A 144,179-nucleotide genomic window follows, 5' to 3' on the forward strand; every position below is an offset into this window, starting at 1 on the left:
GCAATACAGTTGAATTTGCATTTGATAGAAAGTTACATTGAATTATAAACCATTCTTTAGAGGGAATTTTACTTTTAAATTTATTTTTCAAAAAATCAAACAGCTGCTTTTAGTTTAAATAGTTTATTCTTGCTAAAAGCGATGGCAGTCCAGAAACATTTTTTTATCAAGGTTTATCTCCACTTGTTAAGTTTAGATAAGAGACTGCCAGATTTTCTGCTTCAAAAGAGATAAGAACAAATGTAACCACAGACATTGCTCATTTATCACTAGCATGTATGGCTTTACAGAACAAAGTAAAAATGCATCTATCTCGGCTTAGAAAGAGGATACATTTGAATTAGACCAAGGAGGAAACATAAGATATTTAATTTCAAAAGAGAGTGACACCGTGTTTGTGCAAGAGGAGAGAATAATTTATAACTAATACAATAATAAAATTTTAAAGATAAAGTTGGTAAATTAGTTTTGAACTTCTAGACTCATGTGTTTTCAAGGGTTTTTGAAGAAGACTGAATATTTTAAAATACACATCTTTATTTCAATGCTCAGGGTTGAAACATAGTGAATTTTCTATTGAAGAAAACTAGCAGATTTTTTAAAATCCTCACCTGAGGACATTTTTGCATTTATCTTTAGATGGAGCGGGAGGGAGAGAAGGGGAAACAGAGAGAGAGAAACATTGATGTGAGAGAGACACATCGACTGGCTGCCACCCACATGACCCCAACTGGGGCCAGGGACAAACTGCAACCGAGGTATGTTCACTTAGTGGGAACCAAACCCGGGACTCTGTGGCCCACAGGCCAATTCTCTAACCGCTGAGCCAAACCTGCCAGGGCTGCTAATTTTTTTATACCTACAAAGTATCCTTTTTTTTTTTTTTTTTAAATTCAGCCACTACCATTTCTACTCTCTTAAACAAATAAGTTATTGAGAATTTTTAATTATTATAAACAAAATAATTATTAGGGATTATTGTTAGCTAGTATAGTCGAGGCATAATGCTAAGCACAGAGGGTTAAAAATCAGCAAATAAAGAATCTAGAGGGAGAAGATATTTTAACAAATATAAGCACGTAGAATGTAGTATGATGGGGATTATAGGAGAGCAATGAGTGAACAATTTATGGATAAGGCAAGATTCATGGAAAGGAGAATATTGGACCTGGGATTTGAAGAAAAATTAGGATTTTACCAAATGGAGAAGGAGAAAGGGAAAGACATTCTATTTAAGGCGGGGATAAACAAATGTACAGAATGGTAAAAGGATATTAGACGTTTGGGGACAGAAATATAGTATGACTTGATTATAAATTACCAGGTGTTGAAACAGCCTGGTGAGAAACAACATTGGAGATATAGATTTGGGCCATGTAATGAAGAAAATGTAATTGAAACTTTGGCGAAATTTATAGGACATTTCTGTCATGGTCAATAGGTCAGTGTGGCTAATATCTTTGGGTAACCAAAGGGAAGAAAAAGAGGCAGACAAAAGGACTGAAGAGAGATTTATGTAACAAGTTGAGAAGGCTTTATACATAGCGTCATGCAAAAAGCTTATAGTTAATTTCAGTTGATGAAGGATCACTGAATTTAAGCTGGGAAATAACTTGAAATCTGTCATTTGGAAAAACTACAGTGATGCTCTGTAGTATAAGAATGTCATATGGCCCTGGCTAGTTTGGCTCAGTGGTTGGAGCATCGGCCTAAGGACCAGAGAGTCCCAGGTTCGGTTCTCGCTAGGAGCACGTACCAAAAAAAAAAAAAAAGTATTATGATAGAGATGATAGGAGAGCAATGAATGAACAAATTGCCCAAGTCCAGGGTCTTGATAGTTTTACCTTCCCATCATTCTCCTTCCTTTTAGTAAAAGCACGTTTTCTGTCTTTTTTTTTATTCTGGGAGCAACAAGCATCCCAACCTACCTTGGCTGGGTTAAAGCATCCTTTATCCCTGACTACAGTGCAAGGACTAGACATGGATTTTTATGCCTAGTAGAAGAAATTAGGGGGTTTTCCTGTTTTTGTTTGTTTGTTTTCAGCTATTGCTAAAAAATTTTACTTTTATTGTAAACACAAAACCACTTGCAACCTCAGAACCAGCCTTAGCGGAACAGCTGTCTGAATATTAGCGCTGAAGAGAGGAAGAGAGAGATTGATTCCTGACAGACTTCTATTCCCGTATCTAATCTCTGAAACAGCTCTATCCCATTCCTAAATATTGCTTACGTGAGTATAGTAGTATGAGTGTAAAAACAGCACAAGTTCTTCCTCTCCCTTTACCTGTGCCCTTTGCTATGTGAATTATCAGTTCCTTCCATTAAGAAATGAAGTCAATTTCCCCACCTCTTGAAACTCAAATAGTCTTGCGATTTACTTTGACCAGAGGAATGAGGCAGAAGTGACTGTGCTACTTCTGAGCCAGGACCTCAAGAGGCCTAAGGCAACTTATTCTCTTGAAACCCTGCTGCTGCCATAAGAAGAAACCCAGGGCAACCTGCTGCAGGTTGAGAGACGGACTGAGTAAAGAGGAGCTTAGCCAAACTGCCAGCCTACCTCAGACACACCAACTGGCCCAGCCAAGATTATCCAGGCCCAGTTCGTATCAGTAGAACTGCTCCCCTAACTCACAGACTCAAGAGCAAAACAGATTTCAGTATTATATTGCATCACAATTTTATGGTTGTTTCTGATGAAGCATTATTGTGACAGTACATAACTGATACAATAAGTCAATATATTTTCTCTTTTCTTGAGTAAATTAGTTGAATTTGAGATTCTGACACAAGTAAATGAATCTTAATATAACTAGTTAAGAAGGCATTGCAATATCTAGATGAAAGTCCAAGCCTGAAATACTGTGGAATACATAAGATTAACATGAAAAACCATTCTGATGGATAATGCCCAAACCTTGTTATACTACTGGATATGGTTTATGACAAAGGGACATGATGCTAAGATTTCAATCTAGAAAAATTGGGCGATTTGTCAAGTAACAGGATAATAGGATTGAAGATGCACCTCTCTACCCTCTTGGACTTTATATTCTGTTGAGGGAAGAGAGATGATCAACAAGTTAGATTTTTAGTATGTTGGATGATCGCAAGTGGCATAGGGGAACACAGCAGGAAAAATGATAGGGAGAGCCAGAGGGATGGGAATGCACTTTGTGATAGGATGGGCCAGAGAAGGTCTCATTGAGAGCTTTTTGCACTTTGATAAAGACTCAAGGGAAGTAATCACAAAATAACTGAAGCATTTCTATGCAGAGGTAGAAAGTGGGCACTGGATGGCTCAGCAGGCTTCTATCCACTCAGCTGCCTACAAAGAGGAAGTGGAAGAGAAAGAACCAAACAATAGTAACCACCTTTTAAGTTACAGTGACTCCATGTGCTGGTTATTGGGGTTTATAATATTCTTGAGCTCTGATCAGGCAGACCAGCAACTACCTCTTCCTTGAGGACAAGCTAAGCATGGGTTTAACAGAGGCAGGCATGCTCAGGTAAAGGGGAAAGGTGTTCTTCCCAATGCTAGTCTTTTTAGACTATTGACAGATGAATAGAAGATCTTTGTACAAATAACTCCCATCCATGCTAGACTGTATTCAAAGGATTGCTTTTCCAAACTGACTTCCCACTGTTATCATCATGTATGCATCTACCTCACTTAATTCATCACTAAAACAAAGGCTATGCTTAAATATAGCAGTTGTTTTCTAGTAATCATTCAATAATAAAAGGTAGGAAGCTTAAACATCATAATGCAATTACCCACTATTACATCTCTCACGGAAATGTAATCTTATTTTTAGTAAAAGGTTTAGTTTCTGTTTATAGAAATCAATATTTTATTGGAAAAGAATTTTGAGATAGTATAAATATACATTAAACCAATAAAGTTGTTCATATGAGGGAAACAACTTCCAATTATAGGATATTGTTGAAATTAATTTCTTGTATCTCTCATTGAAAAGACTCTGTTTCTAAAATTATAAGAAGAGGATGCTTATAAAAATGAATCAAAAGCCACTCAAATGTCAGCAAAATCCAGTAAAAGAGACACTAGCCGACTTTCCAATGTTTGCTTTACGAGAACTAGAAAATTATAAATGGAGAAGGTTTAGCTATCATGAAGCTACAGAAGTTTCTGGTGCCTTTTAAAGCCAGGGCAGTTTTCCCTCTGGTCTGCTTTTGCCCAACAAAACAATATACTGTATGAGATTTAGATCAAAGCCCATACTTAGGTCTGGCAGCATCTCTTGGCTTTTTTGTATTATCCTATAGTGAAAAGAGACATCTATCCTATATTCTCACCTTTTTCATATCAACTCTGAAGTAGAATAAGCCATAGAAGTGACAAAATTTAGATCATAATTAGTATCACTCACAAGGTATGAAAATACACTCCCACAAAGATGAAGATTTAGATGTAAGCTGATCAATATTTGCGTTGTAGATTCAGTAATTTCGTACTTGTGCTCAACGTTGGTATGTAACCTTAAAGTATTCCATGGTATTGATTTACCTCTCATTTCTTGAGCATTGATTGTTTTTTAGCCAAAGGGCTAGACTGTGGTAAAGACAAACAGAAACCTCAAACACAAATCTTACTTTCCAAAAGTTTATTCTAGTGAAAATGGAATCATACTTGCACTATGATTTGTCATATTACAGTATGTACTATGGGGAAGGCATGTCCAAATTGCTTCAGTAGAAAGTGATTATTCTCTCTGAGGAAGTCTAGGAGGGCTTCCCAGAGGTGGTGGCAATTTAATGGAATGTGAAATTATTTGTAGAAGTGAGGTGGGGTAGTATGTGAGAAAGCGTATGCAAAGCCGTGAAATGATATGTCATATTTGGTAGGTGAAAACTCGTTCTGCACGATGATGGTTATATTGAGAAACAGGAGACAAAAGAGGTTTGAATGGCCTTTAAACATTATTGAGTGTTTAAAACTACAATCTTTAAAGAATTTGAAGCCATTGAAAATTTTTTAGTAGGATTATTACATTTTATTTTTAGAGAGATAAATTGTGGAGCAGTGTAAAACAAATACTATTCATTATAAACATTTGAATAAGTGACATTAAATAATTTAATGGAAAGAAAAAAAGCATATTCAAATCCTAACATGACTATTTATCGTGTTTACTTTTTAACCTTTAGACACTTTTTTTTCTCTTTTGTAGAATGATAACAATATATCTAACTTGCATGATAGCTGGAAAAATTCACGCGGCATCAAGGACATGGTAAGTGTGTAATAAATATTTTACCACCAATGGCTTTTATTCATCGGGTTGTTTTGAAGATAAAAAATAATTCAAACATTTGAAGTTCCTAATGTAAACCCTAGCATATATGAAGCACAATGTCTCATTTCCTTTTATCTTTATTTTCAAACTAAAATAAGGGTTTTTAATGGTAATTTTCATAAGAATAGGCAAAAAATAAGAACTTGCTTTGAAAATACCATAAGAAAATCTTAGGAAATAAGCAGTATATATATTTTTTAAAGTGACAATAATAAAGTGATATACAGTCACACAAAAAACAATAGTTTTCAAATGAGATACTGACCTCTATATATATACAGTTACATATATACTGATTTCAGGTATGGGGGAGAGAAATGGTCTGTAAATGTGAACATGGAAAGACGCACATGAGGTGTACAAAACAAACTAGGAAACAAATCTGTAGGCCAATCACATTTTGGAACAAAGTATATTATTATGTAAATAGGATACTATTAGAAAGATATATGCCAAACTGCTAATGTCATTTCTGTGATGATGTGTTACTTTCAATTTTACCTTATATTCTTATATTGTGCTGCATTCTTTGCATTTTCTTCATAGGCATGTATTACATTTTTATTATAAATACAAAACTTGGTCATTCACACACACACACACACACACACACACACACACACACACCTCAACAAGCTATTTATTTATTTTGCATTCAGATAATACACCAAGATAGCATAAAGAAAAAAACACCAGTTCCTTTTACAGGGACCCAGCTCACAAAAATGCAAGGGGGAAGTGATGGCTTTACCTTAACGAAGATGAAGCTGACAGTGAGAAAGTCCAGGGAGGGTAATTGCAGAGACATGCAGAGGTGTGCCTCCGCTCACTTATGGTCACAGACTACCAACACTGCTGCTGGGCATGGACAGCAGACGCAATCTGTGAGTTTACAATTAAGTAAATAAAGATAAATCTTCCACTTTATTCTACACAGAATTAGAAGCAAAAGGGGTCAGGGACCAAAGTGATAAATAGCATTAAATTAAACTTTAGCATATGGCACCTACAGCCACACAGGATGTGTTTTCAGAGATTCCAGCTAGAGTTAAGAAAGTTTGTGTCATTTTTGAATGATAAATTGAAGGTATAATATTATGAAATGGATTAATATGGAGTCAAAAAGACTCTCATTCTGAGTTGCACACAAAAAATGTTGGCAATGTGAAGGGGGAAAATGCTATTTTTCATGTAGATGAGAATTCATATTTTCTCTTTTAAACACTTTATGGACATTTTGCATTTGTATATATTATGTTTTCTGCTTAGATACTCCCAAGGCTGAGAGGGAACAGTTGGAAAATCACAAACTACCTGCTAATCTAATATATCTTATTTAATTTATTTTTTTTACCTCAATTGAATCTTGTCTGTCTAAGATCAAACATAGCACATTCTACCTGCCAAATCCTATGGCCCCTATTTTTTCCTGTATTAAATGTGGGTGTGTGCTTACACTATAGAGTAAAAAGTAGCAAGAATAATTTAAATCACTCTTAGTACTATTTTGGTTTCTTGCCATGAGAGAGCGAAAGAGAGAAAGATCTCACAAGCATAAGCATTTTACACGTAACATCAGCAATGTAATTTTAATAGCAGCAAAATATACCTATGAGTTTGTACTATATATTATGTCATTCTAAAGCTGAACATTAGTGGATTTTAAAAATATATGAGTATAAAAGTCTCATGATTTATACATTTGCATGCTTTTTTTCTCTGTATATATAACTGTTGCCTTAGGCTAGATGAGTTAGACTTCTTGGCCTTGCTCTCAAGAATTAATAGAAATGGCTGCAGATACCACTGCAAAGTCTCAGTGCTAGGCTGCAGCCATGGCCTACTGCTGGCAGGAAGGGAAGAATCGAATCGTACTTTCAACTAAAGAAGACCACGAAGCTCCAGGCAATGCAGAGCTGGTGGCTGACAATCCCAGTGATCCATAGAAGGAGCATGGATTGATCCTGCCAACTGGAGATATTACCTGAAACTGCCCGTGCCTTGGGGGGATGGCCAATGGCCCCTGTGGGGAACAATTCAAGTCGGCCTCTTTCTGCTTGCACTCTAGCAGGGAGGATGTCAAGGGATCAGACTGTGTAGCCCAGTTCTGGGCCATGGAGCAATGCATGCAGAAGTACCGGACCTCTGTCCCCAAGACATGAGGAGGAGGAGCTGGAAGAGAAGAAGCCAGCAGAACGTTTAGAAGAGACAGCTCCTCTGAGGCCACTGCAACCAAAGAAGGGGGGAGTCAAGCTAATGAAGGCCACACTACAGCACTGGGTCCCAGGCCTCCACCTCAGAGTGACAGGAGCCTGTCTGTCACTCTCAAGCAAGTGCTTCCTTCTATTGTTCTGTGTACTGTAGTATACAAAGTAACTTATTTTGATAATCAGGGGTCTTGGCCCCTTGACATATACACTGGGGAGAAAAAGGGGGGTTATATGTATGTGTGTCTGACATAATTCTATCAGTGACTATAGCTGCCACGTTTAAATTCTCAGATTACTCGAATTTTGCCACTTTGAAATAATGTTCTGAACATTCTCAACAACCAATAATCATTTTCTAAGAGTGTCTCTTGTGAGTGAGCTGATTTATTCTGATTCAGAATCTCCCTTTTATTAGATTTTATATCAGTTTGGGACATGAAATAGAAACAACAACATCTTCCTTTAAAAATGCTGGAATGGGCCCAGCCAGTGTGGTTTAGTGCTTGAGCATTGACCCATGCACCAGGAGGTCTCCAGTTCGGTTCCTGGTCAGGACACATGCCCAGGTTGTGGGCCCAGTCCCCAGTGGGGGGCATGCAGAAGCAGCCAATTCATGTTCTCTCTCATCGATGTTTCTATCTCTCTCCCTCTCACTTCTTCTCTCTCTAAAAATCAATAAAGAAAATTTTTTTAAAAAATGCTCAAACGGGGTCATTCCTAATACACGAAGCCACATATTCAGATACTTGCTTCTCATAAACTATCTTGACCTTCAGTATATGAGGAGGGACTATGCTTCATTTCTGACACATTATGGTTTCCACTTTTACATTGAGCCCCAGGTTTTGTTTTTAGAGAGTGGATCCTCGGACCTTCTGATTCACAATCCCTTTCTAAGTGAAGAAAAGGGTGGGTTTTGCTGTTCTTGTTATTCCCAAAGCCCTGGATTGGGACCTGTGTTCACACTGGCTCTGTCTCAGTCTGTTCATATGCAACATTCCTGGGAGGTAGGGACTTACATGTTACCAAAGTATCATCCAAGAAGGAAATGTGAATTAAGTAGTCAATTAAAAGGAAAACATGGCTTAAAAAAACAAAGGATCAATAGTAATATGTATAATAGATAGGTCCTTGACACCAATCACCCAGATGCAAACCAGAGTTACCTTTGAGTGGCAGGTCAACTGTAAATTTATACCTCTTTGTTTGGGGTGTCTGCCTGTCTGAGTACAATGTTGGTTTCATACATGGCATCACCATGTGTTTTCTCATTCCAAAGAATCTTTTTTGCTTTTCAGTTTTATTGAGGTATAATTTACAAATAAAATTTTCATAGAATCTGCTGCTTATTGATTACTGTTACTGATTGATCTTCCTGTAGGGATCTTCGTGTGTCTTAGTTGCAACCCTGTAATGCATAATTAAAACAGTCAAGATACAACATGAATATCTGGGTAGTTTTCAAGACAAGAGTTTTATATCTTTTTGCCCCACATATACACTGTTAGTGGAGAGGGCATGAAAAAGGCCATCTTAAGAACTAGACAGACTTGTGTTCAAATTCTAGCTTCTCTTGGAAGCCAGCGCAGGAGATAAGTGCCCCTATCCTGCTATGTGAACAAACCAAAACACATGAGGCAGAAAACAACCTAATTATGCTCCAGGGACACTTCTATTTTCATGTGGCTGATGGGAACTTAAATTCATGCAACTCTATTTTGAAGGCAACATGACTCCATGTGTGAAGAGCTTTAGAAGTAATCAATAACCCAGTACACTTTTTCTGGGGCTTTAAGTAAATAGAGAGTTTGACCCGTTTAACTGGTGAATCTGTTTCGATGAAATAGCTGAAACAATTCTTTTTTTTCAAAATTGGAAAAATGTATTTTAAATAGTATGATTTAAATTTTGTTATATCAACTATATAAAATTTATTTGGAGGGCCCAGAGGACCCTCAAAGTAACAGACAGTTATTGTGGTAAGTTATGTTATTATTCATAAATATTCCCTCCCATTCCCTGAGGAAGGATTACACTGTGTGTCTCATAGACTCTGGCTTGGCCACAGGTCACATTCTCTGCCTATGGGCAGCAGCTGTAAGTCCCTTCTGCAAAGATGGCTGGCTGTGGTCCAGGCTGAGGGGTTTCCACTGCGCTCAGTAAGCACAGAATCCTACGTTCAGAATAAGTGGAAACGCCTAATCATGGCATAGAAAGCTTTGCACATGTGATCTGGCTCCTGTCCACCTCCGAACTGCATCTCCCACTATTCTCCACACTCTCCTCCAGTCTCGCAGGCTTCCTTATTGCTCTCATTCTTCAAGCATACACCACTGCATGTCCTTTATTACCCACAGAGCATGGCTCTTTCTCTGGGTATTTCCTGTCTCTATCCGAGTAAGACCTTCAAGAAGAGAGAGAAGATGTCTTCCCTGACCATAGAGCCAATACCCCAGGCTCAACTTATGCCCTTTTTTCACATCTAAAATGTTTGTTTTTATATTTTTTTAAATATAAAATTGATGTAGTTGATCATTCACTGTTGCATTCTCGATCATTCACTGTATCATTCACTGTTGCATTCTCGATGCTTACAAGAGCGCTTGACACATAGCATGTGTTCAATAAATAAGAGCATGTTAAATTAATTAACAAATGTAACTTAGAGCAGGGCTGAGTTTCACATTCTTAAATAAGTAGTTTGTTGTTTTGCTGTAAGGAATTTCCATAATTAACAAGAAGCAGAAAATACATTAACTCCTCAAAATATATACTTAAATAGCAGGAAGACAAAATATGCAAATACAACAATAACATTAGTGTTTATGTTAAAAGAGATGTTTTAATGATCTCATCTTGATGCTGTAGAAGAATGAGAATAAAGTGCCTGTCCATGCAGAGCAAGATGGACAATCTGTGGCACAGCGCATAGGTTTAATGCTATCACCTTAGACCTATCACCATGCTTAGTTCCTAATGGTCTGTTAACTTGCAGATAGAATGGAAATATGTGGATTACTGTGAAGATTAAATTAAAAATCTATATTCATTTCTTAGTATAGTTTTCCTGTCATATAGGAAGAATTCAATAAATATTAGCTATTTTATATTATCTGTAATAAATACTCTTTGAATTTTAGGTATATAACACTATTATTTGGAAGTAAATTATCGGGTCATAAATATTTTCCAAATGAAATGTTTATTTTATAATGAAAAAGTAAGCATTGCATTAGATATATACCTTAACTTAAGGATTTGGTCATTGTAAAATAACGCTTTCTTCCTCATAAGTACATAGAATCTACATAACAAATTTCTATAGAATATCAAACTTTAATGGTATTTTTGATATACAGTGCATTTTTTATCAAAGGAATATAAATGTTTAATTTAAATTGAAATATTGCTAGAGCATGCATAAAATATACTACTCCAAATTCTTTCCTGTATAAAATCTAACTCTTTTATAATTATCATCAAATCACATGAGTGTTAACTGAAATGCTCAAGACAAGATGTTAAATGCAGTTTTGTCTTCCTAATTTAAGAAGATATTTTTAGATTTTTTCTTGTCTTTTTAAAAAATACTCACTGGTTGTGCATTTTCTTCCTACAAAGTATACAAAATTGGTTACATAAGCTACACATAACGCATACATATACTCCAAACCATTTTTTGTCTAATTTCTAGAGACACATTTTAAAATATAACTTTGTCACTCTCTTGCTTAAAATCCTTCAATTACTTTCCATTGGTCTACCTATATCACTATTAACTGTTCTCGACTGTTCAACTCATCCATCACCTCTTTTTGTTTTGCCCATTATATTCCAGCTGCATCAGGCTCTTCCATTCTGGGTATAAGCTCTTTCCTTCTCCAAATCTTTTGTATCTGTTCTTCTTTCTGCCTGAAATTTATTCTCCACCACCACTCTGCCTAACTAATGCCTACTTCAACATTCAGCTTAAATGTCACCAATTGTCCTCCATCTACTCTCCTGATCCAGGTACACAACTCAAAGTATGATGCACTGGTTAATCAAATTATTTTAATGCGCACACACACACACACACACACACACCTCTAAATGTGCATGCATTTATATGTAGTTTTTCCTACTAGATTGTAAGCTACATGAGAACATGGGCTAAGGCTAAATTCTTCAGACATTTATCTTTATTACTGGGTAAGTACTACATGATAAATATTTGTTAAATGAACGTATTGTTAGAGTTTTGTTTAGGCCGGTGATGAGGGCTTGTGAAGAATTCACAATTGAGAGAAGAGAGAAAAAGGACATTTATTTTGTCTTCCCCCATAGACAGGGAAAGGGCCGAGTACCAGGTGGCGCTGGGCAACAAAGGGTAGGTGAGGCCCCCTTTATTGGAGGGGTCGTGTTTGAAGTCACAGATGCCAGGGTTGGTTGCCTGGAGGAGTTTCGGTCTGTTGGTTCTTCAGGAGACAGTCCAGCTGATGCACCAGGGGGTTCTTATCATCTCTTCTTTAGCCTGTAAACTATGCTTGGGAAAAGGAGTTTCACCTGAAAGGGTTGCAAAGAATTCGGAAGAGGCTGAAAATGGCTGGGGAAGGGCCCAGCCCTGATCTGCTTTGCGGGCTGTGAAACCAGACAACGAACGAGTGGGTCCAGCCGCCTGTCGCTACTCGAGCCGACTAAGCGGAGACAAGGCGGAGTCGTGCGCGTGTTGATTCCATATCGCCAGCAGGACGGGGGAGCAGTGGGTCCTCCTAGGAAATCTGCTCTGCCCGCTCGCTCGCCAGCCGCTCTTACAGGGCGGAGGAACGACGACTACTTGAGAAAAGGCAGTTTGGCAAAAGGGAAAGAAATGAATAGAATGGTTACAGGCAAGGGGGAGGAATGTGGGCAGGGGGCTGCAGGGGCTGGTCGCCAGGGAGTCACAGCCTTGGGTCCGGTGTTCTGATAATCAGGTGAATCTTCCCGAGTGTCAGGTGGTCCCCCTTGTCCTGAGACTAGGAGAATGGGCGCATTCCCCAGGCAGACTCCCCAGGCACACACCTCCCAGCCAGGTCCGAGTGGGCCTTCCTTTAATCAGAACAATCACCACCAACCTTGTAAAGGATGATTAACATTTTTCTAACTGTGACTAGTGTCCCACTAGGATTAGTTTTCTTACTCTTCTAATATTTTCTAATAATTCTCATATTCTTTCCTGCCCCTTTCAGTTGGGTAGAAAGGCAGTTTGAAGTTTCAGACACCAGCAACCTCTGGTTTAATTACCTGGTGCTTGTCAATTGTGGACAAGATCATTTTTTAAAAGTCCTGTCTTCTGTCCTTACATGTATTAGTAATTATTTGCTTACAGAATTTTTTTTTTGTTCAGTTTCAAAATATAATCACATTACAATCTCTACTATATTATTTTGTTTACTATTAAAATAATGACATATCCAAATTCTTTTGGTGGTAATGTTGGGAAGGTGGTTTTGACCGGCCTCTGTCATACATTTTTACTTTGGGTTAGCACATACTTATTGATCCTGGATAGTGCTAGATCCTGGAAACACGATAGTAAATAAATAAAACTTGTCCCTGCCCTGGCCGGTTTGGCTCAGCGGTTAGAGCATTGGCCTGCGGTCTGGAGAGACCCGGGTTCGGTTCCCTCTAAGGGCACGTACAGTTTGTCCCCGGCCCTGGTTAGGTGGCAACCACTCAATGTGTCCCTTTCAGGTTGATGTTTCTCTCTCTCTCTCTCTCTCTCTCCCCCCCTCACTCCCTTCCACTCTATCTGAACAAAATATCAAAAAATGTCCTCGGGTGAGGATTTAAAAAAAAAAAAAAAAAACTTGTCCCCTACTTTCGTTATAAGTACAGACAAATCTGGGAGCACAGACAAATCTGGGAGCCAGACATGAAACGAGAGCCTCAAAGTGTTAACTGAGAAGTCCAAATAGTTTCTGGAGTGTATCGCAAAGTTTTCCTGAGCTTTTTGCTCATCTTCCTTTAAACTTCAGTATTGTTATAGTCTTAAATCCTGCCAATTTAAATATTAGCTTTTCTATGTTATGAACACTTCCACCATTGCATTACTAACCATTTAGCTAGGGTTCATTTACTTTTCTTTCATTTTCCACTTTCTTTGTTCAATGTTTCCAAGTTTCTAATCTTTTAAATTCTGTCCTTCTTCCTAATGTTCCCAAGAATCTTATGACACTTTTAGTAGATTCAGAGAGGTGTATGCGTTTATTATCAAGGGGAGAATGTAACTTTTCCGATGGTAAAAACACTGGCAATATTTTTAGATAAAATTATAAAACTTTCTTTTGCTGATGCAAGATTAATATTTTTTTATCACCATACGTTTTTAATTATATTTGAAGATCTCGTAACAATAGAGAATGCTTTTCAGTGCTTTGTACTTGCCAGGCTCTGTTTCATCTCATTTAATCATTATGATAATGTTACATAGGCAGGTTCCATAACTACATCCATTTTAGAGAAAAGGAAGTATTCAAATAACTTTGAATTTGTAATAAAGCCAAAGTTGTAAGAAGAGCATACTGATGAGAAGAATTTCAATATTAATTATGTTTGACCCTTTAGTTCTATCTTGTCTAATGAACACATCGTTTAATTATTTCCAGAAAAACAGAAAAAAACAGAATAGCTCATTTAATTAAAATTTTAAAAATGCTACCATCATCTTGGACAGGATATGAGCAAGAAGCTATTCAGAGGTCAAATTGCTTTTCAAACAGGCCTTGCCCAAGGAGGTGTCACCTAAAGGAGTGTGGCCTCCTCCCCACCAAATGGAAATGGCTCGAACAGGAGTTACTTATAACTGAAGATTAGTGGGTTAGGGGCTAAGTTAGCAGGGGCGGTGTCTTATCTTTAATGGGGGAGGGTGATATAGCTATTGGTGAAGAAAAACAACAGGGTTATAAGACAGAAACAGTAAGAACTGCAGAGAAAATATAGTGGTAAAAATACGAAGGGGTCACAATGAGGAAAAAAGCTCAGAATTTTTTCTAAAACAAAGAAAAGCAGTAATGGTGATTTCCCTTTATCATAAATACCAGAGGGTGTTTTATGAAAAAGGGAAACACCTACAAAGGAAAATTAGAATCTCTTATTTTATATAGCAACTGTAGTCCCAGGGGGAAAAAAATCTTGATTTACATATTTATATTTTGCATTATACCACACGGAATCATAGACTTTGACATCTTCAAAGGCATGCTAAAAATCTCCTCATCAATTTACAGAGAAAAAGAAGAGAAACGTGTAATGACTTTCCCAGGGTTATACAGCTAGAGACAGAGCTAATCCTGGAAACAAAACCTACTCCTTTTTAAATTAAAACCTTGATTTTATTATTTACTTATCTTTAAACTGAGATCATAAACATAAAGTACATAATATTAAAATTTCATCAAAACCTAAAAAACAAACAAACAAACAAACAAAAAAAACTGCAATATTTTAAAGCCAAAACTTAAAATGCCACAAAAGCAAAAGTGAGGTCCAGTCTAGCTGACAATGTAAAAATACGTAGACAAAGAAAAGCTAGTAGAGACAGCCACGTCATCAGGATTTACAAACTCCTCCTAAGGACTGAGCCAAAGTAGATGTCATTTATCTTTCTTCCCTAGTCCAGTTTGTGATCTGAACCCATCCTGGACTGGGAAGAAGTCTCCCCAGTCAGAAGGACAAGCTGGGGGATGAATTTTTGACATCAGTGAAACTAGAATGCAGAAGAAGCAGGAGCATGTGCTAACAAGCAGTAGCTAAAGTGGAATGATGAGTGCAGGACCTCCTTCCCAGCTCTGGGGAAATGAACCTGCCAGGCCCAACCAGTTCAGAAACCTGCAAGTGGTCCTGACCTGGAGAGGTGATTTATTTATTTTTTACTTTTATTTTTTTCATAGACAAAGAGAACATTTTAATTTTTTAATTTATTTTTTAAAATTTTTTATTTATTAATTTGTTTTTGTTACAGATGTTTCTCAGTTTCCCCTCATTGATGCCCTATTCCCCCCACCTCATCCTCAGCTTTGTTGTCTATGTTCATTGGTCATGCATACATGCATGTAACTTCTGTGGTTTATGTCTTCCCCTACAAACACCCCCTTCTCTGAGGCTTGTCAGTCTGTACCCCACCTCTATGTCTCTGGGTTAATTTTGTTTAGCAGTTTGTTCAGTTCATTATATTCCACAAATAAGTGAGATCATGTGATATTTGTCTTTCTCTGCATGACTTGTTTCGCTTAGCATAATACTCTCCAGGAACTTTCATACCATCTCAAAGAGTAAGAGATCTTTCTTTCTTACAGCTGTATAGTATTCCATTGTGTACATGTACCACAGCTTTTTAATCCACTCATATACTGATAGACACTTGTGTTGTTTCCAGATCTTAGCTATTGTAAATAGTGCTGCTATGAATATAGGGGTACATATATCCTTTCTGATTGGTTTTTCAGTTTTTTTAGGGTATATTCCTAGAAGTGGGATCACTGGGTCAAATGAAAGTTCAACTTTTAACTTTTTGAGGCAACACCATAGGGTTTCCCACAGTGCCTGCGCCAGTCTGCATTCCCACCAGCAGTGTACTAGAGTCCCCTTTTCTCCACACCCTCGCCAACACTTGTAGTTTGATGATTTGTTGATGGTGGCCATTCTGAAAGGTGTGAGGTGATACCTCCTTGTTGTTTTAATTTGCATCTCTCTGATGATTAGTGATGTTGAGAATTTCTTCATATGTCTCTTGGCCATTTGTATGTCCTTTTTGGAGAGGTGTCTATTTAGGTCCTTGCCCATTTTTTAATTGGGGTTTTTGTCTTCCTTTTGTTGAATTGTATGAGCACTCTATATATTTTGGAAATTAACCCCTTATCTGATGCATCATTGGTGATTATGGTCTCCCATATAGTGGGATCCCTTTCTTTTTTGATGGTTCTTTCTTTTGCTGTGCAGAAGCTTTTTAGTTTGATGTAGTCCCATGTGTTCATTTTTTCCTTTGTTTCTCTTGCCTTAGGTGTTGTATCGGTGAAAATTCTGCTGTGTATGATGTCTGAAATTTTGTTTTCTTCTAGATTTTTATGAATTCACGAGTTACATTGAAGTCTTTTATCCATTTTGAGTTTATTCTCATGTATGGTGTAAGTTGGTATTCTAGCTTCATTTTTTTTGCAAGTTGCTGTCCAATTTTCTCAACACTATTTATTAAAGAGGCTGTCCTTACTCTACTGTATGCTCTTGCCACCTTTGTCAAATATTAATTGAGCATATTGTCTTGGGTCAATTTCTGGGTTCTCTATTCTGTTCCATTGATCTATCTGCCTGTTCTTGTGCCAGTACCAGGCTGTTTTGATTACAGTGGCTTTGTAGTATAACTGAAATCTGGTAATGTGATCTCTCCTACTTTGTCCTTCTTATTCAAGATTGCTGTGGCTATTTGGGGTCTTTTTTGGTTCCATATAAACTTTTGGAGTGTTTGTTCTAGTTCTGTGAAGTATGTCATTGGTATTTTGATGGGGATTGCATTGAATCTATAGATTGCTTTGGGTAGTATGGACATTTTAATGATGTTAATTATTCCAATCCATGAACAAGTTATGTGCTTCCACTTTTCATATCTTCCTCTATTTCTTTTTTCAATGCCCTGTAGTTTTCTGTGAGAAGGTCATTTACTTCTTTGGTTAAGTGTATTCCTAGGTATCTTAGTTTTTTTGCTGCGATGGCAAATGGGATTGTCTTTTTAGTTTCTCTTTCTGTGATTTTATCATTGGTGTATAAGAATGCCGTTGATTTCTTGACGTTAAATTTGTATCCTGCAACTTTGCCAAAATCATTTATTAAGTCTAGTAGATTTTTGATGGAGTCTTTGGGGTTTTCTATGCACAATATCATGTCATCTGCAAATAATAAGTTTCACTTCCTCCTTTCCAATTTGGATCCCCTTTATTTTTTCTTCATGTCTAATTGCTGTGGCTAAGACTTCCAGTACTATTTTGAATAAGAATGGCAAAAGTGGGCATCCCTGTCTTGTTCCTGTTTTTAAGGGGAATGCTTTTAGTTTTTGCCTATTGGGTGATTTAATTTTTAGAGCAGCTTTAGAAGATTGACTTTGTTGGAAGATTAGAATCACTTTTATTTAATTTAATTTTATTTTATTTATTTATTAAATTTTTAATCCTTACCCGAGGACATTTTTGCATTTATCTTCAGATAGAGTGGGAGGGAGAGAGTGAGGAAGAGAGAGAGATACATTGCCATGAAAGAGACACGTCGACTGGTTGCCACCCACATGACCCCAACCGGGGCCAGAGACAAACTGCAACCAAGGTATGCGCCCTTAGCAGGAACCAAACCTCGGACTCTCTGTTCCGTGGGCCAAAGCTCTAATTGATGAGCCAAACTAGCCAGGGCTACAATTGCTTTTTGATCCTCAGATAGGACCAGGAGTTTTCTGTGGTGTGCAATCTGTAAGCAGATGAGTTTGAAACTCTAGCTCTAAGTTCCCCACATACAAACTTACGCATTAGGATTAAAAGCATATTACATTGTACTTATAGTTCCCAATATTATGCCTCAGCCACCTTAATTCAGCAGTGTGAATCTTCCTACTTGGTCTCTATCAGCCTTAGAATATTATGAGCATTCTCAGGACGTCTGCCTATCGAAAAGCCCACCTTAGTCCAATGACCTTATCTGGAAACTGTGTAATGTCTTTCCTTCATGCAATAGGCTCTGTGGAGTTGAAGGTTAGTGGGGTAAGTGGTTAATTTAGCAGGGGAGGTCTCTTTATGTTGATAGGGGAAGAAGTAGGGTTGGCAAATGAGGTCTTCTGATCATTTGACATTTTATCACTTCAGCATGTGGTCAATGATGTACAGTTGCATAAGTTTGACCTTTTTTTTTTTGTAATAGTGATGACAACCTGGAAAACATTTTTAACCTTACAATAATGTGTCATGCATTTTAGTCAATTAAACTTTTTTGGGCCTTCTTACAGTTATGCTTCCAGTTGATTGTATCTGGAGTCCAAACCACTCTCTCAAGGTTTACTCAGAAAGACCAACTCCTCTGCCTCTCTCCACCTGTATGTCCAATAGGTACTTCAGATAGTATCTTCCAAACCAGAAGATGTTATTTCCCCCTAGACCTAATTTTCCCCTAATGTTTTCTATTCCAGTTGTGGCAGTACCATCTCAAAACCCTTCTTCTCCTCCCACTTCCCCAGCTCAGATTGCCAGGTCTACTGATTCCGCCACATAATTATGCCTGAAAATGACCATTCCTCTTTCTTTTAACCTCATTTCCCTGGTTCAAGCCCTCATATTTCCCTCCACATTTCCGTGTTCTAAAAGGCTGATTCTAAATTGGTTCTCCCTTAAACCGCCCTCTTCTGTGCTGTTCCAGTGGCCTATGTGACAGGCACATGTGAAAAGGGCATCCAGTCAGTGCCTACCGCCTTCCGCGGCTCCGTCTGCCAGGACACCCGATGCTCTTAGTGACCCCGAGCTCTCCCCATACTTCTTCCCTCCTTGTTCACTCTGCTTCAGGCAAAGAAATACCATGGCACCTGCTTAAAAAAAAACAGTGACTTATTTTGTTTTATTGTTGGTTTGTTAATTTTTATTTTTTCTTTGTTTTTTGCCTCAATAACTTTGACATGGTGTTCTGTTTTCCTGAAATAAGTCTGCCCACCCTCTCCATGGGTTGCTAAATTCTACTTCAGTTTTGAGTTTGACCCAAGGTGTAGCTTTCTCTTGGTCTTTATGCCAAACAGCTGGCTGGCTGGTTCCCACTGTCTTGTTTAGTCCTGCCAGCCTCGCTGTCTGGGAGGAAAACACTGCTCTAGATCTGTTCCGTCTGTTTTTAGATGGATATCCTCAAAGAACCCGCTTTCCCCATGGCGACAGCACCTCAGCGCTGCAGTCAGTAGCTTGGCCTCGCGCAGAGCTTGAACGACTGTCACATGTGAAACCTCTGTAACATGGTTGTCACAATCGGTCCCTCTGCTGTGGGGCTTCAGCTTGCGCATCAAATGTCACCTCCTGGGCTCACAACTGCAGGGAAACAGGTGTTTGTCATTGCACCCTAGTTTCTGATACTTTTGCTTTCCCTTCCACGAAATGGAATTTAGAAGACCGTACACAAAAATGCCTTCAGTTTATTTTCATTTTAGATTTTTAATTAACCAGGAGTAGTTTGGATTGCTCTAGTTTCTACTCCAGTGTGATGTTAAGGGAATCTCTATCTTTACTTCTGTGGTTTTGTTGTAGTTTGCAAGTTTAAGTATTCAGCTAATGAATAGTTTGTATATTAATCTATAAGAAAGTCCCATGGATGTGGGTTTATCAGTTTAAATTAGATTTAGCTACAATTGACAAAACAATTCAAAATATTAATTTTATTTTTCTTTCATATAAAAGCAGTCTGGAGGCAGAAGTCCGAGTTGGCTTAATAAATTCAGGAAATCGTCAGGGATTCAGACTCCTTCTGTGCTATTACTGCATTATTCTCAGCAATCAGCTAGCTCAATTTTATGTCCAAAATGACTACTCAGGGTTCTATCATCAAGCTTGTGTTCCAGACAGCAGGAAAGGAAGGGAAGAAGAAAGGACACCGGCCCTTTAAGGACATTTCCCAGGAGTTACCTGGCCATAACTTAGCCAAACGTAGCTGAAAGGGTAAGTAGGATATATGGAATCTTAGGCTTATGTACCCAGCTAAATTTTGGGAGTTCTATCACTGAGGAAGAAGTGGAGAATGGATTTAGGGGAACACTAGCAGACTCTGTAATAGAGATTTACTTTTATAAAGGAAACCATTAAACCCTCTTGTTTCCTTCTTCCCAACTACAGTAGCAGCACCTCTATCCCATCCACCAGGGATTTGTCCCAAGATCCCCTGTCTGAAACTGCGAATAGTTCAGAACCCTATATATACTATGTTTGTTCCTATACATACATACCTACAAAAAATTTAGTGCCTTTTTTATCTTAACTAGGCACTTACCAATGCACTATGGCTGTAACTTCTGCAGTTTGAGCTGTGACAACAGAGCTAGCACACATTTCCTTCCTTCTTCACAATTTTACAGATAGAAATTCATTCTCACCCTGGATCTTAGCAACCTCAGCGTACGACATGCTGGTCAAAGCAGGACGGAGTGAGATTTCATCATGCTACTCAGAATGATACACAATTTAAAACGTGTACATTGTTTATTTCTGGAATATTTTATTTAATATATTCAGACCATATTAGACTATGAGTAACTGAAACCACAGAAAGTAAAACCACAAATAAGGGGGACCCCTTTATTGAGAATGTTCGCAATTTGGAAGAGGATACCTAGCATCTAGCTCTCTCTTCCTCGTGCAACTTGGAGAGAAAAGATGGGAAGTAAAAAGATAATATTATTTTAACACTGACTTAGAGGAGGTATGGATATAATTTTCTAAAACACCTAGTGATAACAAGATTTTATTTAAATGACAGGGTCAGGCTACATAAAACAACATTTAGGTATTTGTAAGGGCTTCAAATTAGTGTTCCCAGTGTCTAGAGTAAGAATGTGGATATTTGCTAATGAAATTTTACATCCTCCAAATTTTCCTATATTCATTTTGTACAGTTTCATTTTATTATAATCCTGAAATTTTACTTTTTAATAGAATGGGGCAAAAGTAGGTCTACAGTTATTCATATGAACAATAATACAATAATAAATAATAACACAAGAACAAATTCTGTGTTTCACCTTCTCACAACTGTAAGCCTACTTTTGCCCCACCCTGTACAAATGGTTACAACTAAGAAAAGAGGCTCATAAATGGTGCTGTAGATCTTTTTGTTGATTTTACTTCTGGGGACATGTAAACACCTCCAGAAAACTTTATCCAAATTTCCTCCAGGATTTCTTTTTTTTGCTTTCTCTTTATTTTTCTTTTATAATCTTTACTTGCCTTTTCCTCCATGTGAAATGTCAAACAGCTGGTACACATATGTCAAGAAAAATATGCCTCAACTCCTAAATGTCCAAATTTTATTCAAATTGAATATAAAGAACCAAGACATGTGAAAAAGAAATTGATCTGGGAAAGTTTGTCAAATGGAAAGGTTGCTGGGTGATGCTTTTATAGAGAAAAAAAAATTATTATAGGTTATAAAAGACAATAAAAATCTAAAACCATGTAGATACTACTGCCTCTCATTCAGAAAATAAATATGTAAATCAAGTTTCCTGTACAGCATTTAGCAGAACACTAGTGCTAAAGGTATAAATATTATCTCCACAATTTTAAGAGTGTTCGGTAGCATAGCAAGTTTGAAGACTATGCCATACCATGCTTTCTCATGGAGCTTCAAAATACACATGGATATTCAAGACCACTGACAATTATGCAGCAAAGTGGCCTATGTAAAGCATCTCAGCACTTCTAACACTTATTCGAACACTAAACGTTTGGTTCTTCTCAGCACAACTTGTTAAGTATCCAGTAGAATTCTGCTCTACAAGAGACCTGTTTGGGTAAAACGTTCCTACGTCATTGAAGAAATATTTTCTAGTTAAAGAAATGTCTATAGTAAGAGATTCTATGAGTTTTCTTACCCATTTATATATTCTGTAGCTTTCAGAATTATGAAGCCCTGCCTGGTGCGTAAACTATCTGCCTCAAATATCAATCTTCTTTTTTTTCAAATTCTTACACTCTTACTTCAGAATTTTCTCTCATAATGGCTCTTGGAGCAACCAAAGAAAAATATTAAATCATAAGTACATCTTCTCTTCTCCTCAAAGATCCTTAGTCAGTTTTATAATTCAACAATGTCAAATTTCCACTTATTATGTGTTATTTTTCTTTTATAAGATATAAAGTCTTTGTTTTAAAGTATAGTCATATATTCTAAACTACCACTGTTCGTATTTTAGCCACCTAAAAATCAAAAGTCTAAAAACTGGACAATAAATATCTTTGTAAAGGTTTAAAAACACATTAAAAAAAATGTGAAAATCCATCTGCCTTTTCTCCACTTCATTTCATTGCAACATGTTACCCAAGTTGACTTCTCTCAGTTAAGAAAAGTCCTCAAATGAAAACCTTTTGCTAATTGAGTAATAATGTTGTGAAACTTCTCAATGCACAGCAGATGGCATATTTACACACAAGTAGTGAGTGTACTATTGTTGACTCAGAATATTTTTGCAAATAATTAACATGACTTTTCCCCTCAGTGTCATGACATCAACATTTCATGCAAGAAACTCAGATGGGAAATGTTCACCAGTACAATTGAAATTATATTAGCAAACACCTGTACCATTAACAAACTAAAATCTAGTTTTCCAATTTTTATTTAACAATCACATTTACAAATGTAAGTATATAATCTCTTTGAAATTAATATTTTCTCTTTTCTACCTGCATGCTCTTGTATATGAAATACAATACACCACTTGAAGATAATTGCACTTATTAATTCAAATCTAAATGATGCAGTTAAATACAAAACCCTAAATTCTTAAACCTCAGAGTTGCTCAATTTCTACAAAAATTTAAAATCTATGGGTTATACTAATAAGCCTTAAAAAAGATAATAGATTATGGAATAATTATAAAATATATGTTATCATTATGTGTGAAGCACTGTGCAAAATAAAGAATATATAAATATTGATAACAAGACATTGCTAATGTCTCCAAGGAGCTCAAACGGGGTGGAGGTACATTGCACATTAAATACAAAACAAACCAAACCAATCTCATATAGTCATAGGTAGACTATTATAATAAGCGAACAGGAAGCTTTAGCAAATCCAGCAGCAGGCTGAGGAAGGGATGATTTCTAGATAAGGATGCTGAGGTTGGATTCACAGGGGAAATTATATGACATGTGAAGGTTTTGAGGAGTTAAAGAAAATGAATAAAATACTTAAATGTAACCTGTGAGACTATAAAAATCCTAGAAGAAAAGGTAGGCAGAAAAATCTTAGACATCCTAAGTAGCGAAATTTACATTGATACAACAAAGGGAAAAAAATTAATAAATGGGACTACGTCAAACTGAAAAACTTCTGCATGGCAGAAGAAACAAGCATCAAAATGAAAAGGGAACCCATCCTCTGGGAGAACATATTTGCCAACAAAACATCGGATAAGGGGTTAATATCCAAAATACATAGAGTACTCATACAACTCAACAAAAAGAAGCAAACAATCCAATTAAAAAATGGGCAAAGGACCTGAATAGACTTCTCCAAACAGGACATACAAAAGGCCAGGAGACATATGAAAAAATAATCAACATCTCTAATCATCAGAGAGATGAGAATTAAAACGACTATGAGGTATCACCTCACACCTGCCAGAATGACTGCCATCAACAAATCCTCAAACAAGTGCCTTTAAGAATGTGGAGAAAAGGGGACTCTCTAGTACACTGCTGGTGGGAATGCAGACTGGTGCAGCCACTATGGAAAACAATCTGGTGCATCCTCAAAAAATTAAAAATGGAACTGTCTTTTGACCCGGTGATCCCACTTCTAGAAATATACCCTAAGAAGCCTGAAACACCAATCAGGAAGAATATATGCACCCCTACATTCATAGCAGCACTATTTACAATAGCTAAAATCTGGAAACAGCCCAAGTGCCCATCAGTAGATGAGTGGATAAAAAAGCTGTGGTACATTTACACAATAGAATGTTATGCCGCTGTAAGGAAGAAAGAGCTCTTACCATTTGAGATTACATGGAGAGTATTATGCTAAGCAAAATAAGCCAGTCAGAGAAAGACAAATACCACATGATCTCGCTTATTTGTGGAATGTAATGAACAAAATAAGTTGTTGACAAAAGAAATCCAGAACCATGGAAGTAGGGAACAGACTGACAAACCTCAATGGGATGAGGTGGTGGGAGGCATGGGAAGAGATAAATAAAAGAACTTATACATATATATGCACAACCAATCGGCAGGGATATGAGGCTGGGGAAAACAGGAGGGGGGTGGGAGTGGGAAGGAATGGATCAATGGGGAAAAAAGGGGCACATCTGTAATACTTCCAACAATAAAAAACAAAAACAAAAAAGAAAAACATAATGTTTACAAGTACAGTTTGAATGCAGGCATGGTGTATAAATGTGAAGTAATGTTCCAAATGATGAAAATAAAGTGACGAGTGTTCAAGGAGTATTTGGGAGAGATGAGTTCCATAGTTAGTCTGATGTTAGATCATATATTAGATTGATAGTTTTTGTTTCGTTTGATGTTGTTGCTTACTTTTTAAAAGCATAAATATACTTATAATCTATAATCTCACACTTCTTTTGAATTATATAGAGTAAAATTATCTTTCTTTTGCCCACTGTTTTCTGTCTTGCTGATACGTTTTAGACAAAAACATGTTCTTCAGAGTCCTGTATACTTTGCCCAATTTACTACAAATATTTTTATCTTGAAGTTACTTTTAAATTTTAGCTTTCCTAAACAATGCATGCAATGGAGATATTTGTAAATGTAAGGTGCAGAGGAAAAGTAGACTGTCTAGAATAAGATTTTTAATTTTAATTTTACATGAAAGGGTTATAATTTTATTAAATTACATAAATTAAGAATGGTGTCTGTGTAGGGAAATAATGAAGAATGATGATAAAAATCCTGGACTAAAACACTAAGAAAATGCAAACCGAGGTAATTCTATTCAGGACACTAACAAATGGTGACTAATTAAAGCATCACAATTAGTAAGAGTAAATAAATAACATATCAAAACACTGATAAAATATTGTCCCAGTTTAACTTATTGGATTCCAGATATGTACACTGTTTGTTCTCCGCTGAGAACCCTGTTCAATGCTGTGTCTTAAAGAAGCTTTCTTGGACTACGCTACTTAAAATAGTACAATATAGCTTTAGAATGGAATAGAATTCTAAAAAAAAAAAAGAAAAAGTAAAAATTTAGAGAAGTTTAAATTTTTATGTATATCTGCAATATTAGTGTGTTTATTTAAAATATTGTAACAAGAGAAACTAACACCAGAAATTAATAAATACATATATTCTGCTTGGATTAAAATCATTAAGAAGATCAGATATTTTACCATGGGCTCTAGAAGTAGATATATTAATCATCACTTGAGATAAATATCTATGCCAGAAGAGCAACCCTTTGGGGAAGAGGCAGTATAGCATAACTTGAAATAGTCAATGGTATTACAGAGCTCTTTTTGGTTTGGTCATTTGATAATTAGTTCTTTCAATCTTGCTTCTGATTTGAATTAAATGATCCCATTTAGTTCATATTTATTCTGAGTTTAATACATATTTTGAAGATACACCCCAAATTGATTAATTGAAACATTTATAATTATCTTTGTAATGTAGAATAAGGTAAAAAAATTTTGATGATCATTCATGACAATATTTTGTATGTATTAGCAAATTATATCATAGCATCATTCTAGCAAATATGGAGAATGATTAAATAGTTATATTTCACAGTGGGAGAAATTGAAGTGAATAGAAATTAATGGTTTACTGAAGACCACTGATATTGCCTTGGATAGATGTTGGAATAAACAATAACTTTTGTCTTAGTTCTATAAACAGGTTATACAACATTTCTTACAACAAATCGTATGCTATTTCTGCCAATAACATCATTGTTGACATTGTTTTCTGCATTAAGCTCTAGAGTAGATTCAAATATGTCCATATATATAAAATTATAAAAATAGAAAGAAAGCATTTTGGTAAAATATTTTATTATTATTAAGAATAATAATATAATCATGGTTATAAAAATAACAACTTTATTAACTACAGAAACTTCATATACAAGTCATAACCACAGTGTTCCCTTTTTGGGTAAGCATCCTGCTATACCACTGAATAGGCAGCTTATCAATTTCCTATTTACACACAATACAGACAGTCATAACATCCACAGTATTCCATTTTCAGTTTCCTAAAGATAGAAACTTTCTGTGCAAATGGAAATTATCTACTTAAAATTACACTGTCAAGATTTATAAGGTCTAGAGAATTTTAACATTTTTTTGTATGAGTAAATTCTTAGTTCAGAACTTAGTTAAATATTGAAAAATAACTTTATCATGAAAAGCAATTTATTTGCACAAAGACTGTCTTTTTTATTCAAAATAATTTTATTTTTCAAATGAGTTTGTCTATAAATACAGGATATAATTGTTTGAAAGTAGTCAATTTTTGAACCTCAGTAAATCAATGGAACAATTTTTTAGTATGAGAGTATATTAAAATTATTGACATCATGATCTCTATATTGCAAAACTAGTATTTCTTTAAAAATATATGTTTTGAAACAGTAAGAAAATACCCAACAGCAATTTTTAACTTGACAGTGTTGTTGTTTTTTCAAGAGAATGTTGTGGCTATAACATTCACTTTGTATAGTACCATTGGTACCAACAAGAAATATTCACAGGAATAAGTGAAATAAAATTTTGCTATCACATACCATTATTGTTATTTTTCTTGCCTTCCAGTGTCTCACATTTCCCACAGTTTGAAACACTTAGATAGCAAGCAAGAGCCTGTTAAAACTAGAGACGGATTCAACAGAAACCAATTTACTGAGGACCTGCCCACAGCAAATAAGTAAAAGTCATTACATATTTTACAATATAATTAAAGATGTATACAAAAGGATTATCATCCCTTCTGCACGGCAGAGGCATTATGACAAATATTTTAATTTTACACTACTATTCCTGGTAGACATAAGAAAATGTCCATAATTATAACAACATATAACGATTATTCAAACAGCCAAAACAAAAATAGCAATGAAAATTTCTAATTTAAGAGATAGTTTTGTCCATGACTCAAAATAAAATGGATTTTTGGATAAATTGGAATTTTCAGTTTTTTGTAGTTTAGTAAGAAAAGAATGCCCAGGCAATAGTATCCTTCACTAGAGAAAAAAGACATGACTACACCCTGTCCTACCACCTAAAATAACTCGTATCTTGTTATCTTGCATTTATTTTCGATTCCTCCCATCTCCCTCTATTACAAAGGAAACTTCCTGAAGGGAGAACTGCTTTGTACACCATCTGATGGTTTATTGGTGGTGTTTTTACCTTTTAATAAAATCCCTGGCCGTAATCAAGATCATTCAAGAGAAACTAGGAGAATTGGATAAACTGGATTTGAATCATTCAAAAAAATAGCTTTTTGTAAGAAAGATTTTGTAAGTATTCAGAACCTATCCTATTACTCTTTATCTCATTTCTTGACAAATACATGATCTTTAGCTAATCATAACAAATACAGTAATTAGCTAATTTAGTTGTTATCATACAGAATAAAAAATTTGAATATTTTCTGTGGCATCAGGAAAGATCTATGAGGATATCTTGATAAAATATCTCATTTAGCAGATTCAACTCTACTTAAAAAAAAAAATGGATGCTGAGTTTAGACAAGCCATTTTCTTTCCTTTTCTTTTACATTTTTCCTTTACTTGGGCAAAGTTTTATTAGGCTAAAAGAATTCCAGGTGGACATAAGTATTTTGATTGTTTTCTTCAATACATACTTTAATGAATAATTTGCAAAAGGGCTATTTGCAAATCTTTGAAGATATGGAAATTTTCTTCTGAAATAATTTTAAAAAATCACAGAGGATAAGCTAGAAGCCAATCACAGCAAGTCTTAGTGTTAACTACTTAAATACATTTTAAAGACCAAAATACTTTTAAACTTCAATTACATGTTATCTAAGAATTTAAAAAATACTTTAGAAAAATATATCTTAAAATATCTTGCATTAAAAAGTGGCCCTAAATTTGGAGGATAGAAATGATACTAATACACGTATTACCCACTTCCCTTTAACAATTAGAAACTACATAAAATAACTAAGATGGTAACTATGAGTAACCACATAGATTAGGTGTTATTTAACTTTGTGGGTCATGAACACTCCTTAAATGCAAACCAGTAGAGGTCATCTGCAGATTATATATCAGGATGAGTTAGTCATTTCTATCTTGCACCTTTCCTTAATATTTCTACTGGTCTTTAGAAAATTTTTTTTCTTAAGGAAAAACTGTAAGTACACATTCAGAATATTTAAGGGTTATATTAGATACACCACAATTTGAACTCTTGTGCATACACATGTGTACCTAGGCTTGTGTATATGGTACGTGTTCTTATAAAAATATGTGTACCATTATTACAGGATACACAGTAAGGAGAAACAAATGAAATATAATGTATGGTGTATGAAAAGTAATATTTAATATTGAGTTACAATTTAAAGAAACAAGGTATAAATTGTTTTTGTGAGGTTAAAATGTTTAAGTTATGGTTTATTCATTATTAAGAAACTAACCTTGGAAAGCAGCGTAGAGAGATTAATTGATTCTTCCATTAAATCTTTTATCATCCAGCAAATATACCCTTGCATTTTTAATCCATTCAAGTATCTTCAGGAGATATGTTTCTACACTTGCATGTACCTTAATTCATGTCAACATTTACAAAATAACACAAACAAAACAACAGAAACACCCATAAATATTAATGAGTATCTAACATATAGGACACTCAAGTAGTTGTTTTAGGATTGTTTTAAGTGACATTTTAATTCCATGTTCTCTGAATCTTCATGTGAAAAAAAGTTGTATTGATGGAAGCTTCGACATGGTTACATCAGCTAAGACTGTGGTACTTTATACGTTAATATAATTTTATGTATCCATTTTGCGTAATATGCTACTCGGACAAAAATACCTGGACGATTTGCAATAGCACATCCGCGACCAGGAACAATAACACCAAGAACCATTCTCATTTTATGTTGTTCACAAACAAGTGGGCCACCATAATCCCCCTAGGAAGAAGGCATAGAACAATAACAACAAAGTATTATTTTAGGAATAAAAATAAATAATTTATCAACATTTTCTATATAGATTTGTATCTCAACAGTATATATATATACACACACACATATATATATATATATACACACACACACATATATACATATATATGTGTATGAAGACAATAACTAATTTAAATAAAATTTACATATTAGGACATTGGTTATCTTTCTATTGACATAACCAAGTAAGACTGAGATAAGTACAAAAGTTCACAGTGTTCTATAATGTTTAGTATTCATTTACAAATGACATATTTTCCAAAATATTCACTCATCTTTTAAAGTGCCATTGAATGGATACTAACACATAGCCACTGACAGCTATTTAAGAAGACAGATTTTATATTTATTTTTATTTTCTTCTGATACTCAAAGTTTGTTTAACATAAAACATTTGGAAAATGTAGAAAAATAAAAGTACCCAAAAAATCCACCTGTAATCATATACGTTTAGTGATTAAATTTTCCATTTTTAAAGCTTTTTTTCCTCTTTCCTCCAATCCTGCCTCTAAAATGATCTTAACAAATGAAATAAAAACATGTAGTTGATAAAAATAATTCTATTTACTATTTAGAAATTGCTTTTCCAGGCATAAGGAAGGAATGTTTTTGCACTTACCACTGTCATTAGTAGTTAATATACATAGTTATATTTATACTTTATAACCCCCCCCCCCATTGTGGAAGGAAGCCAATGATTTTATGGCATTTTTTATATTTACCCTGTTGTATCATCAGATATAGATAGGTGATAGATAGATGAATAGATGGCTTTGTGTGTATATTTTTATCTATATATATAGAGAGAGAGAATGGGGCAAAGTAGGTTTACAATTGTTCAGATGGAACCTAATATAATTAATAAATAATGATATAAGAATAAACTGTTTTGCTCACTCACAACTGTAAACCTACTTTAGCCCCACCCTGTATTTACACATATTGTTGTATATAATCATTGCAAATGCGTTGCATCACTTTAATGCACTGTGTAGCTTTCTAAGATTGTGATAACTAGCTTTTGGCATCCTGGTATGAAGAAGAGGGTTTGGGACTATCTTAATTGTCCCACAACAGTGATGTGATAGGATAAAACAAAACTATCTCATCAAAATTTAGTTCTGTAGCCCTGATGGTGTGGCTCAGTGGTTGAGCGTTGACCCATGTACCAAGAGGTCTCAAGGTCAATTTCCGGTCAGGGCACATGCCCAGGTTGTGGGCCTGATCCCCAGTGCGGGGCATGCAGGAGGCAGCCAATCAATGTTCTCTCTCATCGATGTTTCTCTCACTCTCTCCTTTTCCCTTCCTCTCTCTCTAAAACCAATAAAGAAAAAAAAATTAAAAAATAAAAATTTAGTTCTGAAATAGAAGTGGAAAGAAGAGAGCTATCAATATTCTGTGGGAAAAATCAAGGCAAGGATGAAGTAGACTATAAAACAGTAAGAAAAAAGAGTTTATTCTAAGAGACTTCCTATAAATTATGCCACATGAGTTAATAAATTTGATTTTAAAATAAAATCAGTGGTTAATTGCTGATATGATCTCTTCAAAGCAATTTACTTTGAGAAACTTTTACTAACTATGATGTCATTGCTATTATACAAACATTTAGAAGATTTCTTTTTTAAGTATCTAGATTTCAGTAGTTTCTGTGATTTATTGCCCTGTTTTAAAAATAACTGATGTAAAAATACATTCTGGAGGATAAATGCATTTTTGAGAAGTGGTAGAATCAATTTGAACTCAAATCTTGTCCGTATGAAAAAAAAAATAACAAGTATGTGGTAATGTGATAAAAACTTCATTGCTAAAGTTAGGAATCAAAGAATACATAGATGATCAATGAGATTATAGGCTATTTGTGAAGAGCAATTGCCAAAGCATTTTTAGTAATGGCAGTAGAGCTGGGGTAAGAGCATAGCTTCCTCAGCGGTCACAGATTAGGTCTAGCTCAAAATTCATGCTCACAGGGCTCTTAGTGAAAGGGAGAAGGGGAGGGGAGGGGAGAAGGGGAGGGGAGGGGAGGGGAGGGGAGGGGAGGAAGGAAGGAAGGAAGGAAGGAAGGAAGGAAGGAAGGAAGGAAGGAAGGAAGGAAGGAAGGAAAGTTTCATTCTCCCAGCAGATTTTAGCTTGTTATAATGAACACAGTAATACTGAGTTACTGGAAAAACAGCAAATTTAAAAATGGTTATAAACATATAATTTGTTTCTAACTATATTATTTTAAGCACTTCTAAAATATTTTTAACTTAGTAAACATTTTCTTTTCAAGAATAAATCTCAGAGCAATATTTATATATATGTATATATATATGTTATATATACATATATAGCACATGCATGTCTATACACATTAATGCTCTGTACTTAAGGCATTTCCTACATGTCAAGAGACATCTCACTATTATTGAATTCAGTCTATGCTTTGCTACACATAATATTCTACAGTCCTACAGCTCCCAGGCTTGGAGAGTGTATCTCTTACATTTAAAATACATCTAAAATAACAGTTTAACAGCTTGTCTATGTAAAACAGGGATAGGAATACCGCCAAGTTGAAAGAACAGTTGCCTAACAAATTATAATGTCCAAGCTCTTACAGTCATAGTCATAGACTTTGACCTCTTGGTATTTTTAAAATAGAATTTTTTAAAACGGTGCACACACACACACACATGCTGGCTTAATCAAAAACACATTTAAAAGTTTAAAACTAGGCAGGTATTTCTTAATAAAATTATTAATATAGTACATTTAAGAAAAATTTGGGAAGATAGATAAGTTTAGAAAGCTATTATATCAAATTTCTATTGGATACATCTAATTAGAACAGCTTCCTCTAGAGTTCTGGCTCTATCAGTTACATGGGACTTTTTGTTTCTTTGGTTGTTTTTTTTAGACAAATGTCATCATAGTTTACTGCTAGTAGAACATGGATCGTCTCAATGTTTAGTTTTAAAAAATGTACAAGGATAATACAGGGTTATCTTTCCCAATTCCTCTCTCTTGGAACATGTTGGTGTACAATGAATTTCATTTGAAAAAAAAATAGACAAAAAATAAACATGAGAAACGATGCTATTCATCACCTATGCCTTATTACAAAAGGTCCCTTTTTACCTCGCATGGTCCTGCTCCAATATTTTCAGCTCCAGCACATATTTCAGATTCATTCAGAGTCACCTTCCCTCGATGATACTGGCTGCATTTCTCATTCCCCATAATAAAGAGGTGTGCTACTCGTAACAGACCATCAGAGTTGATCACTAGAATAATGCAAAAAATGTGCAGTAAATGAGCACAAGTAAGGTGAACAAAATAAGAAACAAATACAATTTTTAAATAAATAAATATAATATTTCCTTATTTTTGTTTTTTCTTGCCATATCTTTTTTAAAGTAACTTACATCCAGTGTAGCCCCAGCCGTAAACACTGCAAGTGGTTTTTTCAGGAATTGTGCATCCGTAATTAGGTAAATCAATTGTACTAACAAAATTATCCAGGACAGCAGGTCTGAAAGAGAAAATATAATGGTAGTACTCTTGTTTGGACTCAATACAAAATTAACATTGAAATAAGTGTTAATATTTAATATGACATTTAGAGAGAATAAAAAGTTACATTTCTTAAAAATGAAAACAAAAAAGGGAATGTGTAATATATAATGTATAATTCTGTGGTAGGTGGTAGAGAAATGAGTTATTTGCTAATATTTAAGAATAAATGGGCACTGCTATTTTTTAAATCAATATTTTACCTGTTATCAAGTAATTAATTATTTACTAAGCTTTGGTTTTAAAGGATTTGGATGAGACTGTTAGCCCAATTTCACTTATTCATTTTTGAAATTTTGAAAATGCATCTGTGTGTACACACACACACACACACACACACACACAAAAAGTGACATGTGTTTTTTACAATAAATCTATCTGAAAGAGAATGAATAACCACATAGTGAAAAGAGCTTCAACAATTCCAGTCTAGGTTAAAAATACAAAACCTTCTAAAGGAACGAACCTAGCAAGCTTCAGCAATACCAGATCGGACCCTTCAGGCCCGTATACCACCTGGGAAACATTGAGAACCTGTTTGCGCTTCTCGTCTCCTCTCCCATGGACATCGTGAATCCCCAGCCAAACTTCATAGTCTTTCAAGTCTTTATTTCTAAGTAAAAAAATCAAAATGTAAGATATAATTTTAAATTGCATAATATTACTCATACATATTGTTATTTTGGCATATCAGGACAGAAAAATCACCTAAGTTTAAAATCTGATTAAAAGTACAATAAAGAGCAACACATTTGTTATGCAAAATTCTGACTGCTACAGCACATACAAGCAGAAGAATTTATAAACTGAAAATCTCAATGGCTGGTTTAAAAAAAAATTATCTTACTTTGCTAGAGAGAATAAAGCATATTACATGAATTATAATTGCACCACAAAGTTTCCTTTTAATCTCAGCTGTGTATATGTTTGGTTTCTTACTGGAGGTTGAGGATTTATTTATTTATTTTATCCTCACCCAAGGACATTTTTCCATTTTTTATTCTAATAGAGCGGGACGGAGTGAGAGGAAGAGAGAGAGAGAAACATCTACGTGAAAGGGACACATCGAGTGGTTGCCATCCGCACAACTGGGGACAAACTGCAACAAAGGTACATGCCCTTAGTGGGAACTGAACCCAGGTCTCTCTGGACCACAGGCCGACGCTCTAACCACTAAGCCAAACCGGCCAGGGCTGGAGGTTGAGGATTTATACGAATAAAATCAGAATGACCTTGATGAGAATCAGGAAGTGAGCTTACAAATGCTGTCTCCACATCTTTCCCTGAAGCTAATTTTCATTGAAAATTATGCCCAGGATTATCCTGAGGCTGGTTCTACATAAGAAAGCAGAAATGAGGATTGAGAGAAAGTTTTTGATAATTTACTGTCACCCCAATAAATTTGATAATAAAAAGAGAAAAATAATTTCTATCTAGAAATACAGAATGCAAAGGGTGGAGTTAAATTATTTACATTATTCTAGAAAGTTTTTCTTCCGAGTGAGAGTAATACCAATTGTGGAAAGAGGTGAACAGAAGTAGTACCCGTAATAACTATCAATTTAGTCAAAGAAAGTTTTGTTAGCTAAATCTAAAATTTTGTTTGTTCACCCCATGTTGGTGTATCTCTGTTAAATGAATACACATACTAAGCCTATAAGCTGTGGAAGCCATAAATATTTTTAAATGCTCAAAACAAATAATTGGTTTCAGAAACACTTTACCGAGAAGGGAAACACTGTCTTGCAGTGAGAATCCAACTTTCCTTTATCAATGATCCTCCGCAGATATGTTTATTTCTGTGAGAAAGAGGAAAGAGAAACAAGTAACATCTGTGCAGGAAGGTTGGCTGCCAATTAATGCAAAACCTATGGCTACATTTGTTAAAGATAAATGCATTTGAGAGGAAAATGTAGAAATTAACCCAACTAGAGTAAAATGACTAATCCTTTTCTCATATAGATGATATTTGGTAATTGTAGCATTAGCACTTTTTTCCATGATGTGATTACTATTTTATAAAATCAACTTTGTTTTTTGATTTTTCATAAGGAACCCTGTCACTGCATACCAAGATTCATTCCGTGTGAGAGAAAGTATTTGCTACAAATACAGGATTCATTAGAATGAACAAAAGTATGGAAAACAAAACAACGTAGACCTATTCAGTGCTTGATTAATGAAAAATGAAAATTTAAGTTTTCATTTGAACTCTAAAAACACATGGTGGTAGCAATATATTAAATCTGTACACTTTTCTTTCATTAGTGCTAATATGTTAACTTAGAATATAAATGGGTTTGAGTACATGTGTTTGTTCAGCTTAAGACCAGCAATATATCATTTCATTTATAAAATTAAAATAGTTATGTAAGACATATCATCTAAGAAATTATAAGATTTTTTGGAGAATAATCAATAGTAGTACATTTATTTTATGATAAACAAAATCTGTAAATCCATTATTTTTGGCAGAGAAGAAAAAAAAGTACAACTTTTCACAATTTACATTTCCAAAGTGTACAGATGTTCAGTGCTTGAGAGGGTAATAGAAGAAGATTCCCAGACTAAAACCACGGTTATTTATGGCCTGTACCACACAGGAGGATAAGCATATATATCGAGTTTTAATTTCTGTTCCTCTCAGTATGTGTTTTGGGAGAATAACTAAACAGCTGTTGTTACTAAGAACTTGGATTTAAAAGAAAAATATTTTTTTCCTAAAAGTTTATAGTCCTCTGATTTAATGAAAAACAGTTTCACCTGCTTCACCATGGAAACTTCCAAAAGAGTATCCTTGTATATTTTACTGGTGATAATAAATTCAGATGTACACATATTTTTTTTTTCTTTCTGGAGTTATGGGATTTGCAAAACATCACTAATTAATTTAGAAATGTGAATTCTTGAAATACTTTCTATAATAAATAGAATGAAACACTCCCCCCAAATTTTACAGCCTTCATTAAATCTTTATATTTCACAATTAGCTTTAATATTCTGGTGAGTTTCACAACTCTATTTCAATACTACACACCTAGGACAGCTACACTACAATTATCAACATACATATTTATAAAATTTGATCATCTACTTCTTGAAAGAAAGACATGCTAAAAGAGAACTTTAGGGCTTCTTCTACCTGGTATATATCAAATATTCTGTTTGCTAAGAACTGGCTTATTCATAAAAGAACTTCAGTTTCAAGTTGTCTCTATTCTACTTGAATATCACTGTAATTTAATTGTAGTAAAAGATATACTTTCTTTCTCTACTCAAGGAATCTGTAGTTAAAGTAACAGAGAGGGTTTCCCAAAAGAAGATATATTCAAGTTGGCATTTGAAGAATGAGAAGGATTTTCCCAGAACAAAATATGGAGGAAGAAGAGCACAAAGGCTTGGAGGGGAAACGTAAGGTGTCTTAAAAACAAGAGAAAAGGTGGTTAGAATTCAGGTTCATTTTGGGGTATATTGAGTGATGAAGTTCTAGTAGAAATAGATATTAACGAAAATATTTTAACATTCTGATTAGCATATGGTATAATATATGTAGTATATAGAAAGCTTTAAGATTAGATTTTAAACTGATTCTCGTTTTCAATATCAAACTCTTACAACAGAATTACTAAACTTAATTTTTGTATAACAGTATATTTTGTAAAGTGATTTTACATAGAAGATGAAATTCATTTTTAAGAGCACTGAGAAATAGACATGTCAAGATTTTTTTATCTATGCTAAATATTACAATAGTAGAATTAGTCAACCATCACTGTTGTTTGTTAATATTTTTCTTAATAGTAAAATATTCTAGAATTTAAAATTATGACCATTTCATTAGTGTGACAAGGAAAAATCAAACATTTTAAACAAATATAAAATTCCTGATAAAATTATGAACAAGCATGTTAGAAAATAAAGTCAAAATATTCTTGATTAGGAAATTAAAAACATAGGCATTATAACTAGTTTGGTGATATCAAAGTATAAATAAGTTCTCTGTGTAGTTGTCTTTTCCTTAATCAGAACTGAATTGTCACTTGTAATTAGGGACAATGCCAACATATATGGGACCTTTGTGAGCATTTAAAAAGGTACTATCTGAGGAGGCACAAATGGCAAAATCTCGGGCTGTTTGGCAAGCCAAATGTTATCAATCCCCCTTTGTGCCCCCCTCGTATGGGTGCCCACATGGAGGGCACAACCTGCATGATCATATAGGGCTGTTCCACTGGGCATACACCTTTTGCAAATAAACCAAATACATATGATTCGTGTCTATTAGTAATTACCTGTATTTCAAACTAGCCATCCATCCTACATTTGTTCGCGTTGGAATTCCATTTACAACTCGCAATTGTTTTGTTTTGGCACAAGATATTACAGGATCTACAAAGAGGACCAAATATAACATATTTTTATTAAAACTTTTTTTAATATTAACATTATTGCAGGAATCCCCCTCCACTTCACTTTGCCCACGTCTACCCTCCTCCACTCCACCTTCCTTGGCCTTGACCAAAGTATTGTCCATGTCCATGGGGTATGCATATATGTTCTTTAGCTATTTCCTTCACCTTCTTTACCTGGTCCCCCCACCCTCTTCCCCTTAACATTTTGACAAAACATTATTAAATACTCTGCCTCTCAGCTTGTTTAAATGTAATGGTAACTGGACAAATGTAACTACTGTAATTCTGTCAGAAGAACATTTTTGGGGAAAATGTATTATGACTACAGTGCCAAATCAGGCCCAAAATGTTTGCTGTCCTCATCTTAGCAGATGAGTAACATTGAAAAACTAATCAACTCAAGGTCAACAGCATGACTGCCCTAACCAACCTCAACATAAAATGAAACAATGTCATTTATAGTGGTAATTTCTAAATGACAATGGAAATCAATAGCCTGAGAGAAACAAACAAACAAAAAACTATATTGGATTTATTACTTCTGAAATTGTAAAGTGAGAATGGAGAGCGATTTTGAAACAGGTTGCCAGCCTTCTACTTATTGAAACTGCACCCAAATGACATAATTATTATGCTCAAATCATTATATCCAAATGACGCAAGACAGAATTTTCTGAAGTAAACTTCTTCCTGACCCTCCTCTGTGTTCCTTGCCTTATCCTGTCCACTACTGTTCATGATCTTAAAAATGATTTCCAAAAGCTTTTTAAGCCTGGGACAAAGCAGGTGGCCTCTTCAGTCAAAAATACTTTTGTGACTTCCTTTAGACCAAGAAATATGTGAAAATTAAAAACAAGTAGCACTCAACAGACTTTCATAAATTGAGGATTAACTGAACCTCTCAGGCTGTGTCAATTCTGCCTAGTAGAGCTTGGGAGGAGCTTAAAGATAGTGAGATAGAGACAGTGCATACGTTTCCAGACCTTTGGTTTCATTCCTTCTGAGGTTTGCACCTTTATTTAACTTACAAGGAGGATGAAGGTTTATATATACAGTTTATCCAGAATTAAAAGCAATATAAATACTTTTTCAAAGTTAAATACAACATCTTACAATTTCTGATGCAGAATTGGATTTTGATATTTACTATGAAGTTACCTTTGTAACCCCATTACTTACGCACATCAAAAACATTTTAAGTGCCCGGCTGGTGTGGCTCAGTGGTTGACCTTCGACCCATACACCAAGAGGTCACCATTTGAATCCACAGTCAGGGCACATGCCCAGGTTGTGGGCCAAATTCCCAGTGGGGGGCATGCAGGAGGTGGCCTGTTGATGTTCTCTCTCATCGATGTTTCTATCTCTCTCTCCCACTCCCTTCCTCTCTCTAAAATCAATAAAGAGAAACAAAACAAAACAAAACAAAAAAACATTTTAAGTAAAAATAAATAAACTTATTTTTATAATGGAAGTTAATATAGTGATGAGATATTTTTCTATGAAGAAAATAATGACATCATTTCTGATACGCAGAGACTCAAATATGCCAAATATTACTTACGGTCTAAGTTGACTATTGTAGGTGTGGTATCACCTTCACCTGTAAAAATAAGTATATAAATAGATATATACATACACATTTGTTATATAGAACCAAAGCTTTATACTGAAATTCAAATATCCATGGATTGAATAGTTTACTAAAATTTTTTATATTTTATTCAAATATAAAGTGTAGTAGTACTCTTTTGAGTATGTGTCACTTTTACTGGACAATATGGAAGGTATGTGCCCGCTGGGAGTGGGTGATGTGAGGAAAGCCCTCTTTATGGCTATGGAGGCTCTCTACTGCCATCAAGGAGCTGTCCCGTGCTACCAAGATTCCCAACACTGTACACAGGGACCACTTCACTGAATAGCACTAATACTTGTCATTGCTTGCTTGGTCCATTCATATAGATAAACTATGTTTTTATTGTAGTTTGGCCCTTTTATATTTTTCTGAAAATTACTTTTTTAAGAATATGGTTGATGATAATTGAAACTTCATATGCTTCTGAAAACTTTAAGAATTCCAGAAGATAGAAATCAACATAGTCAATTGGGATAAAAGGATAACAGAGTATAATATTTTAAAGATTGGTTTTTCTAGACAGTAGTAAAAAAAAATATATGAAAAAAACAAAAAAACTAGAAACTGGAAGTTAATTCTAACTAAAACCTCATAACTTAGTCTTTTTTTCATAACCTCCCTTCTGGGGCTTAATCGCTACAAAGATAATGGTTTGGAAGGTGTAAGATTTGAGAGTACTTATGCAGTAATGAATGAGGCACAAGACATTTCTTGGAGTTTAATGTCTGGCTATTCAGAATTGATGGCATTGAGTTTACTCAGGAAATGTTTAGACCCAGCTGGTTGCTAATCCCTGGAAATGCTCTGAGCTCAAATAAACCAGCAACAAAAGAATGACATATGGATTTCTTTGTAATAGATGCAAATTTGAATGTTATTTATGGAGAATCTTGATAGAATTAATACATGCTAAAGAGTTTTACTTAAGCTCATTTACTAAGTCTAGGTATTTTAAATGAATAAGGGTAAAGGCAAACATAAATTTCATCATTTCGCTTTCCCTTTAGCTTATCTTGGGGGAGGGTTTTGTCTTAGAGTCAGCTGAGGTGAAAGTTTTAGTTTATAGTACAAATAAGGATTGATGCTGACTGTGGGTCATTAAAACATCAAGGATATTGGTTTTTCCACTCAAATCAATTACTTAAAAATTCTAATATAAAAAACTATATATTTTTTTTATGTTGTCTTGATGAGAAAGACTCAAGTCCAGTGGTTCCCAAGCTTCCTAATGCCACGACCCTTTAATACGGTTCCTCATGTTGTGGTGACCCTCAACCATAAAATTATTTTCGTTGCTACTTCATAACTGTAATTTTGCTACTGTTATGTCTTAGGTAACCCCTGTGAAAGGATCATTCGACCCCCAAAGGGTCGCAACCCACAGATTGAGAACCACTGGTAAACTATTTAGTCTATCCTTAATTGCATATCAAGTTTTCTAAGTATCAAATTAATGGAACAACATGGTATTTAGTTCATTATGGTACCTTACGCAAATATTCAAATTTTAAACACTTGTAGATAAATTGTGCGATTTCATAGTTATTAATATTATCAATTAATCACCAATAATATATATACATATATAGTTTCCTCTAAGCCAATATTTCTCACACTTTAGAATAAGCTGAAATACCACTTAAAATTAGACTTTTGGAAATTCTGGATTGAAGGCTAGATTATAAATTTTTAAAAAGCATTTCAAGGTCTTCTGTTATACACTTTAAGCAAAACCTTAAAAAAACTGCTCTCTAGGCCGTTTCCATTTTACCATCAAATACTATTCTCAGTTTTCCTCTTCTACTCTTTCCCCACTATCTCCACCGCAGTACTCAAATCTGACACAAATATTATTTTGTATTGATTCAACTTATATTTTGAAGAAGGAAAACATGTCAATGATAGAAGTATCTATGGAAGAGTAGGAAATGTGTGCATGTGTATGTGTGTGTGTGTGTACGTGTGTGTTTATATGGCCTCGGAATCAAACACAAACTGTTACATAAACACAAAAGAAATATTTTAATATAATCTTAAATTTTCGACTCAAGTTGAAAACGTTATGATCATCATGTATTTCTTCAGACATCTTTGTTCCTACCCTTATTATTTATGTTAATGTTAATATATACTTATTAAATGATTATACTTTCTATTATTTACATAAATGTCTCCTTTCTACACTGAAAACTATGTAAATGTAAGAAACATTGTTTTTATTGTTGTATAATTAATATGTTATAAAAGGCTCTGCACACAATAGTAGCTCAATTTTAAATTGCTAATAAATGAATACAGAAATACAAACTTAGATGTAAATAACTTGCCTAAGGCACTTATAGCGATAGAGTTAGAATTCTTACCCAGGAAGTCAGAGATAAAGTTCTTAACCACTACACTTTCAGTTGTAAAAACCTAAGATTTTTCTAAGTTATATTGAATATGCATGTGTATAGACAAATCTATAAACATTTCTACAGTTTTATTTTGCATATTTGCTGATCTTGGAAATATATGTTAAATATTATTTTGTAAGCATTTTTTAAAAGTAATATAATAAAAACATTTATATGTTTTGTAACACAAATGTGTAATGCAAAAATGATTTATATAGTCTCTGTAGTTAAATAAATAAGACCTAAAGTCCTCTAAAGATAAATTGTGTTAGCCTTTCAACAGTAGTAAGATGTAAATAAATCCTGGCTATAAATATTAGTTAGAAAAATGATAGTGCAAAAATATTTATTAAAATAAATGTTCGGAATACATTAAAATAAAAATGAGTTATTTGCAATAGCATTTAATCAAATAATAGCAACACTTGAAGTTTTTCAATAGCACATTACAACTTTTAGTTTGAAAATGTTAGTTGAAAACATGCTTTTAAAACTTCTAAATTATTAGAGTCCCAAGTCTGTGAAGTTTGTAATCCAAAGCACAGTTATCTGAAAGTCTAAGGGAGCATTTTACTCTACGTACTAAAATTAAGCTACTGGGATTTTTACAAATCTGCAATTCTGTAGGAAAGCAGTAGAATGTGTTTTGAAAGCCAGATCGTTGACTTTTTTCCTTCTTCCTGAATCACTGGATATTCTACTAGCCTTTTTTATTCCTCATCACAGAAACTTCACAGTTTCCATGAGGTAAATCTAATAGTTAGAGAAAATAATCCTTTAATCATTTTTTTAATTGTGTGCCAGAGAAGTAATTGTTTGCTTGTTTATTTTAGTGTTAAAACTTGAAAGAGGTCTTCCATAGAAGAATGTTTTCAAGACCTATTCAAAGCCTAAGATGGGAAAAATAGAACACCAGCAAAATTCCAATTAATTTGAAAGGCTATAATTATAGCCAATGAAATAAAATCTAATAATAATAATACTATCTTTTTTTTTCGTACATGCCCCTAGTGGGAACAGAACCCAGTACTCTCTGATCCACAGGCCAAGGCTCTAACCGCCGAGCCAAACTGGCTACATCTAAATAGCATCTCTTTGCAAATATATAAGATGTTTACTATTATGGAGAATTTCTTTATTAAAAATAAGTTGGGAAGTTTCAAGTATTAATTATAGATATATTTAACATTATATTTAAAGTTTGCCATTTTATGCTACAATTTCATGAAACATGACTAGCATTCCCACTTAAGGTGAGAAATTATCTCTTTAATTTGACAAATATTAAGGAAAAATATAGACTTGTGTTTATATTTCATGTTTTAAAGCAAACATTTCTTCAATCTTATGCCTCATTTTAAAGAGGGTGCTTTTTTGTTGTTATTTTCAAGGTGCTTGCTACTGGTTTGTCTCACAAGCAAAACATTCTTAAAATAGACTCTTACTAAACTTATAAAAGTATGTCTTTTTTAAACAAGAAGGTTGTTTAGTGGTGATGAAAGATGTTTGCTATAAATAGAACTGTGAAATATGTAGTATAATACATTGGTTTGTTGCTACTGTGAAGTTTTATGATAAGGCTTTTTCACTCAATAACATATCGGGGATGTATTGCCCTCTCAGTGTATCTTACTCTATATCAGTGGTTCTCAACGGGGGTTATTCTCCTCCCCCACCAAGGAGACATTTGGCAATGTCTGAAAATATTTTTGATTGTAATGACGGGAGGTATTGGTGGGACAATTGGCACATGGTGCGCAGAGGCTGGAAATACTACTAAGCATCTTCCAATGCACAAGACGGTCTCCCACAAGATTTTTCTAGCACAAAGTGTAGGTAGTATCGAGGCTGAAACATCTTCATATATTTCTTCATATTACTTCCAGATAAGCTTTCTAATTTACAAAGTAATGCAGAATTGAGAGAGTTGATTACCCAGATCTCACTAATACTGGGCATTAACAATTATTTTCTTATTTGCCAACCTGATAGGTGGAAATAATTTCTTATGCTTTTGTAATTTCATTTTTCTTACTATTAAGTTTTAATGTCTTTTTATTTGTTTATTAATTATATTTATTCTTGAGGATTTATTTTCTTTATTTTTCTCCTGAATTATCTTTTTCTTATTGATATATGGGAGATCTTTTATATGAAGTATATCAGACATTATATTTTACATATTTCTTTTACCTGATGCACTAATGCTCTTTTAACAAAATTTTCTTGGCCTCAAAGAGTGGATGGAATGCTCTAGACTTCATAGTCTTGGACTAAAGAACTGAGGAGACAGAAGCACCACTGTCTAAGGTCTCTTCATCAGATGATAGTGGTCTGGGGCCTTTCCTGAGAGCTCCGCTACTTTCAAAGGTAGCACTGATGTGCGTGCAGGAGTGTGTCTTGGGAGTGCACCTCATTAGAGGATCAAATGCATCCCTCCTGTATTATGTTCACCTTTGATTAAGGTATCAATTTAGAGAAGATGCAATATATTTCAAATATTTCACCTGAAAAAGTTAATCAAATGCACTTACAACGAGAAATAGGGCAATAATCCCAAGGAATGAGAGGATTCCCTGTGTAACACCAGGGACCATGGGCATCATCGTCAGGATTCCGGCAATAATTCTTATTCAGCTTGCTAGCATCTGGTTCCCAGAAGATATGCCTGAATAAACAACAAATTCTAAACATCACAATTTGCTCATTTTGTAAAAACAAACAAACAAACAAAAAAATGTCACCAAGAAGATATAATCCTAGCATATAACTTTCATCATAGATACAGCACAAGCTTCCACTGGTATAAATTTGGGTTATTTAGTTTGAGGTTTATTTTGTTGTCCTTACAATTTAGAAGCATATTCTTTAATTTGAGAATATGGAATAGGGCTGCATAACCAGCATAGCTCAAGTGATGAAAGATTTTGTGACTTTACTTCTGTTTAATAATTGCATGGCAAGGTAACAATACACCTGTGCATAAAAATGGAGAAACATTGCCAAAAATGAGCAGATGACAAAGATCAAGATTATAAAATAATTATAATATATAAGCCATTGCAGAGTACTTATTTTGTTTCAGAAACCTAGGAAACATCACTTGCAAAATCACTAAGCCAACACACAAGAAGAAACTTTGAAAAGTTAATAATAATGTGCTAATAAAATAGTCAAATTCTAAAATATCACTGGTCATAGAGTTATAAAATATGATTTTTGACAGGTAACTGAGTAACATTTTGGGCTTTCATATTTTACATCTTCACTAAATGTATTGCAAAAGAAAAGCAAAATACTGCATATTATTTTGTAAAACCATGCCTGCTTATAAAACACCAATATTTTATATTTACCTCAATAACATTAGTGAAGTCAAATTCCACATGGCCTTCCTAACCAAGTCATGAAAACTACACATCTAACTGGATTTGTTTTTTATTATTAATTACTACCATGTTTGAATGTAATTCATATGTCATTAAAAAAATCGGGAAGAACTTGGACATGGAAACTTAGATTATCTTTTCAAACTTTGGTTTATTTTTGGGAGCAATAACTGCAAACACATATAATACTTACTACCTTCCAGATTCTACATGATTTACATATATAACCCAAATGCTACCATGCAATGTAATCATTCACAATTTCCTACAAATTATTTCCAAATGACTTTTAACTATTTCCAAAGGTAAACCTAAACTCAATGAATTAATAGTTATAACCACTGCAACACCTAAATAAACATGTCACATATTTCTAGTGATATGCTACTAAATACTTAACAACCAGCACTCTGAGGTGTATATGAGGGGAGTTTTTACATGTCGTTCCTGCTGATTTCTGTGGTGTAAATACTTCCACCGTAAAAATGTCAACCTTCTAATGAGAAATCACTGAAGGCAAAGTTGTATAATTGTCTCTCACAGGTCCATCACTTGGGCTAGATCCACCCCACTATATTTTTAAAAATGGTATTTAAAATAGCAGTGTTGAAATAAGCATTTAATTTTAATTGTGGTAATTCTTGCTTAAAATTCTTTAATGAATCCTTTTAATGCTTAGGATAAAATCCAAACTTTTTTTTTCCTTCAGATTTAAAAATTATTATTATTAGTTTTAATCGTTATTATTGAAAGTATTACAGATGTGCCCATTTTTCTCCCATCGACCACTTCCTTCCCACTCCCACCCCCCTCCTGCTTTCCCTAAACTACTGTCTGTGTCCATTGGTTATGCATATATGCATATAACTTCTTTGGTTTATCTCTTCCCAACCCCCAACTCCTTCCCTCTGAGGTTTGTCAGTCTGCTCCCTACTTCCATGTCTCTGGATCTGTTTTGATCAACAGCTTATTTTGTTCATGATATTCCATAAATAAGTAACATCATGTGGTACTTGTGTTTCTTTAATAGGCTTATTTTACTTAGCATAATACTCTCCAGTTCCCTCCAGGTCGCGTCCCAAAGGGTAAGATATCTTTCTTTCTTACAGCTGTATAGTATTCCATTGTGTAAATGTACCACAGTTTTTTTAGCCTCTCATCTACTGAAGGACATTTGGGCTGTTTCCAGACCTTAGCTATTGTACATAGTGCTGCTATGAACATAGGGGTGCATATATTTTTTTCTGTTTTTTTTTTCATGCTTCTTAGGCTATATCCTGAGAGGCAGGATCACGGGGTTGAATGTCAGTTCAATTTTTAATTTTTTGAGGAAACCTCATATTGTTTTCCATAGTGGCTGCACCAGTCTGCATTCCCACCAGCACTGTACTAGAGTCCCCTTTTCTCCACACCCTTGCCAGCAATTGTTAACACAGCTTACAGAGCTCTGTACCATCTTGACACTGGAGAATTCCTTGTCTATGGACGCTGGTCAAATTACATTGTTTCAACCCTACCAAATTAAGAACATACAGATGGCCAAGGACACATGAAAAAATGCTCAAAGTCACTAATCATCAGAGAGATGCCCATTAAAACAACAATGAGGTATCACCTCACACCTGCCAGAACAAATTAACAAATGGTAAGTGCTGGCGAGGATGAGAAGGGGGCCCTAGTACACTGCTGGTGGGAGTGCAGACTGGTGCAGCCACTACGGAAAACAATAGGAAGTTTCCGCAAAAAATTAAAAATGGAACTGCCATTTGACCCAGTAATCCTACTTCTGGGAATATGTCCTAAGAATCCTGAAATACCAATCAGACAGAATATGTGTTCCTATGTTCATAGCAGCAATTTACAACAACCACAGATCTGGAAACAGCCCAAGTGACTTACAAACACTTGAATCTTTAGTCTTTTGCACAAGCTGTATCTTCTGCTTGATACCCTTTCTCCCATATTTCTTTTTACCAAATTCTACTTATCACATATGTCTCAGTGAATGTTCCTTCCATTAGGAAGTTTTCCTGACCATCAAAGGTTTGGGCAGCACTTCTATGCATTCCCACAGCATAAAATATGCTATTTTCATGATTTTACAATATGGTATTGGCATTTGCTGTTTTCTGCCATTACATACTAGAATGTAGGACCTATGAGGACAGAATTCTGCTTATACTCGAAGTCCTAGAGCTACTGTGCCCAATACAGTTGCTACTAGCTACACGTGGCTACTGAGAAATCGGTCTGTGGCTAGTCCAAATTGAACAGTGCTATAATTATAAATATACACCAGATTTTGAAGCTATTATATAAAAACTATAAAAGATCTCATTAATAATTTTATATTGAATACATATTAAAATGAAAAAACAAGAAATATTTAATAATAAAAATATATTTATAAAAACAATTTTGTCTGTTTATTTTTACTTCTTTAAATGGTTAATAGAAAAGTTAAAAGTAAATGTGCAGCCTACATATATAAATTGTATATTTATGTTAAGAGAGCACTACTTTATCACTATCTGTGAAATAAATTAATTGAAACAATATCATCCACTAGCGAGTACATTTTGAAAGAGAATAAAGGCTTTAAAGTTGAAATGGGACTGGGAGCAAAATGATAACTACTCTGAGTCCTACACTTTGTACACGTGACATACCGTCCATATATGATTATAATGGTCAAATGTGATAATAACTCATATGAAGCAACCATATGCTGGATTAAGTGACACTAACCTTTTTATCTTTTATTCTAGTGCATATATTCTGGGATAGTTATTAAAAATCAATTTTATATCAGAACTATGTCTCATACTTCTTTTGTATTTCAAGCACACTAGCACTACTGTTAAGGTTCAGTGGAAGATAACTTGTTTTTTCTGTGAATATGTCCAATCTCAACATCTCTATTTCTATAAAATATATAGTATTTTTTCAATTACATCAATTCCTTTCATTATAGAAAAACTTTACATGTCAAAATAAGACTACACAAAGAAACTTATCTTTCTAAGTGTTTAGTAGTTAATTAGATATTAAGGTATGTATGCTTATGAAAATGATAACATTGAATTTTTACAAATATTATAATTAATTATGAGAATATAATAATAGAATGTACTGCATTAAACATGAGATTTGTCACTTAATTATACACTGTCTTATCAAGTTATATAAATTATATTCTCAATATGACCACATCCTCCTTAAAGAAGGAGCCAAAATGCATGCTCCCTTTTTGGTAATGTTCCCTATGGCCCCCATCACAGAGTAAAACATATAGTAAATGCTCAATAAAGATGTACTGGTTTGAATTTCTTATTTACACATTTGATACTTAGAGATAAAATATTAAATTGAGTTTCATGAACAAGCAAACTAATATTTTTGTTTGCTTATTATGATATATAAATAATAGAAACAAATAGCAATGTGCATACCTGAATATACCTATTTATTGTTATCACTACATACTATATATTGAAAGAAAGAAATGTACACACCGGTGTAAGTCTTCCATGTTCTTGTCCCACATTGAACATGTTAGCCCAGATCGTGTTTTGGATAAACTGCCCATATAATTTTTGCCATTTCCACGATAACAATCTAAACATAAATATATATATATATAAAAAAACTGGTCAATATTAGGGAATATAGATAGAACAAAAACATTTTTTACAAGCATATAAATTCATAAAAATATCTCTCTGAAATCTGTACAAATTAAAATATTTTATTTTCTGCCAATTTTTTTCATTAAAATGAGATTTTATGATGCAAATTACACACTTTTAAAAATCAAATAAAAAATTAAATGGGTGGCTTTTAAGGACACTTAAGGTGAGACATTTTATTTAGATTGACATTTATATTTCTCCACATTTTCTTCTGAAAAATTTTACTCCACAGAAAAGAATGACATAATGAACACTCATGTACTCATCACATTTGTTGTGTTTTGAATTTATCTTTCATGAAATTGACATTCTGAGTCACCCGAGCCAGATGTTTTGCAAATGTTCTTTAATTTCATCCTTTCATTTTCTCATGAATAAAATGAAGTTAAAGACAGGCATATTGTGTGGATGATATTTTGTTCTTTTCAGAGCTCTGTCATGTGACACATAATGTCAGTATTTTTCATTATGGGTAGCGAGTTTAATAATTTGGTTACGTGGTGTAAAAGAAAAACTTCTCTTTTTGTGTAACTACAACATTGAGGCCTCTGAGACTGAGTAAACATTCTATTGTCAAACAATAGTCATAAAATGGCTTAGGCATACTTTGGTTTATTTTGCATGTATTAGTCTATGCTGATAATAAAATGGTTATTTTTTAAAAATTCCTATACTTCTTTATTTATTAGTTGTCATTCTTCTTGTAAATGAGTATTTCCTTCTTCCGGCTTCTTCTATTTAGGTATTACTACTACCAGCAATAGCAGTGGTAGTGGTAGCAATACTACTGCTATGGAAGGAGTGATACAAATGTGGACTCGTGACTTTTCTTATTCAATGGGATATGTAACATATTCCTATTGTTCATTTTGATGCTCAAATTGTTCCAAATTTAGCCAATAGAAGTGACTTTAAACTGGCTCCTATATCTTTCATCATGTCCCACGTATTTTTATTTTTTACCTTTTTTTTAGTTGAGCAATTTGTGCTCTATTACGCATTGATATATGTTTATATTTTAGTTTTAAAAATCATAAAAAGAATTCAACTTCTTCCAAATATGCAAGTTACACTTCTACATTTGAAAAGAAACACTACTCCATATTTTTAAGTAATAACACATAACTAAAAAGTGACTATCTGTGAAACAGTCCTAAGTTTTGTATGACTAAGAACTGTAGATTTGACTATTAAGCTTTGTAAACCATAGTATATTATCATTGGTTTTAATTCTGCTCTGTAATTATAATAAATAATAGGTGCAAATCTTAATAAAAATTTTAAATAAATAATTTAATAATTCATTCAGGAATCAATTAACATAGTAAAAACAATATACACACGTATATACATATATACTATAACTATACAAGTTATTTGTATATATTATATATATTATGTCCCTTATTTATTATTAGTAGTAAATCCCTTTATTAATAAAAAAATACCAAATATATACTTGAGTGGTTTTTTTTTAAATATGTTTTTACTGATTTTTGAGAGAGAGAAGAAGGGAGCAAGAGATAGAAACATCGAAGTGAGAGAAATATCAACCGGCTGCCTCCTGCACACCCCCTACTGGGGATGGAACCTGCAACCCAGGCATATGCTCTGACCAGGGATTGAATCAGGACCCCTCAGTCCATGGGATGACACTCAATCCACTCAGCCACAGCAGCCGGGTGTCTTACTTATTTTAAAATTAACAATATAGCCCTGGCCGGTTTGGCTCAGTGGTTGGAGCGTCGGCCTGCGGACCATAGAGTCCCGGGTTCAGTTCCCGCTAGGGGCATGTACCAAAATAAATAAATAAATAAATAAATAAATAAATAAAAATTAAATTAAATTAACATTACACTTTAAAAAATCACTTCATATTAGTTCAGCAGAGCTTTATCATACTTTTTGCAATCTCATAGTATTTTACCATGTTTGTTATTTATTCTTCCAGAACATTATAATTAATTTGCTTGGTATTTAAAAAGACTTGCTGATCTACTTATTAATATCATTAAATTTATAATTAGCCTATGCATAATTTATGTATTTATGACATTAGAGTAAGGTCAAGAAATATTTTTCTACATGTTACAATTTATGGCTTTCAAGAGTGATTTAATATTTTATTACATATATTTTGCACATTTCTAAGTATATTCCTAAGTTTCTATCAGTTTTGTTGCTAGTATAGATGTAGTTTTCTATTAATTAGATCATCAGACTCATATCTAATACTACTGATATTTGCATATTAATTGTATATCCTGCTACTTAGTAAAAAAAAAAATTTAATCCTCATTCAAGCATATGTTTTTTACTGACTGTTTTTAGAGAGAGGAGTGGAGAGAGAGAGAACAACATTGATGTGAGAGAGAAACATCCACTGGTTGTCTCCCATAGGCACCCCAACCAGGACTTGAACTTGAAACCTAGATGTGCGCCTTAACTGGGAATTGAACCCTCTGATCAACTGGGCAACTCAACCAGGGCAGGATACTTCTTTATTATTTAAATTCAATTTTCCAAGTAATTACCTTTATATCATTTGTTTTGCATAAAGATAGGTCTTTTGCTTTTTCACCCAATTGATATCTAATTGTATAAAGTAATATCTCCAATAGAATGTTAAAGAAAAATACGGTAACTTATATTAGAAAAGGATATAGTAGACATTCCTGTTTGCTTGTATTTTTAACCTTATTAAGAATGCCTCTAACGTTTCCCCATTAAGTGGTGGTTTCTTTATTAGACTATTCACTCAAATTTCATTTAGGATCTGTATATTAATATTCACAAATGAAATAAGACTATACTTGTGCTATCATTACCATGTTTTTTTTTTTCTTTATTGATTTCAGAGAGGGAGAGAAAGATAGAAACATTGATGAGAGAGAACACTGATTGGCTGCCTCCAGCATGCCCCACACATGTGCCCTGACCAGAAATCAAACTGGTGACCTCTTGGTGCATGGGTTGATGCTCAACCACTGAGCAACACCAGCCAAGCTTTACCATGTTTAATTATCAATATTATAGTTCTATCATAAAAATAATTTGGAAGATTTACTATATTTTTAAGCTACAGGGCAATTTATATAGTATTCAGAATATCTCATCTGTAAATTTATCTAGGCATCATGTATTTTTGCTGTAATTGTTCATTAATAAATGTCCATATAGGAATTAGTCTATGTAAGTTTTCTTTCTCTACCAGGGACAATTCAAATAACGTGAATTTTCCTAATAAATTACCCATTTCGTCATCAAAGTCTTCTTGACTTTGTGGTTGTATCAAATAATCTTTTGTTTTCTAATTTTCCTGTGTCAATTGTTATCTCTTGATAATTATATTTTATAGTTGCATAATATATATAACATATATTATATATTTAAAATAATTATATTTTATAGTTAAAAAAAATAAATATATATATATTTGTTTCTTTCTTGAGACAGCTGGTGGTGTCTATTTTATTAATTTTTTCAAAGAACCATCAGTTTGCTTTAGTCATTAGTTCTCTTTTTCTTTATCTGCCTTAATAATGTCTGCTTTTATCTTCTTTTTTTCTTTCTTATATTGTTTTTTATTTATTTTATCCCCAATTCTTTGAGTTAGAAATTTGACTTGCCTTCATTATTTATATCAATGTCAATATTTAAAGCTGTGAGCTGTCTTCTTTTTATTGTCTTAAGTGTACCGCATATAATCTAATAAATTGTGTTTTATTAGCATTTTAAAGAAATTCTGCAACTTCAGTTTTTATTTTATAAACAATATTCAATTAGAAGAGCATTTATACATATGCTAATTCAGATATTACAAGATTTGAGAAAAAGGTTTTAACTAATCAATCTATATGTGAAATTTACGTTTTCTGTTAAATCATCCGTGTGTGTGCTCGTGCAAATGCACATATATTATCGCCTATATAACACTGCATATGATTGATTAGCTTGGCAATATCAAACAATAGCATTACATTGTTAAATATTACATCTGTATGTTGAATTAGCTGTGTCTCTTAAGTAGGACTTCTTCATTTTTAAATTACCCCACAGAGCCTGCACTTTGTTGCAATGTATCAGGAACAACACATAATTTAAAAAAATAATGCAATATATTACTAAAGTCATAATAGAAAAGAGAAAGCATGGAGTAATGGAAAGATTATTTTAAGGAGATTTATATTTAATCCTAGCTGTGTTAATTTGAGTATTTAGGCAAGTTATTTAAATTCCATAAAACTAACTTTTTTTGTCTATTAATGTGTACATTTATTAAATAAGCAGAAACATCTACTTAACTTCTAAAATCCAAAACTCTCATTTTATATTACCCAATCTTTTGATAAGTAATATATATGTACCGTGCATAAAAGATCTTAATATACACCAGAAGCTTATAAAGCAATTATTCTCATTTGTCTCCATTATCGCAAATTATTCGTAGTAGTTTAAATGAACAAGACAGGAACACAACATCCAGCTGGTACCGAAACTCCCTTCATCATTGGTTTTAACTTTATTTCTAAATGACCTTTAAAATCTGCCAAAGAACAGTAAAATTGACTAAAGAGGGACTTATCCCTTCTTTTCTCTATAACTGTGTTCAGAGTTGTTCATGAAATGTCACTGAGAAAGAAGTTAAAGGATGGATGAATATGTTTAAGGCAATAAATCTATGAAATGAAGCTTTAAATTTGGTTTGGACTTTTTAGGATGATTTAGGACTGACCATGACCATCATAATATAATTTATGTGAAAAAATGATTATTTGAAAATTGTAACTCTCAAGTCATTGTATACCCATAAATTTCCAGAATCCAACATTATTAATCTTTGACAAATAATTTCTTTTTAAAACTTATTTCAATATGACTTTTCTCTACTACTGCTCCCTGAAACAATAATCTTCAATGGCATCTATGTTTCCAAGTACAGTGGTGATTTATCCCGAACCCCACCGATACACACTATCTCCACTCCTAATACCTAGGTCCACATCACTCTCATCTCCTGCCTGAATTCCTGAAACAATCACTCAATTGATTCCCCTGTTTTGGCCCTTGTCAGAAGTCCTGGCTATTTTCCAAAATGCAGCCAAAGTCATCCAGTTAAAATTTAAGTCAGACAGGTCATTTCATTTCTGTTCTCAGAACTCGACAACAGAGTTCCTTCTCTTTCAGAATAAAAGTGTAAATCCTCCTAGTGCCTACAAAGCCTCTGTAGTTTCGGCCCAGTTGCTCTGTAACCTCATCTCCTGCTACTCTCTGTCTTGCTCAGTCTGTACCAGCCACAGTGTACCAGAGCTCTTTCCATCCTTTTCCTTCCTTTAAACGTTTCAAGCACTCTCCCATGTCATGCCATTTTCAACTGCAGATTCTCTCTACGTAGAATGCTCTGTACAAATATATGCATATGGACATGCTGCTCGCTCACTTTTTTCGAGTCTCCTTAAATGTTACCTTAATATGTAAGATCTTCCCAAACAATGAAAGTATGAAGTAGCAAAACCCTTCTCATCGAACTGGGACACTTTTCTCTCTGGCACTTACCACAAACGAGTTACTGTCTCTGCCTTTTTTTTTTTTTTTTTTGCTTATTTTCTGTTTACTAGAAATTAGTTCCATGGACTAACAGAATTTTGTTGTTTCCTGGTATATCCCCAGTGCTTAGAACTGTGTCTGGCACTGGTATACAAGCAAATAAATAAAAGTTGAGCAAATGAATATGAAAAAAATAACAACTTTAGACTTGGTGACTTTGTTTGCTATCCAGCAAAAGCAGTACCATAAGTAGGCCTTCTGCTGTAAACTGTGAAATCCCTTTAGGCATTTCCCCTGAATTTAATCATGCCCACATTGCAAAATGTCAACTATTACCTTGTCCACTTGACACGTCACATTTTGGAATTTGGGAGCAGTAGCCAACTCGGATGTTTGGATCAGTGGTAAAACACCAGGGTGACTCAGCCCCATCTGGATTTCGGCAATAATTTTCTCTTAGGTCCCTATTGAGAATAAGCATGTTAATGTAAATTGCCTGAGTTCTTACATTGATGGACTCAGCACCAGTACATGTTTAGAACCCCAGAATGTGTGCATTCTATAAAATTAGAGTCCTGAGTTTCAGTTTTAGGACAGTTAGAACAATTTAGAATTCAGTATAACAGCTGACACTGCCCCCATTACTGAAAACATGCTGTCAGATGGTGTTCGTTCCCTTGCACCTGGAGATCCAAACACACAGCGCTCCTTCCGGAAAGAGAGAACTAGTACCACCTCATTCTTCTCACTCATTCTCAATACTTGGTCTCTCAACTGTCACACATTTGAAAAACTAACCTGTAATTTATTATGTTTTTATGGCTCATATATAATGTAGAAACAACATGTATCTCTCTGCAGAATAAAGGCTATTATGAATAGTCATTAACTACTCTCATTTAAAATGAAAGTTTCACCTATTCAAACATTTGCCACAAAAACATCATAAATATTTCTCCTTTGAATTCTGTATTTTCTTGATTTATTTAACTTGCTACATACATTTATTTTCATTTCAAAGTAGTTATTTCTTGATTTAGAGAAGTTACCAAAAGCTTGACAAGTATTTTGTAAAATAAAGGCACAATCATAATATAGAAACCTAACTATCGAAGTTGTCAATGTAGTATATCCTTTATTTTACCAATGGTTTATTAAATATTTGGAGTTCTTGATAAGGAAAAATTCTATATGAATATTCTCTGTATATAAAAGGATTTTAATGTGAACCTTAATGTAAGTAAGGTTAACTTTAAATAAAATACTGCATTTATGATTTGCTTTCCTGAAAATGCTTTATAATCTGAAGCAAACTGGTACTTTCTTTTCTTAGCTCTGTGGCTAATAATTTAACAACATTAATATTCAATCTATTGGAAACCATATTATTTACATTACTTAGGTCCAATTAGAAGTATTGCCCTAGCCAGTGTGTCTCAGTTTGTTGAGCATCATCCCATGCACCCAAAGGTCATCAGTTCGATTCCCAGTCAGGGCACATGCCCAGGTTACAGGTTCAATCCCCAGTTGGGGTACATATGAGAGGCAACTAATCAATGCTTCTCTCTCACGTCACTCTTTCTCTCTCTCTCCCTTCTTCTCTCTCTAAAATCAATAAAAACATTTTTAAAGTACTATAATTTTATTAATGCACAAATTGATCATTACAAACTGAGAATATTTTAAGTAAGAAGCTTCGGTTCGGTTATAAAATCAACAATAGTTGATAATTGATCTAGTAAAAATAGGTCCTAACACAAACTTAGTTGTTTAAGGTTATAAGAACAGTGATTGTCAATAGTTAAAGCCACAGTATAGTAAGTTTTCATAATTATAACCAATATTCAAGCCTTTGGTATAATATAATTATTAATTGAAAAGGTAAAGAAAATCTAATTATTTCAACCAATTTATACTTATGTTTCAAAATTTTATGTCAGTACAAAATGCATGCATTGATGAAAATTACTTAGTTAAATTAATTTAAGGCAAGATAATTAAACAGAGACATAAGGCTAACAAATTCTAAGTTTAGACCCACTTTAAAAATCTATATCTAATTGCTAGTGAGGTTGAACTTTTCAGATAACTGCTGGTCATTTGTATGTCTTCTTGGTAGAGGTGTCTGTTCACTTGAAACCTATATGCTCCTATTAAGTAATGTCATCCCAATAAATTTAATTTTAAAAAATAAAAAATAAAATTATCTAACACAAACACAAAGTCAATATCTAGAAGCACCTCATTTATCTAGATTAATCAAGAATGAGAGTCAAGGTATACCCAAATATTTTTCCTAAGATATTTTCCTTCACTTAAAGAAAGAATTGTTTACAATTACTAAAACAAATTAATCATTATATGATAAATGTAGAATCATCACAGGTAGTATGGTTGAGTTATACTTTTAAAATTGCCATTTGTAAGGAGTCTCAGTATTGAGGCAAATAGTGTTTAATACAACCAGAGACACCTGACCAGAACACTATTCTCTGCTAGACCACAAATATTAAATGTATCAATATTCTAAGAAAAATACTGAGTCCATTTTTATCCATTTTATAACACACTTTTTGGGTTTGGTCATCTTGACCAAATAACTAAATTAAGAAAAAATAGCATAAAATCTGATAACAAATAACAGCTAACTCTTGATAGTTTTTACTCATGAAATATGTAAATTAAACTTTTATAATTATTCTTCTTTCCTTACAAATAAATTTTATTGGGTATTCACACATACACGACTTCGTACTTGAGTATTACCAGTCATTAGAACTTCACAGAATGTGTGAATGGCACTGACAGTGTCCTCTTTGTCTCTCTTACCTAATCTTTTCTCAGTTTCTTTGCTTTCTTTACTCTGATATTTATTTCTGATAAAGCCACATTGGTCAGAAATAGAGTGTACTGCTGTGAAGAAAATGGTGGAAAATAAACCCAGAATGACAACTATAAATTTGTTATTATAAAATAATGAAAAACTAATAACAGATGAATATTTACTATCTAAGTAAATACATTAAGTTAACTTAAAAAGAAAAACATAAAATATCTCCCCTCTCTAGTGGATGGGCCAACTAGTGCTCATAATTCTCCATCTTGAAATGTTAAGCTCTCTTATTAAAATCCAATTACATAAAGCCAATATATGTTATTTATAGGTGCTATTCAGCAAAGCCACTATGAATGACACGTGTGTTATAAATTTCAAAAGCAATCATTTTATGTTCTCCATAACAAGGTGGACAATTTAAAAACACATGGCATTGTGGCTGTGCCTGTGCAGCAAAAGTCAAGTGGTGAAAAAAAGCAGCCACAGAGAAGGCACATGCAACTATATTTAGTCAAGGAAAGTTTCTTTGACTTGATTCATCTAAACAATTGTTTTACTTGCCCACTTTTAAAAAGCAAATCCAGGAACAATAGAAAATGTTCATTTAACATTTTAAAAATAATTTTGTTTCAAGGCTGAAAACTCATCAGTTTACAATATTAACCAAAATCAAGGTATCCATCTTCTTGTATGAGAAAAACATATGTAATCTCCCCTAAAGTTAATATGAAAATTTTAAAAAGCACTCATTTGAAATTTGACTGGTTATTATTACCATATATTGGTTTGTTAAATGGACCTATAAGAACAAAGCTGTCATCAGAAACCTGTATATGTGCTTCCCAAAGCATAGTACATCAACTACCTAATTCAGGATCACCTAGAGTGCTTGTTAAAATGCATATTTGAGATCCAAATATCAGACATAAGGAATCCAAATATCTGAGTAATCTACCTTTTAACTCTTGATTATCGCTAGGCACGCTACTAAAGTTTAAGGATCACTAACGCAGAAATTAGTAAAAAGTAATCACTCTACTTCATTTTCCCAGAGCTTACTGCAAATTTATATTTGTCTAATTTACTCACTTGCACTTGAAATTTTCAGGAGTTATGTCATGCTGGTGAGGATACTGGGAATCCCATCGCTGACATGGAATTCCATTCCAGATGGTATTGACGGTGCCCCGGTAACCTTCTCCTTGACCTTGAATGCATTCAGTTGTTTCTACAGGGACATTCGTATCATTCATAGTACTGTGAGCTATTGGTAAAAAGAAATACAAATTAAATAAAATCTTTCAACCTATCATTTTCTTTTGATGTTCATTTACATTTGTATTACCAGGATTTTTTGTTATATAAATTTTCATAATAATTGAGTGGAATAAAAAAATAAATTTATCATTATTACTATTACACTCAACCCAAGGAGTAAGCTGACATAGTGGACTCAACTGTGAAATTTTTCTCTTTATAAAACAGAATATTGTAGCTTGGCTTTATCTAGACCTCTCTCTCTATCTTCCTCTCTCTCCAAAAAAAATCATATAAACATATCCTTGAGTGAGGATTAAAAAAAATAATAATAAATCCCTTTTACTATTTTGGAAATTGAAAAATATCTATGAGTAATATGGTGATCAAGTAGGAAAATAAGAAGTACTATGCTCTAAGTTTGGCCATCAAAAAAAAAAGGAAAATTAATGGTGGTATAGAGAGCAGAGTTATAAAAAAAAATCAATTTATTATTATTGCAATCTCCTTTCCAATTTTTCTTTCAAACACCAAATTAGGTTCTTGAAAAATTCTTTAAAGGCATTTACTTCCATATGTCATTATAACTTATATATGCTGAATATATAGTATTTCTGAAATAACTATATAATTATTCCTAAAATTATATACAGACAAAGTGGATAATGGTATTAACCTTGGTTTTTCTCTAATATTATAAATATATTTTAAGCTGATATGCAAAATTTCTTTTTAATAAACTTGTTGGCATTTAAAAAAATAAACTAATTAGTTGTTCTAGTTCTTTTCTTAATCCAACTATAATTATTAACATACTTTATGAAGATCATGGAACTCTCAGTAACAAAGTAAAAAAAAAATTAGTTTTTACCACAACTTGAATTTTCTTTTTGTCTTTAATGCTGCTCACTATAACAAAATATAACTCAAACCATTCTGGAGCAAGTAAAATCCATAGGCCTTCTCAAAAACATCCATGAAAATGTTTGTGGTTCAAAAGAGTTAAAGTCAATGTAAACTCCTCAGTTACCTTTACAATTCCAATGGTCATTCAAGATATTGCTGGATAAAACTCAAGTTGCCACCCTCCAGGACAGTTTATGATTTAAATAAATGTCTTTGATTTTTCTACTCTGGAATTAGATGTATTATTTCTCCAAAGGAGAGGTCAGAATTAGAGATGACTTGAGGGATGTCTATAAAAGTGTTTCGTATGTAATAGTGTAAACATGTTTAAATGGCTCTTCTATTTTATTTAAATTTATAATTTTCTTACAAATAATTACTACCTTATGTGGCTGAATGCTTTATTTCATTAAATTCCATGGGAATTACATAAAACCCAAGTTTGGAGTTATTCTATGAAACTGTGTAAACAAGAAGAGAATTAACTAATGACCATCTCAACCACTAGAATATGTTGTATATACATATTTCTACAGCTTGCCTTTGTTGTTGTTGTTGTTGTTCCTCACTGGAGGATATTTTTTTCTACTGATTTTTAGAGAGAGTGGAAGGGAGGGAAGGAGAAAAACATCAACGTGAGAGAGACACATCAATTGGTTGCCTCCCACACGACCCCAAATGGGACCTGGGATCAATCCTGTAACTTAGGTATGTGCCCTTGACTGAAATCAAACTCAAGATCCTTCAGTACATGGGCCAACACTCTAACCACGGAGCCAAACTGGCCAGGGCTACAGATTGCCTTTATAATAACCTCACTCAGTTTTTAAATATTTAAAATTTTTATGTATCTAAATTAAAAGGAAATTCAAATGGAGATGAGACAATGTCCAAATATTGACCTATAAAGTGATCACTGAGAGTTGATAGCTTAGAGAATTTATGTGTGTGTGTGTGTGTGTGTGTGTGTGTACATATATATATATGTACACACACACACACACATACAGGATACACATGTACATATATTGATATTACTAATACTGAATATATATTGATATTACTAATACTGATTCAGGAAGAGCAAAAATTATTGGGCTGGGGGAAATGACATATAGAAAAAGTTGATTCTAATAAACCAAGTAAGTCCTTTATGATTTTAATATTACCTAAAGTTATTCCAAGAAATAAAAAATAAGATGGATTCACAGGTCCTGAGGAACGGTATATATTTCATGAAAACAAATGCCACTAAGCTACTACATTTCTGATTGAGTTTACTGTGAAATTATTTGAGGAGACTGCATGGGGAAGTCTTGAAAGGATGATAACTCTAAAACAGATAAAAGGTCAAGCTTGTACTGATATATTTCATATATAGTTATAAAACTATGATGTGAAACAAGACAAAACAAATGTCCCCAGGAATCCTTCAATTCATTAGCTTAACATTTTAAGAAGAAAAGTTCTGTTTCCCTCACTTCTTGAATTTAAACTTCTGGGCAGCAAATTTGTGACCTTGGTCAGGATTCAGAATCCTAACAAAGGGAGAAACATCAGAGTCAGAGCAATCAAAGCAAAAACACTTTCATCAGTCTTTTCATGAGCCTCATTGCCTGTCTTGGGTGCTTCTACATTTTCACTTTTGTACTTATTTGTGTGTGTTGTTGTGTTTGTTTATTGCTGATCCATTTTTTTTTTTTCTTTTCTTTTTTTTTGTTCAGACAGAGCGGGAGGGAGAGAGAGGAAGGGAGAGAGAGAAACATCGACGTGAAGGGACACATCGAGTGGTTGCCACCCGCACGACCAACCAGGGCCGGGGACAAACTGCAACCGAGGTACATGCCCTTAGCGGGAACCGAACCCGGGTCTCTCAGGACCGCAGGCCGACGCTCTAACCGCTGAGCCAAACTGGCCAGGGCATTGCTGATCCATTTTTTCAAGGCGAAAACTATGGCTCTTTATTTTCACATGAACAGTTTAAAGGCAGTCATCACTAGCTTTTGTTTAATGTAAAAAAAGAAAACAAAAACAACACCCCCAACACCACACACACACAAAGCAAAACCTTGTACCTAATGAAATCACATCTGTCTCTAGGAGTCTGGTTGAAGGTTTCATAGTTTTAGAAGGGAAATGCAGTGCAGAATCTTTAGAGCGTAGTTTTAAAGAAGTTTGGGGGGACAAGAAGTTTTAAAGCTAGTTTGTGGGCTTATTTCCCAGGCTCAAGTATTCCTCAGGCACTGTGCACATGTAATGAAAAAGCTAGTCTCAATGAGTCCCCATGTCACTCAGGGCCACCTCAGTTAGATATGGGACCAACACATCTCACTAGGAACCTACATTGAGGCTGAGCCCATCAGAGGTTAACGGGCTGTTCTTTTTGGACAACTGTCTAATTTGCCAGACACCTACCCAAACAATGAAAAAAGAATATGATATTGAAAGATGATTCGGGATTTGGCCATTAACTTGATAGAATTTCTAAATGTGGCAGCAGGCTCAGAGAGCCCTTTCTTCTGCTATGTGATCACAGACTCTCATTGTAAACTGTGCTTGTGTGGCAGTTAGAGAGCAAAATGCTATACCTATGATGTTAATGCAGGAATAAACATAAGGTGTCATTTTTGGAGAGTAATTGTATTTTCAGAGTAATTTTTTCATAAACACCTTTAATAAAGTGACATTATTGCAGAAATGACCCATAATCATTAAATATCTGAAACAATACATAGAGCTTTAAACTCAAAAAACATTTTAATTATGCTGCTCTTTATAAAAGGGAAATAACATAAAGGAATATTACCATAGTTCATTAGGAAATTAATATAGGAAAAAATTAAGCGAGTAAGCAATAACATGATTACCAGAAAATATTAAGAGGAATGTTAAACTATAAATGCTAGTAGAAAATAAATATTTCCCTAACTTGAGGCAAAGTTTTCCATTTTTAGAAAATAAATTTAGAAAAAAATATCTATATTGCAAAACTCTAAGTCAAAGAAAATACCACTTATATAGGAATATTGAGGAAAATATTTCACGCCTGATTGATCCACTAAAATTCCAGTGTCAAATTCAGCGACCTATAGTGTTGATTTTAACTTTGCACTTCAACTGCAGAGGTTCCCAGAAAGATTTAATTTTAAAAAGTCTTTCACTTTTAAAAGTAGCAATCGTAGACTCATTTGAACAATTATGCTGAACAGGTTTTGCTAAACTTTCATTAGTATATTTGAAAACCTTTGATATAGTCTTATCTTAAGCAGTCATTGAATATTAATTAAAAAACAATGTAAGTTAAAATGGTTAAATACATATCAAAATTTGGGATTTGGATTAAATAACTTGATAATTTAATAAAGTTGAATTTGAGGTAGAAATTAAAACCTTTTGAAATTACAGAATACAAATAATTACCACACGTTACTAGAAATGCAATATGCTACAGAATAAATATAACTGTGCTGTAGGCCTTGCTATGGATTAAATATTTGTATCTCTCCCACATTTATATATTGAAATCCTAATCCTTAATGGGATAGAATTAGGAGGTGGGGCCTTTGATAGATGCCTCAAGGGCAGAACCTCATGCATGGAATTAGTGCCCCGGTCAGAGACACCACAGAGTTCCCCAGCTCCTTCCTCCACATGAGAACACACTGAGAAGATGGTTATCTACCAACCAGTTACCAAATCTGCCGGCTCCTCGATTTTGTACTTACCGCTCTGCAACTGTGAGAACTAAATGGCTGGTGTTTATAAACCGCCCCGTCTGTGATATACTGTTATAGCAGTCTGAACTAAAACGAGCCTCAATTCAAATATAAAGAATCGAAATAATATTATTTTTGTCTTATATTTTAATAAGCATCCATAACTTCCAAATGTATAACCTCAGATAACTTGATGGTTTTCTTTATCCCTGTGTTTCAATTCAGTGGAAATATGACTTATAATTTTAACTACAAGCAAGCAGTATTTAGGTAGCAATTTACTTTAACTAAAAGGTAGCCTCCGAAGTTAGTGCACCTGTATTTACCCCATTTGACATTCAGCTGGTAGAAGTAACCCCATAAACAAAACTACATAATTATGGTGGCAATGTGTAAGAATAAATAACAGAGGCAAAAAAGATATATTAGTACAAAATACTAAATAGTTTTTATCAACAAATAAGAGTTATTATGAGACTCATGCAGCTGCTTAATAAATATTATCCGATGAGGACCATGATGAATAATTTTTCCATGGACCATTTAACTGTTATAAGTGTTTGATCTTTGCTGCCTACATACATACTTACTATTCAAACAAAATGAATTATTCCTGAACTGCAATAAAATAGGCCTCTTCAGCTGTTTTACTATAAAGCTATCAAAACCTGGTTCAAAAACAAAACAAAATTTTATGCCAATTAATTTGGAAAGGGCTATTAAATGTTGGGAAAGCTATTCCTTTCAACTTTATACTATAACATGGCACCTAATTTTTTTTTTTTTTATCATCCTCACTAGAGGACATTTTTCCATTTTTTGTTCAGGTAGAGTGGGAGGGAGAGAGAGGAACAGAGAGAGAGAGAGAAACATCGACATGAAAGGTACACATCGAGTGGTTGCTACCCATACAACCAACCAGGGCCAGGGACAAACTGCAACCGAGGTACGTGCCCTTAGGGGGAACTGAACCCGGGTCTCTCTGGACCACAGACATGGCACCTAAATTAAGAGATGGATTTGAAGAGTCTCTGGTAGCCAAGTGAAGTGTTAAATGAGCACAGAAATATCCCCAAATATCAGCTGAAGCTGATCAAATCTAGCCAAAGCAACATATTTTTAAAATATTGCATCCCCAAATACACAAATGTTTTTGCAAGTTATGTGTACCAAGCTCACACCAAAAATACCAGGAACTCTTCTGAGAGTTCCTCACAAATAAAACGCTTGCCAGGGGTGTCAGTAGTGACCACCCTTTGGAGCAGATGCAGAGATATTTATATGATTCTCAGTGGCCTATGAGAGCAAGAATGTTTTTCTTTAATGATTGATACAAAGTTTTCTGTTTGGAAATGCTTTAAGGAAAACAATATTTGTTATTGGAAATTTTTCCTGTCCTGTTAGAATATGGTCAAATACAATGGGTGCCTCTTAGAATACTAATTTCACTTTGCATGAGTGGATGCACTATGATCTAATTGTTAGTGGGGAACTTTAAGGTCTAAGTAGATTTTTTTCAGAGAATGAACATTAACTGTGATGCAGTTGTTGGAACAAACATTTGCCCCTTAGCCCCAAGAAAAGAAACCAGTAGAACAAGATGACTAATAAGTCTGATCCATTTTCTCGGTGAAAGGCTAGCCAACTCTAGGCAGAGATCACATGGCCCTGCTGAAGGTCCATGAATGGCAATTAGAGAATTTGAACACACAGGTAAGTTACAGAGAGCCACACCTGCAGCTCTGTAAGATTTTCATGGACAATAAGTAAGTCCCTACATTTACATTTCCCCTGCACACCCCAAAATTTGGGTTTCCCAGTGGTGATAAACTATTGCTATTCTTTTGCCTATAGAGAAGAATTAGTTTCTTCACAGGCCATTAGACAAATACCTGCTTATTCTTGGGAGTAGATCAATGAACCCATTTTTTAACAGCTACTGAAGAGCAGCTGAAATGTAGGGTTTACTTTATGATGGTCCCTGAAGATTGAGAACAATGTGCAAAGCTACTCTCCTGTCAACAGACTTGTGCTCTTTGGGGCCACAAAAGACAGGATCAGACTCAGTGGAAATTTAAAGAGCTTCTTGTTTTAAAATGGACATGGGAAAGTAGCATAAAGACCTCCAAAGTGCAAACCTCAAATTGCTTGCACGTTTGCTTTCCATGTGAACCTACAATTCCTATCTAAAACTTTTCCCTGGACTTTATCCAAGCCTTTTTGGTATAAAATGCTCAAGAGACAAGAGTTTTTGTGAAAAGTCTTCAATTCTATACTCTTATTCCTTAGTAGATGACTTGGGAAAAACCTCGAAGTATAAGAACTTTCCCTTGAGAAAGAGTATTGATAGCATTGTTTTCCCCTGACTCAGACTACAATAAGAACACTTTTTTTCTACAAATCTCTGTCTGGCCTTGGATGGATTAATAAAATTCAAAGAAATAACCAGCTTTCTTTAAGAAGTAATTTCAGTGTGTTTGCATGTAATTGCAGAAAATTATTTTAACATATAAATGCACTGAATTTTTCAAAAGTAGACATTCTCTTAGAATGACACTGATGTGCATTGGTTACTAGGAGGAAGGGTTTTTTTTTTTTATTAACTACCAGGGGCAATGTACCTGTATTAGACTGCTTAGGCTGCCATAACAAAATACCACAAACTGGATGGCTTCAACAACAGATATGTATTTTCTCACAATTCTGGAGGCTACGAGGCCCAAGATAAAGGTGGCAGCCAATTTGGTTCCTGGATTGCAGATGGCTACCATCTAACTATGTCCTCATATGGTGAAGTGAGTGACAGAGATCTCTCTTCTACTTATAAAGGCACTAATCCTCACTTAACCTTAACACATCCTAAAAGCCAATCTACAAATACAGACACAATAGGGTTTGAGGCTTCAATGTATAAGTTTTTGTGGGGGAGGGACACAGTTTAGTCCATAACAATACATTTAATAGAAATCCTAGCAACCAAAGATCTGCCTAGTTTAGACTTCTGAAATGGGGAGTTTTTCAACAGATATAAAGTTTTAGTTATGCAAGATGAGTAAGTACTGGAAATCTACTGTACAACATATACCTATAGTTAATAATACTTATTGCATGCTACAAATTGTTAAAAGAGTAGGTCCCAATTTAAGTGTTTTTAGCACAATCAATAAATGGCAAGGAGGGTGGCAGAAGGGAACCTTTGAAGGTGATGGATATGTTTATTACCTAGATTCATGGTACGTGGATATGTTCAATCCCATCAAATTGTAACATTAAATATGTGATGTTTTTTATATATCAATTATGCTTCAATAAAGTTAAAAATAAAATGGCTCTGAACAGTAACATATCTAAAAGTTTAAAATTAATAAGGAAAATAAATAGGAGAAGAAAAATAAGGTAAATCAGGAAAAGTCTTATCTATTTTGTTGGTAAGCTAATGACCATCAAGAGAACCATCAACAAAGAAACAAAAAGCAGGCCAGGGAGGCATGAAACCTGAGGATGAGTTGATGAAGTGATGGGAAGCGGCAGGAAGCAAATTTTCCTGGTAGACAATGTCTGACCAAAAACAAAGTTTTCATATGAAAGCCAAAAAGCATAGAAGAAATTCCAGAAATATCAAAAAAAATGTCCTCGGGTGAGGATAAAAAAAAAAAAAAAGAAATTCCAGGAGTCAAAAAAAGAAAATTAAGACTACCACTTTGTAGGAAGGTAACATTCATTCATTCAACAAATATTTGTGGAGCTTCTATCACGTGCAAGAAAACTTGCTAGTCACCATGGGATACAAAGAGAGACGCGCTTCTTGCTCTTTGGAGCTTACACATTTTGACAGAGCTATTAACCGAATAACTTCAAAAATAAGTATAAAAACTGGACTCTAAAGAGTACATGAAAAGAGAGGCTTCAGGTATGAAAGTATAATACGGAATTTGACCAACTTAGGGATGTTGGATGAAGAAATGATGACTGAGGAAATGATGCCTGAGTTTAACTTTGAACTCAGGAAGGAAGAGAAAATGTTTCAGGGCAGGGGTAAAGAAACTGTAATGACAATATGGAAAATTATGAGGCATAAGCAGTAAACTACTCTGGATGGAACAAAGAGCATGGTGAGAAAGGTGGTAGTGCATGAGGTTAGACATGTGGGTGTAGGAGTAAAAGGTGGTTTTGTTTCATCTTTGTCCTGAGAGCAAAGAAATCACTGAGGGTTTTTAACTGTTGTGTGTGACGGAGTGAGTATGTTATATGCTAGAGATGGGCAATGATATACTCACATAGAAAAAAATAAGCTATTTGCAGTGTAGAAAAGAAATTGGAGGGAGAAACGAGCAAATATGGGTACAACAACTCCACTCAGAAGGCCATTCAAATATTCAAGATGAAAAGGAATGATCTCTTGGATAACGGAGACATTGACAGAGTGTAATGGCCAGATATGAGAGGTACAGAGGAGATAAAATTGATAGGTCTTGATGGGTCAAATGTGAGAAGTGAAAGAAAGGGCATTATCTAGGCTTATTCTAGGCTTTTGGCATTTAAACTGTGTCACTGGTGGCACCAATCTTACAAAAAAGAGCTTAAAAACTGATTACACAATGCCACAGCATAAATAAAGAAAATCAGATAATAAATGATAGAAGAAATCCTCAACTACGTGAGTTGCTGGTGGTAAGAGGTGAGGGACAATGGGAGTAGGTAACAGGTGTACCCTCATTATTGTACTCTAGGGACTACAGTACATCAGCCTTACATGTCTGACATGCAGCAAAAAAGGTGTTCTCAGGGAAACACCTGGGGTCCAGGAGATCCTTTCAGGAATCTAGAAGATCAAAACTATTTTCATAAAAATACTAAGACATCATTTGTCTTTTATGTAGTGAAATTTCCGGATGCACTTGGTATATGATATTCCAAACTACTGAGTGCAGAAGCAGATGTGAGACACTCAGTGAGCTTCTTCTAATTAGGGTGACATTAAAGAAATTTGCAAAACATCTGAATTTGCAAAAAAACCTAAAACAATACCATTGTTTTCCCTATTTTTCTGAAAAATGTTATTTTTTATTTAAAATAGCATATAAATATATGCTATATTATTAACATCAATATATATTTATTATATAATATATATTTATTAACATCCAATAATCTTATTTTTAGTAAATTAATAAAACATTTAAATTTATATTTTAATTTTCAATACAGCAAATATTGGTTCATATAAGCCACATTGACAATTTAAGGTTCTCAATAATGTTAAAGATTCTAAAGATATCTTCAGCCCCCAAAATTTGTGAACAACTGATTTAAATAATCAATGAGAATTCCTGAGGGACATCAACCACCACAGTATTTCAATTGCCAGAGAACTGTTAAAGTTCAATTCAGAGACACAAAATTAGTCCCAACAAATATTATTATTTCTTCCTGAAACAGAGTGAATAAACATTTTTTTTTTTTTTTCAGAAACTGAAGTTATTACAGGGAAAAACCCTAAGAAAATCAGTACTTCACTTAGGCACTGTACAGGATCTCCAATCTTATATGTTTACAATGTTTTAAAATTCCATATACTTGGAAGTCTGTTAAAAGTTAAATCCAGAATACATGTGGGCTGCTGCCACTGGAGACAACACCTTCTGAGGAATGTGGTGTGAAGGAAGACCGAGAAAGCCTGTCCGAGCACACCCTGGCACACCCTGGCACACCCGCGGGACGAGCAAGGCTCATCCTTCACTTTCAGTGATACACTGATTGCAAAATTAAAGCTGGAAGCAAAGTGACAAGAACAAATTTGTGGTTCATTCAGCCCTTTAACAAATAAAAGCAACTGAGATCGGGATCCAAAACCTTGGCTCAGAAAGGTGTGAATATCCTAATGTCAAGGCAATGTCAGCTTTCACTTGTGAGTTCGTGCTAAAGCTCTGAAATTTCAGTTTTATCATAGGTCTTGGTCTGTTTGGTTCACTTCTGTGTCCCCAGAATCTAAAAAGGCATTTGACATATAAAATCTACTCGGTAAATATTTCTTAAATAAATCCTATAGAAAAGAGATAAACAACCTTCTTTGTGTTCTCGAGGTGCTACCTGGGATTGCTGTTATGCCAAGTCTGTTACTATCACTCGTATTTACTTATGACTTTGCATGACCTTCAGCGAAGACTTAACTTAAATGTGTTATGAGCATACATCAATCATCTGCATCTCAATATCAGCAGAATTAAACTTATTATCTTTCTTCTCAAATTTTTAACTCTAGCAAATACGCATCATCTACCCAATAACATAGGCTATATTTTAGATTTCTCTTGCCCTATCTCATTTCCCTCTACATCCAATTTGTTAGTATCCTGGACATTATACCTATTTAGTATTGTTCACATCCTTCCTCACCCTGTTATTCTCACAGTTTACTGCCTTAGTTCACATTCCCTTTGTTTCTTACTGGCCTGTTACAATCAGATTGCATCAGATGCACCTGCCTCCTTCCTCAGCCTTCTCCCTCCCAGTCACTTGGAGTGTATAGTAATTCTTCCAGATCAGTGGTCTTCAGATGTTGTTGGCTTTTTGTTTTTGCTTTATCTCTTGTTACTAAAAGAATTTTGAAAAAGTATTCATACTTCCTCTCACGTTTTTAAGTTGACCTCTAAACTTTTTATGGTAAGTTTAAATGGTTGCAAAAGATGTGATTTCTAGCATAACTGTTGACATCGTTTTAAACAAAATATTTCATGTTATTTTAGATGTACTTAATAGATTGTAAATATCATAGTAATTTGATACCTACCTGTTTCTGGTTAAAATGTAGATTATCAAGTTCTCTGTCTCCTTGAATCATTTTTCTATTCTACTTTACCCAAAAAATGTTATTCTTTTTTTTTTTTTCATTCTCACCTGAGGACATTTTTCCATTTTTTGTTCAGATAAAGTGCGAGGGAGAAAGAGAGAGAAACATTGACGTGAAAGGGACACATCGAGTGGTTGCCACCACACAACCCAACCAGGGCCGGGGACAAACTGCAACTGAGGTACGTGCCCGTAGAGGGAACCAAACCCAGGTCTCTCTGGACCACAGGCTGGCGCTCTAACCCCTTAGCCAAGCTGGCCAGGGCAAGAATGTTATTCTAATTTAAGGTATTTTATTTTATGTGGGAGACTTTTATTCCTTGCCCCATCATACTTTTCTAAAAGATTTTTATATATTAAAATTAATATTTTTAAATTTCTTATGACCACAAAATTCTAAAAGATGAATTCACACTTTCACTAAGCGCACACACACACACACACACACACACGAGATAAAGTCATACAATTATTGTTAGTACATGAATGATAAACAGCATGTATAGTATTTTCAAAGTTCTCTTTGTTTAGTATTGCTAAGGTTTTAACACCCCGGGACAATGAACCACATTAAAATTCAGGAAGGATGGGCGGTGTGACTTTTTCATTATAGGAGTAAAGGGTGGTTGTGAATAGGAAGGTAGGTGTTGAATTTGACTAATTCCTTAGGAACACATGCATCTCAAGTAGAAGGTCTTGGGAAAGAATTCAAATGGAAGCAGAGGAGGTGGAATTTGAGTTTTTTAACCTATCCATGCCTACAGACCTTAGGAGAGTCAATTTGGAGTTTACTCTTCTAGATCATAAATCAGATAAGACCACTCTCCTTTCTTTTTCAGTGTTTCTCGTGGGAAATAGATGGGCCACTTCAGGATCCTACTTGATCTGCCTCCCATCACTCTTATTTTTTCATCTTCTTCCATGACTCTCTTTCAGCCCATCCCTACCCGTACCATCCTAACTGAATACTGCAGTGCTGTTCCACCCACCCGTGACTCTACACATCTTTCCTCACTGGCCCAATCACAGCCATTCTGGGGACATGAAATAAGACGTGCTGATAAATGGAAAACACCTTTCTATACTGTTAAATAAATGGTGGCAATTATGATTATCTAATACAGATATACAATGAAACAAGAGTTTAAAAGCTTCCCTTCAACTTTAGAAAGAATAATTGATATAATCAACTGTATTTTTTCTTCAAACATATTGAAAACTCAGAATGAATTTAAGCAACTGGGACTGAGAGATCACCAGAAAACTTGCCCAAGAATCAAATACTACAAATAAAAAGTGATAAACAATAGTCTGTTACATCTACTGCATGTAAACATGTGTATGGGATACAGAATGCAATTATGGCCCCTGAGATTCCCACCCACTGGTGTACATTCTGTATAACTCCCTCCTCTTGGGTGTGGGTGTGAACATCATGGGAGGGTCACTCCTGAGATTGGCTTATTAGCTTCTATTAGCTTCATAAAAAGTAAGAGAATATGCAGATGTAGTTAAAGTCTCTAATCAGTTGACTTTACGTTAATTAAAGGAATACTACCTTAGATGAACCTTTCTTAATCAAGCAAGCTCTTTATTTTTATTTATTTATTTTTTCTTTATTGATTTTAGAGAGAGAGAAAGGGAGAGGGAAAGAGAGATAGAAACATCGATGAGAGAGAAAATTGATTGGCTGCCTTCTGCATGCCATCCACTGGGGATTTGGCCCCCAACCTGAGCTTCTAACCTGGCCGGGAATCAAACCGGCAACTTCTTGCTGCATGGGTCAATGCTCAACCACTGAGCCACACCGGCCAAGCCCAAGCAAGCTCTTTAAAAGAGGCCGTAGATGTCAGAGCCTCAAAGTACCAGAAAGCTATCCTGTTGACTTTGAAGAAGTAAGCTGATATACTGTGCAGAGGGTGATATGGCAGGAAACAATAGGCATTCTCTAGGAGCTGAAGACTTCAGCCCTACAACCACAAGAAACTAAATTCTGCCAAAGACCAGTGAACTTGAAATGGAACCCTGAGTCTTAGATGAGACTGTAGTTCTGGAAGGCACCTGGATCACAGCCTTGTGCGATCCTAAGCAGAGAACCTGAGTCATGCCTGGACTACTGACCGACAGAAGCTATGAGATAATAAATATGTACTGTTTTAAGCCACTAATTTTTTTTGCAATTTGTTATGCACCTGAAAACTAATACACAATTGAAACTACCACCAACTTTATTGGTTTTGCATTCTATGCTTTATTAATATCAAAGTCAAAATATTTGAAAGGATATCCATAAAACATTATGTCATACATTCCAGAATTCCAAAATGTCAACTTTTATTCATTTTAATGAAAGTGTAGACTCTCTATGTAATTTTGTAAACTAAAAGCTTCCTATAATAAATTATTTCTAAAATATTTCCAAAGCTCAAAAAATTATTTTAATTTTAACTCTGTAGGTTTGACTCACAAGTTCTACCATCTTCTTAGAATTAACATCCAATAAATACCACTTTCTGTTGAACAAACCTGTCAGAATTATTGCACGTTATTTGCATAATGAGTTAACTCTTCCTTGGGCAGAAAAGAAAGAATATTTATCAAATACTTAGGAAATGTTATACTCATTCTACCTCTTTCCTCTCCCAGTGTGTTTTTAAAATAATCAAAGATTGGTTGAAAATGAAGAGGAGAGCAACATTTGGATATTTTTGGGGTGTGTGTGTGTGTCAGCTGAAAGGCAAATGTGCAGGTGTGTGCGTGTGTATTTACACTGGTCTTGTACCAGAGACGATTTATAAGAGTACCTAAAACACATTAAAGAAAAGTGGATGGAAAACAGTTGTTTTATTATACCTAACAGGTCTAGAATGATGGAAAGAATAACAAGATTTTAAAAGTCAACAAGTGGAACTAATTCAATCTGTACAGAGAAACACTGTCACTGGAGTTGTCTTTTATTTTAAAGGACCAAACAGATGATTCAATTTCCTTAGAACATTGTGTGCACACTGAGAGCCTTCCAGATCTGCAGTTATTTCACAAATGCCAGACACGTCCCCTTTCAATGGGCTTTGAATCGTCCAAAACACTTCCTTTTATTAGCAGGACTAAGTGAACAGAGATTTACCTTGGCAGTATCATACTGTGGATAACACCAAATTAAGTTTGTTCAAAGGAACATCCCCATCCTCTTTATAATATCAAGCCAATTTATAACATTATTACACCTTACTAAATTTATGCAATTCTACTAGTCTTAAAGCCTTTTAGAATTCAGTTGAAAAATAAGACCTGTACTCATAGATACAAAAGCATGTCTATATCTAATTATTGTCCATTAGTACTGTTTGAGAAAAGAGTAAAATTATGTGAGTTAACCATGGAGGAGAGGACCAAGCATATAGATTTAAAGGGATACAACGAAGCAAGTGAGAAAAACTTTTTATCATAAATTCAGATAGTGTGTAAAGGACAGTATACAGAAAAGAATTGTAGGACTGCTAAGAGGTTGAAACAGAATGCATGTACAAGGACAGCCACATGGACAAGGGATCAGCTCCTAGAGATTAAAGATGTCTGACAGTCTTCTACCAGACTTATTCTTCATCACTGCAGCTTGTCACTCACCAGAAGAGGTTCCCAGTGAGCTGACAGCCAGTGTTATGTCTGGGGAGGAAAAGTAGGGGAAGGATACTGGTTTGGAAGGTAAGAATCTAAGGTCCCAGTTTTTACACCCTAATGACGTTACGATATCTCATATAATCTCGGATCGATATTTATCCCTTTCTGTGGATTTTTTGTTTGTTTGTTTTTCTTGATAATATGAGTATGCCAGGCCTTTTAATAAGTATAACTATTTTGTGTGTATGTGCACTTGTGTATTTATCTCTTTCAAAATGATGGCTTGGGTAGGATTATGTAACACATTTTTAAAATATTAAAACCTACACACATTAAAGCATCAAGTAAAACAGTTGTTAACCTGTCTCACTAATAATCACCTGCTTCGATCCAATCTGTGAGAGGAAAAGGAAGCAATAAATTTGACTCTAACTTACCGCACATTTTAATTGCACAGTACTCCCAAGGGGTGTCAGGGTCAAGAGTATAGCACCATGGCCTCGGCTTGCCATCAGGATTGCGGCAATAATTATCATCAAAGCCCTTGTCGGGATATCTGCAAACCACACCAACAAAAGTGTCACGTAAATCTGCCTGGAAACACCACCCAGCCCTCAGCCTACAAAATAACTTTTGATTTAGCTCGGATACCACTAGCTGGGGAAAGAAACAGGTTCTCTATGTTTTGCCTTGCAAGGACTGCTGATCACTGACTATTAACTTCCATATCGACCAAGTATCCAGTACCATTGCTTCGCTAATAGGTTAAATCCACTTGGTACCTCTCTACCAGTTGAGGTCCCAAATAGATCCCCTTTTCACAAAGTCCAATTAAGGACAGATTACATAAACATGACCTTATGTTATCCACAGATTACATAAAAATGCTCATTAAAAAAAACAGGTCCTCTTCTAGGGCAGGCTTAAAGTTTAAACCAGAAGGTAAGTTTCAATAGCTGTTACTAATGATAGCTCAATTCTGGAACCAGAGCCTTTCTAGGTCATGCCCTCCCCTCCACCAGAGCAAGAGACAAACTCCATCACACCCTTCTCTGTGCCCTCCTCCCTTTAAATTAACTGGGGCCTGCGCTGGTGACTCGACTTTAATTGCTACCATGTCTCTTCCGCTCTCGCTTGAAAGACTAGAGATGCACTTGAAAACGAAGCAGAGTTTCCATTTCAGTTAGAAGAACAATAAACAAAAAGAAAAAGAAAAAAGAAAAAGAAAAAACACATTTCTAAACAAAGACAGGGATAACGCTTCTTCTGGAATTACATGTATTTTTATTCTTTATAATAAAAATAAGAGAATTTGTTGTTGTTTTTTCAACTGAAACGTTTCGTTGTGACATGAGTGGTCCAAAGTAGACATTTCTTTTAACCTTTCAAGTTCCAAACCTACTTCTGAGGAGAAAGGAGACTCGGTTACCTGACTTCCCCAGATGGGCAATTTCAAAACGCAGCAGGAGAAGGCAGCCCAAGAACCGTTTGCTCTCCCTTCCAGGCCCTGGCTGCGGGCATGACCGCGGCCCTGCTGTCACACGTGAGCCCTTTACCTGCCTCACTGAAGGAGGCTCTGGGAGGAGACTGGCTGGTACGCAGCAGTCATGCCTCCGCCCACACCCAGGCTGGTCCACGCGGTCACTGCTCAATGGGCCTCTGTCCCCCTGTGGGAGACAGAGCAAGCTGCACGCTCCGCGAGCTCCTGGGGACCACGCAGGTTTCTGGGGCTCAGTCTCGCCAGCCAGGGCCCGCGGACGGTGCAGCTGCCACTCTCGGTGCCTCACCATAAGTCCCTTTGGCCGCGACTTTCCAGAAAACGTCGCATAAAGCGAATTTCTGGTTGAGTTTGCCACGGAGCGAAGACGGTCTAGGAGAGGACGGCGGTGGCAGGACGGCGGCGGTTACCTTTCTGGCGTGAACTTGTGCCGATGCGGCGTCTGCTGGTCCCAGCGCTGGCACATCCTGCCTGACTGCGTCCGATCCATCGGGCCGCGGTAACTCTCCCCGTTGCACGTCATGCATTCGACTGATAAAATTAAAGTACGGCATGTTAAATTGCTTCCGACAGAAAAATAAAAACACCACTGTTCCATTTAAAGAACAGTAAATCGCGTGGTTAGCAAAGACATTTTTAGAAAACCTCGCATACCCTTTTAACTTTGCATTACAGCCTGGTATCCATAAAGAGTGACATGAAATACTCCTTACAGAACTCTTCATATACCTTAAACGGGATTTTTGTACCCAGTGGCATACAGATTGGAACACTGGGCCAGGACACTACCTTTCTACTTTTTTAATAACTGTCCAAAAGGTACTTAGAAACTGGAAATATCAGATAGAGCCTTGGGGTTTTCCACTTCGTTGGTCTGAAATGCAAGGGATCTCAGTATTTATACCGTCAGTGCAATAATGCTCCTCTCTCAACTTAACTTCCAATTACATACACAGGATATGAGTTTATATCTTACTCCTATGATTAATGCCAAAATCAGGACGAGATAGATTGGACAGACCAGCTTTGAATAGAAATCTGGTACTATTCAAAAAACAGATATTTTAAAAGAAGAAATCACAGCTCTTTTTTGTTAGAGAACATCCATGTTGAACAACTAGGCAAGATTTATTCTTATCTAGCTTAGGATAGAAGCTGACCTGCTATTGAACTCCTTGTACTCACTGTTTTTAAAAGGTATAAGCTGATCTAGTTATGCAGGAGCTTACTGATGATTCTGTGTGGTTAATTAATAGTTCTCTTCTGGCTGGCCTCTTATATCACACTGAAAACTCAGAATCACATCAACAAGCTGAAAAAGAGACTTCTCAACGGGACAGGTTGATTTGTAGCACAGCAGGCACCCTGTGGGATAAATCACTGCTCAGCTTTCCTACAGATCAGGCGAACTTCCCCAAACACATCATTTGTATCTTGTGATTACTGAGCATCTAACATGAGCTGAAAGGGAGCAAAGATATCAATGTTCAGTTTTATCTACCAAAATCTAGTCTAATTAGCATTTGTAATAATTTGGAATATAATATCAGAAAAATCACTTTTGAACTTTTGGTTTTTATAATCTAATAGAAAATTAACTATTAACTTTCCTAAACATGAGACCGTTTGGCTTGATCCACCTATTTCTTTTCATATAATTTAATCTGTGAACTAAGACAAGGGACCAATTCAAATTCCTCTCATTTGATCCTGAGATTCTCCAGACTACAGTCAGTAAACACCTACACTATAAATGACAGAGGTCCAAAAGTATATTGATAAAGGTTCTCTGTTTGGCCAAGGTCATTTCCACATTGAAATGCTCAACATAGGTTATGCTTTATCACATTTCAGCTTTCCATTTGAATTAGGTACAAATATATTTAGTTCTTTCTTTTAAGAGTACAAAGTTTGATATCATCACAGAAAATGATGTGACATTTATCACTGTCATTTGCTCCTTTGTAATGAAATGAATGAAACGGAATGAAAAACTGAATGCAACTAAATGAGAAAGTAGAATAAAATACTATGGTCACACATAAGAGATAAGCATCCACATGTGTAATTTCTGACCTTGCATAGCACTTCAGGAATTAGAATATATCTATTTTGTCTCCTTCAGCAAATGCAGTTTATAAGAATATATCCCTTTATACGAGAGTGAATAAAATTATTTTCTAGGAATCTGTACTATGGGGACTATTTCATAACACTTTTCCTGGACTTTAGAATTTTTTATTTTCCCATGGCCACTTTCTAGAATGAGTGTGGTAGAGCAATGCTTCTCCAAACCTTAATGTGCATAAAAAGTCACTTTGAGATTTTGTTAAAGGACGAGTTCTCATAAAAGGTATTGGGAATGGGGATACTTTCAGCAGATGCTGATGCTTCTGGTCCTTGGACCTCATGTTGAGTAGCAAGTTTGTAGATAATTTGTTCTATTCTAGAAGTTCTAAGTGTTTGTCAGTAATGGACTAAGTGTTAGAAGAGAATGGACTTTACTTGGTGCTTGAAAGATGGAAGAGTTTGATAAGCTAAAAGGGGCAAAATACCATAAAATGATATAGAAACATGAATTAGTATATTATGTTTACAATAAAGCGAAGAGATAATTATGGATGCAGTTTCAGACCTAGTGAAATTTTTTTAAATAATAAAGTTAACAAGAATAATTTTGTGATAGAAGTGAGATGCTAAATATAGTCTTTGATTATTCAGTATTTTTAATATATAAGAAATCATTTGATCTTTGTAGTGAGGGAAAAAACTCATAAAATATTTTAAAGATTTACCTAAAACAAAAAATGTCAAACTTGTGCTTGGAACACAGGTCCTCTGACCCACAGTCCAGTGTTCTTTCCATTCTCCCTAACTGCCTTAATGACCTACATATTTTAATGTGTTTCCTCTACATTCTAATCGGCTATACTTTAAGATAGACCAATAGCAATAATTCTAGAAAGTCAACCTCCCTGCCTTTTTCAATAGTGTCCCAATTACCCTTTGTCCTCTTGTTTACAACAGTGGGTTGTCTGCCTGTTGGATTTTCACCTGTTGGAGGATGTGAAAAAGGAGGTCATAGGATTGGCCATCTTTTCCAAGGCTAAAAAGTTTATTGTTTTACCACTGCATCAAACCATCAGGTTAGTCTCAAAACTTACCACAGGAAAGCCCAACTTTAAGCTCACAGTCAGTTCTCAAACTTCCAGAATTCTAAGACTCTTCTAAGATTTTGCAGCTCTAAGTTAGGCAGTCCAGGTAGGACAGGTAGAAACCAAGTCCATCTACCCAAGGAACCAGGTGAAAACATCAACTATATAACAGTACAAGAGGGTGAGGATTGCCCCTCCTGCTCTATTTTTTTTTTTTTGGGGGGGGGCACTTTCTCTATTGTAACCAGTATATTATTTAACCCTCCTAGCAAGTTCTTCTCTTTAAAACAAAAAATAAAAGAACAAAAATATAGTAAAATACTATTCCAGATCGCATAACCACAACTAAATAAATATTTCTAGAATGTAAGTCAAATATTTTTTCTAAATATAGTTCTGGCCTAAATAGTAGTAGAGGACTATAAAAACACTACATAAATTATAACATAAGTAGGATTAACTTAATATATTTCTCATCAAATTAACCAACTAATTCCAAAAATATTGTGTTCTGTTTTTCTCAATCATAAAACCATAAGTGACCTGAGTTTACAGACTAAAACAGGTATTTTGAAAGTATCCCTCAGCATATTCCATGCTGGTGATTGTTTCAGAAAAAAATGAATGTTTAAAATATGGACAAAATCCATATTTATAAATAATAGTTTTATTTAAATCTTTGTTTTTAAAAGTGTCCTCATAGAGTATGGAATTAACACATAAAGTTATGTATAGCAGTATTATTTGGGGCATTAAGTGTAAGACATTAAAAAATAATGATTATGGCTTAAAATGATTTTCCTTGGATATTTGAGAGTCATTAAAAAGATGTCTATTCCAATGACTAGTGATGGCTTTATTTGAAATCCCAAGCAAATATAAAAGCAAAAAATTAGATTTTACATATCTTAGTTTTCTACAATCTTTGAATCAAACATTATGGTCCTGTGTGCTTTACATAATTATGTAAGGTTTCAAATGTAAAAAAGTATTTATTTTCTTTTGGAATGCTTAATATATTTCAAGATTTTAAATTATAAGAAAGTAATATTAACCATTGGACATCAGCTGTACATCATCTATGAACCAAACTTTCAGTTGATTATTTAATCAAGTTTAATTGTTACAAATATATATGTATAGAGAGATATATTTCTACATGTCCTTTTTTTGAGTATTTTTATTACTTATTTTATAAAGATCTGTTTTTCTTTAATAATGTATTGATAATGCTTTTTCTTTTAGATCATCTTTATTAAAATCCTGCTAAAACACGTTTCATTATAGGATGAATTTAAACATCACAACACAGCTTGCACCCTCTGAAATATGTTTAGCCTGTAGGGCAGGTATTGGTTTACTGCTCTCATAGGAGGGTTATTCTACTACTGTCAGATCTCTAATTATTTCAAGAAAAAGCATATCTGCAACCTTCAGTGCCACGGCAACCAACAGCATCATGTACTGTTTCACTAATGAGCAATGCCCTTTTCCATGGGTGATGCAGTGACCTCAAAGGATTAAAGGATATTAGACGTGTATGATCTAATGACATAAGAATAACTGGAAAGGGGACTTACAGGATTACTACTTCTCTAGCATGTTTATTCTGCATTGCCTATCAGTTCAGATCTATGCCAGTGTATTTTGATTAAGGTTCCTCTTATAAACCAGGGCTTGAAAAATCACACTTCATGCAGGCTAGGCAGGTAACATAAATGCTAAACTATTTACAGTTTGAACAAATTACCTTCCCTTGAATACACTTTCCCAGGTCAACCTAAACCAATTACAAAACTCCTTGCAATGACTCTCAACCTCAGAAAACTGTGGCAATGGAGAGTTTCCGAAAAGTAGGTATTTTCTTCCATGTGTAAATTTAAGACATACATTAATTACAGACTTATTCATACAAAACAGACTTATCCATCATGTTATCACAGATCAGTTTATTATTTTTTAAAAGAAAAGAAACAATGATGAAGAAGTTATCGTGAACAGAATATGATATAGAATGAATGAAGAGTAAGAATTTACAAACAGGTGGAACTGGCTCGAGCACATGAAGTCAAGAATTTTAAACGAACTAACAACAAAAAACAAATTCACCTCTGTGACAATTAACTAACAATAATCTTTTTATGTGATCATATCAATCTCATATTAAAGTGATATTTATGGAAGAAATATTTTTTTAAATTGGTTAATAACAAATAAGATAACTTACTATAAAAATTGGACAGTATTTCAGCAGACCCCCACCCCCCAAGTACTTCAAAATCCTACTAAATTTCTATCAGTTTAATCCATATTTCATTTGGATTTTCAGAATTTTGGTTTCTGACAGAACAGCTATTCAGTAACCAGATAACTAAAGAAAATAAAATCCCATACAGTGCTGAAGTGGTTACTCTACCTTCTTGTCAGTCATTCAGTTTTCCACCGCAAAGTAAGAAGAGTGCCCTCCTATGATGTGAGAGGAGGTAACACATAGGCATCGATTTAGGGTGTCTGCCCTCAAGACAGCCTCGAACTCTTCAGATACTATGATGAATGTACTAGATCTAGCTCTAGTCACATTTGCACCAAAACACACACAGCTGTGTCCAATTCCAGTGACACACTCCCATATTCTCTTCTGGTCCACATACCCTTGCCCCACCTCTCCAGAGCAGGTTTGACAAAATTGCTGTGGAGGCAGGAGTTTAATGAATAGAGAATTAGCTCTATTCATAAAGAGCTAAATTACATTTGGCTCCTTTCAGATGATGTATGGAAACAAATTTTGAGGTGTGTGAGCTCCAGACAGTTAATGAAGAAGCCCAAACTTCTATTCTCCCCAGAATGATGCCTCGGGTGCTATTGAAATTTACACACTGGTAACTCCCTTCATTATTCTGCGTTAATCTGGTGATAATCTGGTGATAATCAGGTTTTAAAACTTTGAATAAAATGCTCAAATCATTCTCTATAGTTGTATTAGAATGAATAACACATTTATTGTGACTTGGTACGTTTTGTTAACCTTTCGTGCGAGCTGCAGTTCTACACAAAGGAGGAGCAGAGTGCCCCACACGGCATTCAGGTTCATTTACCTTCTGAACACTGAGGAATGTCACAGACTTCGTAGCGTACCTCTGGATTGCTTGTGAAACACCAAGGTCCCCCTTCTTCCCCTCGAGGATTTCGACAGTAGTTTTCCTGTAGATCTTTACCCCGATAGCTCGAAGGCAAAAAGCTAGTTTTAAAATGATAATCATTACAGTATAAGCGCATGCAACTTTACTTTTGGCCTATTAATTTTACTAATTAGGGGGTATGTTGTTCCTGAAAGTAGAGAAACTTTTATTCTGACTCTGACCTCCACATACAGCGTGGGGCAGAAGTAGGTTTACAGTTGTTCATATAGAAAATAATACATCATAAATAATACAAGAATAAACCCCGTGTTTCTCATACTTGCGACTGTAAACCTACTTTTGCCCCACCCTGTATATTAATTGAATTGTCATTTCCATAAATTCTTAAAATCTTTCAATTTTATAAACATTTACCTAACTTAATTTATGTATTCAACATCATTAAGATTTATGCATCTCTGAGTTTGCAAAGAGTGAAGCATTCAAGAACCCAATGAACATTGTCTGAACCACCGTTTCAAAGCTTCATTCAAAGGCAGCAAGTGATTGAGCAAGGTCACTAAGAAGAGAACTCGAGAAACACTGCAATTGACCTTGAGATCTCACAATTACACTGCTTACCCCACATAACTACGTGTTTGTTTGTTGCTCTTATTATGAAGAATAGCCCTCCTATTTTCTGCACAGCTGAGAAATGGACTGATGAAGTAACATGAACACAGGGTCTAGAATCAAATTAAACCCCGGCTCCAATATCCACTCTCACTTCCTAACTGGAGACCCAGCAGGAAATTTCGCCCCTCTCAGCCTGTTAGCTTACCTATACGATGACTATAACCATAACTTATAACATCTTACACCTTATATGGTTGTTTTGAGAAGTTCTACGAGATGACAGAGTAATTGACAATGCACACTACCTATTACTGAGTGTTCTCCACTTAGCAGTCTTACTCTGTGGAAGTAAAAATTTAAAAATTAAATTAACAATTAGTGCTCATCGTGATTTCACAGTTTCCTAACAGTTTTAATTTTCAAAGGAGAGAGAAGGTATCTTTTGACTTAGTTTTAGCCCCATTGTTCCAGAATAATTTATGATACTTTTTGTGTCATGGCTTGAAGTTTATTTTCTTTCATTTTTGTCAGTTCTCCAACTTTTCATAGTAAATTTATAATGGATTCTCATTGTTCTGATAAAATCAAAACTGATTTTACTTTTTTATAAAGTAATGTATTAATCAAATTTACCTTAGGAAATTCTTTTATAGCTTTGTTTTATGGAAAATTGTAGTAGAGTAGTAAGGATAAGTTATTGTTAATCACAAATTCCACATTGCTGCCATATATATAACACCGGTCCTTAGACAATGTATTTACTTTTTGGGTTTTCAACTTCTATATTTATAAGATGAATGAGTGAACTGAGTTATTATATGATCCTTCACTTTGTATCATTTTACATATTAAATTTATGTAAGAAACTAAATAATGGACTTAGCACATGTCACACATATTAACTATCTACAGTTTTAGAGAAGATTTTTGTTGTACACACACACACACACACACACACACAAATAAATATATACCCACATATACCTTTCCAGTGGATCTGTAAAGCCAAAGAGAAACTGTGAAGAAGTAGTGAATGAATCAGTAAACAGTTTAGTAGGAAGAATAAAAGTAGGAAGGAAGAGGGATAAAGTAGAAATCAAACCTAATGTGGCTGAAAGATGAATTATGTTTTCCCAGTGAAGTTAACAAAATGAGAAATGAAGAGAAAAGATGTGCTCCTTTCCACAGTTCTGTATCCATGCATATAAAATTCTTCTTTAAGGCATGCAGGGTAAAAAAGCATTCTCTCATCTCTTCTCTTGAGTCTTTGGTGTATATGGCTTTTTGCCCAAATTAACTGGTTTTCCTTTGTGTTTTGTGATGTCAGCATGCTTTTCTTTGGCATCTGGTGCGTGACCGAGGGGTGAAGCCTAGCCCCGTTCTTTACACTTATTTGTGTTCATTCAACAAATGTTTATGAAAGCCTGTTACACCAAAGCCATGTGCCAGACAACAGGCTTTGTAATAAACTTTTATTCACGTACATACTATTTTTGGTTCTATGCCCTTGTTAGCAAGCTTTAAGAGAGATAAGTGAAGAAGTATTTGAAATTGAGTTATATATAAAGGTATTTGAACAATAAATTAGATCTTCTGGGTGCTAGTCACCTTTTCTTTTCTTTTAATATAAACTGTGTTCATAGGAAACTTGATCTATTTCATCATGTGCTTCATTAATGAATGTTGGGTGGCCAATGAAGGATACAGCTGTAGATATCAGGTCACCTGATTTCTGGTTAAGCTTCTATACTAATTTCATCATCTATCATCATCTTCCCATTAAGCCACTTGTAAAATATTTCAATTTGGGGAGTCAACAATAAATCATTCCTCTAGACGGAGACATACACACACACACACACACACACACACACACACACACACATATTTATTTCTTTTTTCATTTCCCTTGGAGTTAATCTTTTGTTAACATTTAACTTAGTGTTAAGCTATCATGCAGATATTCCAATTAGCTGCTAAATGATGATAATTAAGTGTTGCTCTCATTGAATTAAAAAAAATTTTTTTTTAATGTACAAGATCTTCTCAGCCCTAAACTCAAGGAAATGTTTGCTGGGAAAATAGCTGATTCGACCGAAAGCCTGTTCCCAGGAAGATCTATTTCACATTCACTCCTCCAATAGAGAATCACAATCATAGAGAATTTGGTTGAAATAAGACCTCTACTGGGTCAACCCAGTGCCCTCTCCTTGACTAGGACAGGATTCATTTCAAATGCTATTCCTTTGTTCATGAAAAGCATAGATCTATTTATTTAAATAAGATGTTTTCCTCACTATTCTAGGAGTGACACCACCCTAATACTTATGAGAGGACCAAACAAATTATATTGTTTGTTTTTATAATACAAGGAAAATACTACATTTCCGAGATATTTGTGTATAATTAAACATAAATATGATCTCACTTATATGTGGAAACTAATGAACAAAATAGAAACAGAGGCATGGATATACATGGAACAGACCAAAAGATCTCAGAGGGGAAGGGGTAGGGAGGGACTGGATTAAAGAAGGTAAAGAGATTAGTCAAAGAACATATGTGAATCACTCATAGATGTGGAAAACAGTGCAGTGATGGTCAAGTGAAGTGGGTAGAGGTGTGCAAAGTGGGGGGGAGAAAGAATGGGGACATCAGTAATACTGTCAACAATAAAAATAAATTTAAGGAAATAAAAAGTAAAAATTGTTTTAAAAGTAATTATTTTGAAAAAAAAAAAAACTAGTTGTATTCTATTATTGAAATACTATAAAGCTGATTAGTTTGGACACTTACTAGCTGGTGTTAATTAGACCAAGATAGCAGGTTTGATCCAAATGTGGAGCAACAAACTCTTTCTTTGTATGTGGTCCAATTAACTTGTTTTGTTTCCTGAAGTCATCTTGCATAATTATACCTCCCCAAAATTGATAAAATGGAATAAAAAGTGGATTCATTATGGCAAAGTTATCCTCACTATTGCAAAACCAAGTCCCTGCATGTGTCCTACTGACCTGCTGGATGTATCATGCCCTGGGGTTGTTAACAGCAAAGGCTATATAGAGTGACACTAGCTGGACTCCAATCCTGGACATACCACTTACTAGCTATGAATGACCTTGAAAAGTTACTAAGATTCTTTGTGCTTTAGTTAAAAAATAAAATAAAATAAAATTCACTAGAATGAAAAAAACACACCACCAGAATTAATAAGACCACCCACTATGTGGTTTTTAAGTGAGATAAACCCGGTATACAGCTCAGCAAGGAAACAAAAGGCTCATGGTAAACAAAATCTTCTAATACATTTAATAACCAAGGCGAGGTAATTTCAACTACTTTAGTTTCTGTTAAAATTATTTGTGAACTAAATCTTGAAAACTAGCTATAATTAGTTCTCTAGTGGGTATCTGTGCTTTTCCTCCATTACGATTACAACTTTCAGACGAATGAGCCTGTGGGTACTATGTTTACTCATCTTTAAATAGAATTCATCTGTAATAATGAACACAATTCTTAAGTGTAGACATTTCATTCCCGAGGAATGAGAAGTTTTTTCCAGTCATTGGGCAATACATAAAATGGGAAAGCTGGTTAATCTGAGGCATGAGTTTTTAGCAGAGGTTCTCAATTTTTACTGTACTTTGGAATCATCTGGGGAGCATTTTAAAAAACAATGCTGGTGCGTGGGTTATTTCCCCGAGATATTCTGGTTTAATTGGTCTATGTTGACACCTGGGTGGTAGGCTCTGTTCAGGGCTCCTAGCAGGTGATTTTAATGTGCAGCTGAGGTTGAGAACCACCATAGTTAAAGAACATTTGGCCCCTAAAGAACAAATGTGATCCATCTCTAATTTAGACAGTCAATCTCTCCACTGCAACTGCAGAGTCCTAAGCCTTCTCAAAGGTAAAGGGAGGGGAAAATCATTTTGAAAAGTTATGTTTTCATTATTATTTCACAAACACCAAGATCTATAAACTGAGGTTTTGAGGTATGATAACATTAGGCCACACCTTAATGACAAATGTATTAATCTTTGTCTAAATATTAATCATAGATTCACATAATCCTTGGCTTAATATAACTCAACAAAGTTGTCCAAATTATTATAGAACTGTAGAATTATTCTGAAGGACTACCATGAGATTTATAACACACACAGTAGAAAAAGGTTTATCCTCTCTTCTTCATGCTGTTCTTACCTGTGTTCATGGGGTATCATGGAATTCCAGGGCTGGCATTTGATGCCACTCTTGGTGATAGACACTGTTCCCTTGTAGCTACCTCCTTTACCAATGATGCAGTTTCTAATATAGTCTATCAGAAGAAAAGAGAGAAATATGCTACAACTATGAGTAACATGCTGTATATATTTAAAAGAAAAAGAAAATCACATTCAAACCTTTAAGTAGTTAATGCTTATAAATCAGATGTATTTCAAATCATACCAAATTGTCTTGCCTAAAGCTTCTACTAATATTTTGAAAATAATACATTTCAGAATAATCCAAAACAAACAAAAAATATTATTGAAAAGTTTTAATAAACGCAGAGATTAGTCTATGTACTGAACACAGTTTCTATACTCAACTGGCCAGCCAAATTTAATTTGGCAGAATGACTTGCTCAACTATGCAGACTACGTTAAGAAAATATTTAAAATGAAAATTAAGGAATTTCTAAAACCTACGTTGAATTCCAAAAGTTATTTTAAGATAATAAAAATAACTAATTTGTCTTTATCTCAATACAATTGTGTGGTTTTGTGTACATATACGTGTGTGTGTTTGTGTGCACGCGTGTCTGTGGAAGAGGGATAATTACATTATGTTGATTTTTTAAATGTTTTTTCTAACATTTCAACTGATTGATTATAAGGCAATCAAATTGAAATACGCTGTATATTTCTGTCAAACAATACAGTCCCTATCAACTACAATACAGTTATTAGCAACCTAGAAAGTTGAAGATGGTCTTATACTAAATTATGAATTATGTTTAGGATTTGTAGAATTATTGGGGTGAATAGAAACCATCTTATTTTCTACCATGAATTAATCTTAATTTAATTTAGACATATACCCTGTTATAAGAAAATATCTGTGTATATTACCAAATACCCAAATTAATAACACAATATGATTTAAGAAATCATTAAAATTGAAATAAATACCATCACAAATACAATCCATGATTTCTTGTGATGAGAGATTTATTTTCTTAAATTCATATTTATTTAACATTCTTCAATTATTTATTGATATAATTCTGCTTTTGAAGAAAATAAATACCTTATGAATATAATATCAGAATACCAAAACAGACAAATTAACAAACAACTTGGTCTCAATTCTTCTTTAAAAATTTTTTTAAAGACCATAATAATTACAAATAGATCCAACTAATTCTTTCAAAATCTTCACATTTTCTATTATCAGCAATCATGACTGCAGCTTAGATTAATAATCCAAAATTGTTAAAATTTAAAATACATAATAAGCCCCAAATTTGCTGTAATATAAGATGTCCTGAACTAATAGCGTAAGGTGAGGTGACATTTTCTGAAATGACATGAAGAATCGCAGTTCTAGGAGAGGCTCCTGAAATAAACAGAGAGAAGGGGTAATCTAATGATGGGAAGTTTGGGAAATTATCTCTTTAATCAAAAGTGTCATGCTGCATATTATCAAGGCATGTGCATCATCTGTCGTAATGGATGAATTGAGTGCATAACAGATCCAGTATATATCAGAAAATCCGTGGGAAAGAGCACTGTGTGGAAATTACATTTGTTTTATACTTTATTTCATTAAGAACTTGTAGGGAGAGGCCAATTACCTTTGTTTTCATAGAGGTCGAATTCATGGCCAAACGCTTTTTTCACTCCACTAGACATGCTATTGAAAGGGAACCAAAGGCATCGTTTTCTTGCTTTATCAAAAACAAAGGCCCTGAAAAAAATATCTGAATGAAAAGAAGGAATACTACTATTTATAAAGTTTTTAAAGATTGGGCACATGGTTTAACCAAGGAGGGCAATATAAACGTGTTTCTAAACAAAGATGATAAATGTAAAAATTTCTAAACCAAGAATAGTAAAGTACTTAATAAGATTTTCTGCATATTAAATGTTACTATTTCTTACAATACAAGAAATGATACTGGAATTCTAAAGTGTTTTCTTTCCATTAAGAAATGATTTTTAAATTCTTCACTGTGCTCCTTACAATGCCGCCATGTACAAACAGTTCAATTTTTTTTAAATACACAGATTTTCTAAGAATAGGGATTTTTTTTAAATTTCTAGTCCATACAATATATTGTTGAGAACAAATAATCTTATAATTTTAGATATTTCAATTTAATAATTATTTCTTAGTTATTCTGATAACCTTTAAATAATATTGAATGAGAATAAGTTTCATAAAATATATAAAATACATTAAACATTTTAAAAAGCATTTTGCCTATAATTTTATATTTTATTTACTACATTTTATTATATATCCATAACTTCAAAACATTATATTCATAAACTCTATGCTTTGATTTACATATAGATATTTCAAAATACCTACCTATAAAAATATTTTATAGCTGAAATAGTAATTAAGAGCAAATTATAGAAGTATTATTTTTGTAGCTGTGGCAGCTACAAAAGATAGAATTGGCTAGTAATAGATTAATTTTAATCTGGTAGACTGTAAGCTTCTGCAATACATGTTAAGTTCCCTATTTCCTTATTGTAGGGTGTTAGGGGGAGAGTGTTAAATGACCTTGAAACCATAGTAATTAGATAACGAACATATATACAAATAAAACTAAACAAATGTCTAAAAATAAATCAACAGCTTGCCACTTTACTTCACATTAAAATAAAAATGTTCCCCACATATATAAACTACTTTTCTACATGGCTTTGACATGATCACCCTATAGGAGCCCCCTAAGAAACAGGCAAGATTTGCCTCTGTGAATACAAGTGTGGTTCCATCAGAAAAGTGAGGAACAGAGTTTCCAGTTTGCTGATTTCATTCGCTTTTTTCTCTCCTTCCATTAATATGCTATATTCTCTCAGAAAAGTGTTTACTTATATCATTGTATACCTCCATATGGACTGGATCCAAGCTGTCAAATTTAAGTTTGACTTTAAAAGTCTATATCTCAGCCTCATTTTAATTATCATCTTCATTTCAAGAGTTTATTTTGTCTAGCTTCCTAGTTGTTTATGGCAGGATGGCAATTCCAGTATCAGTTACTCAGTCATGGCTAGAAGAGAAAGCCTCATCTTTTCTTCCCTTGAGCCAATTGATGAATAGCAATTTTCTGAAGAGCTTAGAATTGGGTATTCTGGTCATCTTTCCTACCCAGTAAAGAAAAATGTCAACCTCTATAAAATCAATTTTGTTGATCCCTTCTCAAGAGAAAACAGTGTTGATAACATTCGACCCCTTGCCCACTCAATCACAGATGCTTTCACACAGTTTTATTGGTACTTTTCAAACATTTTCCATTGTTTGCCAATAATTTTAGTCCATAGAACAAGTCAGCAAAAAGATTATCTAATCCATTAATAACCAAATTTCAGAGTACTTTATCATAGTATATCTATTTAATTCTGAATAACTAATGTATTTAGTGATTGCAAACAAATATGCATAATATACAGACATTGGAAAAGATGGATGGAAGGAAGACACAGTTTCTAGGCAGAAGAACTTGGGTTGTACATGGTATTACTACATGTGGTTTTCCATACAGGTTGCCATAAATCTGGAGACTAAATTTAACTCAGAATATGGTAGGAAAATATGAAACTTCATATACATGGGGTATGTAAAGATTTATTAATCAGGTCACACGTGTTCTCCATTTTCATTTCTCCTAAATAAAACAAAGAAAAACATTTTTGTTTTGGTTTGTTTTTTAATAGGCATAATGCTAATGAATGTGAAAATCAAAAGCATTAGCGATACGTTACTTATTTGTGGAACCGGGACAGTGTATTTTCAGATTCAGAGTTAAAAATTGACAATGAGACATTGCCCAGCCCTTTCAACCCTGAGAGGGGAAAATATAGTAAATCCAACTTCCTCAGTTGCCAAAAGAACATCTCTATAAATCTACACAGCTGAGATGTTGATTGAGACTGGTTTTCTCTAATTTATTTTTAACTATCTCAAGGCTTTTATCAGAAAGTCAAGGAAAGAAACAGAATCATCATAGGAATATACTTGCAAAGTTAATCCCCCACTCTCCTTGCCAAGAAATATCTCCCTGAAAGTGGCAGTTTGGCTATAAAAATACTTCCAGAAGAGCTGTAAATGAATAGAGAATAGATAGTCTCTTCTCCCTCTAAATCTCTTGAAGACCTTCTCTGACCTTGTCCTTTCCTTCTCAAGGCCCATAACACTCATTTCTCTGAGAAAGACAAGACAAAATTAAGACCACTTGCCATGACATTAAATTCTGTGTTCACAATTTGTGTCGTGACCCAAATGTAATAGAGTAGAATTTAAAATTTACAGGGTGCCATGCTCAATCCTATAAAATGTGAGATGAAATAGGGAATGAAAGGCTGGAAAGTAAGTGAGGGGAGAAATGTCTATGGAGAAGAACTAGGAAATGCATTTTCCTTTGGCAGTTAGGAAGACTATTCAGATGAAATTGTCCCCTTCATGGCCCAAAACTCTAAATTTTATTCTCTGGGATTACTGGCAAGGTAGTAAAGAATTCCTCCCTGTGCAGTCACACAGGGACTTTCACAAGATAAGAAAACTCACTCTGAGTCCCCTTATGCCTCTTTGAATTGCCCCATCACTTTTCACCTGAAGCTTCATCATCACTACCCCCAGCCTCTTTTGAGTAGCCTCTGCTGCTGACACCAATCCCTCTAGTTTTTTTTATCTAATTCTCTCAACACCTTTTATTTAAAACCCTAAAGACAATGACATAAGTTACAGTAAATTTTGGCTCTTGCCCAATTTATATTCTGAAATTTTCTTCACTCCTCTTGCAAGAAAAAGAAAGTTTACTGTGAACAGAATATTTTTTTAAAATTTTTAAACATTTAAAAGAGATAAAAGTCAATCTAATTCAATTTTAGTTCCTGAAGTTCAATTGTTTATACGATGAGAAAATATAAATTCCAAAACCAAAGCCACTATGGATTCTAAAAGATCAGTTTATGTGTAGTTTCTGACTCATATTTCCATCAACTGAGAGCTAAATCTTCTGTTGTAATGTGTTTAAAACTAAAGTCAAGCTTATAATTTTAAGGGCAAATGACACTGAATACAAAAACATAAAAGAAAAAGAAAAAAACATGATGATAATACATACATGCTATATTTGAAGAGTTATCCTAAGAACAAAATGAAGAAACTTACTTGCAGGTAAATGGAAGTCCTTTATTCCTAATACATCTGTTGGCACACTGGTCTGCAGTGCTCGGTTTTTTTGTTTTCATCTTCAGTAATGGGTCTTCTTTAAGTAGAGTGGTCTTTGCTGACTTTTTGAATTCATGAAGTGTGTTTCTTCTTTTCTTCTGTCCTTCTATTAATAATAATTTTTTTTTAATGAGGAATAAGCTTGTAAGTCTCATGTAAAAAAAAAAAGTCCTTAAGGATTATCTGCAAGATAATGATTTTATCTGACAACATACTAGACATCCAGAGGTTGGACATGGAGGGAGGTGGGGAATGATACTCTCAGATAGTTCAGAGAAAAGAGGAATATTGTAATCATTGAAGAATAAATAACTTGTCATGTAGAATCACTCATCCTTTCAAATGAAGGATGTTTTAAAAATTAGGACAGAGTTCATGCTAAAAAAATAAATAACATAATATTCTCCAAACAGTATGAAAGTAAGGGTCAGGGCATATCATACCATGCTCTGTAATTAAATTTGTCATTTTCTTCTACACTTGGTCCATGTGTAAGTTATAGTATTAATTAGAAAAGCCAATCAATAACAGGTTAGAAATTTCTCACTAAAAATGGTGCAATGGATAAATTCTTCTGACTTACTCCTTAAAGTATTTCATACTATTCATATTTTAGCCCTTCTCATTTCCTACATAAGTGTTTTCTGTGCTTTGGAGCATGATTTCTTAGCATCACTGAACTGTTTGTCTTGAAATCAAGCTAAATGCTGCAAATCAAATGTATGTAAAACTTCATCCTTCAATGCAGCAACATCATTCTTCATCAAAGGATTCTACAAGGCCCCTAGATAGCATGAAGACTCCTATTAAAAACCTGAAAACAGAACTAAAACATCCTAAAATATATAATATATTGAATAACATTAGAATATCAAGAACTTACTTCTTTATTCTCAATTTGCCTAAAGTTAATCTGGTTTCTAATGATGAGCACCATCTTCACCATGAGGATCAACATGTCTAAGAGATTGTTTAATAAGAATAAACATGCCCTGGCCAGAGAGTTCTGGGTTCGGTTCCCACTAGGGCACGTACCAAAAAAAAAAAAGAATAGACGTGATTTGCTCGCCTGGTGTGGCTAAGCGGTTGAACGACGACCCATGCACCAAGAGGTGGCCGGTTTCCCAGGTTGTGGCCCAATCCTCAGTGGGGGGCATGCAGGATGCGGCCAATCAATGTTCTCTCTCATCGATGTTTCTCTCTCTCTCTCTTTCTCTCTCTCTTCCTTCCTCTTTCTCTAAAATCAATAAACAACAAAAACAACAAAAGAATAAATATGATTTGCCCCTCCTCTGTCAGTCAATTCTTTTGAACACCCTGAAACAAAGGCAGTAGTAATATATTCATTTTTAAGATGTAGATTCCAAGACAAAGGGAAAAATTGACCACTTAGAAGATCTGATTCAAAACCCAGCTGCCGAGCTTCAGAACCTCCACTCTTAAACACCTATGATGCCTTCTTTTCTCTTAGAATGCAAAAGTATGTGAAAACAAGACGTAAATATTTCCTGAAGATTTACTTTAGAGCTATCAGTAGAGAAATAACTTGGACAGTAGAACAGGAAATGCATTCTTGGCTTTTATATGTGGTGAAATGTGTGGAGAAAAGAAAGTGAAAATTTTTGTCTAGAAAATTTGGAAATATGGCTAGCATAGTGAGGTACCAAGAATGGCATTATATTCTTAAGTTTGCCAGCAACCACTGGCTCCGGTTGGTTTATTCAAAGGACAGATGCTATTCATTAATGTCTCTCCTAACCTGAAGTTCACAATAAATAAGAGAAAACATGAAGTTCTCTAAATTTCTGGTTCTCTATAAAACTCCAGAACACAAAGCCCAAAAGACTGGTACTAATTTCTACAGTAATGCTTTCATTTTTAACTTTTCTTTGACCTACAAGATAAAATGGCTATGGTACAAGAGATATAATTTAAAAGACATTTTAACATAGAAATTCAATCAACCAAATAATCTATCAACATGTTTTTTATTGAGTGTGGACCAAATGCCTTGTATAATGTTGGCAGACAGATGATAATTCTGGCATTCTCATTGACTTGCAAAATGACTTTGCTTAATTACCTGAAATGCTAATATCCCAATTACTCAATCTGACAAAATATAAGTTATATTATATTTGAACTAAAAGAAGCTATTTAAACTATACCATCAAGTAAATATTTGGAAAGCAACTTAGATAAATAATGCTATTGATAAGCAATGTTTTAGTTTTGTTTTTGAAATTTTATTCTTTAATTTCTGACATGAGTGAAACTTATTCTCCCAAGCAAAAAAGTAGCACAATTATTTACAAATATTGGTTTCTACCACAGGACCCTGTTAATGGGAGATAAGTTTCTTCATTAAGAGGTTCTCCTTCCTTTGACCTCAGTGTTCTCTTTGTCAGGTGCTACAAAGTGTTCACAGCATAACAATCATCTGATTTCCTGTATAAATAGAGGTATTTCTTAGAAACAAATACAGTTGATAGATGCAGATTATCTATTAAAAAAAAACTTTCCACCAAAATAGAAGAATTATATATATATATATTTCTGAAATAAATTTTGTTAACTAAAAAATATTGAATTAAAATTGACCTCACATATATTGTATTTATTGTACACATTTAAGTGAGAGAGGAATTTAAAAAGCCGAAGAGAAACATTAAATTCAGATTTGTATTGTACTAAATATCAAATAAAATAGAACCCCCTTGGTCAATGCTCTATTTCTTTTCTCAACATCATGTAATGTGAAAGCAAGCATGGAAGACAACTGTGAGGAAGAAAGTCTCTATGGGTTGGTTGGTTGTGTTTAATTCTACAGCTCCTCAATTGTCCCACTGAAATGTGTTAATGTGTGGCTGTGCCTTGTAGAAATAATCTACTCTTGCTTGCAGATAAATTTTTCCATCACTACAATTCATCTAAAGATCAAAAGCATTCTAAAAAGCAAATAAATCTATGATTTCCCTTTATTAGATAATAAACAGGAGTGAAAAGCTTGTCTGGGCTACAAAACTAATCAGAGGCAATCGGAACCAGATACCAGGATTCCCTTCTCACAATTTATTTCTCATGACTTAGAAGCTTCCCCTTATAATTCAGTCATTTTTACTGGGTCAGTAACTAAATGCACAAAAATGTGAAGTTCAGGCTAGTGGTACATCATGTAATCCACACACCTATAAAATTAATGTCTTCTTCAATAAAAGAAAAATTCAAAACAGAAGTCATTCAAAACAGCATCCAAAAATAATTTTTTTGCTGAAAAGAGTTTCAGCTTTCTCTTCCATATGTAATAACAACTGATGCTTGTTTTACTGAAAACAGTTAAAAGACAAGCTTAATTTGGGAAGAAACCCAAAAATATCTTTGGATCAGATTTTGCCCTACTATTTTGTGTGTTTGTGCATGACTGTGAGTTGATGTTTATAAACAAAATATTGAAATGAAATCAAAGGGTGAGAGATGACTCCAACTTTGTCATGTTTTCCTGTACTTTAAATTGCAACTACTTTTTCCTCTTCTCCCAGTATGGGAAAACATTCTGGAAGCTATATTTCCTGAGGAACCTGAAGTCCCTATTTTAGAACTGAAATCAGTAGGATCACAGTAAAAACCTACAGAGAGTAGGGTCAAATGTATAAAGGTGCTTGAAGAAAGACACATTTCTCCCTCTGGTCCCTGGGCCTCACACTCATTTCTCTCAGTACCTCATATATTTTCTTCTCTGTATGGACTAACCATTGACTTCAAAGGAAAATCATACAAGGAAAGGATTTGCAGGGTGTGGAAAGAAGCAGGAATCTGGCTTCATAGATTCAGAGAAACCTACCCACATGATTAGTGATTAACAGCTTGAAGTGGCAAGATGTTAAGATGAAAGTATACAAGTAATTAATGGAAGGGAATGGTTGTGACTGGAGATCTTAAACTTCTCAAAGACAAGAATCATAAATACTAGTCCAGATTTTCATTGCTAGTGTCTAGGACTTGTATTTCACAATCATCTCCCCTTCTTTAAAGAAGGTAACAGTATCACAAATAAAGATATCAAGAAGAGAGATCGTGGCAGATTAAAATCAAATGTTGCTATTGAGAAGCAGCATAATCATCTCTTCCAAAGAGATTTACAAAATGAAGTGATGTTCAGTATGAGATTTGGGGACTCCCTAGGTATTTCCCTCCTTCTCTGTCAATCCATTTCCTTGTTCGGTATTTCATTAGTATAGAAGCTCCCCCTGGTCTCTTCCTTCACATTGTTTCTGCCCACCACTCTCTCCACACAGCATCCAAAACAACCACAATGAAATAAAACTTCTGTCTCGTGCTTTGACACGTGCTTTCAGCGGCTGCCCATGATACTCAGAAAAGAGTGGTTTAGCATGGTATTCAGCACTTATGTGTGCTATCATACCTTACTTTTCTAATCACAGGTCATACTACACCCTTTCAGATACTTAGTAGACCAGCCCCACATGGTTACTTGTCCTTTCTTACACTTTCTCACCTCTACACCTTTGGTCACTTTGTGTTCTATTCACTTAGGTACCGACTGTATGACTATCTTTCCATACTTAGCTGGGGTACCATATACTCCCTACACCTGATTTGATCCTTTAAGCAAGAAATTAATTATCTCTCAATCGCAGTATTATAGTATTTCTAAAACAGAGTTTTTCTTATATGTCTTAGCAAAATTTATTTTTTAAAGGCAGTTTTGATTGCTTTCACAGCTATTGGCTTCAGTGTAAATAATTTGTTTTAAATCCCATATATTTCATTCACATAGATTTGGGTAAGATATTCAGCTCTATCCCTTAATTAAGCTAATGAGATAATTAAGGTCTTTAACCTCAGTTTAGTTTCCTCATGTTGGATGAGTCCAACAATGCCAATCTTATTAGAATTAAATATGTTTTATTTTTAGAGCTTAGACTATAACTGTTGCTCAATAATGTAGGTTTCTTTCTCATTTGTTCATCGTTATATGTGCTCATTTAATGCCTCAGTTGTTACAAAGAATTGGATATTTGTTTCCAGTGTAGGTAAGTGTAGATAGAGGGTAATTTTCTGTAGAACAGCTTCTATAAAAATAGCATGGGTCCACTATACTGAATATTTCTTAAGAAAGTTTTCAATAAAATATCTCTATAATACATTCTGCTCATATTGGTTGTTACTTTATTATAGTATCCAATTATTTCCTAACATTGCATTATTTTATAATATGTATAATATAGATGCATAAGATAAATCAAAAAGTGTAAGTGAAGCAAGTAACAAAAACAAAAATTCTACATGTTCAACGTTAGATGATGTTAAAAAGAATTTTCTTTGTATGTTCTATCCATGTTTTCCATTATGAAGAATGTTATTTTTAAAAAAAAAAAAAAACTTTCAAAATAAACTAGCCACCCAAACAATGGCAGACCCTCTTTTGATGACAATTTTAGCATTATCCACTTCAGGAATTATTCACAGCATATCTGTAATTCCCGATTGGCCTTTCCTTGCCTGCCAGCACGCACTTGGGCTGCGTTTTCTCTGTCCTCAGGAAACGCAGTCATTTCAACATTAGCCAAAGTGAAATATAATTACGAATGTATATCTCCTGCCAAAACTTCATAATGCATGCCAAAAGCAAGTAGACATTGTCTATGGTTGATCTACTGTTTGGGTTTTCCACGCTGTGTTCCGCTTGCATTAGCACAGATGATTTCAGGTAACCATAGTCTACTTTAGACCATCAACATTTTAATCTTTAAAAATGAAAGCCCTCAACATATTAGCCATGATTTCAATTTATGCTTAAGCTCCCCTAAACCAGCAATGTCTTATAAGAATCTATTTTAACCTGACACATCTCAAGCATGATAACTTGGTGATTGCACTAACTTCTTTTTCACCTCTTCAGAAGTCTGACCTAAATGTTTTCAAACTGATTTTTCTCACACAGTGTTGTTTTCCAAAGGGTCCAATTCATAAAAGAGAAGAAAGCCAGGTGGATTGAACGAGTTCTTATCGTTTAGCAAATCCTTAATGTTTTCAACCCTTGTCTTACATCAGGAGCCAGATCAGAGGTCTGATGAACTTCATTTTTAACTTATCTCAAGTGATACAGCCAGTTCTCTGTTTTAGATTATAAAAAGGCCATGTCTACCATCTGGGCATTTGTTCCATTCTTTTATTCCCCTGTGCCCACCCATGATGCTCACTACCTTCTCCTGTTGGCATCCCCGCCACTACAATGATAATACAACCAAGTGCAGATGTTTCCTCTTGCCCCGATAACAACAGAAAATTTCCCAAAGCAGCCTGAAGTCTCTCAACTTTCAGGCACTATGAACCCGCAAGCAACTCCTTCCCTACCTGCACATTCAGGGTAGAAAATGAGACAACTGAAAGATTTGCAGCTTTCATCAAAGTCACACAATGTTTGCCTTCCTTGCCCTGCAGTTTCAAAGGGCAGACATCCATACCCAGAAAGAATGAGATCTTAGAAGGGAGGCTTTCTCTTTCATTTTCATAACATGCATATACTCAGAGCTGATCTGCCTTCTCCAAATGCAAACCTGCATAAAGCCATCATTTGGCTCTGAAAGATTACTGAGTGACGTGGAGTCGTGGATTGTCATGGAAAATTATCCTCTGGGAAAAAAGAAAAATGAGTCCCTGCTGTACTGACCATCACTCTCCCCTCTTCAGACCAGAGCTTCTGTGCAGCTTTAAACTTGTCCAAACCATCCAAGTTCCAGCCGGTGCTAGCACTTCATTCCCATCCCTTAGTCCACAACTATTAGGTTCAGGGAGAAGGGGTTGGGTCAGGAGGGGGTGGGGTGGGGGAGACACACTGAGGGGATGTTAATTATCATTTTAAATGCTTTGCAAATAGAAGTAGATCAAAAGAAAGGGCAATGGGGAATTTAAAAAACCCACACCACATACTGAGCTAAGAAAAGATGCTGGGGATAGGTAAAGAGGGAGTGTTAGGAAAAGGAAAGGTTAGCAAGAGAGTTAAAATAAGAAGAGAAAACTAACCTGCGTAGGGGATGGCGATGGGAAGCAGGAGGAGATGCAGGAGGTCCTGCTGCAGCAGCAGGACTGGCAGAAGTTTGGTCACCCACATGGTGGTGGACGCTGGCGGATCCCACTGGAGGAGATGCCTGGGTGAAAGAATCCTGTTCCGACTCAGTGCCTAAAAGAGCCAGTCGGCTCTGAGCGGCTTTTTATTGCGATGAGCTAAATTTGTTGTGTGATTAACTGGAAAGATCTAGGTCTGAACTCCCTCTTACGGTAAGAAACTGTTTAACAACAGCCCTTTACTCTCTTCCACCCCCTCCTTTCCTCACTACCCCTCCAACACCACCAAACAGATCTCAGCCCCCCCACCCCCCACCCCACCCCCTCCACCCTCCAACTCTGCTTAGGAAAGAAACTTACAAAGAAAAGGTCACCTGGCCTGGGGCCAGCTTCAGTTTGGAAGTTCGAGCTCCAGATCCCAGTGGCTCCTATCCGAGTCGGGAAGGGAGGAGCAAGGCTCAGCCCAATAACTAAGTCAAGGCACCAGCCGAGGACCAATTCGCTAAATTTAAACAGAAAAATACGTGTTTACATATCTATTTGGGAAAAGAGGAAGGGGAAGCAGCATAAGAAGAAAGCAAAGAGCTGCTTTTTAGTGAAATGTGCCTTAGCTCCTGATCTGTCTAGTTTCGCTGCTAGAGCAATCTAGGTACTCAAAACACTGACACAAGTTCCCTCGGGTGTGAGCGACAGACTGGGAGCAGGGGACAGGCAGGGGGCAGAGCGCTGGCAGGTCCAGCCCACGTAGAAAGAAGTTAGGTAAGAAAAGGGCGAGGTATTGCTTGGCCAAAATAAATAAACAAGCAAAACAAACGCACTCACGATGTCAGGTAGGAAAATTGCCCCTGTCCAAAAGGCTCAGAGCCGGTAAGTTTTTTCAGTAGCTGAGCTGAGCTCCCCCAGTCACCACAGATGTACTCAAAGTGCATAAAGGAAACTTATCTGATCTGGGGTCTGACGAAATCGGTCATGCCTCAAAATGTCTAAGAGATTGGAATTATCCACTGCCTATTCTTCACAGATAAGTGTAGAATGGACTATGTGTCCTTGTACACACACACACACACTCACTCACCCATACATATGTCTATATGTGTGCACCTTTAAAGATTTTCTCTGGAAATCTCTCAAGCTCTTTCAATACAGGAGTGATGAATGGACCTCTCTTCTTAAACTCTACCCCCCTGCATTCATCCACCAGCCTCCCAAAATCTAAGTGAGGGATGAAGAGCTTTGGAGGTAGAGAGTAAGGAGGAGAGGGGCACCACGCATGGCTGTAGAATCTTTGTAAAAGCATTGCCCAGACTTCCCATTTTATTGAGAGGATTTGTCTTTGCATTACTCTGATTACTTTGGGCAAGCATTGCTTTATTTTTTTAATGTATTGGGGGGAGGGGGAGCTAGTTGCCATGTTTGTCTCTGACACGAATACACGTGGGGACCAGTGTCTTGGTCAACAGAGGAAGGGAAAATGGGTATACTGTGAGAATGACTCTGGAGCAGCATGCTGCTGTACAGATGAAGTTGTGGGCAAGCCACCCACAGAGTAGCCTTCCCTCCACGTACAGCTCTCATTTCTCCTTTGCTCCGCTCATCCTCACCTCCAGAGAAATACCTGAGGTTTCAGGATAGCTAGAGAAGCTGGGGATTAAGAGAACTACTTTGAGGAATCCACTTTATATCACCTTTATATTGTTAACTTTCTCTTTGATCATTTTTTTCCTTATAAAAACAAAACCAATCCAACTTAAAAGTCATCCGCTGCCCTCTCCCTGGTGTCCCAAGTATCCATCTACTTTCCTTTGACTTTCTATTACAGTTCTGGGAAAATCTTAATTTTAGTGCATTGCCTGACCACAATCTTGAATTTTCCCACAGCATCTCTTGGGCTTTATTAGGGATTCAAACTCCTTTTAAAGTAGCTAGATTTTTTTTTTTTTGTAAGCACATTCTTGTAGGTAAGAAATGAAGAACAGTTTTTCTGCTCTCTCTCTGCCTCTCTCTCTCTCTCTCTCTCTCTCTCTCTCACACACACACACACACACACACACACACAAAGCAGTATCAGAGCTGTAAGTAATATTTTCATTATTATTACAGGCTTGGGGCAAAATACATCCTAGATAAGAGATTATTTAAGCCTGGCCGATGTGGCTCAGTGGTTGAGCATCGACCCATGCACCAAGAGGTTGCCTGTTCGATTCCTTGTCAGAGCACATGTTGTGGGCCTGATTCCCAGTGTGGGGCATGCAAAAGGCAACCAGTCGATGTCCTCTCTCATCGATGTTTCTATCTCTCTCTCTCCCTCTCCCTTCCTCTCTCTCTAAAACCAATAAAGAAAAAAAATTTTTTTTAAGAGATTATTTAATAGGTCACACATTTTCACAATTTTTTATTGCCACGTTGTTGGTGGCAGGGACAATGGTGCCAAGTGTTAGACCAGTGGAGTCAGACCAGACTTGGGTTCAGCAACCTCAGTACTTGAGTTCTGGCTAGGAAAGAATTCAGAGCCAAGACTCAAATTATAAAAGAATATTTATTTAGAAAATTACTGAAGTAGAAGTAATTCATAGAAGAAATGTGCTTGGGAGACAAGTTATAGAGGCAAAGGAAGGGGCCTTGGGGCTTAGAAGTGAGGAAGGTAAAGGTGATGTGCCTGGGGGGATGGGGAGGGGGAAGAGAAAGGACTGGGCATGCTCCTGGGAGGGAGAACATGTTGGGTCCTTTGTCTGAAGAGTTTTCCGATTTTAGGGGCTCAGAGTCTCTTCTGTAGCTGCTTCCTGCTGAAGAGGACTGATATTTTTCTTCAGAGGCAAGAGATCTTACTCTCTGTCAGTGGGACGATGAGGCCTGGACAGAGAAGACGGTGGCAATGGTGTCCAGACGTGGTGTTCCCTGAGTATGGGTAGGGCTTGTAACCTGGGAAGATACACTGTGTTACAGATCTTAGTATTATTGGGGCAAATCTAGAATGACAAGAATCATGGTAAATGATCTGAGGAAAGGAAAAAGTTTTAGTTCTAATTCAAAAGATGGGACAAAACAAAATATCAGTTTGGAGGATTGTAGTCAAATATTTAAGAAAATTAGAAATATTCAGGGTCCAGTTCAATTCATAGATAAAAAATAAAACTTTGAAGACAATTAATTGAATTAGAGTCTAATATTCACACCTGTGTATTATAGTCTATTGAAACACAATGTTTCCCTAAAATCACCCTTATTTTTCATCAAAGAGCCAAATTAACACTAATTTATTTGCTGTATTAAGTCTAGTTCCAATTTGGCCTAATTATTTGCATAGACACAAGAAGAGCAATGGATCATATAGGCTCTTTTTGGTTTTTTGTGGGTTTTTTTTTAATGTTTTTTGTTTAGATAGAGTGAGAGGGAGAAAGAGAGAGAAACATCGATGTGAAAGGGACATATCGAGTGGCTGCCACCCGCATGACCCAACCAGGGCCAGAGACAAACTGCAACCGAGGTACGTTCCCTTAGAGGGAACCGAACCCGGGTCTCTCTGGACCATAGGCCAATGCTCCAACCGCTGAGGCAAACCGGCCAGGGCCATATAGGCTCTTTTAAATCTGTTTTGATGAAATCTCCTTACTGAGCTTGTTAGCCCTTCAGGGCCAAGAAGCCCAGCCACATAGTTGCATCAGGTTTGCCTGCAATACCTATAGACAGGGGTGATTCCTCAGGTTCTTGAGGTTCTCAAAAATGTCTTGAGGTTCCTTTTATCCATCTCTCAGGAAAACAACCTTAGATCCTTACCTGAAAAGACTGCCATGAGTTGTAAGATCAAGCAAGTTACCAGACCATTTATCTAAGGAGCTTTTATTGTCTTCAGTCAATCTTCAATCCTTAAGTCTTTCTGGTGACATCCAGAATCCAGGCATGTCTCCTTCATACATGACATTCCAGCCAAAGTCTTGGTTAATAAAATCACAATTGAAAACTGATCTTATGCCCTGGCCAGTTTGGCTCAGCGGTTAGAGCGTCGGCCTGCGGTCCTGAGAGACCCGGGTTCAGTTCCTGCTAAGGGCATGTACCTCGGTTGCAGTTTGTCCCCGGTCCTGGTCAGTTGTGCGAGTGGCAGCCACTCGATGTGTTCCTTTCACATCGATGTTTCTCTCTCTCTCCCTCCCACTCTACCTGAACAAAAAATGGAAAAATGTCCTCGGGTGAGGATAAAAAAAAAAAAAAAAGAAAACTGGTCTTATTGAATTCATGCAAAGAAATGTATTGCCATGAGTCATTCTTTAAGAAGTGCCAAAATCTGGAAGGATCAGGTAGGGAGAAAAATATATAATTTACCAAATTGCTTTAAAAAAATAATCTCCTTATATCTGGAAAGCAAGAGAAAAACTTTTGTCCTTTTAACAAAGTAGAAAAGAACTAAACTAACTCTATATTAGCTTACTTTTGATCTTTAAATTAATTTAGTTGACTAAATTTATTATTCATCTTACTTATATAATTTCCTTTTAAGATTTTTCTTCACAAACCTTTCTACAACGTTCACAAATCTTCTTACCCATTCAGAAATAACCAGCTTTAGAACAATTTATTTTCTTTTCCTTCAAAAAAGATCTCTATACCTTATACCTTCTGTCAACAAAACCATACAATTGCCTTCAAGTGAATTAGAATTCTTAACTCTTAGAAACCTTAATTTTTAGTGACAACCAAAAAATAAGCAATTAGCACTTTTCAGATTGGCAAATACATTTCATAACTTATAGAAACATAGGCTCTTCATTGGAAAACATGAGCACACTTTTAAAAGACATATTTCTGATAAAGTATGACATTTATTAATAGCTCCAAATCTATTTTCTAGCTTTTTGTAATAAAAGGCCAAAAGTAGGTGAACTTAATACTTGTCTAGCAATCAATATTTAGCTGAAATAAGTTAATTTGATCTGCCTAGATTGCCGAGTTGTTGTTTTGTTTTGATTTTTTCCTTTCAACAAGGATTACCTCCCAGAAACTTGCATATTAAGAGAGAGTTCAGCCATGGCCAGTGTAGCTCAGTTGGTTGGGCATTGTCCCATGCACAAAACATTGCCAGTTCCATTCCAGGTCAGGGCACATGCCCAGGTTGCAGGCTCAAGCCCCAGTAGGAGCTGTGTACGAGACAACTAATCAATCAATGTTCACTCTCACATCAATGTTTCTTTCTCTCTCCCTTCATCTCTCTCTAAAAATCAATAAAAATATATTTTTTAAAGAGAGATAGTTCAGATAAGAATTCTTAAAAAGATCAGGTATTTGCCTTTCAAAGTTACAGCAAAAGAAATCTAAGCTCCTCCTTTGTTTTTTATAAAACAAATTATCTATATGCCTTTTGAGCTTAATAGAGAAAATTTTGGGAAGGTAAAAAGATTTAGTGGGCTTTGATGTTCTGAAGCCCTATCTCTGGCCCTGTAAAGACTTTATTTGTAAAACAAGGACAGTTGTTTTTAGTACCTCAAGAATTGGGTTGCCACCCAAATGTTGGTAAAACTGACAAATTTATTCACCCACTTTTGGAAGTGTGTGTGTGTGTGTGTGTGTGTGTGTGTGTGTGTGTTTCCATCTGGGTATATTTTTTTCCAGGCTCTCTAGCAATTACAGAGAGGTCTAGTTTACCAGTAGTGTATACCTGAAGTCATTTCTGGGGGCCATAAAGGCTTGCATGTATGGAAAAGACACATTGATCTAAAAATGCCTCGTCCTCTGTCAATTTCCCTTAGGAGTGGCAAAACAGGTCATTATAATAGTGAGGATTGTAACCCACCTTACCATTCTTTTGACACCGTTTTGGTAAATGCTGACTCTGACTAATATGTAGCTTGTAAATAAACAGCATGTTTGAATAAAAATCTTAGGAACTAACTTTAGAAGATACAGACTCCTACCTTCAGTCATTCCAGTTCCTGGAGGTTTGCTGACCTTCAACCACAGAACTAGGATGATGTAGATCCAGGATGATGAAGACCAGGAGAGCACACATCAGACCAGCGCTTGACCAATTTCAAGATCTTTATCAGAATGGACTGTGCTGGCCTGCACATAGAGAACTTCTCAGCTTCCTGCCCTTGATTTCCTTGTTCTGCTTTCCCTCTCCCTCCTTATAACAACCTCTGCCTGCACTGAGATGTTGAGATGAGCTTTGTGACAAATTCCCCTCACCTCCTTATGTGATTAGCACTTGAATAAACTTCTTTCTTTTTTTACCAGAATCTGACTCATTAATTTGTTTTTTGTGGTGGCAGACAGCTGAACTTGGGTTCTGGTTACAGGTCTAGCTATAAGATAGTATTAAAATTAATGGCCATTAACTAGCCAAACCACTCCATTGCTCTTTTTTTTTTTTTATCCTCACCCGAGGATATTTTTCCATTTTTTGTTCAGACAGAGTGGGAGGTACAGAGAGAAAGAGAGAGACAGAGAAACATCGACACGAAAGGGTCACCTCGAGTGGCTGCCACCCACACGACCAACCAGGGCCGGGGACAAACCGCAACCAAAGTGCATGCCCTTAGCGGGAACCGAACCCGGGTCTCTCTGGACCACAGGCCGATGCTCTAACCGCTGAGCCGAACCGGTCAGGATTCCATTGCTCACTTTATAGTACGGCCAGGCTATGTTGCACCAAGGGTTTTCTACCCTGGTAACCTTCTGAATCTGGTCCATCATCTTTGTTCTGCTTGTATCTGCCTAACTGCCTACACAACATTAAATATAATAAATGCTTAAACCTATTTTGTATTATATATTTATATTTCTCTATTTTGAAGTGATAGCTAATATTTACTGAGTTGTTAGTGTATGTTAAACATTTTGCTAAATACTCTTTAAAAGATTGTCTTATTTAGCCAGGCTGGTGTGGCTCAGTGGATTGAGTGTCATCCCATGGTCTGAGAGATCACGACTCAATTCCCAGTCAGGGCACATGCCTGGGTTGCAGGATCGATCCTCAGTAGGGGGCACATAGGAGGCAGCCAATGTTATATCTATGTTTCTATTTCTCTCTCCCTTCCTCTCTCTAAAAAATTAATAAAACTTATTTTTTTTAAAAACATTGTCTTATTTAATTCTTACAATAAACTTATATTACAAATTATTTATTATAATTTTTACTTACTATTTCTATTTATAATTTAATGTAAATTATTTCTATTCTTATTTTTTTAATTATTTATTTTTTTTCTTTTTATTGAATGTATTAGGGCAACACTGGGTAACATAATTATACGGGTTTCAGGTGCATAATTCTACAACATACCATCTGTACACTGTATTGTGTGTCCACCATCCGAGTCAAGTCTCTGTCCGTCACTGTCTCTGTCCACTAGCCCCCCAGTGCCCTCCTCCATCTCCCACCCCTGGCAATCACCACACTTGTCCTTCTCCATGAGTTTTTTCTCTCTTGTTTTTTGCTCAGCCCAAGGTCCCAAAGGAATAAAGATTCCGGTGTGAGATTTAAACAAAGTTGGTTACTCCCAATAAGATATGGTAAATTTCTGTAAATCCCATGAGCAAAACCACATCTTTTGTTCAAGATTATAATCCCCAAAATTAGCCTAAGACAGAACATATAGGAGATGCTCAATAATAATTTATAAAATAAGCCAATATATAAGTAATTTAAAATCTCTCAAAATGATAATAAAATATATAAATGAAATAAATTATTAATTATGCTATTACTATACTTTGTCTTGATAACACATTCTTTGTTTTTTCTAAATTATGTTTTCTCCATCCACTGCTATTACTTTTATACTCTTTAGGTGTTAAATTGTTTTTATAAATCCTCCAAAATTGGAATTTTTTGGTAAAACAGAAAATTTTGTAAGAATACTTTTTTAAATCCTCACCCAAGGATATGTTTATTGATTTTAGAGAGAGGAAGGAGGAGAAAGAGAGAGAGAAACATTAATGTAAGGGAGAAACATTAATCCGTTGCTTCGCACATGTAAGTATGTGTCCTTTACTGGGAAACAATCTAGCAACCTTTTGGTATATGAACAATGCTCCAACCAGCCGAGCCAGCCAGCCAGGCAGAAGACTCCTTTAAATTATAGAATTTGTGTAATTAGTTAAAGACAAGATGGATACAAATTACCTATATAATTTTTTAAATCTGAAATAAGATTGGATTGAATGGAAAATGTACACTATGGTACTTTTTTAAAAGCCTGCACTTGGTTCGAAAAAAATCTTTATCTACAAAAGCCCCAAGTTTCTCAGCTCTAGTGATGTTTGCTGCTATTCACACCAGGAAGAAGCTGATATGACTGCTCTGCAGACCACTAATGTGCTCTGTGCTCTTGGACTAGTCATTTCATTTGTTAAGTGACTGGCACTTTTGTGGTGCCATTCTGTTTGCTGCTACTATGCCTGGTCTTGATTGTTATTGAGACAGTTAATTAATCTCCCTATACCTTAGTTATCCTACCATTAAAATAGGATACTCTGTGCCAAGTGCTGTGTTAAATATTTCCAATGCAACTATATCTTCTCATTCTTTCCCTTCTTATTGGTCCCGCCTTTAAATGGTAGTTTTTATCGATTGGACTCATCACTGAATAATTTGTGTTGACTACTTTTAATGTAGGAAATATTGCAGAAGTCATTGCAATTTGTAGTAATTTCCTTTAGATACTATTGCTCAGTTTACAGCATGTGCATAAAATGTTCGTCAACACATTAATTTCCTTGACTTATATGGAAGATGGTGTTGTCTGAATGTTTGTGTCTCCCCAAAATTTAATCTTTGGAATCCTATTCCCCAAAGATGATAGTATTAGAAGGTAGGGGTGTTGGGAGATGCTTAGGTCATGAATGCGGAGTCCTCATGAATGGAATCAGTGTCTTTATAAAAGAAGCTCCATGTGCCTTTCCACCAAGCAAAGACACTGCAAGAAGGCACCCTCTGTGAACTAGATGCAGCTCTCACCAAACATTGCCTCCACTGGCACCCTGATTTTGAACTTCCAGACTCCAGAACTACGAGAAATAATTTCTGTAGTTTATAAGCCACCCACTCTGTGGGATTTTGTTGTAGCAGGCCGAGTAGATGAAAGACACTAATATCTTTGACTGGAACGCCTAATAAAGAAGGACTGTATGTTTCAGGGATAAAAAATGGTTATTGGGCAACTGCTTTTCAGAAAATAAAATATAAAAGTGTGTCTAATGTTTCATACTGGGTAGTGGTACAACTATCACTTTAGATCAGATAGAGCACATTTTAAAAATACATGAAACAGAATCAGGAAACAATGAGACAAGTGGGCATAATGGCATATTTGAAAATGTTTGAATGGCCACACAAAAACCTAGACCTCTGTGCTGTCAGTGTGCTAACCACAAACCATGCCTGGCTATGTAAATTCAAACTTAAGACAAATCAAAACTAAACTTCCAAAGTTTTACTAGCTACATTTCAAGTACTTCATAGCCAAATATGTGTGGCTCATAGATCCCACAGTAGACAGAACAGATAATTGAATTTTTTCATCATCATCTAAGATGATTGGAATAAATGCCATCTAAATGTGATTATGGGCTCAACCAGAGGGTCAGAGCAAGAGAATGACTGTTAAGAATGTAACAAAAAGAGTATACTAAAAAAATTTCTATGTTGGTGATATTTAGTTTGAAATCCACCCCCACACACATTTTATTAGTATTTCACATAGTTTGGAAAAGGATAACAGGACTTCAACTACTTTGTCTTTTGGATCTAAATTAAGTGACAGAAGACAAATTGTTAGGAGGGTATGTCAGGCACCTACTACAGACAGAAGTACAGAGAAACTGGTCATGAGAAAAACTTTTATAAATAGATATTTGTAACAAACACCTGTCTGCTAAGGGATGTAATGCAATCCATACATTCAAGTATGTGTAGGGTCTCTGGCAATGTAGCAAATATGTCTACTACATTTTTTATTAAATGATCTAATTGAAAACAACTGACAACTTTAGGATACATTATAGATTTAAGGTAAAAAATTTTAACTAATTTAACATTGATTAACCACTAAAAAAGACTCTAGTTTTACTCAATCAAATCATAGACTCAACCACTTACACATTTGCCATACTCCCAGGAAATTTGTTGCAGAACTTGTGGTGAGACCACAAGACAACATCCAGGACAATGAAAAACAGTTGAAGGATATCACAAGCTAGAAACTGTCAAGTGTGTAAAAAGCAGGCTTATTTTTTTCTCCAGAAATATTTGTACATACTGAAGCAGAAATCTTTGTGCAGTTCACTAATGTTGATGAAGCAATAGTATGATGCATATTAAAATAAATTCTTCCAAAAACAAAACAAAAGGACAATCATGACTGGAGCTGTTCTTGCCTTTGGGGAGTAAAGAGAAGACAGGCGTTGAGAACACCAGGAAATCTGAGCTAAAACTAAACTCTGTGATGCTGCATTTTCGGTTTTCTTTTCTGAGCCATGAGGGGCCATTCTCTGAACCCAGGGGGCCTAGTTAACTAACACTCATCACCTTGTGTTGAGAGGCCAGCCAGCTTTTATGTCTTTCCAGGTGTTGGCTGCTTCGTTAAATCTGGGGTGCCCCCACACTTATAAAGCCTAAGCATTCCACACCTGGTATGTTGGACATGGGGATATTATTAGTAAAATGTATAAATTTGGGGAATCAATTTTTCCCCCTGAATTTAGAATCCAATGATGATAAAAATCAGTAGTGTAAGAAAACTGAAATATCATAATAAGGTCCATTTCAAAACAACTGTTTAATCCATTTATCTTGTATCTTAAAAGCCACATAATAAAAGTGAGGTTTCCCTTTTATGATATGTACATGTTGCATGTTTATTGTGGTCTTGGGGATATCTGAGGGCAACTCCATTTACCAGATGGCACTCAATACCAGGAATTACATTTCAAACTTGAGAAAAAGGCTTTGGCTAGTGGAACACTGCTTTTTTGTGAATGTGTATGTGGTGGTGGTTGTGGGGGGAGGGGGGTTCTTTATAATATACTATACTGCACACAGCTCGTGTGGTTTATTGGCCCTACTTATGAATCACTTAAAGAGCTATCGAACTAATGCTTTGATACCATAGTCCCATATAACATAATAACCTTGGTAATTTTTTTGAGTGACTGAATTTATATCTAGTTAGTTCATAACAAGGCAGTGTGGTTTATATTTTTTAAGAAGCTTATACTTAAATTCCTAATCTATGAGCCTGGGATTTCTCATTCTAAATGGTAGGGTCTTTGGCAGATTTCTTCCTTCACTCGCGTTGGGAAGTATTTGCACTCACTGGACTCCTGGAGACTTTTTAGAACTTTCAAATCCATCCAAAACAGTGTTTTTCTCTAGTCATGTAGCACTAAATATGAGGAGACAACTTCATGGTTCCTGAAACTGTCTATGTTGATTAATTATTTAATCATGCTATATTTATATGCTTTTAAAATTCACAATAATGTTAGGTGGGAAATAGCAAAATTATGAAAATTGCTGAGCTTAAAGGTCAGATGAAGCATATTGCTCAATATTTTAATCTAACACTAAATGAAGAAAAATAACTCTAGGATGAACCAAATGTTCTCACATGCAACTCTAAAACAGAATTATACCTCATATATTGAATAGGTGATGACATTTAGCAGAACACCCACATGGAGAACACCAGATTATAGCTATCTTAAGTTTTTTTTATTGCTCTGATAAAAGAAAAATGTTCATAGAGTTTTCTGAATCTCTTTTCTAAATAAGAAAGGTTACAACCTTCTCTAAAAGTAAATTACATATTTTCTTTAACTATGTCTGTTTGTCCCTCAAATAATACATTTATTGTAGCATTTATTATGTTTAAAGGGTACTAATATTTTTTTCAGGGTTTTTTTTTTTTTTTTTTCTTTCTTCTTTTTTTCTGTCTTTTATCCTCAGAAACAACTTCCTAATCAAAGTTCTATTACATGTTGTGGTTATTTAGCATCATTTGAAGAATAACTTAGAAGAATATATTGTGTCTCGTTTAATATTTAATTCAGGATTTCTGTACAATATGTAGCTTTAATGCCCCATGATTTAACATTTCTAATTACAGATTTATTTAATTACTTATTAATATACACAGAGATAGTGCAAAGTCAAAATCAGCTGGTCCAAGTCTTAATTATCCACTTACCAACTAAGAAAACCTAGACAAATTAACTCATTTCACTCAACTGCAAAATGATAATAAAAATGATATAAAAAGGGTTGTGATAGTTGTTTATAATTATAAATTTGATCATAAGTAATTATAGTAACACTTGGAGAATAGTCATACAAAGCACATGGGAAATATTTAGAAACATTATACAATTTTAGTAATTATTTTTGTTGAAACTGAAACATATAAGATATTCTTTTGGTCATTTAATGTCTCAAACAAAAAATACCCCAATTAAAATGTAGAGTGAAATCTCCAGTCTATAAAGAACATGCATGTACTACTGTGCTAACATAAATTCGCATGTTATAAAATATACTGAGAACTTAAAGGAGAAAAAAATTTTTAAATGCAGCGTGAAGGCAGGCTATTGGCATAATGACATTAGGAAACCCTCTAGTGTTTAACAGTTATTTAATCTGAAGTGCCAGTTAATATTTTTAAATAAATTTTAAGTGACACTAGATAGGAATTTAAGTTTTCCACATGCGTCCATGTATTAACTAAACTGGGGAAGCAGGAAAAGCTACAGAATTCCATGTTATCAAATATTGCTAGTGTAAAATTATATATAAGTAAAATAATTTGCTATTTTAATATGTAAAAAGTTTTGGGTATGCTCAACTTTGCATTGTCATCTTGCCTGGATAAATGTTATTAAAATAATTATTTTAATGTTATTTAAGGGAATTATAACATTCATTATTAACTGTATTTGTGTTTTCCATTAAATCAGTAAAAAAGGGATTCAAGCCCTGGCCGGTTTGGCTCAGCGGTTAGAACGTTGGCCTGCGGTCCGGAGAGACCCGGGTTCGGTTCCCCCTGGGAGCACATGCTTTGGTTGCAGTTTGTCCCCGGCCCTGGTTGGTCGTGTGGGTGGCAGCCACTCGATGTGTCCCTTTCACGTCGATGTTTCTCTCTCTCTCTTCCTCTCTCTCCCTCCCACTCTATCTGTACAAAAATTGGAAAAATATCCTCGGGTGAGGATAAAAAAAAAAAAAAAAAAAAGGGGGATTCAATACCAACATGCTTTATCCAAAAGATTCTTATTGACTGGATTTCTCAATGCTAACCATTTTTTCCTATTTCCAAATAATTCAAGCTGGCCACCCATTTTACATTCAAGTGTATAAAGTATATGATGGAATATAGATTATCCACTAGAGGCTACAGCAGTATCTGCAGTATCTTAGTGACTATCAAAAACTATTTAGACTCTGAATAGGCTTTATTAATTTTCACCGAATGTATCCAAAATGTTTGATGTTTGTCTTCAAACAGAATGACAAGATAGTAATACATTTACCATTTGATTTTATGCATAGACACATACAAATGCATAAACCAAGTCTGTTGGTCAATCTATCACAAACTTCTCTAAGAAAAGCCAGTTTAAAATTTAGTAGTCTATTAGATTTTTAAGTGACCCAAAGGCTGTCAATTTACAAGAGAAAAAATTGAAGCTGAAAGCAAAGTTTCACTTTTCTAGAACTTTTAAGGATCTTATTTTCAGATACGCATCTTTAGACATTGATTAAAGACAAACACCAACATGCTTCATTAACGCTCTACCGAGATTTATTTAGGCTCTAATAAATACCTTCTTAATAGTATATAATTTGAAACAGCATAACTTAGTCACTATTAATATGGACTGACACTAGAATTTATTTTCAATAATTATGAAAACATTGAATAAAATATTTATAAGGATACACTTATAATGAATTGATACTGTTACACAACCAGGGCAAGGACGATGAGCCAGGTACAAAAACTCACGGACGCAGAAAGCCCCGGATGCCTAGCAAGGGACAAATCTATGAAGATAAGAACCTGGCCCCCAGGTGGCCTTTCCTCCCTAGCATATCGCTGGTCATCGGTTTGGACTCCCTGGCTTTTCATATCACTAGTAATGCTAGTTATGCAGTTTAGACCCCCTGACCTTTTCCTTCCTAAAGATAACTTCTAGGTCTCAGGTATATTTTAGCTCTAGGCCCCAAAAAGCAGCAAAACCAGACAAGTGACACCATGGCTGCTTCAGGACCAGCTGCGTTGACTAATGACCCCCTGCACCGATACCCACCAATCAGTGGAGACCACAACCTTGAAAGAGCACACCTGGACAACTGATTAATATTCTACTGAGCCCTTCCCCTGAGAACTCCCTTAAGATTGCCCCCTGCAAGAGATATGCACTCAGGATGAAGAACCCGGTGCAGGCTCCCTCCCCTCCTCCCAGAGGATCATGCCAGCACCATCCCCTTCCCCCAGGGTATCATGCCAGCACCATCCCCTTCCCCCAGGGTATCATGCCAGCACCAGTCCCTTCCCCCTTCTTTCCTCTAAGGGACCCTGGGAGACTTGCATCAAGGGGAGCAATGGGCAGGGATAGCTCATCCCAGACTAACCCCCCCCAACCCCCCGGACCTGTCTCCAAGGCCCCCTTTTCTCTGACTACCCAGTGAGCCAGAGCCGCCCAGCCTGGGCTCTCCTGTTGCTTCTTCGATGCCCTTCCTTGTTTCATTGTCCTAAGTGTGTTTTTGCTGAGGCCAATAAATTCTTGCTTGCTTTACTTTCAATTTCGTTGTCCTTAAAATCTTTTCTGTGCTGACAAGAGGAACGAAGGTCCCAGCAGGTAGCCCCAGTCAGTAACAATATCTTTAAATCTTTTGATTCAAAATTTTCACTCCAAACAATTAGATATTTCTGTAGCCACAGCCCAGTCCTGCACGAGGACTTGTCAATACTAAAATGTTAACTTTTTCCTGGTTCCAAGTCATTGTACAAGCGATGTCTATTTATAAAAGACTTTCCTTGTATCCTTAATATATTGTTTTATACATCTTGACTCAAAACATTTATGGAACATTCTGCTAGGTGCTAAAGATATCACAGTGACTTTATATATTGTGGTAGGAAGAAGAATGGCTCCCCAAAATGTCCATCTTCTAATCCCTGTATTCAGTGAGTATGTGACCTTAAATAGGAAAAGGGGCTTTGTGTGTGTAGTTAAGATTAAGAACCTGGATATGGGTTATCAAAGTAGACCCTAACTCATCACATGAGTCCTTTGAATCAGAGACCCTTTCCCAGCTGTGTTCAGTGTGATACCCATGATGGCTGAGAAAGAGTGAGAGAAATACAAATTGCTGATGAATGAAGGGGGACCACAAAGTAAAGAATGGGGGGAGCCTCTTGAAGCTGAAAAGGCAAGGAAATGGATACTCCCCTTAGAGTTTCCAGGAGGAGCACTCCCATGCCATCATTTTGATTTTATCCTAGTCAGACCAATGTCAGACATCTGACCTACACTGACAAAGATAATATGTATTGTTTTAAGCCACCAAATTTGTAGTAATTGGCTATAACAGAAATAAAAACCAATGCAAGTGTATATTTATTCTCTCCCTCAGTGGCTGTAAACTCTTTAAAGGTAGGAATTAAGCTGTACATTTCCTTACATCTTTCCAAAGCACCTATTTTTATGCTTTTCTCTAAGTAAGTGAGAAATCTTGATTAAATGATATAATAAGGAAGTTTTCAAAAAAACTATCTCTATTATTTAGGTTGTGATGGCAAGCTTAACCTCATAGTGGTTTCTGCCTTGCTCTGTGCAATGATGCGTTCAACTGCTCTCTTAGAGAAACATTTAGCAATGTGTTGCTTATTCAAGTAATCGGGAGAAAACACAAAAATTACACTTGACATTATTGCAGAAAGATTAGCAAACAATTGTGTTGTTTTGAAAGACAGAGATCTGTGTCTTTGAAAGAGGAAGTTGTGAAACTGTCTTTTCCTTTATCTATTTAGATTCCTAAGAAGGAGGCTTTTACAACCAGTATTATCCTTGTTGAAGGCTCTTTTCTAGTCTGGCACTCTTCCAGCCAGGTTTATCTGATACCTTGGGCTTCCTGGAGCCTCCTCTGGGATGTAAACCCAAAGTGTCTGTGCAAAATGTAACTGAAAAATTGATGTAACAGTGTGAAAAATTGCCAAATAATTTATTAGAAAGGAGCAGAAAAATAGTTACAGAAATTACACAAGGTCTGTCAAACACAGATGGGTTTTGCTAAAAATCCTGGCCACATCCTCTAGGACATGTGGGTGTAAAGTGGGTAATGAAAGTATTTCTATCCCCCGCCACACCTCACTGGCCCATTTACTATTTCTTGGATGACTGTTGTATTTACACATCTTATTGCAAACATAAATCATACGTTGAAATCTACTCCAATTCTTGCACCTGCCGGAAAATGGCATTAATAATCTTTGAGTGCCCAAAGTATTAATAAATATGAGGTCATACAAAGGTATAGAAGACATGATCCCCATCCAAAGGAATGATCGTCTACTAATATGCCTACAATGATAACCTGAGAGGGCCATCAGACATGTATAAAGTTATTTCCTGTATTTTTACATTTAATATTGTGTCTCCATTCTTTATATTGCTTTTCTCGTGATTTTTAAACTGTTAAGCAAGTAGAACTGGATTTATTCTTTTCCTCTTGTCCTCAGTTATCCTCATTTTTGGTCATTATAATGTTAGTCAATATTATTTATTTGTTTCCACTTATTGCAACCTTATTATTTTCACTACATTTTCCAATTTAAAAATAACTAGGAATACCCTTTCCATTAATTTTAAAAATGTGTGCATGGTGAATCACTAGGTTATCTCCTTTACTGACCTTGCTGTAAGGATTTAGATTAACTCCAAATCATAAATAATAGACAATTATTGGAGCACTGTTCTAAGCACATTTTATACAGTACTTGGTTTTTAAATACTTCCTTAAATCCTCATGACGAACATAAGAATAGGTACTATTATTATATCTACATCACAGATACTGAGTTTCACTATAGACAGCTAGATATGACAAAGCTAAAATGGGAACCCAAGCATTCTGCTTCTGAGACTGATGTTATAACCTATAACAACAACAACAACAGGGGATTCCAAAAAGGTGGCGGAGTGAATGGAAGCTACACAGACGATCTGCCAGGACCAGCTGGAATTACAACTAAAATAAAAACAATCGTCGGGAAAAAGCAATAGAAAAGTAGCTTCAGATGACCATATAATCAGGGACACTGAATCAAGCCTGGTAGATCTGTGGAGGCAAGAAAGGGGAGCTGGTGGCCCACTGACAGCCCCGGTCTTAGCTGTGAGCAGTGCCCTCAGTTAAAATCCCAAGCCAACCCTGGCTGGTTTGGCTCAGCGAATGAAGTGTCAGCCTGTGAACCAGAGAGTCCTGGGTTCGGTTCCCGCTAGGAGCATGTACCAAAAAAGAAAAACAAAACAAAACAAAATAACAAAACCATAAAAAGATATATATAGTTAAAAAATAAATAAATAAATAAAAATAAAATCCCAAGCCAGCTCTACAGTGCAGAGAGCTGGGACAGAGGACTAAATAGGCTGCAGCCATTCACCTTGGGCTCTGGAAAGAGGGAGGGCAGACAGACTGGACTGGAACTGAGTAAAGACACTCAGCATTTGGAGCATGCTCAGAGTTTTTGCTGAGTCATGGCCACACAGGACATGGCTATCTTGCTCCTTCTTGGAGCTCTGGGGAAAAGCAGCAGCCCCTCCCTCAGAGATTTAACCCCACATAGCTGGGCCAAAGAAATGCAAATTGAGGCTTATTAATAACCAGCATCTGCCCCACCCTCTGGAATCCTCTTACACTGAACACATGAGGGAGTTTTTCATTCAACTGAGACCTCAAGGTTCTACAAGTAACTGACACTAATAGCCTCCAGGCAAAAAGCTAGAGGATAACTGAACCTTTCCTGGGCTGGTAACTCTACCCAGGAAAGTAAGACTGGTGTTTAATGTGGGTCCTCCCATGCTCATCCAAATCCAGTAGAGAGAGTCAAAAACAGCAAAACACCAACACACACAGGGAAAATTTGGCAGGCTCCAAAACGCACTTATATAACCAAAATGGTGAAGCAAATCCCATTGAAAGAACAAGAGACCTCTACTGAAGATGAGATAAATGAAATGCAGTTAAGTAAGTTATCAGAGGTAGAGTTCAGAGCCATGATCTCGAGGAAGCTCAACAGGATGAGTAAGGATACTAACACCATGAATAAAAATATAGAAACATTGAAAATCAACCAATTGGAAATAAAAAACCACAAAGAAGAAATGAAGAATGACATAGCAAAAATAAAGAATACATTGAAATGACTAAATAGCAAAGTAGAGGACGCTGAGGACTGAATCAGTGAATTAGAAGACAGGGTAGAAAAAATCAACCAATCAGAAAACCAAAAAGAAAAAAAAAAAACTATTTAAAAACACGAAGACAGCTTAAGAGAACTGTGGGACAACTGGAAACGTAATAATATTCGCATCATAGGAGTCCCCAAAGAAGAAGAAAATGAGCAAGGGTTAGAAGAATATATTTGCAGAAATAGTGACAGAAAACATTCCTAACTTGGTGAAGGAAGAAGGCATTCAAGTTCAAGAAGCACAGAGAGCTCTAAGTAAGAAGAAGCCAAACAGGCCCACATCACCAAGACACATAGTAATTGAAATGTCAAAAATTAAAGATAAAGAGAGAATCCTAGAGGCAGCAAGTGAGAAGCAACGGGTTGCCTACAAATAAGCCCCCATTAGGCTCTCAGCTGGCTTCTCAACAGAAACACTACAGGCCAGAAGGGAATGGCATGAAGTAATCAAGGTCATGAAAAGCAAGGATATGAATCCAAGACTACTCTATCCAGCAAGGCTATCATTCAAAATAGAAGGTCAAATAAAGAGCTTCCCAGACAGAAACAAGTCTAAGGAAATATATTAGCACTAAACTAGCACTGCAAGAAATGTTAAAAGGACTGCTGTAATTAGTAGAAGAAATAGGAAGAAAAATATAACCACACTAAACAAAACTGGCAATAAATAAGTACATATCAATAATCACCTTAAATGTAAGTAGTTTGAATGCTCTAATAAAAATATACAGAGTAGCTGAGTGGATAAGAAAGCATGACTCACATGTATGTTGTTTACAAGAGACCCATCTCACCACAAAAGACTTACATAGGTTGAAAATGAAGCAAATTGAAAGGATAAAAGAGCTGGAGTAGCAATACTCATATCTGATAAAATAGATTTCAAAATGAAGGCCATAACTAGAGACAAAGAAGGCCACTACATAATATTAAAAAGATCTATCCAACAGGAAGATATAACCTTGGTAAACATATATGCACCCAATATAGGAGCACCAAAATATATTCAAAATCTGGAGGACTTAAAAAAAAAACTTGACAGCAAAACAATTATAGCAGGGGACTTCAACACCCTGCTAACATCACTGTATAGATCCTCTAGACAAAAAATTAACAAGGAAACAGAGACTCTAAATGAAGAACTACATCAAATAGATTTAATAGATATCTATAGAGAATTACACCCCAAAACTGCAGAATTCACATTCTTCTCAAGTGCACATGGAACATTCTCAAAGATATACCACATGTTAGGACACAAACAAAGTCTCTACAAGTTCAAGAAGATTGAAATTATATCAAGCATCTTCTCAGATCACAATGGCATGAAATTAGAAATCAATTGCAACAAGAACATGCAAAGATATTTGAAGACATGGAGGCTAATATCATGTTATAGAAGAATGAATGGAGGCTAATATCATGTTATAGAACAATGAATGGGTTACCAAGGAAGAAATTAAAAACTTCCTGGAAACCAATGAAAATGAACACTTAACAACACAAAATCTAAGGAATGCAGTGAAAGCAGTTGTGAGAGGGAAGTTCATAGCACTACAGGCCTACCTCAAGAAAAAAGAAGAATGTCTAATTGACTATCTAACCCCACAGGTTAAAGAACTAGAAAGCAAACAAAAAGAAAACCCTAGAGAAACTAGAAGGAAGTAAATAGTAAAGATCAGAGCAGAAATAAATGACATGGAGACCAAAAAAAACAAAAAAACAAAAAACAAAACAAAAACAAAGTATCAGTAAAACAAAGAGCTGGTTCTTTGTAAAGATAAACAAGATTGATGGACCTTTAGCTAGACTCACCAATAAACAAAGACAGAGAACCCAAATACACAAAATCAGAATGAAAGAGGAGAAATAATAACTGACACCACAGAAATACAAAGGATGGTGAACAAATTTTATGAACAATTAAATGGCAACAAATTGGAAAATCTAAGCTAAATAAACAAATTTCTAGAAACACGTAGTCTTTCAAAGCTGAACCAGGAAGAGATACAAAACTTGAAAAGACCAATCAGTACGAAGGAAATTGAAGATGTAGTCAAAACTCGCCCAGCAAACAAAAGCTAGGCCTGGATGGCTTCATGGGGGAGTTTTACCAAACATTCAAAGAAGAACTAATACCCATTCTCCTCAAACTATTACAGAAAATTCAAGGAGAAGAAAGACTTCCAAACTCGTTTTATGAGGCTACCATAATTCTAATTCCAAAACCAGAAAAAGATACTACAAAGAAAGAAAACTACACACCAATATCCCTGATGAACATAGATGCCAAAATCCTGAACAAAATACTAGCAAATCGGATCCAGCGATAAACCAAAAAAATTATTCACCATGACCAAGTGGGATTCATCTCAGGGATGCAAGGCAGGTACAATATTCACAAATCAATAAATGTGAAACACCACATAAACAAAATAAAGATAAAAATCATATGATCATATCAATAGATGATGAAAAAGCATTTGATGAAATCCAGCACCCATTTCTGATAAAAATGCTCAGCAGTGTGGGAAGAGAGAGATCATATCTCGACATAATAAAGGCCGTATATGAAAGACCTATAGCCAACACCATACTCAAGGGGCAAAAACTAAAAGCATTTTTCTCAAGAACAGGAATAAGACAGGGATGCCCACTTTCACCACTCCTATATAATGTAGTACTAGAAGTCTTAGCCACAGCAATCAGACGTGAAGAAAAAATAAAAGGGATCCAAATTGGAAAGGAGGAAGTGAAATTGTCATTATTTGCCGATGACATGATACTATATGTAGAAAACCCTAAAGACTCCATCAAAAATCTACTAGACTTAATAAATGAATTTGGCAAAGTAGCAGGATACAAAATTAATGTCAAGAAATTGATGGCATTCTTATACACCAATGATGAACTCACAGAAAGAGAAACTAAAAAAAAAAAAAAAAAATGCCATTTACCATCACAGAAAAAGAAATGAAGATACCTAGGAATAAACTTAACCAAAGATGTAAAGGACCTATTTTCAGAAAACTACAGGACAATGAAAAAAGAAATAGAGGAAGATATAGAAAAGTGGAAGCACATAACTTGTTCATAAATTGGAAGAATTAACATCATTAAAATGTCTATACTACCCAATGCAATTTATAGAGTCAATATAATCCTTATCAAAATACCAACAGCATATTTCACAGAACTAGAACAAATACTTCAAAAGTTCTTATGGAACCAAAAAAGACCCCGAATAGCCACAGCAATATTGAAAAAATAGGACAAAGTATGTAGGATCACAATACCGAATATCAAATTATACTACAAAGCTACTGTAATCTATATAGCCTGTTACTGGCACAAGAACAGGCATATACATTAGTAGAACAGAACAGAGAACCTGGAAATTGACCAAAAACATTATGCTCAATTAATATTTGACGAATATGGCAAGAGCATACAATGGAGTAAAGCCTCTTTAACAAATGGTGTTGGGAAAATAGGACAGCTACATGCAAAAAAATGAAACTAGACAATCAACTTACACCATACACAGGAATAAAGTCAAAATGGATAAAAGACTTAAGTGTGACTTGTGAATCTATAAAAATTCTAGAAAAAAATGCAGGCAACAAAATTTCAGACATCATATGCAGCAGAAATTTCACTGATACATCACCTAAGGCAACAGAAACAGGAAAAAAATGAACACATGGGACTACATCAAAGAAAAAGCTCTGCACAGCAAAATAAACAACCATTAAAATGGAAAGGCAACCCACTGTATGGGAGAGAATAATTGCCAATGATACATCAGATAAGGGGTTAATTTCCAAAATATATCGAGTGCTCATACAACTCAACAAAAGAAAGACAAAGAATCCAATTAAAAAATGGACAGAGAACCTAAATAGACACCTCTCCAAACAGGACATACAATTGGTCAAGAGACACATGAAGAAATGCTCAACATCACTAATCATCAGAGAGATGCAAATTAAAACAACTATGAGGTTTCACTTCACAACTCTCAGAATGGCCGCCATCAACAAATCATCAAAAACAAGTGTTGGCGAGGGTGTGGAGAAAAGGAGACTCTAGTACACTGCTGGTGGGCATGCAGACTGGTGAAGCCACTTTAGAAAACACTACAGTGTTACCTGAAAAAATTAAAAATTAAATTGCCATTTGACTCTGTGATCCCACTACTGGGAATATACCCTAAGAAGCCTGAAACACCAATCAGAAAAAATATATGTACTCCTATGTTTGTAGCAGCACTATTTACAATAGCTAAGATCTGGAAACGGCCCAAGTGTCCATCAGTAGGCGAATGGATAAAAAAGCTGTGGTACATATACACAATGGAGTACTATGCAGCTGTAAGAAGGGAATATCTCTTATCCTTTGAGACAACATGGAGGGACCTGAAGAGTATTATCCTAAGCAAAACAAGACAAGCAGAGAAAGACAAATATCACATGATCTCACTTATTTGTGGAATATAATGAATGTACCAGTCTGAGGAACAGGGCAGACCCAGAGACATGGAAGTAGGGTACAGACTGACTATCCTCAGAAGAGGGAGTGGGGGTGGGATAAAACAGAGAACTTATATGCATGTGCGCATAACCAGTGGACGTGGACAACAAATCTGGGGAGGCAGTGAGGGGAATGTGGACAAGGGTATCAATGGGGAAAAAAGGAGAAACATCTGTAACAAAAATAAATTAATAAAAAAAAAGAATATTAAAAAATATGAACTAAAACTAAAACTTAATAAACAACAACAAAAGACTGAAATACTTCATAGCAATTTAGGAACATAGGATATAGGTTGGAGTCTAATTGAAACTTGAATTATACATGGAAAATGAGGAGAAATCTGTCCAATAATAATATAATTGACTGTTCCATCTGGTAAGTGTCAGTATGGATTAGTCATATCTCTCTTTTTTTAAATCTTCACCCAGGGATATTTCTCCATTGATTTTCAGATAGCGTGAGAGGGAGGGAAGAGGAGGAAAAGAGGGTGAGAGAGAGAAACATCTATGTAAGAGACATCAATTGGCTGCCTGCCACAAAACTCTGACCAGGGCCAGGGACCAATCCGCAACTGAGGTAGGTGCTCTTGACCAGGAATCAAACCCTTGACTCTTTGGTCCTCAGGCGGATGCTCCAGCCACTGAGCCAAACTGGTCAGGGTGATTAGTCAATTTTCTTAACCATTGCTCAGGACTGCCCCACCTCCTGTATACACGTATATAACTTTCCACTTTTTCTGAACCCTATTAGTGGTCAAATGTTTCTTAGATGTTAAAAGAAAACATTGATCCTAAAATCCTAGTTACTCAATCCTACTAATGACACTAGTAGTCATTCATCCTTTTATTTCTTCAATAACAAGAAATCACCATCATTTTTTGGTAGTTTTCCTGGTGCTGAACATTTACACTGTTAGAAAATTCTCCTTCACGTTGACCAGAAATCTGCCACCTTACAACTTTCATGTATTCCTGATCCTGCCTCCCAGAATCAAAGAAAGTAAGACTACTCTCTTTCAAATACATAAAGATGAGTATTGGTTCTTCAAGGGATGCTTCTCATTCCAATCCTTTTAACCATTATCATCAGCTTTTATGTTCAAATGCTCTCAAATTCCACAGAGGAGAATGTAACACCATAAACATGGTCCAATTCACAGAGTGGAACTTAGATGATCTCTATTCATGAGTTAAAAATTAAAGAGATGTCAATTGGAATCAATTCTTATAATGCAGAATCTGCCATCTATTGACAGGCTATTATCATTCAAAACCAGGAAATAATATTATATAACACCACACCATTTAATTCCCATAAAAACCCCTGAGGTGGGTAATGAGAGGGCAAAGCATACTGTTTCTATCCAGATGTGGTCTCTCAGTGCCCACTCAGTATCACTTCTTCAAGCAGCCTTGTGAAACTTCTCTTACATATTTTGTAGATATTTAGGAACAATAAAATATAAAATGTACATAAATGTATTTTATAGCAGTATTAAAATGATGTAGTAAAACTATTCCCACATAATAAATCCTCATACATGCAGTAATTTTAACGTGTTATTTTCCCATGTAATTCATTCTTTAACTCATGCTTATAAGGTTATGTCAGCTCATATATTTACATATGACTTGAATATATAATATTTATAGATAAATATTTGGTCACAAAATTTTTTATCTTTTTATTTTTTCAAAATTGAAATCTACCATAATTAGGAAAAAATGCATATCATCAAGAAAAAGCTGTGTGGAACATGAAAATAAAACAACTATACAAAAAGTATCCATAAATTACAAAGAAAAACCTTTGAAATATTTACCCACATTCCATTTTATTTCAACTGGGATAAAATTTAATTATTACACCATTAAGATCAAGAATAACTGTCCAATAATATGTTTTAAATTAACTAAATGACACCTAACACTCTTTTCACATCTACTCCAGGAACCCCTGATCTTCATAGTTCACAAAAATATAAACAGACTTGTCAGACCTTTCCAAATTTATTAAGGTTTGGCAGAATGCCTGCAGGGAAAAAAATCATATTTCAGAATAAAGTTTAAAATGAATAAGAAAAATAACCTCTTGAAAGTCAAGCAGCAGAGCAAAGCAGGTTGCCACTAATGGTGAAATAATGAATTCTTTCAGTATTTGTCTATCATATAATAACCATTTATTTTTTATTTTGGGGGAACAAAGTCCTAAAACAGATTTACTGCAGTCTGAGCTCTGTTTATTCTGGAATATGTAATCAAAATCTTACCAAGGTAAATTTGTGTCATAAAAATGAGGGAGAAAGTTGAAGATAAGCATATTAACTATATGATGTCACACTGATGCCTGAGAATTTTTTTCACCTCTATCTTGAATGTATGTAGTTCTTGGTACATCTCCTCTGTATTATGTTGGCTTCTCTGACTTTAGGCTTAGAATATTAGGATGTACATATTTCAAAATAAACAATGGATAAGAAGTCTTTTATAATATACATAGAAATAAAGTGCATTTAAATCACTGTTCTTTAAATTCCTTATTAAGAAATTAAGAAAATATTGATTAAAAAATGAATGCATATATATATGTATGTATGTGTGTGTGTATATATATATATATACACACACACACACACACACACGCAAACACACACGCACACACACACACACACACATTGACATGTTCAGAATACTCACCCTGGCTGGGTAGCTCAGTTGGTTAGAACATTGTCCCCATATGCCTAGGTGCCAAGGTTGCTGGTTCAATCCTCTGTCAAAGCACATACAAGAATCAATCAATGAGTGTATGGATGGGTGGAAAACCAAATTGATGCCTCTCTCTCTGTCTAAAAAATTGAAAAAAAAAAAGTATACCGAAAAATTACAAGTAGAAATCCACAAATATTCATTAAAATAATTTATAGTTGAATGTCATTATTCTTACAATGGTCATCTCCCCAACTGTGTTGCTTTTATTCATGAAGATTTTTTTATAACTTTAAGTATTTATAGCATAGTAACATTTTTTTTAAAGACAAATTCATTTTTAACCTTAATATCTCAATATACTTGATTTATGAATAAAAATAATTTTTTCAATAGAATACAAAATATCTAAGGAATTACTAATGTGCTACTTTAACTGTGTTCATGATTAACCTAGTTTTCTGCTACTGTGGTTAAAATGTGCATAGGATCTAGTCCTATAAATAATGGATGTGACGTTTGCTGATGGACCTATAATTCAAACTGATAGAAAGAAATATGACTTAAGAAATAATAGAATTATTTGTTAAATTCTTCATTTTATCTTAATTCTTGAAATAAAAACAAAGAGAAGCCAACTTTTTTACCTCCCATTGAATACATCATCACATCAAAGACATTCAAGATAAAATAGTCAAAACTCAAACAAATTTGGAGACTAAACTATTAAGTACATAATTACCCCATGAGTTACAGATTGAGTGTAAGTTTCACAAAAATAAAATTAAATGGTAATAATTAAAATGTAATTTAAAATTTCTGCCAGGGTAAATATTGTTTTCATTCTTGCTAATCTTTTCCAGCTATTGAACTGCCACTAATGTTACACTTATCTCCAAGTAGGGCCACAATTCCAGAAGAAAATGATAACATATAACAGACCAAATATTGTGTTCTAATATTAGAGAAGGATAATTTTACTTAAATGGTCAGATGAAGCACATATTATTATACTTCTTTCTATTGTTATTATATATTTATTATATTATATAAATAGGTTATAAAAGGAGCATGCAAATTTGTATTTAAAACATCACTATTAAAACATTTCAGGAATGTTTGAGGCCAAAAGCAAAATAACTACATGTTATAACTTATTACTTATCTTTGAATAGGACAAGAAGACTAAAAGTAGAGTTAATAAGTTTGGTTCTAAAGGCTCTACATATTTTTTATCTCTGAAATTAATCATAAATTTAATTGCAATTTAATTTTTTTATTCTATACCACAAATGTTCACCACAAAGCATTTTCACACTTGATGTCTATAATATTATATTATCATACATTTTAAATATTTAATTTATTAATTTTTTTATTACAGACATCCCTTCTTTTTCCCTCTTTGACACTCTCCTCCCTGCTCCCAGCCCCCAACCCGCCTTAACCATATTGTTGTCTGTGTCTATTGGTTATGCATGTAAGTTCTTTGGTTTATCTCTTCCTCCGAGGTTTGTCAGTCTGTTCCCTACTTCCATTTCTCTGGATCTATTTTTTTTTATTAGCTTATTTTGTTCATTACATTCCACAAATAAGTGAGATTATTTGATATTTGTCTGTCTCTGACTGACTTATTTTGCTTAGCATAATACCCTCCAGGTCTCTGCGTCTTGTCTCAAAGGTTCCAAGATCTTTCTGCATAGTATTCCATTATGTAAATGTACCACAGCTATTTTTATCCATTCATCTACTGACAGAACTTGGGCTGCTTACAGGTCTTAGCTATTGTAAATAGTGCTGCTATGAATGGAGAGGTGCATATATTATTTCTGACTGGTATTTTGGGCTTCTTAGGATACATTCCTAGAAGTGGAATCACGGGATCAAATGACAACTCAATTTTTAATTTTTTGAGGAAACATCATTATTATTTTCCATAGTGGCTGCACCACTCTTCATTTCCACCAGAGGTGTACTAGAGTCCCCTTTCTCCTCACCTTGATTTGTTGATAAATGGCAGCCATTCTGGCACGTGTGAGGTGATACCTCACAGTCATTTTAATTTGTGTCTCTTTCATGATTAGTGGCATTGAGCATTTTTTCAGATGTCTCTTGGCCATTTGTTTGTCTTATTTGGAGAAGTATTTCTTCAGGTCCTCTGCCCATTTTTTAATTTGATTGTTTGTCTTCTTTTGGTTGAGCTGTATGAGTACTCTACATATTTTGAAATTTGACAAAATAATAGGATACAATATCAACATCCAGAAATTATAGGCATTTTTATACACTAATAATGAAAACACAGAAAGATAAGTTAAAAAAAAAAAAAAAAAGCAATCCTGCCCTGGCCAGTTTGGCTCAGCGGTTAGAATGTTGGCCCATGGGTCACCAAAGAGTCCTGCGTTTAATTCCAGCCAAGGGTATGTACGTTGGTTGCAGTTTGTCCTCGGCCCCTGTTGGGCTTGTGCAGGTGGCAACCAATCGATGTGGCTCTCTCACATCAATGTTTTTTTCTCTCTCTCTCTCTTCCTGTTTCCCTCCCTCCTGCTCAATCTGAAGATAAATGAAAAAATATCCTCGGGTGAGGATTAAAAAACAAAACAACAAACAAACAAAAACAATCCCATTTACTATTGCAACAAAAAAATTAAGATACCTAGAAATGAACTTAAACAAGGAGGTAATGACCTGTTCTCCAAAAACTACAGGACATTGAAAAAAAAATACAAGAAGATATAAAAAAAAGTGGAAGCATATACCTTGTTCATGGATTGGAAGAATCAACATCATTAAAATGTCCATACTACCTAAAGCAATCTATAGAGTCAATGCAATCCCTATTAAAATAAAAATGGAATACTTCACAGATCGAGAACAAATATTCCAAAAGTTTATATGAAACCAAAAAACACCCAGAATAGCCACAGCAATCTTGAAAAAGAAGAACAAAGTTGGTATCACAGTTCTGGATGTCAGATTATACTACAAAGCCATTGTAATCAAAACAGCCTGGTACTGGCACAAGAACAGGCAGATAGATAAATGGAACAGAACAGAGAACCCAGAAATTGACCCAAGACAATATACTCAATTAATATTTGACAAGGGAATAACAGCATACAGTGGAGTCAAGACAGTCTCTTTAATAAATAGTGTTGGGAAAATTGGACAGCTACATGGAAAAAAATGAAACTAGACCACCAACTTACACCACATATAAGAATAAACCCAAAATGGATAAAAGACTGAAATGTTACTCATGAAACCATAAAAATCCAGCAAAAAAATGTAGGCAGCAAAATCTCAGACATTACATGTACTAGAATTCTCACTGATTCATCGCCTAGGGCAAGAGAAACAAAGGAAAAAATTAATAAATAGGACTGCATCAAACTAAAACACTCTGCACAGCAAAATAAATCAAAATCAAAAGAATAAAGGAACCCACTGTGTGGGAGAACATATTTGCCAACGATACATTGGATAAGGGGTTAATTTCCAAAATATTATCATACTTTTACTATATGCTTTTCTTTTTCTTTTTCATGGCATCAGGTTTGTCCCCACACATCATTATCTTTGGCTGCTCTCCAGAGTTTAGTCCTTCATTTTGTTCTTAGGTCTAAATATTTTCCCTCAGAAAATTGCTTCATTGCCATGGCTTAGCTCCTTAATGACAAGTAATATGCTTCATTAAACTATGAGTCTTCAGTACTTAACATATATTTTAGTTGAATTATCTGCATCCATTCCTTCTTTCTCTCATTTTTTTTTTCTCCTCTAGATAATGTGAGTGCCTACTTTCTTTCGTATTTTTTTTTTTTTAATCCTCACTCAAGGACATTTTTCCATTTTTTGTTCAGATAGAGTGGGAGGGAGAGAGAGAGAGAAATATCAACGTGAAAGGGCCACATCGAGTGGTTGCCACCCGCATGACCCAACCAGGGCTAGGAACAAACTGCAACCGAGGTACATGCCCTTACCGGGAACCGAACCCAGGTCTCTCTGGACCGCAGGCCAACACTCTAACCGCTGAGCCAAACTGGCCAGGGCTGAGTGCCTACTTTCTGCCAATTATGGTTCTAGACCTTGAAGAAACACTGGTAACCAAGATAGGCAAAGGTCCCTGGTCACCTAGAGACGATATTTTAGTGGAAAGAGACCAAACAAGGAAATAAATAATGATGATAATAATAAATCAATAAATAAGATGATTTTAGTAATCGTAAGTGATATGAAGGACATAAAACACTTTGATATACTAAAATAATGGGGTAGCTAGGGATGGGAAATTTAGATTGGACTAGGGAAGACTAAGTGGGAGAGGTGACCAGAGGTAAGGTAAGAATATTAAAGGAAATAGTTTTGGAAAATCTGGAACAGGAAATTCAAGACAGAGGTAACAGCAACTATATTAACAAAGCCGTACTTCCAGAATGGGCCTGGCATCTGACCTGCCCTCTCAAACATCTTCAGTCACCTTCTAGTCATCTTAACAACAATTTGGATATCAATTCAGAATCAGTTTAACAGACCACCGTATTAGCTTCCTCTTTAAACTTCCTAGCCTTTTTAACTTTAAAATGTTTTTGTTGACATTACCACTTCTCAAATGATCAGGTTCAGGATCTTGACTTAGCTGAGACACATCTGTTTTTTGTGGGGAGCGTCAGCCATAGTTCTTTAGAGATGTGTTCCCATCTTCTTATTTCCTTGGATTGTCCACCTAGACTACTTAGGTGATTTGCTTAAAATATAGTTTTTTCTTTGTAAAGTAGAGGTAATAATTATATACACTTCTAGTGGAAATAATATGGGTTTTGGAAAGAGGCAAACAAATTTAAAATGTGGTTCACCACTTATTAGTTATGTCCTCAGGAATGTGACAATCTATTTTAATCTCAGTTCCTTTACCTTATAAAATAAAATTTTAAAATGATGTACTTTCTTTACAAGACTTTGATAAAGAAGAAGGAGAGCCCCGGCTGGTTTGGCCCAGCGGTTAGAGTGTCGGCCCGCAGACAAAGGGTCATGGGTTTGATTCCCAATCAACGGCATGTACCTCAGTTGTGGGTTTGATCCCCAGCCCTGGTGTGAGGTGTGATCTCTCTCTCTCTCTCTCTTTCACTCTCCCTCTCTCTCTCTCTCATTGATGCTTCTCTCTCTCTCTCTCTCTCTCTCTCTCTCTCTCTCTCCCTTCCTTCCACTCCATCTAAAAATCAGTGGGAAAATACCCTCATGTGAAGATTAACAAAAGAAAACAAACAAACAAACAAAAAAGACTCAACACAAGGAGAACCTAATTGGTATTTAATGAGTGTCAAGCAATCTTCCTTGTCTCTTGTGATTATGGAACAAAAAATAATAATGATATAGGAGAGTACTTTACTGAGATGTAAAATATTTTGTCAATTTTTCCCCTTATATTCCATGTTACCATCTGATCCAAATCCTCATATCTTTGCACTTTAATTTTTGGATAATAAAATGAAAAATCCAGAATTCTGCTGCCTTTTGCTCACTCATGTTAAGCAAATTGAAACTGGGACATTAGAACACAAAGCCTGGAAATTTTGTCAAGAATAGGTTATAGAAGAAACTCACTGGGAGCAGAGAGTTGCCAGTTTGGGTACCATTTGATTCTTGCTCCACCACAAATAGTTTCTTGGGAATGGATGCCTAAGCCTTGAGTAAGGCGGTATGCGGATTCCAGTCACCCTATTAGGATTCCATTCACCTGTGATCTCTTGGAGGTCAAGCCAGGTCTTATTTACCTCAGTATCACCAATGCCTAGCACAGTTCCTAGAACATGGTTGGTGCATAATAAATGTTTGTATTTATTTTCACATGATGCTGATATAGTCTTGAGTGAATTTTTAAATAAGAAGAGTGGGGTTTATCACTGAATAATAAACCATCAAGACTTCATCACACTGCCAATGACTGAGTTTCTAAGGGTGCAGAGGATTATATACAGAAATCTGTGACCCCTGGCACCGTACTGCCATCACTGAGCCAACTGAGAAGGGAGTTCTCACTTAGTCTTGCAAATCCCACATCATCCATGATCAGGAGTCTGGCAGCTCCTCTGTAGACTTTGCCAGCAGAGTGACCATAATATCATAGAGCAGGCCATGGCCTTCAAAGATCAAGAGAGAAGCTCTCTTTGCAGCTATTATTCCCTACACTGGGAGGTCCAGCAAAGAGGGTCTTTTGCTGTGGTTGCTTTATTTGTTTTTGGTATTGTTTTGTTTCTGCTTTTTTTAAAAACCAAGTTCAAGGCCAGAGAAGTATATTACCCATAAAGTAACCCCAGAACTTCATGCCAAAGGAATTTCTGACAAATGAATGGTTTCAGATGTAACAGCCTGCTACCAAGTTCCCAGCTTGTGATTTCCCTGGAATCTGCAGTCTCAGATTAACCCTCAGCTAAAAAGCCCTCATTCTGATGCCTACACCATCCCTATTGTCTGCACCAATCCTACGGACCTTCCATGCTGGGCAAGCTAATTTGGACAACTAGATGTGTGGTCATACCCAAAAGCAATTTTGTTCTATTCCTTCCAAATATATATATGAATTTAAATATATATATATATTTAAATATAAGAAGAAAGTACAAAGCCTCTTTAAAAATCAAAATTCAAAACAGTAGAAGGAACACAAGAAGTTTTACTGAGTAATTGAAGTGATTACATGCAAAGTACTTTCCCTTAATCAAAAGAGTTTCAGAAGAGGGTAGAGGGTGATTGACAGTGTTGGCCACCCTTGAAACTACATCCTGATTCAAGAAAATAATTACGAGCAGGAAATAATAGACCCACTACTCTGCATTTTTTTATTGCCAGATCTGTTCTGGGAGAAGAAAGACGTACAACACTTTCCCCTTTTTTTTCTTACATTCATTTACTGAACACCTACTATGCTCCAGGTTGTGAGAAAGACCAAAGAATATGATGCCTTGTAAGCCCTTCATATGATCTGCATACCTATAAAAAGATGGAAGCTGTCACTGTGCATATTAAGTATTTAAGAAAAGTAGGGCAAAGTGGCAAGCTATGGTACCAGATTAAGCTTACTATCTGTCTTCCAGCATGTGAGTCTGTATACACATATGTGCAGACAGATGCAGAGCAATTTCAGGGGAAGCAGGCATGGGGTCACTTGACTCTGAAAGTCTTAGAGTTCCAGGAAAGCATTTCAAAGCCACTGGGCTAGAAGAAAGTGCGCATGCATTTCTCTCTGCTGCTGGTGCTTTGGACCTTCACAAGGAGCCAGGTTGTTTTCTTGATGTCTTTGAAAAGATTCCTCTTTTTCCCCCTCTAACTTGACCTTCCACTCCAATGCTCCTGCTTTCCATTTTTAATTTTTTTCCTTAAAAAAAGCAAAAGCTTGACCACCTTGCCTGAAGATTCTCAGGTTCTCATTTATCTTTTGATTATTCCTAGTTGCCTATAGCAACTACAAAAATACAGTACTTAATTGTATACTTCTTTGTATAACTTAGTCAATGTATGAGTTTCTCATAAGTCCCAATAAGCTCATTAAATAACTATTGACATCACTGGAAATACTTATCACAGGTGCCCAGTCTTGAGAGCTGGCTTTAGAACTCTCGGCTCTGCTACTTAATTGCCATGACTTGTAAGTAAACTGCTTACCATCTCTACACTTCATTTAAAGAAAATCTATGAAATGATGATAATACTCATATTTAACTTTTGTGGTTGTTTTACGTGTTAAAAAATAATGAATGTAGACTGGCACATGCTAAGTACTCAATAAATGTCTGTTACTACTATTATTATCAGCATTGTATTTACTTTCTCAGGAAAGTCTTACCAAGTAGAATTCTTTTGAATAAAAGTTAGATCTAGAGCCAACATTTTTTCCCCAAGGAAAAAAACAGAAACTTTTCAGAATGTCACCCATTCACAAGAATGCATTGCCAAAGCCAAATGGGAGGGAACTAGGAAATCTTGAATAGAACTGGCTAAGCAGAAAGTCTATTAAACTAAATGAGCTGGGTGATGTAGGGGAATAGAGCATTGGCTTTGAAATCCCTGGTCACCCGTGGTCGAGTTGGATGAGCAGAAAGTGATGCAGCTCAGCTGCTCTCCTCGACACTGTTCTTCCGTGTTGCAAGCATTTTCTTAGTATTAATCCTGCCTGAAGGTACTCTGCTCCATTTTATAATTTAATCATGCTTTAAGGTCTATAGTGAATTTTGTAAATTAATTATAGGTGGCAGAATTTAATTGTTCCAGAAACAAATGCAGAATTGAGATATTTTTAAAGACACAGATTACCAATTATTTCAGTGTAAGGACTAGACCCCCCATCAGTTCTGCTGCGTTTATCACTGTAACAGAGTGATGAACCATGAATGCTGAACAAAATTTAGATTCTACCTAATAGCAAATATTGTGACATTTACAAAAGGAAGTATTTCATAAATAGTATACACAATAAAGTACTTAAAAGAATTTCTTCTTTTCATTGTGTTTAAACATATTTTTTAATCTTGTAAATTTTTCTAATCTGGTTGACATTCTCTCAGCAATCTTGCTAACTAAAATATGTTAATCATTGGTCTAACACCATCTTACATCGAACAAAAATGCTACTTTATAAATAACTGAAAATTTAACTATTTCATCCCATTTGTGACATATGGGGAAAAAGCAAAATACTAAACACTTCTAAAAATAATAAACTGTATAAATAGTATAATCCACTGGAGACATTATGATGACAAAAGTAAGTAACTTTCCTCAGCTCATTATATAGTGGGCATTATTGGGGATAGAATTGAAGAGAGAATATTTTTAATTCTCCAGTTATTATTTCTAATTTTAGAAGCCAAAGAATTATAGGACAGGATTCAGTCACTCATTCTTCCATGGCCCTAAATAGTTATAATCCTCTGGTATGCAAAAAAATGCATATGTAATAAAATAAATGTATATGTAGATTTATATATGCATGCATATATATATATATATATATATATATATATATATATGATATGCATCTATATTAACCAGAAACTGCAGAGGTCTTTTTATGTGCCAGAAATTACTTAAAGAATTTTACCAATTTAATGATTTAACAATATGTATAATCACCCATTTCACAGATGGGTAAACTGAGACAAGGAGATGTTAAATGAATCTTCTAAAATCAAACATTTATTAAGTGGCTATAAACCTAGATAATCTACATCCACAGAAGATTGACAAAAAGAATAATTTAAACAACAGTGAAACTTTTAATCATGAAGAGAATTGAACACTCCATTTGTTTTTGTGAATTTCTTAGCTGTTTGACGGCAGAAAAGAAATTTCCTTTTGTCTCAGTTTGAACATTAGGAATCTATGATTAAGAGAAACATTTTAATCATTACTAAAAGATTTCTCTCAGTTCTTAAATCATTCTTTTATTGGTAGTATTTTAAGGAAAGGTTTTTATCATAATATTTGGGTTCTATATGTTTTACTAAAAGTTGTCACTTTTCAAATATTCACAGAGCTCCAAAAAAATAAACATTTGATAAAGTTTCTTTATTTCAGGTTTGAAAGTTTTTGTGCTGTATTTTTGTTTTGGTTTATTAATCCTCACCAAGGATATATATATATATTTTTAAGATAGAGTGGAAGGGAAGGAGGGAGAGCGAGAGAAACATTGATGTGAGAGAAATACATTGATTGGTTGCTTCCCACATGACCCCGATTAGGGCTGGGGATTGAACCTGCAACCTGGATATGTGCCCTTGACAGGGAATCAAACCCAAGATTCTTCCATCCACAGGCCAACGCTCTAACCAACAAGCCAAATCAGCCAGGACTTCTGATGTATTTTTATTACATCAAATTACTTCCCAGGCAGCAAGGTAAACATTAATTTTTCTATTTAACAGATTAGAAAACTGCAGATTAAAATAGTCAAGAAACTTTCCACATATTATTAATTTGAACTGAGATGAGACTGGAAGCCAAGTCTTTCAATTCTACTCCAGAGTTTTTCAGCCACTTCATGCTGCCTTCTGACATCAAACAGTACCTGATATTGTTGAAATCATTCATAATATGACCACTGGGTTTCCATGGTAGTAGCTAATGTTGCTGTCCCAACCAGCCTGTGCCCTTCCCATCCATCCATCCATCCATCCATCCATCCATCCATCCATCCACCCACTATGTGAATTCACTTTCAGTATTCAGCACCCGAGACTCTTCTTATGAGGGGTGACATCAAGGGCTTGGGATTTTCATCCCCTTAGAACTGAGGGTGCCCAACCTCCCTTGCCTCGGGGAAAAACCCTGGAGCACTGTATAAACTTTACAGTGCCTCTGCAACATCAGGCTGAAGCTGCCCTCTTTGGGGTTCACCGGAGATGAGCCACATCTTCTTATGGCTCCTTTTTTAGGCTTCTCCCCCTTCCCTGTCCTGCTTCTTTCCTTCAGTACCATTTTCCCCCAAGGGGCTCCCTTAATAAATCTCTCAGACCTGTGTCTGTGTCTCAGAATCTACCTCTGTGGAACTCACTTTAAGGCAGAAGGCATTTGTTTATTAGTATTAATATTGTTCTTATTGTCATAATAATGACTTTTGTTTCTGTACAGTTCCGTGGACTTCAGTACTCTCATGTCACATTCCTACCTCCTTCTGAGATCTAGATTTGTGTCGGCAACTCCTGAGCACCATCTGTGTGGTTATTTTGAAAAGCCACCTAATGTCTGAAAGAGAAGACACTTTGTCACACCTTCATCACCTCTCCTTACTTCTTCCTTTCTTTTTTATAATCCTCACACGAGGACATTTTTCCATTTTTGTTCAGTTAGAGTGGAAGGAAGAGAGGGAGAGATTGAGAAACATAGATGTGAGAGAGACACATCGACTGGTTGCCTCCCACATGACCCCGACCAGGGCTGGGGACGAATCGCAACCAGGGTACATGCCCTTGACCAGAATCGAACTCGTGACCCATAAGTCCGTGGGCCGACACTCTTAACGGCTGAGCCAAACTGGCCAGGGCACCTCTTCTTTCCTTAAGGAAGGAACATCAATCATTTTAACATTCTCTTCTTTTTACCTTCTTATATTAAATCAGTCCCCAATACCTCCCTGTTCATTCATTTTTTTTTTTTTCCAAATAATTTTTACTACTTTTCTTTTTATTACATCTGCAACCTGGGTATGTGCCCTTGACAGGGAATCAAACCCAAGATTCTTCCATCCACAGGCCAACGCTCTAACCTATGAGCCAAATCAGCCAGGGCTTCTGATGTATTTTTATTACATTTTGTTCACATTCATATCACTTCTTTCTGTCTTCAAACTTATCTTATACTAGGAAGATCTTGATTATTTCTTTGCCTGGGGAACTGATGACTTTTCAGAGTCTGGGATACAAGCCTTTTCCTAGACCCAACTCTAATTAAAATCTCCAGTCTCATCTCATGAAAATTTCCTTCACTCACTACAATGACAAAACTAGTAAGAATTACTGTGAAACTTTATAAATTCTCACTGCACTTTATACGTGAGTGTCCATGGAGTGTTCTTTCTGCCTGGAATATACTTTTCTAGGTTTATCTGGCTCCTGCTCATTCTTTATCATTCTATTGTATAACCCAACAACTCTATTAAATGATCTTCTTTGTCTTCACCAGACAAAAGTTCTTCCCTCCTCTTGTACAATGAGCTGGTTACACTATTTGTCAATGGTTTTATCTAGAGTGTGTCTGTCTCTCCCACTTATCTCCTTGAGGGCAAGGACTTTATTAATCATCTATTTTTAGTTTGAGGCACATACTAGATGACCAGAATGGTAAATATTTTGAAAAACAAATGGTAAATATTTTGTGATAAAGAAAAGTATGGTTAATTAATATTTGACAGAGGAGGCAAGAACATACTATGGGGTAAAATAGTCTCAATAAATGGGTTGAGGAAACGACAGATAACATGCAAAAAAAATGAAATTAGACTTCCTTCTTACACTATACACAAGAAAAATCTTAAAGTTGATTAAAAACTTGAATGTTAGACTCGAAACCACAAAACTCCTAGAAGAAAACATACACAGTAAAATCTCTGATATTTCTCTTAGGACTATTTTGTTCTAATATATCTCCTCAGGCAAGGGAAACAAAAGAAAAAATAAACAAATGAAACTACATCAAACTAAAAAGTTTTAAACAGCAAAGAAAACCATCAAGAAAACGAAAAGACAACCTGTCCGGCCGTTGTGGTTAGTGGTTGAGAATCGACCCATGCACCAAGTGGTCACTGGTTCGATTCCCGGTCAGGACACATGCCCAGGTTGAGGGCCCAGTCCCCAATGGGGGCATGCAGGAGGCGGCCAACTGATGTTCTCGCTCATCAATGTTTTTATCTCTCGCTCCCTCTCACTTCCTCTCTCTAAAATCAATAAAGAAAAAAATAAAATAAAAAAAACAAAAACAGGGGGTTGGAAAAATGGCGGCGGAGTGAACGGAGCTACACAGACCGTCTCCCAGAACCAAACTGGAATTACAACTATAACACAGACAAATCGACGGGAAAAACCAACAGAAAAGCAGCTTGGAGGACCATACAACGAGGGACACTGACTCCATCCCGGTAGGCTTGCGAAGGCGCGAGACGGGGCTGGGAGCCCACGGTCGGCAGCTCGGCAGCGGCCTCAGCTGTAAGCAGCGCCCGCGGGTTACACTCCCAGGCGGCCCCACAGCACAGCCGGGACAAAGGCTGAAACAGCCACAGCCACTCACCTTGGGCTCCGGCAGAGGGAGGGCAGACTGGACTGGAACGGTGTCCAGACACTCGGGGTTTGGAGGGCGCTCAGAGCTTTGGCTGAGTGCAGCCAATCAGGACGGTGGCCACATTGCTCCTTCCCAGGGCTCTGGGGAGAGGCAGCAGCCCCTCCCTCGGAGATCCAACCCCACCCTGTGGGCCATTGAAGTGCTAATTGAGGCTCACTAAGGACCAGCATCTGCCCCACCCTCGTGAAAGCCCCTTGGCTGAGCACCAGAGGGAGTTTTTCAATCAACTGACAACCCAAAACTCATCAAGTAACCTAGACTGCTAGCCTCCAGGCAAAAAGCTAGAGGATAACAGTACCTTTCCTGGGCTGGCAACTTTAACCAGGAAAGTAAGACTTGACAGTGGTGTTCAACGCGGGTCCTCCCTCGCTCATCTAAACACAGGAGAGGGAGCCACAAACAGCAGAACACCAACACCCACAGGGAGAACTTGACAGGCTCCAAAGCCCACAGTGATAGCTAAAATGGTGAAACACAGAAACAGAAGCCAAATGAAAGAGCAAGATACCTCCACCGAAGATGAGATCAATGTGGAACAATTAGGCATGTTAACAGAGCTAGAATTCAGAGCCATGATCTTGAGGAAGCTGAACAGCATGAGTAAGGACATAGAGACACTGAAAATAAGCCAAATGGAAATTAAAAACCAACAAGAAGAGATAAAAAATGACATATCCGAAATGAAAAACACATTGGAAGGTTTAAAAAGCAGAGTAGGGGAAGCTGAGGACCGGATCAGTGAATTAGAAGACAGGGTAGAAAAAATCAACCAATCAGAAAAACAAAAGGAAAAAACTATTAAAAAACAGGAAGACAGCTTAAGAGAACTATGGGACAACTGGAAACGTAATAATATTCGCATCATAGGAGTCCCCGAAGAAGAAGAAAAGGAGCAAGGGATAGAGAATATATTCAAAAAAATAGTGAGAGAAAACTTCCCTAATTTGGTGAAGGAAGAAGGCATTCAAGTTCAAGAAGCACAGAGAGTCCCAAGTAAGAAGAACCCAAACAGGCCCACACCAAGACACATAGTAATTAAAATGCCACAAATTAAAGACAAAGAGAGAATCCTAAAAGCAGCAAGAGATAAGCAACAGGTTACCTACAAAGGGAACCCCATAAGGCTTTCAGCTGACTTCTCACAAGAAACACTACAGGCCAGAAGAGAATGGCATGAAGTAATCAAAGTCATGAAAAACAAGAATCTGAATCCAAGACTACTCTACCCAGCAAGGCTATCATTCAAAATAGAAGATCAAATAAAGAGCTTCCCAGACAAAAAAAAGCTAAGGGAATACATTAGCACCAAAGCAGCACTGCAAGAAATGTTAAAAGGACTGCTGTAATTAGCAGTAGAAATGGGAAGAAAAATGGAACCACACTAAACAAAAATGGCAATAAATAAGTACATATCAATAATCACCTTAAACGTAAATGGATTGAATGCTCCCATAAAGAGACACAGAGTAGCTGATTGGATAAGAAAGCATGACTCATCTATATGTTGTTTACAAGAGACCCACCTCTCAACAAAAGACGCACATAGGTTGAAAGTGAAGGGATGGAAAAAATTTTTCCAAGCAAATGGAAAGCAAAAAAAAGCGGGGGTAGCAATTCTCATATCTGATAAAATAGATTTCAAAATGAAGACCATAACTAGAGACAAAGAAGGCCACTACATAATATTGAAAGGATCTATCCAACAGGAAGATATAACCTTGATAAACATATATGCACCCAATATAGGAGCACCAAAATATATTAAAAATCTTCTGGAGGACTTCCAAGGAGAAATCGACAACAATACAATCATAGCAGGGGACTTCAACACCCCGTTGACAGCACTGGATAGATCCTCTAGGCAAAAAATTAGCAAGGAAACAGAGACTCTAAATGAAGCACTAGACCAAATGGATTTAATAGATATCTACAGAGAATTACACCCCAAAACTACAGAATACACATTCTTCTCAAGTGCACATGGGACATTCTCAAAGATAGACCACATGATAGGACACAAACTAAATCTCTACAAGTTCAAGAAGATTGAAATCATATCAAGCATCTTCTCAGATCACAATGGCATGAAACTAGAAATCAATTGCACAAAGAACATGCAAAGACATTTCAACACATGGAGGCTAAATAGCATGTTATTAAACAATGAATGGGTCACTGAGGAGATCAAGGAAGAAATTAAAAACTTCCTGGAAACCAACGAAAACGAACACACAACAACACAAAATCTATGGGATGCAGCGAAAGCAGTTCTGAGAGGGAAGTTCATAGCACTACAGGCCTACGTCAAAAAACAAGAAAAATTTCTAATTGACTGTCTAACCTCACAACTTAAAGAATTAGAAAGCAAACAAAAAGAAAACCCCAGAGCAAGTAGAAGAAAGGAAATAGTAAAGATCAGAGCAGAAATAAATGACATAGAGACCAAAAAAACAATTCAAAGGATCAATGAAACAAAGAGCTGATTTTTCAAAAAGATAAACAAGATAGATGGACCCTTAGCTAGACTCACCAAGAAACAAAGAGAGAGAACCCAAATACACAAAATCAGAAATGAAAGAGGAGAAGTAACAACCAACACCACGGAAATACAAAAGATCGTTAACAACTACTATGAACAACTATATGGCAACAAATTCGACAATCTCAGCGAAATGGACAAATTTCTAGAAACACACAGTCTCCCAAAACTATTCCCAGAAGAGATAGAAAACTTGAACAGACCAATAACAACTAAGGAAATTGAAGAGGTAATCAAGACTCTCCCAGCAAACAAAAGCCCAGGCCCAGATGGTTTCACGGGGGAGTTTTACCGAACATTCAAAAAAGAAATAACACCCATTCTCCTCAAACTATTTCAAAAAATTCAAGAAGAAGGAAGACTTCCAAACACGTTCTATGAGGCCAGCATAATTCTAATTCCAAAACCAGAAAAAGACACTACGAAGAAAGAAAACTACAGGCCAATATCCCTGATGAACATAGACGCCAAAATCCTGAACAAAATACTAGCAAATCGGATCCAGAAATACATCAAAAAAATTATTCACCATGACCAAGTGGGATTCATTCCAGGGATGCAAGGCTGGTACAATATTCGCAAATCAATAAACGTGATACACCACATAAACAAAATGAAGAATAAAAACCACATGATCATATCAATAGATGCTGAAAAAGCATTCGACAAAATCCAGCATCCATTTCTGATAAAAACGCTCAGCAATGTAGGAATAGAGGGATCATATCTCAACATAATAAAGGCCATATATGAAAGACCTACAGCCAACATCATACTCAATGGACAGAAACTAAAAACATTTCCATTAAGAACAGGAACAAGACAGGGATGTCCACTTTGGCCACTCTTATTTAACATTGTACTGGAAGTCTTAGCCACAGCAATCAGACATGAATTAAAAATAAAAGGGATCCAAATTGGAAAGGAGGAAGTGAAACTGTCATTATTTGCAGATGACATGATATTGTACATAGAAAACCCTAAAGACTCCATCAAAAATCTATTAGACTTAATAATTGAATTTGGCAAAGTAGCAGGATACAAAATTAACGTCAAGAAATCGACGGCATTCTTGTACATCAATGATGAACTCACAGAAAGAGAAACTGAAAAAACAATCCCATTTACCATCGCTCCAAAAAAATTACGATACCTAGGAATAAACTTAACCAAAGAAGTAAAAGACCTATTTGCAGAAAACTACAGGTCATTGAAAAAAGAAATAGAGGAAGATATAAAAAAGTGGAAGCACATACCTTGTTCATGGATTGGAAGAATTAACATAATTAAAATGTCCATACTACCCAAAGCAATCTATAGATTCAACGCAATCCCCATCAAAATACCAACGACATATTTCATAGAACTAGAACAAATACTTCAAAAGTTCATATGGAACCAAAAAAGACCCCGAATAGCCACAGCAATCTTGAAAAAGAAGAACAAAGTTGGAGGGATCACAATACCAGATATCAGGTTATACTACAAAGCGACTGTAACCAAAACAGCCTGGTACTGGCACAAGAACAGGCATATAGACCAGTGGAACAGAACTGAAAACCCAGAAATGGACCCAAGGCAATACGCTCAATTAATATTTGACAAAGGTGGCAAGAGCATACAGTGGAGTAAAGACAGCCTCTTTAATAAATGGTGTTGGGAAAATTGGACAGCTACATGCAAAAAAATGAAACTAGACCATCAACTTACACCATACACAAAAATAAACTCGAAATGGATAAAAGACTTAAATGTGACCCGTGAATCCATAAAAATTCTAGAAGAAAATGTAGGCAACAAAATTTCGAACATCATACGGAGCAGAATTTTCACTGATACATCACCTAAGGCAACAGAAATAAAGGAGAAAATGAACACATGGGACTACATCAAACTAAAAAGCTTCTGCACAGCAAAAGAAACAATCATCAAAATGGAAAGGCAACCCACTGTATGGGAGAACATCATTGCCAATGATGTATCAGATAAGGGGTTAATTTCCAGTATATACAGAGTGCTCATACAACTCCACAAAAGGAAGACAAAGAACCCAATTAAAAAATGGGCAGAGGAGCTGAATAGACACCTCTCCAAACAGGACATACAAATGGCCAAGAGACATATGAAGAAATGCTCAACATCACTAATCATCAGAGAGATGCAAATTAAAACAACTATGAGGTATCACCTCACACCTGTCAGAATGGCCGCCATCAACAAATCATCAAACAACAAGTGTTGGCGAGGGTGTGGAGAAAAGGGGACTCTAGTGTACTGCTGGTGGGAATGCAGACTGGTGCAGCCGCTATGGAAAACAATATGGTGCTACCTCAAAAAATTAAAAATTGAACTTCCATTCGACCCAGTGATCCCACTGCTGGGAATATACCCTAAGAAGCCTGAAACACCAATCAGGAAGAATATATGTACCCCCATGTTCATAGCAGCACTATTTACAATAGCTAAGATCTGGAAACAGCCCAAGTGTCCACCAGTAGACGAATGGATCAAAAAGCTGTGGTACATATACACAATGGAATACTATGCAGCGGTAAGAAAGAAAGATCTCTTATCCTTTGAGACGACATGGAGGGACCTGGAAAGTATTATCCTAAGTGAAAGAAGCCAAGCAGAAAAAGACAAATACCACATGATCTCACTTATATACGGAATATAATGAACATAACAGTCTGAGGAATACAGTAGACCCAGACACATGGAAGTAGGGCACAGACTGACATCCCTCAGAAGAGGGGATGGGGGGTGGGGGGATGGGAAGAGATAAACCACAGAACTTATATGTATGTATGCATGACCAATGGACATGGACAACTAAGCCTGGGACAGGGTGGAGGGGGGGGGGTGCCAATGGGGTAAAAAGGTAAAATATCTGTAACAAAAAAATAAATAAATAAATAAAATTTAAAGAAAAAAATAAAATAAAAAAACAAAAACATAATGACAACCTACTTAATGGCAGAAACTAATCAGCAATAATTCATGTGGTAAGGGGTTAATATCCAAAATCTATAAAGAACTCATAAACAACAGAAAAAAAATTTTTTTTAATTGACAGAGGACCTGCATAGCACTTCTTCAAAGAGAACACAGATATATAAAAAAAAGTGCTTAATGCCACTAATTATCAGAAAAATGCATAGTAAAACCACAATGAGATATCATCGCACACCTGTCAGAATGGCTATCATCAATAAATCAACAAAACAATAACTGTTGGCAAGGGTGTAGAGAAAAGAGAACATGCACTGTTGGTGGGAATGCAGATTGGTGCAGCCACTATGGAATTGTAAGGAGGCTACTCAAATATTAAAAATGGAGCCAGGTCGGTGTGGCTCAGTGGATGCATTGCATGGACTGAAAGGTCCTGGTTTGATTCCTGGTTTGATTTGGCCAGGGCACATGCACAGTTTGCAGGCTTGATTTTAAAAAAATTAAAAATGGAACTGCCTTATGACCCAGCCATTGCACTTCTGGGTATAGATTCAAAGAAACGGAAAACACAAATTTGAAAGAATATACACACCTTTGTGTTCATTGTAGCATTTTTTACAATAGCTAAAATTTGGAAGCAACCCAAGTGCCCATCAATGGTAAGTGGATAAAAAAAATGGTGATACATATACACAATGGAAATTACTCATCCATAAAAAGAATAAAAAATTTACCATTTGCAACAGCATGGATGGACCTAGCAGGTATTATGCTAAACGAAATAAGTCAAAAAAAGAAAGACAAATACCATATGATTTCTCTTATATATGTAATCTAAAGAGCAAAATAAACTAACAGACGAAATAGAATCAGACTCATAGATACAGAGATCAGACTGGTGGTTGCCAGAGGGGAGTGGTTTGCAGGCTGTGTAAAAAAGGTGAAGGGATTAAGGACAACAAATTGGAAGTCACAAAATAGTCAAGGGGATGTAAAGTACAGCATAAGGAATGTAGTCCATAATAATAGTGCCAGGCGGGTACTTAAAAATATTGGAGGGCCCTGGGCAGTTTTGCTCAGCAGTTAGAACGTGGGCCTGCGGACCAGAGTACTGGTTTCGGTTCCCACTGGGGGCGCGTGCCTCAGTTGCAGTTTGTCCCCGGCCCCAGTTGGGGTTGTGTGGGTAGCAACCACTTGATGTGTCTCTCTCACATCGATGTTTCTCTCTCTTCCTCTCTCTCTACTTCCCGCTCTGTCTGAAGATGAATGCAGGAAAGTACTTGGGTGAGGACAAAAAAAAAGAAAATATTGGAGGGACCACTATGTAGTTATATGATTGTCTAACCACTTGCTATACACATGAGACAAATAATACAAACTAATATCAAATGTAAACTATAATTAAAAAATAAAATCTATTTGCAAGAGCAAAGATGAATAAAATAGAAAAAAAAAACGTATATATTTTTAGTTTTCTACTAATTCTAAGGCCTATACTTATAGGACTCTGCTAAGTTACTTTCTTGAATTCAGAAATTGTTCACCTATATCCCAAGTCCAGGAAGCCCATTAATAATATCCCTAGTTTGTATGGTTCGCCTGCACTCTGCTTGCACACAATATTGAGTTTTATTTCCTTGTCTGCCAATGTGGAAAATTATATCTATCTTACACCTAAAATATGAGACAAACAAACAAACAAAAACAAGTCAGGATTGGCAAATGCAGATGTTACTTTGGCACTAAGGGGTGACAGCAAGGGGAACAATGGCCTTGCGAGTGTACCATTGGAGGCCGTTTCCAGGAGGGAAGATTCGTCAATTACATTTGAACAACTGATACTTGAGCGGGGAAATCTCTAGGTCCGTATTGCAGTAAACAGTGCTCATCTCATCTTCTAAATCAATATCTTCATTAAGAAACACTGAAACATGGAAACAATT

General features: G+C 35.4%; 1 protein-coding gene and 1 pseudogene across 3 annotated transcripts; one reads left to right on the forward strand and one right to left on the reverse strand.

Annotated features, from left to right (window-relative positions):
• The first annotated feature begins 7,154 nt into the window (after positions 1-7,154).
• LOC118619625 lies at positions 7,155-7,781 on the forward strand (annotated as a pseudogene).
• A 21,425-nt stretch (positions 7,782-29,206) lies between these two features.
• HGF (hepatocyte growth factor) lies at positions 29,207-99,133 on the reverse strand. 3 transcript variants are annotated; one of them, XM_036247275.1, is made up of 19 exons: positions 98,582-98,724; positions 98,180-98,336; positions 91,073-91,238; positions 87,522-87,634; positions 85,886-86,000; positions 81,023-81,165; positions 75,183-75,303; positions 73,712-73,830; positions 58,015-58,189; positions 54,426-54,553; positions 48,366-48,468; positions 43,996-44,129; positions 38,994-39,032; positions 37,313-37,409; positions 34,745-34,819; positions 33,487-33,633; positions 32,873-32,979; positions 32,586-32,731; positions 29,207-29,411 (listed from the first exon to the last, which is right to left on the reverse strand). In XM_036247275.1, exons 2-19 carry the CDS (start codon positions 98,265-98,267, stop codon positions 29,235-29,237), a joined length of 2,193 nt encoding a protein of 730 aa, XP_036103168.1. In that variant the 5' UTR covers positions 98,268-98,336; positions 98,582-98,724; the 3' UTR covers positions 29,207-29,234. The 3 variants fall into 3 exon arrangements, with proteins under 3 accessions (XP_036103168.1, XP_036103167.1, XP_036103166.1); XM_036247274.1 differs by lacking the exons at positions 98,180-98,336; positions 98,582-98,724 and adding an exon at positions 99,044-99,133; XM_036247273.1 differs by lacking the exon at positions 98,582-98,724 and having other exon boundaries at positions 81,023-81,150; positions 98,180-98,466.
• Positions 99,134-144,179: the final 45,046 nt, after the last annotated feature.

This window comes from Molossus molossus, unplaced genomic scaffold (assembly GCF_014108415.1).
Source record: "Molossus molossus isolate mMolMol1 unplaced genomic scaffold, mMolMol1.p scaffold_m16_p_7, whole genome shotgun sequence".
Classification (NCBI taxonomy): Eukaryota; Metazoa; Chordata; class Mammalia; order Chiroptera; family Molossidae; genus Molossus; species Molossus molossus.

What these genes read in the sequence shown, in the direction of transcription:
- HGF (XM_036247275.1), bottom strand. Translation starts at nt 98,267, where the DNA reads ATGTGGGTGACCAAACTTCTGCCAGTCCTGCTGCTGCAGCAGGACCTC. An exon ending in TACAATAGTCAACTTAGACC is followed by an intron (nt 37,410 to 38,993) that starts GTAAGTAATATT and finishes TCCTCTTTGTAG; the next exon opens with ATCCTGTAATATCTTGTGCC. An exon ending in TTGGAGCAGGACCATGCGAG is followed by an intron (nt 29,412 to 32,585) that starts GTAAAAAGGGAC and finishes CCTTCTTCCTAG; the next exon opens with GGGGATTATGGTGGCCCACT.